The sequence below is a fragment of the Phascolarctos cinereus genome, unplaced genomic scaffold (genome assembly GCF_003287225.1).
Source record: "Phascolarctos cinereus isolate Bilbo 61053 unplaced genomic scaffold, phaCin_HiC Scaffold_8;HRSCAF=390, whole genome shotgun sequence".
In the NCBI taxonomy this organism is placed as follows: domain Eukaryota; kingdom Metazoa; phylum Chordata; class Mammalia; order Diprotodontia; family Phascolarctidae; genus Phascolarctos; species Phascolarctos cinereus.
In genome coordinates this window covers 33,758,196-33,902,374 of record NW_027556291.1, presented here as the reverse complement: position 1 = coordinate 33,902,374, position 144,179 = coordinate 33,758,196, and the positions used below count along the sequence as shown (strand labels likewise).

Genomic DNA, 144,179 nt, shown 5'->3' with positions numbered 1-144,179 from the left:
TTTCAGGCAAGGGCCTGAAGTTCAGAGGAGCCGAGTGACTTGCCCATGACCACACAGTTGATCAGGGTTGCTGGTGGACTTTGAATTCATTTCCCTGAGGCCAATTCCAGCCTCCTTGCCCCAGAGAAGGAAACTGAGGACTTGAGAAGTCAAATAACTTGACCATGATCACACAGGACTAAACATTTGAGACGAGCTTCAAGCTGGGCTTCTTTACTCCACCTCCACCACCCCCTAACTGCCATCCCTCTTTTGATGCCTCCAAAGACCCAGCTTTGAGTACTGAGTACTGAGTCACTACAAGGAAGGCTGAAGAGAGCAGATGCAGAGATTAGGGGTCACTGACCTTTGATCCAGTGGAATGAAAGCCCTTTGACAGCAGGGACTATTTTTGGTTGGGGTTTTGTATTTTCAACGTCCAGCAAAATGTCTGGAACATGGCAGGTCAAAGTCTGAAACAGTAAATGCTTCCTGAATTGAATTGAATTAAATTGCAATACATGTTCTGTTTGGTGCACTATTTCCTTCATCTTCCTAGCTTCCTTGAGTTGGAAGGCTGAGCACCAGCCATGCCTCCCTGTTCAGCTGGATAAGTCACAACTGTTGTCATGGGTAGCAGCCGACATATCGTGAGTAAAAGTAAAGTCATCGACCTGTCCTAGAATACAGTACGGGTATGCCTGAGCACTGGGGCAGCTAGGTGGCACTGCAGTGGATAGAGCACTGGGCCTGGAGCCAGGAAGACCTGAGTTCAAATGTGGTCTCAGACACTTACTAGCTGTGTGACCCTGGGCAAGTCACTTCACCCTGTTTGCCTCAGTTTCCTCATCTGTAAAATGAGCTGGAGAAGAAAATGACAAACCACTCCAGTGTCTTTGCCAAGAAAACCCCAAATGGGGTCACAAAGAGATGGATGTGCTTGAAAGGACTAAACAACAACATGCTTGGGTATCATGGTAGTTACTGCAGGTAATCTGTTTTCTGAAAGCAAGATGGAAAGGTGCTCTCACATGGTCTTGGCATCTAGGCTGTCTTTTCCTCAGTTATTGACTTTAAAACATTTTCAAAGAAAGATTCAGAATCATCAACAAGTCGTCTCTGTAGTTAAGGCACAAGGAAGGTATCTTTGGAAGTTTAAGTCCAGATAAAAGATTTCCAATTCAGTTATCGCAAAATTGACTTAAAATCTGCCCTTGAATTTTGTTGCTGCCTAGAGAGGAGTACTGGGTGGGCAATGGGCTCTTAATAAAATTGTGAAGGTATTACAAAAGGGGAGTAAATATTAACTCAAGTGCCACAGGTTTAATTCTGAAAAGAATTGCTGAAAAAAATATTTCTAAGCGTTTTCAGTTTCTGGCCTTTTGCTTTTTGATGAAAATAGTAAGTCAATTCAGAGTATGCCCCTCCTCATCTGACCTCTCTGGGTGGGGAGTTTCCCCTTTTGGGGAAACCAAAGCCCAGATAGGGAAAGTTATTTACCCAAGGTCAAAAAGCACCTTAATCATAGGTTTGTTATATGCTCCCTTCCTTTGGCATAGCAGAGTATGCAATTAGGATATGGAAGGAGAAGAAGCTTGGGAAAGGCACCGATTTTAGCACCCCGCCGGCAGGCACACAAATCCAAGAAATGATGAACTTTTATGTCTCGCCTATATGTTATATTTTTTGCATCCAAAATGTACTCAATGTACAAGAAATGAGACTTTTTATCATTCACATGGTGTATACTGGCCTTAATCATTAAGCTTTTTTAGAGCAAAGGATACAGATAGACTGCAAATCATTTTTACTAGTACAATTTGACGTGCCCTTCAAAATCCCCAAGGCCACCATCCTTGAACTCTGCTGACATTTTGGCCAACAAATATTTCACAGTGGCTGGAGGAGCTGACATCCTCACTCTGGATAATCATAACCTCTGCCCATGTATGAAATTTCAGAGAAATCTGTTAAAAATTAGAGATGATCTAAGCACTGGAGAACTCTCTTAGGCCACCATTTTGTTTCAAGCATGAGCAACAAATCAAACAGTCCTCCTTAGTGGAGTACTAAACTGAATGAAATTCAATGCAAAAGCCACCAGGAAATGCCCTTGTACCAACTGACAGATATATGTGAAATGCTGAGGCATCCAATTCAAACGGAGACATCATTTCAGTTGCCTCATCCTAAAACAGGAAGTGACATCATCCTCTGAGGGAGAGGGGCTAGGTGAGTTTGGAAACCTGAAGACACTGGCCAAATCAAAGACTTAAGAGAACACCAGAGGATTTTGACCACTTCAGGGACTTGGTCCTAGTCTCATCTCTGCTATAAACTACCCTATGTGATCTTGAATGACTAAATGAATACATGAAAGCACATTTATGAAGTACTTACTGTGTGCCAAAGCAGTGAATACAAAGTGTGTGAATACAAAGAGAAAAGCAACACAGTCTCTGCCTTCAAAAAATTCACATTCTCATTGGGGCAGACGACCCCTGGGGGAGGGTTCGGCTGCAGGATGGATAGAAAGGCCCACTGGTCATTAGGGTACATTAGCAAGGCACATAGCAAAGCTTTGGGGTCTAGAGGCTATAGTGACAGGGCAGATAGTCTGCCATTTTGCTGGAAGGACAATAGTTGGGAATTCCATTCAAATAGTATGAGAGCCCAGGTCCTCCCAAGGAGAGCATTGTTGAAAATGGAGAAGTGAGCTTGTGGAGTTGGGGCTCTGGGTTCCTTCCCATGATGTGAGATTGGGAGCAAAGGTCTGTATCTTGTTTGGACAAGTTAGGAGGCCTTGGCAGGAATGTTGGGTGGGGGGGAAGAAGGGCTGCCTGCATTATCCATTCTGCTAGGCCTCTGCTAGGGGCACCTGGTGAGAATTTGGAGGTGGGGCCTGGGGCAGAGGAGAGGAAGAGGTCAGGTCCCTGTACCATGTGCTTTTGCTGAGCTCTCAGATATCCAACAGAATGTGGGCAGCAGATGGGTATGCCATGTAATCTCTCTGAGCTTCAGTTCTCTCATTCATAAAATCCAGGGTTGTATTAGATGAGCTCCTAAGTATCTTTCACCTCTCATACTACTGGATTCTAAGGCTTTTTTCAAGGTATGGAAAACGTTTTCAGTCTGTTTTAAGGCAGAAGAAAAGAAATGGTTATAGATGAACAGATTGAAGATAGGAGGGTGAGAAGGGATAATTAATGGGGAAAGTTCTAAAGGAACCAGGAGGGGGAGGAATTATGAACACAGATCTAGGGATTAGCTTTGGAAAGGAATGCCTCATCTTCTGAGAGAAAAGAGGAGGAGAAGGGGCTACATAAAGAGAGCTATTTACAGGTGGAGAGGAAGATCACTCCTCTTGGCTTTCACTATCTAAGTTCATGAAGTAGAATGCCCAGGTCATAGGCTGAGAGTGTAAGTTTGAGAGTCTGGAAAGAGAAACCTTTCTAACAATTAGAGTTACTCTGTTGTCACAACAACTCTGGTTGTTGTTACTGTTCAGTTGTTTCAGAGTCTGACTCTCCATGACCCCATTTGGGGTTTTCTTGGTAAAGATACTGGAGCAGTTTGCCATTTCCTTCTCCAGCTCATTTTACAGATGAGGAAACTGAGGCAAACGGGGTTAAGTGACTTGCCCAGGGTCACACAGCTAGGAAGCATGTGAGGTTGGATTTGAACTCACGAACATGAGTCTTTCTGACTCCAGGTATGATACTCTATCTACTGTGCCACCTAACTGCCTAAGATGGCCACCAGGGTCCCTTCCGACTCTGAGATTCAATGTTTCTGAGAAGGAATGACAGAAAGTATCTAAATTTGTGACCTACTGAGCCTCTTCCCACCTACAAACATTTTTTGGTCATTAACCCATTTCAGACTCCATTAGTACTTCAGGTGAAATGTTTCTGAAACATATCACTCATCAAATAGTTCTCAAAATATTTTAATTCTGAGCTTTTGTTTGCAGTTAAGATATATCCTTTGGAAGGCTTGCTCTCATAATGATATAAGCATTCATCATGCTGGAAAGATTTTGGAATATGAATAGCACAGGAAGTACGAGAGGCCCTTTCATGATCTTTCCTCCCTTCCTCCTCCTCCCCCTCCTTTTCCTTCCCCCTTTCTTTCTCTCCCTCCTCCTCCCTTCCCTCTCTTTATTTTTGCCTTTTGTTTTAAACATCACAGTCATTTAAAAAAAATACATCCCTACCCCACAGTGAGCTTTCCCTTATAACATAGAAAACCAGTCAAACAAAATCAACTGACACAGTGATTTTTTCTGACAGTGTATGCGTACCTATAGGCCCCCACTCCTCCAGTGAAATGAGGAAGGTATATTTCCTTGGCAATCTCTTTCAAATCTATTGGTCTTGAAGAATATTTGTATCCTGTTGTATTTGTTTGTAACATTCGTAGCCATCTCTGTTGCAAGTGCAGAATGCCAATCCTTTGCCAACACTTTGCACTAATCAGTAACTAGGGACCCTTTTATCCCATGCTCCTTTGTTGCTAGTATCTGATGTAGGCTCACCCTCCCAGTCAACTGCACAGGTTCACTGCCACGCTAAGTTTCCCCTGTCTTCCCTGGAGTTGGCACTGTGCTCTTGAGCTGGATGCTGAGAAGTAAATAATCTAACACCTGCTCCATGGAGGGATCCGACCTTCACATAATGGAGCTTCCTCTTCCAAAGGAATAGAACTTGCCTTTAATCAAAGGCCATCAAATGCATATCTAATATGGAACTCCTTCAATAAAACATGACTGCATAACTGGGAAACCAAACAGGAGAAAGAGATTGTGTGCAGGCAGGCAGGCAGACTAGTCTTTTGAATTGTAAGGGGCCTCCATGCAAGCCCCAAATGTCTAATGCCAGGGAGGAGAGAGCATTGTTCCCAGGAAATCTGCCATGTTCACATGCAAGGACAAAACTTAGTCAAGAGGCCATGGGAGAAAGAAGTATTAAGTCTTAGAGATTTTGTGATTTGTAAGGCCCAACGTTTGCTGCAGAGGACTTTCAGGCCACTGAAGACAGATGCTATAGCCACAGAGAGGCCTTGCTGCTTGGAAGGTGACCCCTGACCAGTTGCACAGTGAGGTACCTGGAAAGTCGATAACACAGAGGCTAACACAGGGGGGCCTCCTCCCCCAAAATTCTTAAAGTTTGGCTTCCTTCAAGATGCACTTGGTCCTAGATGTTTGTTCTCACCAAGATCTCCTTTGCCAGTTGGCATGCATTGGCTGTTGACCATGAGCAGGTCTCTTGACCTCTGTGAACCTCAGTAATCATACCAACCTCATGGGGTGGTTTCAGGGGACGAATGAATGAAAGAATGGAAAACTGCAGATGCTGCATGGATGTCTACTGTTATTATCATTGCTCTTGAGATAACTGTCAAGCACTTAACACAGCATCTGGCACATAGTAGGCCCTTAATATGTGCTTGCCCTGTAACCCTTTCCTCCCTCACCCCAATATAACTCAGACAAGTAAGGAACTGGGCATTTTAGCCTGGATAAGAGAACTCTCAGGGCTGGCAGGAGAGCTCACTCTAAGTATGGGAAGGTTTGTGATGTGGACGTGCTCCAGCGGGGAGAACCACAAGTCAGCTAAGATGTGACGTTGCAAAGTAGCAAATTTCAACTTGATATCATGAAGGACTTCTGAAGGATCACAGCAATGGGAAAGCACGATGGGCTGCCTCCGCAGGGCCTGGATTCCTCCTCAGTGGATTGTGGGGGAAGGGCAGTGTAGAGGGCATTCTTGTACAAGTACAGATTGAACTCGATGTCCACTGAGGTCCCTCCCTTGCAAATCTCAAAATCTTTGATTCCATGATACTGCTCTGATTTGGGCAGTCTTCCCTTGGCTCAGAAAATGGTGAGAAGCAGCTTTGGAAGCAAGGATATTTATTAGTCTTGGCAGAAGAAAGGAGAGGGAATGCAGTGTTATGGGAAAAGCCCTGGACCAAGAGTTGGGAGAAATGATGTGTGTATGTATGCGGAGTTTCAACTCAGCCCTGCCACTATCTGTGACCTTGGGTAAATCATTTAACTCCCTCCCTCTCTCTCCTCTCTGTCTCTGTCTGTCTTTCTCTAGATCTCTATCTCTGTCTGTCTGTCTCCCTCTCTCTGTGTGTCTCTCTCTAGATCTCTGTGTGTCTGTCTTCTCTTTCTCTCTCTCTCTCACACTCACACACACACACAAACATACACACACACACACACACACACACACACACACACACACACACACACACATTCTTAGAAGCCAGAAGGGATGATTAGGACCTTCCTCTGATTTCATGAGCTACCCTATTTGCCTACCCGACAGCTTTACAGTATTATTAGGCATTATTATTCTATACAAACATTGGATACAATGTGGGAATTGCCCACATAGTAAGTATATAATAATCGTAGCTTCTACCCCTACCCTTACCATGTCTGCTCTTGCCTTTGCCCTCTCTCCATCCAACTACTGAAAAATGCAGCTACTGTTTCAGTTGTACCTTCCTGGGCTCATTTGTCAAAAGTGGTTAAAATAGGGTCTTGGGAAGCATGACATTGGACCTAGTGATCACCTACACATCATTTCAGCTCTCTGGGCCTCAGTCTTCTCCTCCATAAGAAAAGTCTCAACCAGATGACCTCAGACATCTCTTCTAAATCTGAATCAATAATTGCAAGCATTTTTGAGCCAAGTGACCATATTTCCTCTGTGTTTTTATGACCCCACAAGAGTCATCACAGGTTCATCACCCAGTGGGTCTTCAGGAACTGCTCTTGACTGACAAGGCATCGGTACTTTTCTTAGTCGCAGGTATGGGCATGTGAAGCACATCTTCATTAGCCATGAGGCAGGATTGTTTTGCTAATCTCTGTTTCCCTGCTTGCACTATGGCACAGAGGAAAGAACATTGGATTTGGAGGGTGGGGACAAGGTTTGAATCCCAGTTCTGCTATTTGTGTGCCCTTGGCCAAGTCATTGAGTTTATCTGACCCTCCATTTCTTCTTCTGTAAAATGAGGGAGTTGGATTGGCTGATCACTAAGGTTCCTTTTCCCTCTCCAGCTGTGATCTTATGATGTGGTATTTCCAACTCATTGTTTGGATAAGTAGCAGCGCCACCCCCACGTCCCAATCACTTTAGGCTGTGTCTCCATGAGCCCCAAACAACTAGCTTTTGCTGCCAAAGCAATGAAAAAAATTAGTCTAGCTGATAGTTTGGCATAGAAGCCTAAACTGTCAGAATGAACAACCCCAGAAGTTATCCACCTCAACCCCCTCATTGTATAGATATTGGGGTTCAGTCCTTTTCAGTCACGTCAATTCTTTGTGACCCCATTGGGGGTTTTCTTGGCAAAGATACTGGAATGGTTTTCTATTTCTCTCTCATTTTACAGGTGATGAAACTGAGGCAAACAGGGTGAAGTGATTTGCCCAGGGTTGCACAGATAGTAAGTGTCTGAGGCCAGATTTGAACTCAGGAAAATGAGTCTTCCTTCCTCTAGGCCCAGCACTCTATGCACTATGGCACCACCTAGCTGCCCCACTGTATAGATGAGGAAACCAAAATTCATAGAGGTAATAGGGTCAGCCGATGATCTGTGGTAGTAAGTAATCAAGCTGGGATTTGAATCCAGTTCATCTGGTGGCGAAAGCAAGTTTCTTTCACTCCCCTGTACAAATTCCCATAGATTGCTTTTGCAGCTTCCTACATTGCAGCGCTGGCTAAACATGAAGTTGGCACTGTTCTAGGTTCTTTGACATGAGGGGAACTGGTTGAGACACAGGTTTTCCTGACTCCAAGCCCAACTACTCTTTCCACTAAACCACACTCTCTTCTCTACTTGATAAGCATGCCATTTTGGGGGTTCAACAAAGCAGGTGGATTAGGGGAGAGATGATTCTGAACTCTCCTTTCCTTTCAATAACTGAAGATCTCCAGCTAAGCAATCCCCCAATGCCACGGGGTTATTTAAAACTCAGCACTCCTGTGAGGCATACTCTTGACAGGGCACGGCAAGATAGGGAGATTTCTTTTCTTTCATGGAATGTTGAAGATAGAAGATCATAGAGATCATCTGGCCTCACCCCCTGATGGAGAAACTGAGGCAGCCCAGAGTGAGGAATGCATGCACTTATCCGGCTCACTTGTCAACTTGCTTTAGGGTGAAATTTTTGTACATCATGTAGAGACAGCTTCAATTTGGGTAAACCCAATTTGATTGCATATAGGGTACATCCAATTGGTGCCAAAATATCTGATCAGGCCCATCGATGAGCCAAAGCATCAGTGAAGCAGGAGGGCTGGCATAAAGTAGCTATAACATTGTAGTGATTGACTTGATACAGCCCAAATGTTCACAGAAACTGATTGTGTAACTGGGGCGATCAATGGAATCAATCTCTTAGCCCACTGAATTTCCTGACATTTAGCATACTGTTGTTTTACTTCCTTCTTGGTATAAATCCTGTCTCTTCAACTAGAGTATAAGTCTCATGAGAAAATCAGCTATACAGATGCCTGCTGCCTCTCTCTTTCTAGCCCCGATTTCTCTTCTGAGCCCCTCAGTTTCTACTGCCTTTAAAACATTTCCACCTGGACGTCCCCCTAGCACCTCCAAACCAAATGTTTCAAAACCAATTATCTTGTCCTCTCAACCTGAGTCTCCTTCTCATTCTATTCTTTCTGTTCATGGCACCAACACTCATCCACTTTCCCATGATTGTGACTTTTGAGTCTTCCCTCTTCCTCACTGCTCATATTCTCCCAGAGGGGCTTGGTGATGTCATCTCTGCTGCTTCTCAATTCCCACTGCTGTAGGTCAAATATAGGCCTTCATTAGCACTCAATTGGACAGTAAGAACCTTTCCCCTCTTACAAAGCTCTCTTGTCCTTTATGTAGGCCCAGCTAGACTGGGAGTTCTTTGAAAGCAAAGACTGTGTCTTCTTCAGACTTGGTTCTTTCCAGTGCTCTGCACAGACTAAATATGTCAAGGACATGTGACTTTTATCCATCAGAACTCCCTCCAATGATACAAATTGCAACCTATTTAACATGTATTGTCTTGGAAAATTAATTGCCTGAGACTCAGAGACATTAAGTAACCTGGGCATGATCACACAGCTAGAAAGTATCCAAGGAAGGATCTGAACACAAATTTTCCTGCCTCCAAGCTCACTTACTCTTTCCACTGATCTACACTCTCTTCTCTATTTGATAAACAGGCCATTCTTTTGAGTTCAACAGAGCAGATGAATAAGGGGAGAGGTGATTCTGAACTTTCCTTTTGACTTTAAATAGCTGAAGACACCTAAATGAGCAAAGATCTCCAGATAAGCAATCCCACAATTCCACAGTGTTATTTAAAACTCAGCACTCCTGTGAGACATACTGCTTGACAGATGGTCATAAAAAGCAACTGCGGATCTCTGGGGTACCTCTAATGGAAACTAGGCTTGCATGAAAAATGTTCCACCTATGTGATGGGGCTGGAAGGGACTTTGTTCTAAGCACACCGTATCTGAGCTTCTCTTTCTTCACATGTTTACCTTCCACCAACATAAGCCTGGTCAAGCATGTTTGTAATTTTCCACTCTTGGCTAAGGCAGACCTGCTCTAGGGGAAGCTAAGCCTCAAATGCATCATGACAGTTGGGTGAATATCTTTGAATTGATGAGCTATGTAACTACCCAGAGGAGAAAAGTGAACATACAGGAGACTCCAGGAAAAGTTCTATCACCAAAGTGATTTACAACCTTATTATCTAATATGAGCAGCATCTATTTAAGACTTATACACTAATGAACCAACTCAGTGGGCTACCTAACTACTTTCATAGCATAGTTGGCACAATAGGTATTCTTCATGCATTTGGTTTTTCCAATGTGATTGGTTAATCTGAACTCTTTTGAATGACTACGGATCTTATCTTGGGGGCTCTGCAGTATTCTGGAGCACAACATGAAGACCTCTCCATCTATAAGGAATTCCTTATCAATTTAGACTCTGCCCTGGACATCCTCAATGACTGTAGCCAATGTCCTTGGGGAGCAAACATTACCCTATTTTATGTCTCACCTGATATGATAATCAGATGGTCATCAAGCTTTTTTGTTACATCTTCCAAGAAATCTTGCATGATCTTGTCATATGCTTGGGAGACATCTTGCTGGAAGAAAATTCCCAAGGTAGTATTTTACTCTACCAAATCAATTTCATATGTGTGTGTGTGTGTGTTGTGTATATATCCACATATGTGTATGTGTATTATGTGACATATATACATACATATGTATTTTCATGTGTATATATCTTTATCTATCTTCAACAAACAAGAAGAGCAGGATCTTGTTTTCTCCATGATTTTTAGCCAGCTGTGTGATGGTCAAGATGAGGTCTGCTGTAGAATAGCATTTGTCAAACCCCTCATTCCCTTTCTTATAATTTATTAATGATGTCCATGATACGTTTGTATGTTATTGTCATAAAAATTATGTAGAGATGGATGGGATAAAAGGCCTATATTATATCATGATATTTTCTAGTTCCTTTTTTTTTTTTTGGTAACAGTGACGTCTGAGATTTTTTCAAAGCCTTTGGTATCCTTCCCTTTTTCAAATTCCTTGAGAATCGATCCCTTAATGCCTTCAAACTTAGGTCTTTTCCTACATGGATATCCTGTGTGTTTATTTGATTTAGACCAGCTCTTCTGTCTTTCTTTTTTTAGTCTCATTTCTATTTCCTTTTTAGCATGTAAAGGATTTTTTATAATATAGGTTCACCCATCACATGGTAGTAGAGAGGCTTTACTATATTCTGGTATTCTTGCCTAATTTCAAGCACTGAGTTGGAACTAGGTTGAGATACTACGACTATGACACCAGAGTAAACTTTGGGTGACCCTCCCATACTGTGTATATGTGGTTTTTTTCTTATATCTTCTCTATCTCCTCCTACAACATATGCCAGGACCTCCCAAAAGAATGGCTATTAATCCCTGACTTAGAATATCTCAGTTGAGGTGTTTGGACAAAGGCTACACAAGCACTTGTTAGACTCTGGTTTAGTTGTAGGTTGGCCTAGATAACATCTCTGGTCTCTCCCAACTCAGAGATTCTATGATTCTGTGACAGCTGATGGTGACACTCAAGCAATTGTGAAGGACAGCGATCTTGGTGCGCGAGGTAGCCATGCCTTGAGAATATTGTCATTATCTAAGAATTGGATCAGACAATCAACACTGATACTATTTAACTGAGAAGACACTGAATAATTTCTGGAATAACTCTAAAGCCTCGTCTGATCCTGTGGAATTTGCTCACCTTCCAAGTCACCAGTAGATGTATTTGAATCCTGAATGAGGGTGTCTTGGGTGGCATGTTATGAAAGGTTAACAAATGCACCATAGAGAATCCTTCTGTATTTGGTTTTCACTGAGCCAAGAAATCCTAAAGTGGCTGTTTCAAAATAGCAAAAAGTACTTGGTGCATTTTAATATTATAAGGCAATATATTTGCGGATGCTAACCTCTGTAGCAAAAGCAACCTTAAATTAGGAATAAAATAAGATTTACGAGGATGTTAAAGAAACTGCATAACCCAGAGGAATGAAAATTGTCTAAGCAGGAGAAAAGAGAACAGAATAGAAATAATTACTAAAAAGTAGAATTCTTCCTTCCTCTCATTTTCCAATGTTAGTCTCTTGCTAAAACGGGTTACAACATGCACCATCAGGTGAGCCTTCTTTGTGCACTGCACTGACCATCCATACTGCCTCCACCATTACTACACTGCTCTGAAGTAATTCATTACTTTGAAGGGATCTTTAAGAGACGTCACATCATGTTGGAATGCTTCCTCATCTTAGCCTCAGTCATCCCCAGTTATAGAAATTATTTTTAACCTCAAGCTCATGGAAATGATGACTATGACAAGAAACCTACCTTTTCATATGCCTTTCCTATGTCTCATATTTAATAAGCGTATTCTCTAAGAAATGTTATGCTAACGAAAAATTAGCCCTAAAAATTGGGCCTCCACATGTTGGCAGTGGATGGGACATGGTTTTGACAAATGGCCCCTATGGTTAAGATAAGATGCGATCCATCCTTTTTTAATACATTCACCCTGAAAGCATAAAAATAAGTATACCTCTCCTTTCTCAAACTCAGCATTTTGAAAATCAAATCCAACTTTCCTGTGGACTGCTGTTATTTCAGAGTTGCTTTATCTTCATTTCTGATCGACCTCTCAAGGTCATTGCCTTGACTGTCAGATTTATATTCACTTGTCACACCTGAGGTTAGAACTGAAATGAGACTTGGATATCATTGAATTCAATCCTTTCACTTTACCAAGGGGTAAATTGAGGCCCAGAAAGAGGAAATGGATTGCCCAAGGTCACGCAGTCACCAGTTTTCAAGTAAACATAGCTACCAGTTCAGTTTCTTCACTGAAACCTCCTCCCCTAATTTATGTGCTTTGCAGTTTGGATTTTTCTATCTTGTTTTTTTTTCTTTCTGAACATCCCTGCATGTGAGTTGAAAAAACATATATTATCACAAAAATCCATTTGATTGACCAGAATAATAAAGGCAAGAACTCTGGTAAAAGGCTATCTATACGGAAAACCATCCAGTGCTAAAGACCACATTGCTTTCACAAAATGCTTTTTTCACAACAACTCTCTAAAGTAGGTAGTATAGATATTATGGAGAGGCAGTGTGCTGGCATAGTGGATAGAGGGCTGGGTGAGGTAGGAAGGCCTGGGTTCAAATCCTACCTCAAGCACTTAGCAGTTGTGTGACCCTGGACAAGTCACTTAACCCCTCTGGGCCTCAGTATTCCCCTCTGTAAAATGGGGGTAATACATCTGCTTACCACCTCACAGAGTTGTTGTCAAGACCACATGACACAAGTGCTTTTCAAATCGTAAATCTCTATATAAATGTGAGTTTATTATTATTATCCTCTGAGGAAGCAGATTCAGAGAAGGGATATCATTTGCCCATAAGCCTTGAAGGCAGTATTGGAACTTAGGCCTCCTGATACAGAACGCAGCCTAGTCATTTGCTTTCAGACACTTTTGCAAAAGTAACTTGAAATTGTATCTCCTATTGGGCATGGGCCCCAAAAAGGGCTTTGTGACTACAAAGCCAGCTCAGTCTTAGTAACAGCAAACACCCAGCCCTGGAATAGCTGAGGCTCCATCTCTTGTCTGATCAGTGACACTTGGCTTATTCTCTTTCTCTCACCTCCCGGCTAGCAATTACCCAAAGACAGAATCTTCCAGTAGTCCTGAATTCCATCTATTCGAATAAGGATACAATGGTACCCAAAGTAATTGGCTTCAGGGGGCAGAGAACCATTAACCTGGCCCAGCCAGTCTTAAAACAGCCCCTGAGCCAGCTCATTAAGTTTTATCCTCAGTAATAAGTAAAGTGATGACCTTTGCCGCTCCTGTCCTAACATATTTGCAGGAACATGTTACCTCAGACTTACAAACACAGACTGGCCACATAATGCAGATCCAGGACAACATTCAGTCATTCAGCAAGCATTGCTTAAGCACCTTCTTAATGTGCCAGGCACTGTGCTAAGTACTGAGGATCCTAAGAGCAAAATGAAACAATCCCTGGCCTTCCAGAGCTTGGATTCTGTTGAAGGAATACAACAGGTACCCAAATAACAAAGTGCCAAATATATAAAAAATATTTTGGGGGGGAAGACTTTATTATGTGGGGAAAGGCTTCACATAGAGATGGACCCTGAGCGGAGCCTTCAGGGATCTGAAGATTCAAAGAGGTAGGATGGAGGAGGGAAGAGAGAGTACTCCAGGAGTGGGAACAGCCAGGCAGAGCTTTGTGTGTCCAGACCTTTGGGATCCAGGAGAGGTAGCAAGATTAGGAAATGCAGTCCATCTGGTGACCTTCTCAGATGGGAGACCCTGCCCATAAAATGGAGAGGGCTTCTGCAGGACATGCCACTCATCCAGGTGAGCTGCACCCCAGCTTCCACTCTGCCCACCACAAAGGACAAATGCATAGCCAGCAGTGCCAGGAAGGTCCCAAAATGATGTGGGCTGGGCTCAACTGAATTTGTATTGATACACCCCCTTATCACCACAAACAAACAAAAAAATTCCCCCGAAGCATGTCCATATTTTGGAGATTTGACAACATCTGGACTGATTAAAATTGTATCATATCATTTCTCCCTTGTCCCTCATGTTATGACAGCTAAAAATGGGTAGAATGGCCACGGGGCTGCCCACAGCTGTCCACCTGCTACCAGGGCAGGGTGTCGATATTCTCAGACTGGCTACTCCCCACTTTTGTTCTTCAGTTTCCCCATCTGTAAAATGAGGAGTTTGCATTAGCTGATCTCAATGACTTCTTCCAATTCTAAATTCTACCATACTTTGACCTTCAATCTAATCTTTCTTCCGCTTATTGGCTCTTTACCTTAGTCATTATTCCAAGGTACTGATCTGCAAAGTAAAGGGATTGAATTGGGAGTCAGGTGATCTGGGCTCTACCTCTTACTCATTTATGTGACCTTGGACAAGTCATTTCCCTCTCACCTCAGTTTCCTCAGTGTAAGAAAGAGGTTGTATTAGCTCCCTTCCAGCTCTGACATTCTGTCATTAATAGGTGGCAGAGGGGAGGGGAGAGGAGTATGTGTGTGTGTGTGTGTGTGTGTGTTCAGGGCTTCAGGAAGCTCTTGTCTTCACCCAGTTTGCTCTAATAGTCAAGGGAACACAGTTCCTTGGCATTTGCTGTAAAATAGTAATGAACTGTGCTGATTTCTCATGCCACAGAATTGGAAATTCAGCCTTCTCCCAGAGCCTTTTCTATAAGCAGTGCAGAATTGAATAAGCAATAATAGCCCTTGTCCCTAAGATATTCATTTCTGCAGGCCCTGTTCCCAGGGGTGCTCACCTTGGGCAACTGGAAGCACAAAGGGGATAGACATGAGGACAAGGGGCTGCTTCCCTCCCCCCTTCCCCCCAGCTCCTTTCAGCCACATCCACTTTGGACATACAAGTTTACTCATGGGTAGAACCTGTAGAATGGGAATTCCTCAAGGGCAGAGCCTTGGTTCACTTTTATGGCTATGTGGCCAACACCTAGCATAGTAACTGGGACATAGCAAGCACTTACTAATGTTTATTGAATTAATGTGCAGATCTACTTCACTATCATCAGCCTCCCATAAAATCTTCAAAATGGAAGGGACCTTAGAAATCTCTAGAGTACAATCTACATGAGGAAACTTAGGGCTGATTCATCTCAACGAGTATTTATGAAGTACTAACTAGGTATGGCAGTGTACTAGTACTGGCAATCTCCCTCCTTCTCTCTCTCTCTCTCTCTCTCTCTCTCTCTCTCTCTCTCTCTCTCTCTCTCTCTCTCTGTCTCTTTTACACACACACACACACACACACACACACACACACACACACACACACCTGCCCTCAAAGTGCTTCCATTCTCCATATGGGCTGAGATGTGAAGGGAACTATGGCTTCTAAGAGGCAGAGCTGAGGAAGGAGTATATTGTGGACCTGGGAGACAGCCACTGAAAAGGCACAGGGGTGGGACAGACTGGTAAGTTTGGGGCGCAGAAAGTCAGCCAGCATGGCTGCAGCGTGGGTTTTGTGAAAAGGAATACTCAGAAATAAGCCTGGAAGGGTGGGCTGGGGCTAACTTGTGAATGGCTTTAAACCCCAGGAGGAATATATTTCTCCTAGAAGCAGCACCAAGCATTGATTGAGTGAATTCCTTACTGTGATGAAATCACAAATTTACCTGTATTTGCAGTAGAGAATGATGGAAGGGTTTTGAGCAAAAGTGAAATGACATGGGCAGGCCTGTACCTTAGGGAAGACTTTTCTTGGGAGGGGGCACCTGGGTAAGGATGGATTAGAAGATGGAGAGAAAGGAAGCCAGGAGCCCACATAAGATACCATTACAATTGCTGTGCCAAGAGGTAAAGAGGCCATGAAATAGGGTGGTGGGTATGAAAGTGGGGAGGTGATGGATGGGAGAAATGTTGGACCAGAGAAGGGAAAGAGAGGCTTCCAGATCACCCAGATAGTAAGTGTCAGAGCTGAATATGTCTCCTGACTTCAACACTGGTGTTCTATGCACTACATAAACAGAGCAGTCATCCTAACAAAATAGGAAATATTTACTTGATTGTTTTCATATTTGAGTAATGCAATTGTAAAATAGGAGGAAAATCACCTGCTTCACAAAATCTGCTTTTTGCTCTTGTTCTGTTTCAATGATCCATTGAATCTCCTAAATCTCCTAAATGGAATGGTTAGAAGCAGGTTTCTTTGTGCCTTGACCACCACCAATATAAAATGCCACAACTACATTGTATTTACATGCTTTCTTATTCAAAGCTTCTAATTCCAAACCTCTTCACAGTTAATATTCTTGGAGAAAACTTATTGGTTGTTCTAGGCTGATGCAATAATCCAGTGGCAAGATTTTCCTGGATAACGTATTACATTAAGTCTGGGCCAGCTATTGGTTCCAGGTTGATAGGTCAGTCAGCTGAAAAATGAATGATGTCCTCCATATGCACCCCAAAAGGTTGATAGCAGTCCTTGGTTGGAGGAGCAAAAACACTGGACACAAGGAAGATGCCCACCAGTTGAGGAATAAGTAACTAACTGTGACATATGAAGGTAATGTGATACTATTGCATCACAATGAGAAATGCCAAATATAAAGTATTCAGAGAACTATGGGCGGGCATATGAAATGATGTAAATTGAAAGAAAAATACAATTATATGCATTGGGATTCCAATTTTATAAAATAAAAACCACACAAAAAGGCAAGTAAACTCAGAATAAATGCAAGGACTGCTATTGCATCGAGGGGTTAGAAACCTGTGGGGGCCAAGTGTGGCAGGTGAAGACAGTACAGGTGCTAAACTGGTCAGTTTTGTTCAACTGTCTTCCCTTGTTACAAGAGATGGCTCTCTTTGAAGGGTTGGGGAGGAGGTATATAGAGAAATTAGTGCAATGTAAAAATAACCAAAGAAACTGAGTTGAAAAATTTAAAGACCTGATGAAACTCAGGTTGTCTCTGTTATTAGATTGCAAGCTTCTTAAGAAAAGGGACTAGCTTCTTCTATTTGTATCCTCTGCGCTTAGCATAATGTTTTGCACGTAGCGTGTGCTTAATAAATACTTTATTCATTCACTCATGCATGCATGCATTCATGTTTGGGCAGAGACTAATTTGTCATATTACCTTGGGGAAGTCATTTAGCTTCCACATCCTCATCTGTAAAATTAGGGGCATTATAGGGTGCCAAAGGCCACTTTGATCTGAAAGATTCCCTGGATATTTTAAGTGTCTTCCTAGAATGTGGAGGGTGGGAGAAGGAGGAAGGAAAAGCCAGAATTCAAGATGTAGATGGGGTAAAAGCCTTTTCCCCCCTGTCATTTCTTCAGTGCATTAGTTTGAGCACTGAGGGGGTCCTATGCAGGAAGGACGAACGTGAGAGTGAGGCCAGCTAGCAGGCCACTGCTGCCCCACTGTGAGGAGCACTCTCATTAGCCACCACCTTAGGCTTCCAGGCAGGCAGTGGCAGATACTTTAAGGGCCAGGCCACTCCTTTATACTTATGAAAGGCTCTTGTACAAACAAGCAATTTGGAGGCCTTCTTTCCCATGCTGCTTGGGCGGAGAGGCAGCTAGGTGTCTGCGTCTATGAAGGTATTGAAAAATTAACACAGCTTCCTCAGAACGTATAGTTTCCATTCCAATTCGATTTTCTCCTGAATTCAGTTCAATTCAACAAACACTTAAGTGTTTGTGTATTGTTGGTGTTTCAATACATTTCAAATTGTCAACTGCTACACACAGGAAGAAATAATTTCTCACAATCCTTTCCACACCGTGTAATCAATCACATGAGTTTTTCTTTCCCTGCTAGACATGGGAGGGTGACGTTGCCAAAGCTGGGAATAGCTCTGAATATCTAGCACACGTTATGGTGGCATGTATATTTTGGAGAAACTCTGTAGATTGGCAAGGAATTGGGTCCTCCATTGAACAGAGGAAGGCTGTCATGTAGTGGATGGAGTGCTGTCAGATTTTGATTCCCAATATCTGCTTAAAGATTCTATTGCTCTGTGCCCTTGGGTAATCCACTTACCATGTGGGCCTCAGCTTCCTCATATGGAGAATGAGGTGGTTGGATTATGTGATGTCTCTGGTTCCTTCCAGCCTTAAGGCTGTAACCCTATGGCCTTGTGACTCCTGAGAATGGATTAGATTGCCTTTGGAAAATGACACAGTACTTTTAATGACCACAAGCTTTCCCCTGGAACAAAGATCTGGATTTCTTAATATCACTATTCTTCCAGTCATGCTGTATGGCTGCTAGTCTTGGCATACTACAGTTGTTGCAGAATTCAAGTTGCAGGTCACCAAAAGGGCATTGGAGAGGTACATGATGGGCATGAACAGGGTATGACACATTATCAACAGAGTTGTATAGAAGGGGCCACATAAAAGATGTCATCAGAATGACAGATGTATAACTGGAAAAGGAGGTGGGCTGGTCCTGTAACACTAGTGAAGGGTAGCAGCCAATGGAAGGTTGATGCAGTCCATTAGTGTCCACACCCCTCCACTAGGATCCCCACAATGCCACTTGATCATGAGCAGAGGTTCTTAACCTGGAGTCTTTGACCTTGGTATTTTTTAAAAAATATTTTGATAACTGTTTAAATAGAATTGGTTTCCTTTTTAATTCTATGTATTTCATTTTATGCATTTGGAAACATAGTTCTGAGAAAGGGTCCATGGGCTTCACTGGGCTGTGAGATGAGGGGTCAAAGATACCAACAAAGTTAAGAAGCGTTGGCCTAAAGGAAGGTCTGTGGCCCCTTGAATGGATCCTCAGTGTAGGATTTGTACAAGAGCTGCATGGGATAAAAGGGGATGGAGGGAATGTCCACTCTCATGAGCTCACCTGTCCATCAATATGGCCCAATAAATGATGGAAGAATAAAGATGGCCACGCTCAGTAGCATTTCTCCAAATAGTCCTGGGCTATTTGGAGATACTTTATAGCTTGAGGTGTGCCAGGCCAGCTCTAGAGCAATTTGTCTTATTGTTTGTTTCTTTCTTCCTAGCTAGAATGTTTCAGTGGCTTCCAACCAAATAAGGGCATCCGCCATCTGGCATCATGTGGCTTTTCAAGCCCATTACCCTCCTCCATCTACTCTGTGAATCTAGCTAAATGACACTGCATACAAAAGTACAAAACTTCCAAATTACAAACACCTCAGGAGCCATCAAGTCCAACCCGTCCGCCAAGCCATCTCAACTAGAGGCTCACTGCTGTTCTTCGGTACCTGATAATGTGGTTAATCTGGAGCTGTGGACATGAATTCATGAAGGACAGCTACATCTTTTTAGCTCATTACTTACTTGGGTTTTCTGTTAACAATTTTTGTCCTATACTTCCCCACCTGATGATTCCTTCCAGTTTTAAACCTATAATCCTGTGACTATCACGTTGGGAAGTGGAGTGAATATCTTAGACAAAGCATGAGCAGAATATTTGGAAACCGTGGGAAATGCCACTCTCAACCAGTGAATGGGAGAAATAGAACTTGGTCAGGAAGTTCAAAGGAAGAATATCTGTCACAGGAATCACATGGCAGGACTGTTGTGCCATAGGTTTAGGGGGGCTATTAAAAATGAGCAGAAAGGAAGTGAGAAGACTATTACATATAGCAATGGTGTATAAGGGAGAGTGGAAGTGGGAGGAAAGGGAATATGAAAAGATGAACTAAGGTGGTAAAGAGCCTGGCAGAGAGGTGTTTGTTTGAGGATAGTGAGAAATAATGTTGCCGAGGTCTTATTCCAGAAGGCTCTTCCTATCAGGATAAGGAGCGTGGGTTTCCTTGTGCTGGGGAGCCATGTAGTTACATGAACAAGTGTCTGATATAATGAAACCAGTACTGTCAGAAGATTCATTGGTGCTAGGATGAGAAGAAGCAGGAAGACTAATTCAATTGAACAAACACCAACTCTCTGCATGCCCTTATCATGGGCTCTGGGGCCACAGAGACAAAAAATGGCATCATCACCATCCACAAGGCATTTCTGTTCTACTGAGGGGATACAGAGAAGCAAATACATTTGTATTTGACACAATAAAATGTAATAGTTTTAAGAAGGAAACAGTATGAACAACTTGGACAGATGGAAAGGGCCTTGTCCAGTAGTTGTTGCCTGAATTTTGTATTGAAGGCATACAGAGATTCTCTAAGGAGAAGATAAGGAGTCCTGGGGAACCTCTTTGCAAAGACACACAAGCAGGAGATGGAATGTAGCATGGCCATATAGGGAGTGGGGCACAGTTTGACTGGAATGGAGAATGTATGAAGGGGAATAATATAAGACCAGGAAGGTGGGTAAGTAGGAGCCATTTTGTGGAGGGCTTTACATATTAGACTGAGGATTTTGTTTTGTATCCTAGAGGCAATTAGAGAGCCACTGAAGATTTTAAGAGTGCCTATGTTTGTGAACAGAGGGTTAAGTGACATGGTCATATCTATGTTTTATAAATATCACTTTGGTAGACATATAGATTACAAGAGGAAAAAGGATTGTAGGTGAAAGAGACTAGAATAGGGGTGGGGAACCTGCAGACTTGAGGCCACTATGTCCTCAAGTATGGCCCTTTGACTGAATCCAAACTTCACAGAACAAATCTTTAGGTGATTCTTTTTGTTTGGACTCAGTCAAAGGGCCTCACTTGAGGACAGAGAGGGCCACACGTGGCCTCGAGGCTGCAGGTTCCCCACCCTGGACTAGAAGCAAGGAGCCCAGTTAGGGAGCTATTGCAACAGTATAGTCATGAGGTCATGTACATCTGCGCTGCAGTGGAAGCCGTGTGAGTAGAGGTGTGATAGACGCTAGAACTATTGTCATGACAGAATCAGCAAAGTTTGGGAACTGATCAGTGAGACAGAGTAGAGTCAAGGATGACCCCAAGGTTGGGAACCCAAGTGACTAGAAGGATAGTAGTGTCAGCAGCAGAAAATAGGGAAGTTTGGAAAGAAATAAAGACGTTGATAACAATATTATGGCTGCCTTTAAGTATCTGAAGGTTTACCATGGGGAAGAGGGCTTAGATTTGTCCTTCTTTAGGGGCAGAACTAAAACTAATGGGCAAAAACTATAAGGAGACAAATATCAGCTCAATATGAGGAGATATGTCCCCCAAATTCCAGTTATCCAAAAGTGTAATGGACAGCTACAGGGAAATGGTGAGTTCCTTGGCATTGGAGATATTCTGGAACAGTCTGGATAATCACTTGTTGGAGATGTTGTAGAGAGGATTCTTGCTTCCAGTATGAGGTAGACAAGACGATCTCTGAGGCCCCTTCTAACACTACAAGTCTATCAGTGGATAGAATGCTATGCCTAAAGTCAGGAAGACCTGAGTTCAAATCCGGATTCACTAGCTGTGTGACCCTGGGCAAGTCTTTAACCCAATTTGCCACAGTTTCCTCATCTATAAAATGGGCTGGAGAAGGAAATGGCAAACCACTCCAGTATCTTTGCCTAGAAAACCCCAAAAGATGTCATGAAGAATTGGACATGACTGAATAACAACGAATGATTCTGAAATTCCAATTTTATATAAAAAAATTCCAATTCCATAGAAACAACACCATGATTATGTATTCAACACTAACCACCAATTTTCTACAATAATTTTTAACAAAAGACTCAGTTTAGAGCAAGATCAAAAGAAACATGATCATCCAGGTACAATTTTAGTTCTTATTCCCATTCAGTTGAAACCAGCATTGCTTAACAATTCTGTTTTTCTTTTGAGGTCCAGTAACCAACTCATTTGAAACATTTTTTTAGGGTCAGATAGATGCCTTCTGGGCTAGACTCACTGTGGTAATGACACATTGTCAGTATTTCAGGAGCTGGTGCAGGTAGCTCAGTTCAAACCTCTTGCCCTACAGACAAAAATGATATTAGATGCCTCTTTCTCCAACTGGTTCCCCCTGAGCCTGCTTTTGTAGCTGGGAAGAGACAACTTTCTACTCTTCCAAAGAAGGGCCAGCCAAGAGGAAAGGAAAGATCATGGATGTACGTATGCTCTAGTCTTACCGCCCTCGCTTCCCTGTGACTGTTTCCCCCCTAGGCAGGCTTTCTCTGGCAGCTAGCTTGGAGATCACTCCCTCTTCTTTGGTGCCTTATTAAAGAGGTTGCCTTTTTGGGGGGGTTTCCCTTAACATTTAAAAGGCATATTTGAACAGAAAATGTTCACAGAATCAGAAGCCTTAGGTTGGAGTCTTGGCTTTGACATGTACTAGCTGGGAGACAAGTTAACTTGGGGCCTTCATTTATAAATTTTTAAAAGGGATTCATATTTACTCTCCCTCACCCCAGAATTGTCATAAGGGTCAGTTGTGATCATGTCTGTAAGGCATTTTCTAAATAAGGAGGCATTCTGCTAGACATATTTGTTACCAGAGTTTTCTCCCCCTTGTGGGGGGGGGCGGGGATAGTAGAAGGGAAAGAGAATAAATGTTTATAAGTTGAAAAAGTAAAATAAAATAAAAATTACATTTAAATTATTACATGAAAACCAGCTAGGGGGCAGCTAGATGGCCCAGTAGATAGAGCACCAACCCTGGAGTCAGGAGGACCTGAGTTCAAATCCGGCCTCAGACCAGACACTCGACACTTACTAGCTGTGTGACCCTGGGGAAGTCACTAAACCCTATTGCCTTGCCAAAAAAATAAAATAAAATAAAGTCCTGTGAAAGAGTCCTAAAAAACACCTTTTAAAAAACAGCTAACTCCTCATGTTGTAGTTTTGGTTGTCTGTAGTTGTATGATTGTACCCTTCTTCCCTCCAACAATGCTGATTGCAGTCTATCATGCTTACCTGTTCTGTGTGATCCTCATCACATAGCTTCACCTCAGGAGTTCTGCCTGACTCGCTGGGGGCCTCCCCTATACACTATTTATACTGTGAAGGTGCCAGTAGATTACAGAGGCTGTGGTTCAGTTCTCTTTCATTCTGGCTATGTGACTGGCCTATCTTTTTTCCTGGTCACATATCATCACTATTATTACAAGTTATGATTACTATTACTGTCCTGTACATATCTTATTTGCACATAATTGTTTTTATGTTGTCTCTGCCATTAAATTGTGAACGCCTTGTCTTTTGTCTTTCTTTGTATCCCTAGTGCTTAGCACAATGCCTGGCACAGAGTGGGCAGGCATTTAATAAATATCTATTGGCTGACCAACTACTAAAGCAATCCATCAGTAGTAATGATAACCAAAACTGAATAGCGTTTTCCTCATAGATATTACCTGACGCCAAGGTAAAAAATGTTTCAACAATAGTTTTGGTTGTCGATGCAGGGATATGCTGGAGCCAGCTCATACTGGTTTGTGAAAGCAGTTGTTCAATTTTCAGTGTGAATGTTTATACCTCAAAAATTGGCAAACGTTACAAGTCAGAGATTGATTTGTTGTTTTGTTGATTATCTAGACACAAGAAATCGATGGAGAAAATGTTAACAATACATATTAAACTTAAAAGTGTGGGGAGCATAGATATTTTTAAAAGAGAGCTGGTTGTCAAGTATTTACCAGCACACTTCCGTCATTTATTCATGACTACCTACATTTTACTATTCAATACATAAACATCATAGAACCCCAGAATGTTAAAGCTTAAAGTACCTTCAGAGGCCAGACTCTTTGTTCTACAGTGAAGGTAACTGAAATATAGAGAGGGGAAGTCGCTTTCCCAATATCACGTAGCTAGTTAATAGCAGAACCAGGACTAGAACCCAGATCTGATGTCATCAGTTTGAAACTGACATGGTTTTATAGACTGCCTTTTAAATGGAAGTTTCTAATTATGTGTTTAGAATGTGCACTTACGAGAAATACGGCAGTTTGTTCTAATGTTTTTCTTCCCTAAAAGAACATTTGCTTTGAATAATTTAAAATATTATGTATTCACACTCACCACTCTCTCCTGACAACTGCATTCTTTTTCATGACTGGGAAAATGGGAGTTTTATAGAAAGAAAAATGTGAAAGAAATGGTAAAAAGGTGTTTTTTAATATAGTTTTCAAAGAAACGTATTTTCCATCTCCTAGACAGATATACAATTTATATGATGCATAAATAATACTAGCAATGATTTTTAGCACAGACATTTCAAGGGCAGAATTTGAAAACACAGTTCTAAGAGGAAAAGCTTCTTGATACCTCCTCCAATGACATGGGTGATTATCCAGTAAAATGAAAACATTGAATACTTGGCCATATATTTTTTATGTGTTGGAGACTGATTAGTATGTTTTAACTCATCAAGCTGCCAAACTTTCCAAAGCATGTATCTTAACTAAAAAACAAATTTAGGGTTGTAAATCTCATGGTCAGGGTTATATAATATGTTATCAGCATTATCAGAGGATGACTAAGGTTTCTGCTGAAACATCTCATAATATAGAATATGGTCAGATGCTCCAACCTTCACCTCATCAATCTATGCAGCAGCAGAAATGGAAATATGTGTGTATGTATGTGTGTGTGTTTGTGTGTGTGTATATGTGTGTGTACAACAATAATTGCAAAGACCTTACTTCTCAATTCCAGTGGAATGGAATAAAGAGGTTAAGTCTACATATAGGCCTCTCAGGAATGTTTGGTGGCAAACACTTTGCAATTTCAGTGGGTCCATGACTTCATGGATGCCCCCACCTTTCCATCTCATTATAAGAGGGGGAGTAGCTATGCCTAGCATGCTCCAGACCTTCCTCCAGGTCTTTACCATTTGGGGCTCCCAGGGTGGTTTTCTGGCTGTCCATCTCTTGGCCCTCATTCTCACTACATGACTAGCCCATCTCCTTTTCTGGTGGTTCAATTCTATTCAACTCAGTTCAATTCAAACAATATTTGTTAAATAAACACTATGTTCTTGGCACAATGCTAGGCATTGGGGGTACAAAGACAAAAATAAAATGTGCAGGCCCTCAAGGAACTTACAGTCTACTGGGACAAATACAAACGGTGCCAGTAACTGTGAATTATGAATAAAAGTATAAATTTCAAGAAGGAGGTCACACTAACAACAGGGGGGATCAAAAAAGACATTGTAGGGGCAGCTAGGTGACTCAGTGGATAGAGCTCTGACCTTGGAGTCAGGAGGACCTGAGTTCAAATCTAGCCTCAGACACATGACACTTACTAGTTGTATGACCCTGGGCAAGTCACTTAACCCCAACTGCCTCATCAAAAAAAAAAAAGACATTGTATAAGAGGTGGCATGTATGTCATCCATGTCCTTGATAATTATGTCCCTTCTCTGCATTGTTAATATGCTTACTATTCCCACAATGCAACATTCTTTTGCCCCTTGGGTCACCTGCAACTTAACTTAATGAAGTAGGCTTGAAGTCAGGAAGACCTGGATTCAAATTCTCTTCTGGTACTTACTAGCTGTGTGACTATGAACAAATCATTTAGCATTTCTAGGCCTCAGCTCCCTCATCTGTAAAATGCTGGTAATAATACCTGTAGTAACTATCTCACAGGGTTATTCTGAGCCTCAAATGAGATGATGCATGTAAAGTTCTTTGCACACTATATAAATGTCAGTGACTATTATTCAGAACTTCTCATGGTCCATGGTTCACAGCCTACTAGCTAGTGGTACTGGGGAGAATGTCAAGATTAATAAAACGAGCTTATACAGAAGAGACTATCTCAAGATCACCCAATTGTTTACCAAATGCAAGCCAATTGTCCCCCTGAGGTCCTATCCTAATAATATGTACTGATGAACTAAGTCAATGGGTTGCCCATCGAATTGTATGACGTGATCTGTACAATATGCACTTTTCATCCTTTCCTACTCAATAGATGATTGAATGAAGTTATCTGTAAGGAAGGTCTGAATTCAAATCTGGTCTCAGATACTAGCTCTGGGGCGAGTCTTTAACTTGTATAGTTTGGTTTCTTCAACTATACAATGGGGATAATATTAGCATCTAACTCCCAAAGTTATTATTGTGAGAATCAAGGGAGATAATATTTTTTGAGTGATTAGGACCATACCTGGCATGCAATAGGCAGTGAATAAATATTTGTTTCATTTCTTCCTTCCTGCCATCTCCTACCAGTGCCTATGTGATGATACCACTTTCCATGTGAAGTTTTTTAAATTCCATTTTTCCATATGGTTGAAATAATTTACAACTTGAAACTTTTCTATGAGCCTGGGTTGAAACAGTTGCTAAATAGGGCATTATATTCAAGTTCATCAGTAAATTTCCTTTGAGAGAGGGACCTTGGGCAAGCCTTTGAATCTATTGGGACCTCAGTTTCCTGATCTCTAAAATGACAGGGTTGAGCTACTCAGTTAGTGGATCTTTGAGTTCTCTTCTAGTTTGTGAAATTCTGTCCTGTCAAGATAACATATTTTTAGGATGCAGAAGGGAAAAGAGCCTCTTCTGTTCCTCTGGGTGGGTGAAGGGGAGAATTATCTGGCAGTGAAAGCAAAGGGATAACATTAAAAATGGAATTACACAAGGGCAGTAGAAGATACAATGAACAATAAATAGGCTGTTTGTAGGCATATAATGGGAAAACTATGTGAATGATGTCAGAGGTCAATGTGGAGATGCTATGACATTCAGATTGCAAGATTCTGTAATAAATGGGTGTATTTATTTACTGATTCAACTTATGTACAGGCAATTGGAGCCCATACACCTAAAATCTACTGTATTTCATAAATAATTCCTGGCAAGAACTAACTAATTATCCAGAGCAGGACACACACCATTGATCAGAAAATGAACTGCTTTAATGATATATGCTCTATCTTTGGCAGCTTTTTTTGCTTATCAACAACTAGATGTCTGTCAAAGGTAAACTAGTAACACAAGCCTAAAGCAGATGAAAGGGTCAACAAATGCTCTTCCTACTCTAGAATGCAAAGCAGTGCTTCTGTGTCCCATTAGAAACTTGTGCAGAGATGGGAAGGGAAGGGAAAAGGGAAAGGGAAGGAGAGAGGGAAGAGATTAAACATTTATATGGCACTTACATGTGCCAGGCACTGTGCTAAGTGCTTTACAATTATTATCTCATTTGATCCTCACAACAACCCTGGGAGGTAGGTGCTATTATTATCCCCATTTTGCAATTGAGGAAACTGAGGCAAACAGAGGTTAAGCAATGTGCCCAAGATCACCCAGCTATTACGTGTCTGACACAGGAATATATTTGCACTGAATCTTTCTATTTGTGATTGAGTTTCCATTTTCCTAACAATGATGAGTACATGGGGAAAAGTTATTTCATGAGGCAAAAGCTTTCCTTCTCTCAGAGTCAGTTTTGAAACAAGAATCCCCTCTTCAACACAGCCAACAAGAGGTCCTCGAGCCTTTATTTAAAGACCTCCAGGGCAGTTCATTCTACTTGTGAATTGCAATCATAGTAATGAAATGTTTTCATCTGTGGTGGTGAAATCTCCCTCTTTGCAATTTGAACCCCCTACTCCTACTTCAGCTTTGTAGGGGCAAGCAGAAAAGTAGAATCCCTGTTCCACATAACAGCCTTTCTAATACTTTAAGAAAGTAATCGTGTCTCTTCCTAATTCTTCCTAATTCTTGAGTTTCAAGTCACTCAAACTCATTTTTACGCCAAGGACAAATGCAAATTGCCTCTTTTGGACAAATGACCAAAAATCAAATATGCTCATCCCTCCGTTTGTTGGAAAAAAATGTAGAGGCAGTTATTAAAACCCAAATGCCTTTAACTCCACTTGGACACAGAATTTGGTTCAAAGTGAAACCTGTCTGTTTCCAGAGAAATAGCCCTTTGAAAGATTTGCTCTCCAAACACTCCTTCACTTGAAGCTGAACTTTCTCGTTTCCCAGTGGAGAAAAGAAGTAGGTGCATCTGGGTTTTAAAAATCTGTCTATGAACACAGCTCCAGTCTTTCCACTTCTCACCGAAAGTAACCTCAAACACCACAGTCACCTGGGACTGCATGTCATGCCAAAATAAAACTGTCTCAAGTCAGTCACTGAAAACTCAAGCAGGTGGGAATGGAAGGCTTGAGAGTGTTGTGACTGTCTTGCTGGATGGTTTAAGAGTTCTGCTAATGAGGCCAAGGTTGCAGCCTCAATCCCCACCGAGGCCATTTAGCTCCACTCTTTTCCATAGACACAGCCTGTACCCCTAGGCCCGGCCAGCCATCTCACCCGCACAGACTTGTGGTCTGTAGGGAGCTAGCCCAGAGAGCTTGGAGGGTTCAGCACTGCCTGGCCCAGTGACTGGCAAAATCAGTCAAAGCACACATCCAAATGACAAGATGTCAACTGTGTCATCTTCATAATGCCAGGACAACACAGCATTAACATCATGAAAACTGCCTGAAGTTGTAAGCACTGGGATTAATTTCTAAATCCCCTCATCTGTTTACTCCTTCTGTCCAGGTGGTCTATAATAACTTCAACAATAATGTCACTTCCATTTCTCCCTCCATTAATACTTACTCAAATGTTCTCCATTATGTTTCTCAGGTTGTTGGATCTCCTACCACGAATATATCTTCTGAATATGCAATGCTATTCCACTACAACATTTATCTGTTCTCTTCTTTTTAAATAAAATTTACCCTTCTGGAGTCATATTCCAGTCATGACTGCCATCCCATCAAGTCTGACTGACGACAATGAGGTCAAATGTGCCTCCTTGCATTAGGCCCTCTGGTTTACCTTGCTTTGTATCGGTCCTTTGTGTATATACATGTATGTATACATATATACGAGCGTACATATGTGGAAATATATGTATATCTATATAGATATAGATATATAGTTTCTCCATCCACATATGTAAAATGGGGGTAATAATAGGGCTTATATCAAAAGGGTTGTAAGGATCAAATAAGGTAACATATGTAGTGCCCTTTGTAAACCATAAAGCATGTTACACATATGTATATGTACACATACATTATGCACATACATGCACATATAACATTACATATATTAGGGCAGTTAGGTGGCACAGTAGATAAAGTGCTGGGTCTGGAGTCAAGAAGACCTGAGTTCAAATTTGACCTCAGACACTTACTAGCTCTGCGACCCTGGGCAAGCATCACTTAACCCCGTTTGCCTCAGTTTTTCTCATCTGTTAAATGAATTGGGGAAGAAAATGGCAAACCACTCCAGTATCTTTGCCAAGAAAACCCCAAATGGGGTCACAAGGAACCAGACCCAACTGAACAACAACAAAATGTATGCGTATGTATGTACGTGTAGCTGAGGCGGAGAGGTGGACAGAGGCAGCTGGTGTCAGAGCCAGGAAGGCCTTAGTTTCGAATCCCATCTCTGACATATCTTAGTTGTGTGACCCTTGGCAAGTCACTTAACCAACTTCTCAGTGTTCTAGGCAACCCTCTAAGGCATTAATTTGCAGAGAAAGTTCTGGTATATATTGACATATGGAATTCCCTCAGCCAGAGCTTCCCTATGCTAACGAAGTAACAAGTCTGATCTCCATCCCATCTGGGATCATTGGTTTTACTGCTGCTCCTCTTCCTGGATATTGTCCCCTGGGAATCACTGGATCTCTCTTCTGTTACTCTTCATCCTGTATTGTAGCTGCTACTTTCTTTCGGGCTTGGCAGATATATGAAGTCAATTTCCTCTTCCCCCTTCCCTTTTCAGTCTAAATCAGATTCACAAGGCTTCAGGAAATGTATCTTTAACAGCCCAAATTAGGTACACTCCATCCCTAGCCAAAACTTCATTGCTCTTATGTCTTAAGCAGTGATCCAGAAATCCAAATTCCTTTCTCAGACATAATCTTCTTAGCCAAGTGTTCATTTCCCAAATCCAACCTTCTCTTTTGGAACCTCTATGCTCATTTGGCGGGACTGATGAAAATACCACCTGTGTCCCAAAGGTCTTCTGCTTTTTCCCCTAAGACTTCCCAATTCTGCACAATACTTTCTCACTTCCTCCTGGGGGCATCATTTGTCCCCACATAACTTGTGCGGAGTGAGTAGGTAGTGGTCATGAACAGTAAGGTTCGACACATTTCAAGAGGCTCTCCACTACATCCTTGATCCATGTCCTGGGAACACAGTGGACCTCTCTATTGTTTACATCAAAGTCGATAAGAGGTCTTTGGTAATCCTCAGGAAGCTGTTTCCAGTCACCATTACTCATCTCTTCTTCCCCTGAACCTTACTGGATGACCTCTCACCTTGAAGCCCATCAAGCCTCTGTATCCTCCTAAAATAGTCTACATCCCCCTTCTACAGGAAGAGTCTCATAACTATTATTTCCCTTCAGATTTTCACTGGTCCTTCTTTTTCCCTCTCTCCTTTGTGGCACATTCTTCCATCACCTGACCTCCTGATACAAATTAGGGTTCTCCTCTGCTTCTTTGTCTCCTCACTGAAGCACTTTTTTTCCCCCCATTCTTTCATCCTGGCTGTGTGACTCTGAGCAAGTCACTTAACCAGTGCTCCAGGCAACTTCCTAAGACTCTAAGTTTCAGAGGAGGTGAAAGACATCTTTACAGGTAATTAGGAAGAATGGAAAGCTGTTTGAAAGAATGAGAGAGAATGGAAATACCAAGGAGGACTTGCATGCAATAAATAGCATAAAGCAATGATATCAAACTCAAACAGAAATGGGGGCCACTAAATTCAACAGGAGGATCCCTGTGCACCACATATTGACTTAGTTTTTAAATGTAGTACTATCTAAGTTTTATCATATTTTTACTTCTTTTGTTAAGTATTTCCCAATTACATTTTTTGCGAGACAGTTGGGGTTAAGTGACTTGCCCAGGGTCACACAGCTAGTAAGTGTCAAGTATCTGAGGTCGGATTTGAACTCAGGTCTTTCTGACTCCAGAGCCAGTGCTCTATCCACTGTGCCACCTCGCTGCCCCCCAACTACATTTTAATCTGTTTTGGGCCACACTCAGGAATGTTACAGGCCATATGTCTGTCACCTCTGGGATAAAGGATATAATCAGGAAAATTGATGATCAGAAAAAGGACCTGGGCCAGTCACGTCATGAGAGTGAGGGACAAAGGTTGTCATAGCATAGGTGTCCAAGAAATATTACAATATAGAGAGGAATACCTCCAGAACATTGGGTGGACTCCTTGTTGAGGAATTTGGGGAGGACATGAACAAAAGTCAAAGAAGGTGCGAAAGCACATTGTGACCAACACCCATGGAATGAACTAGTGTGATCAAAGACCCACTGAAGAACAGAAGTATGTATTGTAATACCCAACTCAATTTTGTGGGCTTTTTGAATCAGTTCCATTTCAAGCTAGAGTATGTGAATCAGTGCTGATTTTAAATGTCCTATATATTTCTTTGTAATAAAATGAAAATTTGTGCAAGAGGTTTTTTTTTTTAATCATAGGATTAAATTAATTAATCTATTAGCCTAAGTTCTGGTATTTGGTTATGACACCAGTATGTTTTAGCTTCAAGGACTCTGTGTTTCTAATTCCTTTCAGGAGGTTGAGAACCAGGATTCAGAAACCGTATCTGGCTGAGGCAGAAGGTAATAAGAATGATTGAAAAGGAGACAAATCCTCAATGACTGTGGGTGAAACTACTTTGCAAAGTCTGCTTTTGTTTCCCAACTCCACATACATGTGTAGAGATAGAGTTTAAATCAAGGGTCATGAGTGAGCAGCTTTGTTACTTCAATGTTAGTGGTCAAGATGAAACTTCATCTTTGAAAGACAATCCCCAGGGGCAGCTAGATGGCACAGTGGGTGGAGCATTGGCCCTGGATTCAGGAGAACCTGAGTTCAAATCCGGCCTCAGACACTTGACACTTACTAGCTGTGTGACCCTGGGTAAGCCAATTAACCCCATTGCCTAGCACCCCCCCAAAAAAAAACGATCCCCTACCTAAGTGAAGAAAAACTTAGTCTGCAATGGGCAGTGTGGTTCTCACATTTCTCATGGTCCAAAACTGTTCAAAATTTAATCACAAATTGAGATGAATTTCATTCTAACTCAGTAATCCACAGTTGTAGTGATGATCCTTGAACTTACTACAAAGCACTTCCTGACAAGTCATCTAGTTCTGATAAATTAAACTGCTGGTTGAAGCTTGTGCTCCAAAGAATGCTGGAATCATAAACAAGCGAGATGACATTGCTACAAAGGACAAGAGCAACTGTAATTTTTAGCTCAGTACAACATAGCTGAAAATTAGAAGACTTGGGTTCAAATCCCAGCTCCTATTTGTGTGACCCTAGGCATGTATATCACTTAACTTTGCTGTGCCTCCATTTCTTCATCTATAAAATGGGAACAAATAATACCAAGACTACCAGAACTCATTGGGCAATTACAAATGAAAAACAATACCTGGACTTGTTGGGTCATTATGAATTAAAGGCTTTGTAAACCATTAAGCGCTAACAGCTCTGAGATCCTAACCGTACATTTAAATATTTCTTCCTCAGCAACCAGTTCCTCCCTTCTGAGTGGGAGTCAGATCCAGAATAGAATGCTCCCCTTGTTGGTACCTTCACTCTTCAAAGGGTGACATTATCCTGAAGGTATTTTGCCTGAGAGAGAGCTCGACGGGTGTCCACATAATTAAAATCTCCTACAACCACTAGATTGTGTTTCCCTGCCAGATTTGTGATTGGTTTCCCAAACTCCTCATCTGTTCCCTTTTTTTGGCCAGGTGATCTGTAACATTCTCCAATGACAAATCATTTTCTGTTTCTGCCACTAATGATCTGTCACCAAACACTCTACACAGAGCTTCCTCTCTGGTTCCCTAGATTTACCCATGTATATATATCTTCTTAATTAACAAGGATACCCTGCCCCCTTTTAATTTGTCTTATTAAAAAAAAAAAACAGAATATCTATCTAAAACCATATCTTATTTTCCATGTGTCAAATCACCAAGGCTCAGTGAGATCTATGAGGTCAAATTCGCCACTTCCAAACAGGACCTCTAGTTTATTTTACTTATTGCCTCTATTTTGGACATTTGTCTACATGTGTTTGAGGCAGGGGCTCTTACTCCTGGCTCCTTTTTCTTAGAGTTTGTCAACTTCTGGGTGCTTCAGTGGTTTTCATCTTCCTATGCTGCACCTAGTGTCTTTGGTATTTAGCTTAGTGAATGTACATAGCCAGTTTTCTTCTTTCTTATTTATAAGTCTTTACTAGATTTGCAAAACTCCGGGAAAATATGTTCTTATTAGCCCTTGTTCAGTGTGTCCTTGGCCTGTTGTTTCTGTATTTGATGCTGTGGTCCAGAAATCCAGATGCCATTGTCAGAAAGCATCTTCTTACCATGGTGTTCACTTTACATGTCTGCTTTTCTCTTCTTCATCCCTAACCTGTGCTGGACAGCAGTGATGAAAACACCACCTGTGACCCTGTGGTCTTCAGTTTCTTGTCCGGGACTTCATAGTCTTTGGCAGTGGTTGCTAAGCTCCTTCTGGTAGTGTCATTTGTGCCCACGTGGATCACCAGGAACAAGGAGTAGTCATCTGTTTTAACGAGCCTTGGGAGTTTCTCTGTCAAGTCTTGGATACATGCCCTGGAAAAACAGTAGGCCTCTCTGTTGCTATTATCAGGTAGACAAATAGTGGCCTTGGTTCTACTCATCAGTGAGACAAATGCCAACCAAAAGTACTTTCTGCTCTGACTATTTAGTGGACAAGCTCTCACCTGCAAGCACGTGCAGATCTACTTATCCTAAGAGGACAAGCAGCTGCTTCCTCCTCACAGTAGCCAGCTCTCTCCCACCTCCTCAGAAAGAGCCTCCAGTTTGCTTTTTCTCCACCCCGTATTTCCAGTGGTCCTTTTCCACTTCCTCTGTGGGGTGACATTTTTGCATTCTCCAACTTCCTGGCCTGAATTTAGGTCAGAATTCCTCTTAGCTTCCTCAGATCCTTTTACTTATCTTCCACTTTTGGAGGAAGCTCATCATTTTCTCTGCAGCCACTTCACATCCCCACTAGCCTTCACTTTGAGCATAGACTGCAGTCACTTGGCTATGGCAGAAAGACATCATCACACCCACAAATGCAAATCACTGAGAAATTGCCCAAGCCCTCAATATTTACTGAGATCACGAGTCTACCACCTTGGTTCTGTACCAGTTACCCCTTTAGCCCCTAATTAACAGCCTCTTTAGCAGCTGTTGGCCTGCTGGACAACCACACCTAACTGCCTTCCACCTTCACAGGCCCAGCTCTGTCTTACCAATTTGCCTTCATTACCTTTCTTTAATCTCCCTGCTTTCCTACCCCTTTTTTCTTCTTCTCCACGTTTCCTCCTCTTCCTCACTCCTTCAGACTGAGCCCTTTTCCTCAACCAGCTCAATTTTTCCTCCAATGTCCCTCCCCCAGCTTCTGCTCCCCCAAATCGATCTCTGGCCTTCCTGACAAGTCCCACCAATCCCTCCAAATCACTTTCACTTTATTTTCCTTCTCCTTATTCAGTTCAAATTCTCCTTCTCCAGCCCCTGCTGCCATAGAACCTTCTCCTTTAGCAACTGGAAGTAAAATCTCCTCCTCAGTTCCAGAGAGAAAGGAAGAAATGGATGCAGGCAGAGAAGGACTTTGAGGTAGAGAAAAGGGAAGATGGGAATCTCCCATCTTCTTGGGAAAGCAGGAAACAAGGTCATCTACTGAAAGTGGGAGCCTGGGAAGATGGGGGCTGAAGATCCCAGGCTTGCCATAGCTAATGCAAGGAATGAATAGAATGGCAACACAAATATTTTGCATCTGAAGATCTTGCCAATTCCATCTTTAAATGCCTGTTTTAAAAATGTACCAGTTGCAGAAATATGCATTTAGTTCTTCTTTGCCCAGACTCACTTCTGTGGTCGAACACTTGCTAATCCTCCCACATCCGTGAGGCACATGCTTAACTACACAGATGGGTCTTTTGCTGGGCCTCTGGGCTGCCAGATTGGGGATTTGAGAAACAGAAGAGAAGTCACTTGGGTTTGCCTCTGCACTTGCTCTAGGGGAGATGCAAACAGAAAACTCAGCAGTCAAGATTCAGGAGGTCACAGATGTGGTGTGGCTGATACACTAGGATCTCCATCCATAAATGCAGTTGGAAAAAAAAACTTTCCCTTTTCCTCTACTGTTGCTTTACAGGATAGACTGTCATTTTGTAAAGTGTCTAAGTAACTGTAATCCATGGCCCAAGGCCCTTGAAACCCCTGGGCTTACACAGACTGAGTCTCATCCTAGAGGCTTTTCCTCTCTTTGGCTTCTTATGCCCCCACCTAGAGTTTACTCTAGGAAATTTCCTAATATATGTTGTGTATAGTATGTCTAATATATGTATATATAAACATATATATAATATATATGTATGTATATAATAACATTATAATAGAATATAATATAACATGTTTAAGTTTCCCCAAATGTGTGTAATAGGTTCCCCAGCTCCCATATTAGTATTCAAAATGACAAATGCAAATTGGGTATGGGATAGCCTTTATTTCACCCCAGAGATGCAGAAGACACAGACTCATGAAAATCCATAAATGAATACAAAAACCCATAAGGTACCCCAATAGCTCATGCCCTCATCACAACCCCAGAAGGTGGTCATATTTTGGGTATGCTCAACAAAGAATACCCCATCACATCAGACCTACATTGTAGGAATCCTTCACCTTATGGTGAAGGGGTATGGGGGGGGGTGGCAAGATCCAAGTCCTTTGCTCATGTAATAAATCACTATCCCTCTTCCTTCGGCCATGGGGTGCACATAGATCATTGTCTTCTTTCTTGAAGATCTACATCATCCAGAAGATCATCCTTCTCTAGAAGACCATGTCTCTGAACTCTTGAACTTGGGGCCACTGATGAGGCAACCTCCAGGACTGATGCTGCCCAGAAAATCTCTCTTCTCCAACTAGGAGGCTATATTATTGTATCATGATGTCTAGGAGATTAAAATCTCTCCCTCTACACAGGAAGTTGGGGTTCAGGAACATTGTCCATGAATTTGCCTGCCATATCAAGTGGGTGTATACTTACTTGCTTCTGCCATTTGCTTCCGCAGCAAATCTACCAGTGCCCTCAGCTGCTGTCATCTCCTCTCAGGCTGTGTGGACAAGCTCATACAATTCGCACCTAAGGCAGCCATCATCAATTTCTTTTTTTTTTTAAATAATATTTTTTCCTCCAATTACTTGTGAAGACAATTTTTAACATTTATTTTTTTTAAAGTTTTGAGTTCCAAATCCTCTTTCTCACTCTCCCCTGCCCTGAGATGGTAAGCAATTTGATATATCATACATTTGTGATCATGCAAAATGTATTTCCATATCAGTCATGCTGTGAAAGAAGACACAGACCAAAAAAGAAAAAAAAAAGAAGGTGAAAAAATATGCTTCAATCTGCATTCAGACTCCATCAGCTCCTTCTCTAGATGTGGACAGCATTTTTCATCACGAGTCCTCCAGAATTGTCTTGGATCATCGTATTGCTGAGAACAGGTAAGTCATTCACAGTTGATTATCATACAGTATTGTTGTTACTATGTATAATATTCTCCTGCTTCTGCTCACTTCACTTTGTATCAGTTCTTATAAGTCTTTCCAGGTTTTTCTGGAATCATCCTGCCCATCCTTTATTGTAGCACAATAATATTCCATTACAGTCATATATCGCAATTTGTTCAGTCATTCCCACAATTTCCAATTCTTTGCCACTGCAGAAAGAGCTGCTATAAATATTTCTGTATAAATAGATCCTTCCCCCTGCCTTTTTTAAATCTCTTTGGGTTACAGACCTAGTAGTGGTATTGCTGGATCAAAGGATATGCACGGTTTTAAAGCCCTTTGGCATAGAAACAACACTAGTATTAACAGCAACTATTTTCCCCAACACTGAATATTTTTCTTCTAATTCTAAATCAAATATGCATCAAACATCAGCAACAGCCATCATCAGTTTTTGTGGGAGTTGGGAGGAGGAGGTTAAGAGACCATGCATTCATAAGCATACCCTCATCCCTCCAAAATACAGGCTCAAGTTCCACTCTGGTTTGTCTTCTGAACAGGAAAAAAAATGAAAGAAAAAAAGGACTCGGCTGATCATTTATAAACCATGGAGAAAGGAAGCTTCTCCGAAAAGTCTGTGCTCTTGAATCCCAGGCAGCTAATCATCTTGGAGAAAGGCACCAGTGTACCTGCCCATGTTCAACAGAAGAGATACACTCAAATTGACTGGAGAAACTCCTCTGATAGACTCCACCCCTTACCCTAAATTCATCCTGATTGGTAGTCAAATTATTTCTCATCTGGCCATTGTAAAAATCCTCCTCCAATGCTGCATCGTGGTACAGAGACAACCCTGAATTCTCAAAGGCTAAGCTGATAGTACATATGCTCTGGCAGATCATACCAAGTGTCAAAGGCCCAGCAATGAACTGAATGTCTACCATCTGCTGAAGGATCAGAGTAAGACCTTAGTGGCATTCATCGAGGTTGTATAGTAGAAGCATAGTACCCAGAATAAGGGAAGTGACAGTCATTCTGTATACTGTCTTGATTGGACTGCATCTTGAGGGATTAGGATTAGAGTTAGTGTGTTCAATTCCAGGCTCCATACTTTAGGAATGACTCTGATAAGAGTTTTAAAGTCAGAAGACCTGCTTTTGAATCCTACCTGTACTATACTGAAGAAAGTCACTTAACCTTTCCAGGGCCTTATTTCCCTTGTCTGAGAAATGGAGGATTTGACCAGGTCTAAATGATCCTATAACCCTCTGACCAGAATGGTGAAAAGACTGTGGAACATAGGAGGAACAGTTGAAGGAACTGGAGATATTTAGCCTGGAGAAAAGAAGATTTAGTGGGATTATAGTAGGTATTGTCAAATGTTTTAAGGGCTACAGTGTGGATGCAGCATCAGATTTGTTCTGTTTGGCCCCAGAGAGCAGAACAAGGAGCAGTGGGTGGAGGTTTCAGACAGTCATATTTAATCTTCATGTAAGTAAAAACTTTCCTATTAGAACTAATGAAAAGCAGAAAGGGTTGCCTCTAGAAGTAATGGATTTCTCCTACTTTTCAAGCCGAGGCTAGATAGCCACTTATCTGGTATGTTACTGGGATGATTCCTGGTCAGTTATGACATGTACTAGACAGCCTCCAAGGTTCCTTCCTCCCAACTCAAGCATTCCCTCATTTTCCAATTCTCATGCCCTACCAGCTTTGAAAACTGAGACTAATGCTACTTCAGATGCAACAGTTAAAACCATGTGGTACTGGTTGGATGAAGCCTTTAATGTATTCAACTCTAAAACGTTTCCTCTTCTTGCAGTCAGAAATGCACTCTAACTTTGCTTTGATCTTTCTAATTTATTCTAAAGATCACACTGTAGTTGTGCTTGACTCTGTAAGCTCTGCAACAAAACCAATACCATTCTGTCCTGACCTGAGATCAGAAACATGTGTTTGGATTCCATTTGCCAGGTTAAGATGTAATTGTATATGCTCCTACAGCAGCAATGAAGATACAAGTAAACATTCTAATGATTACAGATATTCTCTTCTGATATTCCCAAAAGGAAAAAAAAGTTATGCACATATCTAGCTCCAGGATTTCACATCCTGGGCACATCCTAGAACTGTAAGATTCAGATGGAACATATGTCCTTTTGTACTGAGGCAGAACGAAATAGATTAATGACAGACTTTTCTGCCTTGAATTTTTACGGATTTTATAGTCGGAGTTAGAATAATATATTATGTTTTCCATACTTAATCTATCAAAAATGCTTTATAATAATAATTTAGTTGATGAGATCACAGTGTGTACTGAAGCACTCAGCAACATTTCTCACAGAGAATACTGTCCTTCAGACAGTTCTTTGCTTTTATGGCTTAAAATGTGTTTGTGTGTGTGTGTGTGTGTGTGTGTGTGTGTGTGAGAGAGAGAGAGAGAGAGAGAGAGAGAGAGAGAGAGAGAGAGAGAGAGAGAGAGAGAGAGAGAGAGGAAGAGAAAGAGAGAGGGAGAAAGAGAGAGTGGTTATCTGTGCCGGTATGTTTGTGAGGAAAAAGAACTTTGTGGTAAAAATGATGAATTGTCTTGTTTTGATAGGAAACAACATGTTAATTGTCCAGATGATACATGCTGCTGTAAATGCTTTTCCATTCACATGCTGTATTGCTTCTGTAGAATGGAAGGTCCTTGAGGGTAGGGACTGTTTTTGTGTTTGTTTTGCCACTGTGCTTAGCACAGTGCCTTACACATAGCAAGAACTAGATGTTCATTGGGTTGGATTGGACTGGTTTAGATTTAAAGTAAATCTTTACTGAGTATCTGCTGTGTACAGAGAAAGGAGTCAGAAAAGTAACAAAAGTTGAGTTCAGTTAGAGTTCCTGCCCTCATGGAGCTTGTCATCTAGTAGGGGGACACGAGACAAACACAAATAATAATAATAATAACAGTCCCTATTATATGATAAAAGCATTAAAGTTTTGCAAAACAGAGTACTACATTTAAGTCAGAGGAATGAAAAGCATTACTGATCAGGGAAAAGAGGGCATTTCAGTAATTGAGAACAATGTGAGCAAAGGTGTGCAGGTGGAAGAAAATAGTGTATGATTGATGAGAGTACACAACCTTGGCTTAAGTACTGTGGACCTAAAGGGGAATAATATGACAAAAGACTGGAAAGGTATGGTGGCATCCCACTGTGGTGGGCCTTGAATGCCCCCATCATGGGAGGTCAAACTATAGGCAAGAAAGAGCCACTGAGAATGTCTGAGCAAAGGAATAATAACCAGATCAGTGCATAAAGAAGGTGGTTTTTTTTCTTTTGAAAACCATAAGAAGAATGAAAGATGTATGTGGACAAGGTTCATTGACTAGTTGTAAGTTAATAACCCCACATTCACTACAATAATAAAATCTACATAATATCTTCTCTAGGTAGTTCAAAATTCTGTAGTGGCTCTCAATTCACGACTATCTAGCACAGAAGCTAAAGGCTACCTGAATTAACCATTTTTGATCAATCTTGGCCCAAGAAAAGACATGAGGAAATACACTTCCTTGTTACCCTTGAAGAGCTGAGAAGCTCTGGGTGCAGAATTTTGCATATGGTGTCCAATGAGGTCATTCAGTCATTTCGTTTTGCTTAAGTGTTTTTCTTTGTTACAAGAGAAAACTCACCAGGTTAGGAGCTGGGAGGGGCAGTAATATCCAAAAATGAGTGTTATGTAAAAATGAAAGACTTCAATAAAACCTTAAATAAATAAATAAACCATTTTGGAAGTAGCAGATGTAAAACATCATGTATCTTTAATATGAGCCTGTCAAACTACTCAGATCCCACGAGTAAGATTTCTTTTTATTTCTGATCTAGAATTCATCTGCAATCCTTTATACCTTGATATTTTCAAGATCCATCATCTCGTATGTATGGGAAATTTCCTATATTAACTGCCAATGCAATCCCTCTATAATTTAGTAGATAAGTGTTAGAGTTTTTTGAGGCTTAGAGAGGACTTGTCCCCAGTAACGCAGCTAATAATTATCCCAAGTGGGATCTGAACTGGAGTCTTCCTAATTCCAAGTCTGGCACTGTACTCCCTAGAACACCTGCTGCCTCTGCTCAATATTGCATGTAAGTAATGGAAGGTTCTAGCCCCACCTCAATTAAGATAAGCACAGAAGGCCCAGGTGCCTCAAGTAAACGCTCAATCAAGTACCAGATATTAAAGAATGTTCCTGCAACCCTACAACAAGGCAACCACACACAATCAGTTTGTAATGGGCAAACTTGGTTTTGTTTAAGCCCTGATCACTTTATTAGATGAATTCCTCAAGAAGGAAACAGATTGTTGGGGAGAACCAGACATGCACCTTGGGCCTATTTGTAAAATAGCAGGTTAGTTAGAAGTTTAGTCCAGAGTGGGAGATTCTGGCCTTGGGAGCCCACTTTGTGGAGGTGGTCTCTTGTGGAGGCAGTCTCTTGCACCAGTAAGGCTGTGGAGGAGGGGGAGATAACAAAGAATGAAAAGAAGAAAAGAGCATCCATGGAATTTTTTCAATGCACAAAAGAAATCAGAAGGAAGTTCAAAAAGGCTCAGAGACAAGAAGGGCAGTGTTGGTTTTGTGAACACTGCATATGGTATATGACCCTTCCCCTAGGCCTAACTCTCACCTTGCATCTGTGGCTCTTCCTGATCTCAACTCCATGGAACAAGATGCCTCCAAAGAGTGCCCCCTGGCATCCCCTCCTCCTGCTTTCCTTCGTGTTATCTCCCCCCATTAGATTGTAAGCTCTTTGATGACACAGGCTGTCTTTGTTTTTGTTAATTGTATCCTCAGTGCTGAGGCAGCTAGGTGATGCAGTGGAGAGAGGGTCAGGCCTGGGGTCAGAAAGACCTGAGTTCATATCTTGACCTCAGACACTTACTAGCTACATGACTCTGGGCAAGTCACTTCACCCTGTTAGCTTCACTTTCCTCATCTGTAAAATGAGCTGGAGAAGGAAATGGCAAACCACTCCAGTATCTCCCTCAAGAAAACCCCAAATGAGCTCATGAAGAATCAGACACAACTGAAATGATTGAACAATAAATCCCCAGTGCTGAGCACAGTGCCTACCACATAGTAAACATTTAATATTTATTGGATTGCATTGGTAGACTCATGGTTTCATATGCAATCTTTTTTTTCTAGTCTTTGTAAATGGAATTGTTGATGTTTGTTAATGAATGACAAGTTCATAAGCAAAAATATAAATTTGTTTGAACTCTGTTCAATGAAAGAGTTAGGTTGTAATATATCTAAGGACCCTTCTAGCTCTAACCTTACGATAGATAGGTAGGTAGTTAAGTAGATAGGTAGGCAGGTAGATAGATAAATAGATAGATAAATAAATTTATGAAACACAACAGAAAATAGACTGTACAGTTATAGTCTGAAACAGGAATTCTTAATCTAGGGTCTAGAGTGTCTGTGAATAGATTTTAGGGAGTCCATAAACTTGTTTTTTTCAATTTTAATAACTGTATTTTAATCTAGTTGGTTTCCTTTTAATCTTACATATTTTATTTTATGCTTTAAAAATATTGTTCTGAGAAGTAGACCATGGGTTTCATCAGTGCCTCCATGACACACAAAAATATTAAGAAACACTGGTCTAAGATAAGAGAAAAATGCTAATTCTTCTCTAGATATTCCTGTAACATTAGGGCACCGAGTAAGGAGAGTCCTGGATGGAGAATTTTTGTAGCTGGATCTCTTCAAATATACAGAGGACCAAAGTATATTGCAAATGAATGGTTTACTTTCCTTTTGAACTAAGCCGACTTGTGCTATTATCAGGTGAGTTTGGACCTCCATTTGGATTGGCAGGGATACACTGGAGAGATCTGTCAGAAGCTCCACTGGGATGGCCCTTTGCCTTGAAAGGAGGTCCTTTAAGGAAAGGTATGGGGGAAAAGCCTAACTCAGGATAGTTTGGTTTCCCACTTGAAAGTAAGGGGGTAACTCTCTGCTCTTGGAGAAGATGAACACTAGCTTGAATCTGAAAGAAGTCGAGGTAAAATGTAACCATGACTAGACTACTGAGCAGCCCTTCAAACTGCTTCATGCTCTAATATTTATGTCTCAGCCTTCTAGGAGCATATAACAGTAGGCAATACTGTTTGTTTAAGGTTTGGGTTTTTTTCCATCAAAAAGACCTTATGAGAATTTTCTTTGTTAAGTATTTCTTTTCGGTAGGGAAAATAAATACCTGTGCCGTATGTTATTTACACTGTACATTTAGTGCCTTTCTACTGAACCCTTTGGGGAGCTCCTAGACACAAGTCAAACTTCAGCTTTAAGAAATGTTTTTCCCAAGTGTTGGAGTGGGAGAGTAACAAGTCAAATAATGTGAGAAAAGGAGCCTGAATAGTCTTTTTGGTGGTCAGGCTCCCCTAGAATGCACTAGTACAGACCACATGTGTGGTGAGTACCCATAATCCTCCTGGGCATAACAGCACTTAAATTGTTAGACAATGAAAGTCAGTTTGAACATCCCCAGGGGAAAGTAAAGCTTTCCATTGTCTATTTATTGTCCATTCTCTATTTATAAATATCCAGATACTTAATTGTGGTATAGCTCAAATGTCCATCTGAAAGCTGAATTATTTATTTTTCAAACAGTCATCTTAATGTCTGAATTCTATAAATGATACCATTCCAATAAGTCCTAAAAGGTTGCCTACCCCTCAAGAACTTTGCCAAATGCAAGATCCAAAATTTGCTTATAGCTACCACTTTCATGCTTTACACAAACTAGAGCATCCACTCTATCCATTTTTCCCCCTGGCCAAGACTCTGCTATAGGTTTTGTTGACCCTTTAGAAATCATGACTTCCCATGCCCATCACACATATCTTAATTGTGAGGGCACCACTATGACTTTTTCAAATACTGCACTTTTTGGTATTTAAATGACCCATTCCAAAAGATGAAAAATAAAAAAAGCTCACAAATGAACCTCTGTCGACATATGCAGGAATGAAATTATGAAGATGATTTTAAATTGAATTTTTAGACAACCTAAGTGAATGAAAAGAAAAAAGAAATCTGTGTGTTGACAGGCATGCAAATTCATTGCAAGTCATGCTCTCTTTAATCAAAAGAATATATTGAACAGATGTTATACATTGTCACAGTCAAACGGAAGTAGATGTAATTTTTCTTGAAGAGGGGCTCCATACAATATCAGTAAATTGTATGATGCTTTTCCAAGAGGACCTTTCCTGGAAAGACTATGAGACACAGTGAAATGGCTTCTGGGGTTAGCATCTGAGGGCCTGTATTCAAAACCTGCATCTATCCTTTAATTCCTGGGTGATCTTGGGCAAAGTATATCATTTCTATAGCCTTTGGTTCCCCTATGTGTAGTAGGTAGTTGTGGGGGCTGTGGGGGGAGGAGTGAGAGGGTTGCCTAGAGTCACAGTTGATTTTATGTAATTTAGATTATATTAAATAGATCTTTCAAATGTATGCCAATACTAACTGCCGCAACAGGGCGTTTTTCCTCAAATAAGCCATTTTGTAATGTGAGGGTAGAGCTAAAATGATGCTTCAAGCCTGAGAGTTGTTCCACTCCACCCCCAATGTAGATTTAAAATATAAGATGACCTTTTTTTGCAGATCCATAAATAACAATTTGGGTACCTGAGATAGGGACAGGCAGCATAAAACACATACATTAAAAAAAAAGTTAGTTGATTGGCATGGAGAGATCCTGGGTCACTGTGAGATATCTGCTGGGAAGGTCCCTGTGAATGCTAGAATGGAGCAGAACAGAGCTAGGCCAAGGAGGAACTTTCCTGGGGGTTGAACTGCTGGAGGAGGAAGTGTGCCATCTGACCGGTCACTATTTGAATTAATTATTCTTTTGTTTTGAAGGAGTCTAATTGCTGTAAGTACCTTCTAAATTGTGATACCCTGCTGGAAACCCTGGTTGCTGCCACCTAGTTAGTCTCTGGCTTCTGGCCTCTTCCCTCTGTATATTTGAGCTTTTCTTATTTTTAAGGGCCTTAGCCATTACAGGTAGAAAACAAATGGAATTTTAAATTTTAAAGAGAATAAAAGTGCTTATATAACCCTATGGGAACCTAAATAACACATTACTTGTCATAAGAAAAGACTGTGTCTTGCTTACTTACCTCAATTAATGTAGTCACAGAAGGCCTAGACACCTCAGTTGAATCAATGAGAAGTATAAAGTAAGTGGGAACAAGTCCTGAATCCTTTAGAGAGGAACAAAGTGCTTTCATCATCGGATGATACCACAAAAGAAATACCTTATGATTGGCCAAAACAGCAAGCCAGGTATGGATCCTACAGGTCAGTAGTGGAGGAGCTCCATGCAAGCCCCTCTCTACCTCCAGGTAACTACGTGAGCTTGGGAAATCCAGAGGTCCCAATAGAAGTTCTGCTAGTGACTAGAAGCAGTAATGGTAGTTGAGGAAACAGAGGAAACAATGACAGAAGAAGTACGTGCAGATAGGTAAGGAAATAGTCATCCAAGGACTGCCTTCCTATATATCCCCTCCATGTACCCTATGAGCCAGTGACACTGGTCTACTTGCAGTTTCTGGAACATGATACTCCATCTCCCATCTCTACACCTTTGCACTGGCTATCCCTCATCCCTTTTCTGCCTTCCTATTTCTGATTACATTCATCTACTCATTAAATATTTTGTATGTATTTAGTTATTTACATGTTGTCTCCCAATTAGAAAGCATGTTCCTTGATGCTAGGGATTAGTTTTTGGGGGGTTTTTTGCCTTTTATTGTATTCCCCAGTACTTAGCACACTGTCTGGCATACAGTAAGCATGTAATAAATACTTACTTTCCTTAGGGACCTTATGCATGCAGGGAGAGATTATGCCAACAGTTTGGAAGAATATTTCGTTAATACCGTTCTTGCTATACTTTCTCAGTAAATACCCTTTTCTAAAAAGATATTGAGGTTGCTGGCTGATAACACGGCAAACATATTGGTGGGAGGTTCACAAATGACAATACTAGAAACTCATCCTCTCAGGGTCTCCCATCAAGAGCCTGACAGTTGTAGTAGCTGCCCTCTAGGATCTACTCACCAATGTAAGTGGGAATTGGGGAAGTAGCCCTCGAGCATGTGACATACACCTTAAAGTCCAAAAGATGGAAAGAGCATGAAACAGGAAAGTGGTTGAAAATTTGAGAATTAATGATGTTGCCCAGATTCTGTCACCTTTCTCCAGACATGTTTTGGAGAGTATTATGGGGAGTATTATGGTATGTTCCTGGCATACTTTTCTTTCTTTACAGGCTGATATGCTAATATATATAACATAATGCCTGCATCCAAAGACATGTCACCAATTAAGGCAGTCCCCCTGGGAGACTGCCCACCTGTTCCAAAGTTGCTCAAACCATTGATGAAATTGCTATTTGGGAATGGCCTTCAGAACTATGCAACAAAGTCATTTCTATTAATTATGTCACACATTGTTTTGACAAAAATTGGTTGGCCTTGACTCCAAATGACTTTGGCATATTTCAAAAGTCATATCCACTCTCAAAAACAGAATGACTTGCCAGCATGGGGGAGATTCAAAAGACTATGCCCCAGGCTCTCGGGACAAAGGAACTGTTCTCAAAACCTCCTGAGGCAGTGTACTTCATTTTGGGATGGTGCTAATGGAGAGGAAATTTTACATTACATCCAAACGAAATCTGCTCCACTCTAACTTCCACACATTGCTCTCAGTTCTGGGGTGGAGGAGACCAGGTCTAATCTCTCTCACATGATAGCTCTTCAACAATCGTTAGGCCACCTTAAAGTTTCCTCTTCTCTAGCCTCAACATCCTCAGGTTTTCTGGCATCTCCATTCTTTTCCCTTTTATCAATATAAACTTGAATGCAGGGGGTCATACTTCTTCCATTTTCTGCCAAGAATATGTATGAGTGGAGTGCAGAAGTTTTTTACCATTAGTCACTCCACATCAGTACCAAAGGTGCTAAACACCCATGCTATGTAGCGTTGTAGTGGATAAAGTACCAGGCCTGGAATCAGGCAGACTCCTCTTCCTGAGTTCAAATCTGGCCTCAGACATTTACTAGCTGTGTGACCCTGGGCAAGTCACTTAACCCTGTTTGTCTCAGTTTGTCGCCTATAAAATGAGCTAGAGAAAGAAATGGCAAACCGCTCCAGCATCTTTGCCAAGAAAACCTCAAATGGGGTCAATCAGACACAACTGAAAAACAACTGAACAACAACAAAAGTCCAATTCTTACTATTTTTACTACTGTACTTGCAGCTGTCTCAGTTCCTTTTAACTGTTCTCACCTTACTCCCCTCCCAACCTCCACTGCTCCACTGTCTTCATGTGGCTATAAGTGCATTCCCTGCCCAGTTGGTGAGAATAGAGTCTGGAACCATGTGCCTTTCTCCTTGTCTTCATTTCCTCAAGATCACCTCTGTTTCTCTAAGGAAATCCTTCTCAAAGCCTCCAGGGCTAGGCAATACCTAGAGATTCAGGGCTGACCCAAAAGCTCTCTAGTGTTAGTTTTTCCTGCATGTATTTCGGTGGCACATGTCTGGAGAAAGGTGACAGAATCTGGGCAACATCATTAATTCTCAAATTTTCAACCACTTTCCTGTTTCATGCTCTTTCCAAACCAGTGGCTCAGCAATCATATTTGCAAGTTTTTCAGCACCACAGAATATAGTTCATCTTGGCATGATGACTTGAATCCATTAGGTGCTATATTATTATCCCCTTATTTATACTGGGTATCACATTTATATATATGTATGTATGTGTGTGTGTATGTGTGTGTATCTCTATCTATCTATCTATCTATCTATCTATCTGATTATACTTATGACACAACTACATGGGTTGTCCAATCATACAAATGAGCAGCTGAAAGGATAGATGTGATCTGAGGTCTGGATCACCTGTAATGAGAGAAGAAATGTGAGGGCAATAGATGGGGAAAGGAGAAGATAATCCCCCCTGCCCCACCAAATATTGTGATATTGGGGAAAGCATTCTTTCCTTCAGTTTCTGAGAGGGGAACTGAACTAGAATACTATCTATTAACCTCCTCCCTCTACCAAACGGTGCTTTCTAGGGGTACATAGGTTCAAAACAAAGGCATTTTCCTTAAAGGGAAGACAGTAGGTAGCCTTTAGGATACATTCACCAGTTTGACTCCTTCCCAACAATTGTTCGTTGCACAAAACATCATCTCCAATAGTCAATAGTGAGTAAACCCATTTATCTAGTCAAATAGTAAATAGAAACCAGAGAAGTTACACAGATTAGAATATACCAGAAAATACACAGAATAAAGGAGTTCTTTATAGGGAAGTGAGATCTCAGCTTAATCAGATTAATTTCCCTAGGGGAAATTCTCCCAAATCTCTAGGAAGGCAAGCTGGAAATCAAAGACATGTTCAGGAGCTAGCTTCCCCTACATGTCTACAGCTTTCAAAGTCTGTCTGTCTGCCTCTCCTCCTCCTTCTCCTCCTCTCTCTCCCTCCCCTCCCCCCATCTCCTTCTCCCTCTCCTGATAAATTCTTCGTTTATCGTAATTCTAATTTCATTTTTCAAAAGCTGGCAGATGCAGCAAGGTGAACTGTGATTCTAGGCCTAATTCTGACAAGAAAGAAGGAACCGTTTGCTGAAGTAGAAATGATGGGACCCTTCAGGGACAGTAATCATTCTATCTTAGAATTCATGATGGAAAAGGCAAGTAACATTGGGCAGAGTTTGCAGTAATCCCTGGATTTGAGAAGAATGGATTCAGAGAAATGTTAAGTAGGATACTTGTGTCTATAATTCTACAGAAGAGAGTGACCCCAAAAAAGATGGGAAGCTGTTAATGAAATAAATATTGAAATTCTGAAGACATGAAACCATTCTATTAAGAGAGAAAAGGAGTAGCATTTAAAGAGACTAATGTGGATGCACAAATAACTATTCATCAACCAACTCATTTAAAAATAGAAGAAGATATGGCTAGGAAATGGAAACAAGAGCAGGTAACAGAGGATAAATGCAAAAGCACGAGATGGTATCCTATCATTTAAAAATATACCACAATTAAGAGTGCAAACACTCAGAATGAGTTGCAGCTCATGATGAATTCTAAGGACAGTGTGTTTTTGTGACGTTATAGTACATTGAACCACTTTTTTTATTTTAATAGATGACATAATGGTGAGAGATGAAAAAGAGAAGGCTGAACTATTCACTCCTTTATTTCTGTTACCTCTGCCAAGGAAAATGAGATTTGGATGGGAAAGGGTGAAATAAAAATGGTTAACAGGGAAATGAAATCCAAAATAAGTGAGTAGATGGTAAGAGAGAGCCTACCAAAGCCAGATGATCTTCATTCCGGGATTCTGAAAAAAGCGAGTTTATATAAGTCAAGAGAAAGGTAAATAATCTCAAAGAGAAGGAGAAGGAGGAGGAAGAGGAGGAGAGGAGAGCTTGCAAATTGACCAGTTCCCTGAAACAGTTGAGAAAGCTTTATTAAAGGTATTAATCATGAGCATTTCAAAAGGAAAGTAATAAGCCAGTATGGCTTCAGTCAAGAGCAAACCATACCAACCTGTCCACATGTATTTTTTGACAAGATTATACAGTAATAGATTAAGTGAATACTGGTTAAATCCTAGACCTGAATTTCAGCAAACTTTCCACACCACTGTGAAGCAGTCAAAGATATGTGGGATAAATGGTAGCATAAATTAGGTGGATTCCAATTTGGTAAAATGACTAAACTCAATGAATAGTCAATGTGACCTTGGTGAGATATCTCTAGTGGCATTCCATAGTAATCTATCTGTCCAAGTTCCTATACCATTCAAAACTTTATTTAAATGAAGGCATAGAAAATATAATTGTCAAAGAGATGTAAGAAGACACCTCCTTGGTGAATAGAATTTTAGAAAAGTTAGATATGGTAAATCTCTGGCAAAAATTGAATGGGGATAGAAAGGAATATACTCTTTTCTCAGTGGTACATGGTATTTACACAAAAATTGATCATGTACTAGGGCATAAAAACCTCATAATCCAATGCAGAGGGGCAGAAATGCATCCTTTTCAGATCATGATACAATAAAAAATATATGTAATAAAGGGCCATGGAAAGCTAGACTAAAAATTAATTGGAAACTAAATAATGTAATCCTAAAAAATGATTGGGTCAAACAACAAATCATAGAAACAATCAATAACTTCATCCAAGAGAATGACAATAACGAGACAACATACCAAAACTTATGGGATGCAGCAACAGCAGTTCTTAAGGGAAGTTTTATATCTCTAAATGCCTACATGAATAAAATAGAGAAAGAGGAGATCGATGAATTGGGCATGCAACTAAAAAAACTAGGAAAAGAACAAATTAAAAATCCTCAATTAAATACCAAATTACAAATACTGAAAACCAAAAGAGAGGTTAATAAAATTGAAATTAAGAAAACTATTGAATAAATAAAACTAAGAGCTGGTTTTACAAAAAAAAACAATAAAACAAATATTTGTTAATTTAATTTAAAAAAAGAAAGTAGAAAACCAAATTACCAGTATCAAAATGAAAAGGGTGAATTCACCACCATTGAAGAGGAAATTAAAACAATAATTAGGAACTATTTTGCCCAACTGTATGCCAATAAATTTAACAATCTTAGTGAAATAGATGAAAATTTACAAAAATATAAATTGCCCAGATTAACAGAAGAAGAAGTAAAATTCTTATATAACCTCATCTCAGAAAAAAGAAATTGAATAAGCCATCAATGACCTCCCTAGGAAAAAATCTCCAGGGCCACATGGACTTATAAGTGAATTCTATAAAACATTTAAAGAATAATTAATTCCAATACTATATAGACTATTTGGGAAAATAGGTGAAGAAGGAATCTTACCAAATTCTTTTTATGATACAAATATGGTGCTGATACCTAAACCAGGAAGAGCTAAAACAGAGAAAGAAAATTACAGACCAATTTCCCTAATGAATTTAGATGCAAAAATTTTAAATAAAATATCAGCAAAACGATTACAGCAACTTATCATGAGAATAACACACTATGACCAGGTAGGATTTATACCAGGAATGCAGGGCTATTTCAATATTATGAAAACTATCAGTATAATTGATCATATCAACAATAAAACTAACAGAAACCACACGATCATCTCAATAGATGCAGAAAAAGCTTTTGACAAAATACAACACCCATTCTTATTAAAAACACTAGAGAGCATAGGAAAAAATGGAGTCTTCCTTAAAATGATAAGTAGTATCTACCTAAAACCTTGAGCAAGCATCATATGTAATGGGGATAAGCTACAAGCATTTCCTTTTTTTTTTGTTTGTTTGTTTTTTTGCTTTTTGGTGAGGCAATTGAGGTTAAGTGACTCCACGGTCACACAGCTAGTAAGTGTCAAGTGTCTGAGGCCTGATTTGAACTCAGGTCCTCCTGACTCCAGGTCTGGTGCCGTGTCCACTGCGCCACCTAGCTGTCCTAGCTAGAAGCATTTCCAATAAGATCAGGGGTGAAACAAGGATGTCCATTATCACCACTGTTGTGTAGTATGGTACTAGAAACGTTAGCTTCAGCAATAAGAGAAGAAAAAGAAATTGAAGGTATTAGAATAGGCAGAGAAGAAGCAAAGCTATCACTCTTTGCAGATGATATGATGATATATTTAGAGAATCAAGTAAAAAACTACTTGAAATAATAAACAACTTTAGCAAAGTTGCAGGCTTAAAATAAACCCACATAAATCAACAGCATTTCTATATATTACCAACAAAGCCCAACAGTAAGAAATAGAAAGAGAAATTCCATTTAAAGTTACTGTAGACATTATAAAATATTTAGGAGTCTACCTGCCAAAACAAACCCAGGAACTGTATGAACACAATTACAAAACACTTTTCACACAAATAAAGTCAGATCTAAATAATGGGAAAAACATCAGTTGCTCATGGGTAGGCCAAGCTGATATAATAAAAATGACAATTCTACCTAAGTTAATTTACTTATTCAGTGCCATACCAATCAAACTACCAAAAAAAATTATTTTATAGAACTAGAAAAAAATAACAAGATTCACTTGGAAGAACAAAAGGTCCAGAATATCAAGGGAGCTAATGAAAAGAAATGCTAGGGAAAGTGGTCTAGCTGTTCCAGATCTTAAGTTATATTATAAAGAAGGAATCATCAAAACTACTTGGTACTGGCTAAGAAATAGAGTGGTGGATCAGTGGAATAGGTTAGGTACACAAGACACAGTAGTCAATGACTAGAGTAATCTATGGTTTGATAAACCCAAAGACCCCAGTTTATGGGATAAGAACCCAAAAATGGCTGGGAAAACTGGAAAAGAGTATGGCAGAAACTCGCCATAGACCAAAATCTCCCACCCTATACCAAAATAAAGTCAAAATGGATACATGATTTAGATATAAAGGCTGACACTATAAGCAAATTGGGAGAGCAAGGAATAGTTTACCTGTCAGATTTATGGAGAATAGAAGAATTTATAACCAAATAAGAGATAGAGAACATTATAAAATGCAAAATGTATAATTTTTGTTACATTAAATTGAAAAGTTTTTGCACAAAGCCAATGCAACCAAGATTAGGAGGGAAGCAGAAAACTGGCAAAGAACTTTTACAGTCAGTATATCTGATAAGGGCCTCATTTCTAAAACATATAGAGAACTAAATCAAATTTATAAGAAGACAAGTCATCCCCCAATTGATAAATGGGCAAAGGATATGAACAGGAGTTTTCAGATGAAGAAATTAAAGCTATCTATTGTCATATGAAAAAATGCTCTAAATCACTATTGATTAGAGAAATGCAAATCAAAACAGCTCTGAGGTACCACATCACACCTATCAGATTGGCTAACATAATAAAATAGAAAAATGATAAATGTTGGAGAAGATGTGGGAAAATTGGAACATTAATGCATTATTGGTGGAGTTGTGAACTGATCCAACCATTTTATAAAATAAAAATTAAAAAATATGCATACTCTTTGACCCAGCAATGCCACTTCTAGGGCTGTATCCCAAAGAGATCATAAAAATGAGGAAAGGACCCACATGTACAAAAATATTTATAGCAGTTCTTTCTGTGGTGGCAAAAAATTGGAAATTGAAGGGATGCCCATCAATTGGGGAATGGCTGAACAAGTTGTGGTATATAAATGCAATGCAATACTATTGTCCTATAAGAAATGATGAGCAGGCAGACTTCCTAAAAACCTAGAAAGACTTATATGAACTGATGCTGAGTGAAGTGAGCAGAACAAGGAGAATATTGTACACAGTAACAGCCACATTGTGTGATGACTAACTTTGATAGAATTAGCTCTTCTCAGCAATGCAAGGATCTAAGATATTTCCAAAAGTCTTATGATGGAAAATGCTATCCACATCCAGAGAAAGAACTATGGAGTTTGAATGTAGATCAAAGCATACTATTTGCTCTTTTTTTCCCTTCTATTTCGTTTCTTCTTTCTTGTGGTTCCTTCTATTGGTTCTAATTCTTCTTTACAACATGACTAATGTGAAAATATGCTTAATAGAAATGTATATGTAGATCCTATATCAGATTACATACTGGCTTGGGTAGGGAGGTGGGGAGGGAGGGGGAGAAAATTTAAAACTCAAAAGCTTATGGAAGTGATTGTTGAAAACTAAAAATTAATTAATTAATTAAAAATTTTAAAAAAGAAGGCACCTCCTTGTCTTCTTTGCAGAAATGAGGGACAATGAATGCAAGACATTGCATATCACCCAATCAACTAGCATTTATTAAACAGCACTATGTTCCAGGCATGGTGTTAAGAGCTAGGAACACAAAAAAAGGCAAAAATCACATGAAATATCAGACTTTTTATGAGTTGGTTAGTTTTGTTGGACTGTTTTTTCTTTCTTTTTATTCTTTGTTATAAGGAGTAGACTTATGGGACGAGAAATGAGAGGAAAATATTAGGAAATGTAGGTCATGAAAATAATGAAAGGTATCAGTTAAAAATGTATCTTTTAAAAAGAAGATATATATACATGAGGAAGTCCAGGAATAAGATCAAAGAGCAATGGAGGAATAATAAGTGATACTGTTTTGGGGAATGTGTTTATACCTGAAACAAAGAAACAAACAGATGAGGTGTTAGAAAACTCTATAGGATGAAATATTGGGGTGAATCTAATAAGATAAAATTTAATAAGAAGAAATATGTTGCCATACATTGGCACTCCAAAAATCAAATTCACAAATATAGAATGGTGGTGTTGTGATTTGACAGCAATTTGAAAAAGATCTGAGGATGTTAGTGGACTGCAAGCTCACTATGAGTCAATAGTATATGATAGCCAAGAAAGTGAATGAAATCTTAGGCTGTTTTAAGAGAAGTACTAGGAAGGAGGCATTCCTGTTATACTAACTCCTAGTCAGAACACATTGGGAATATTGTGTTACCATCTGAGGGCTACCTTTTTGCAATATTTTTAAAAATAAATTCTTTTTCTTTTCAATTAACAAGCACTTGTTTTCTCACCTTCCCCTCCTCACCCCCTGCCACTAGAGAAATTAAAAAAAGAAAGAAAAATAAAACTCTTACAACAAAATATGCAGAATCAAATTAAAACAACTTTCCACATTGGTTATGTCCAAAATTGTGTGCCTCATTCTGCACATTTAATCCATCACCTCCATGTCAAAAGGCATTCCTTATCATCAGTCGTCTGGGACTCTGGTTGATCAGAGTTATTAAAATTTTCAAAATGATTTGTATTATGTTGTTATAGTGTTAATTATTCTTCTGGTGCTACTTACTTCACTCTGTATCAGTTTACTCAAGTCTTCCCTGGTTTCTCTGAAATAATAATAATAATAATAATAATAATAATAATAATAATAATAATAATAATTATAGCTAGTATTTATAGAGCACTTTAAGGTTTGCAAAGAGCTTTACAATCATTACCTAATTTGACCTTCACAACAAACAACTCTTTAAGGTAGGTGCTGTTATTATCCCCATGGTATAGATGAGGAAATTGAGACCGGCAGTGCTCAAGTCACTTGCCTATGGTCACACAACTAAGAAGCATCTGAGGCCAGATCTGAATTCAAGTCCTCCTGACTCCAGGATCAGCACTTTATCCACTGTGTCACCTAGATGCCCCTAAAAACAATCCCCTTCCCTATTTCTTATAGTATAATAGTGTTTTATTACATTCAAACATCAAAATTTGTTCGGCCATTCTCTCACTCATGGGCACTGGGTACAATACTTTAATATAAACAATGACAATGGGTAGAATTTCCAGAGGAGGGCAATTGACATGGTAGAAAGTTTTAGGTTCATTCTGTCTTAGCGTCACTTGCAGGCCTGCAGAGGAGAACATTGGGTAGGGAGGAGGGTGGACATGAGAGCTATCTGACATTACCATTAAAAGCTGCCTGCAGGGGGCATGGGCATATTCCCTCTCACTGAAGGTTGTCAAGCATAGGCTGGATGGGCACTTTCAGGAGGGGTGGAGACAGTATTTTTCAGTACGTTTTAGACCAGATGATCTCTGAGGTTCATCCCAGCTCTGAAGTTCTGTGATTCTTAGAATGAGAAGGCAGTTAGACAGTGTGAGTGAGTGGTCTCCTAGGACCCTGGAGATACCAAAGGTCCAAGAGAAGCTGGGAAAGAGTTGGAATTGGTCTGACTTGAGGGTTAATGCAGTCTTGGAGCCATTAAAACACCAGAATGAAAAGCAAGGGGATGTACTCCTCGAATTGCCTAGGCACTCGCTATCTCACCCTTTACCATCGGTTGTGGTGTTAACCAACACCTACACATGCCTGGGAATAAGCCTACTAGGGACACCATTCTCTATTTCTCTATGTTAATAACTTGAAGTTCACTGAACAAAAACTGGTCCTGAGTACCATGAGCTCCAATCCTCCCCAGATTATTGGCTGAATTTAGGAAAGTCCAATTCAACAGCGACACTGGGTCAAGAAGCAATTCTACTAGCACAATCAGGGCTTTCTCTTTTTCCCGCTACCCCTTCTATGACACACATCTATGAAAACCCTTGGCCCAATCCACCCCGCCCCCATGTGCACGTATACACAGTATCCCTTTTCCTCTACTGCATATTTATGGGTTTCAGTAATGGGTGCATACCATTATTCAGTAGCTAGTGATTACAATGTATTATAATGCATACCATGCTAATGCATGAGTAGTGAAAGCACAGGAGATATTGGTTTTCTTGATACGGATATTTTTATTTGAGATGGATCACTGTGTAAGACATGATTTTTCTAAGATGCTAAAAATTTTAAATGTATGACCAATTTCACATTATCTATGGTGTCTATAGCTCATGAATTAGAAAGTAACATTTTTATATGCATGCATTGAGAACTGAATGCAGGGGGAAATGACATAAATAATATCACAATCAATTTTCTCTGAGCACTGATATAAATTGCATTTGGCTATGCTTTCCCCAAATTCGGATTGCATTATCACACCAGAGATTTCTAAGCAGATATCTCTGTACTCTCAAATGAAAAAGGAAATCCATCCGCTATACTTTAAAATCCCATCATTTGGTTGATAATGAATTAAAGGGTGAATTTACTTGACCACTTCCTTTTTTTTATCAATTCTTTGGGATAGGAGGTGAATGGTTTTGTAAATCTAGGGGAATCTGTGTGACCGTTGGTTATGCCCTCTCAATCTGGAGCGATGAGAAAAACAAACAAATAAACAAACCATAATTTGGCATTACAAATTGGGGAAAACTCCAACACCCTGAGATTCCCTCCACAAATGTATATAGGATACTATATCTTGAATTGGAAGGTCCCTCAGAGACTATCTAGTCCAGGGGTGGGGAACCTGTGGCCTAAAGGGCACATGTGACCTTCTAGGTCCTTGGGTGTAGCCTTTTGACTGAGACCAAGTTTTACAGAACAAATCCTTTAATTAAGGGGATTTTTTCTGTGAAGTTTGGATTCAGTCAAAGGGCCGCATTTGAGGACCTAGAGGGCCACATGTGGCCTCCAGGCAGCAGGTTCCCCACCCCTGAACCATCCCCCTCCCGTTTTACAGATGAGAAAACTGAAGTACAAGGAGGTTAAGTGACTTGTCCAAGGTCACACTTGGGAGGATAGATCTATAGCTAGAAGAGATCTCAGAGATGGCTAATCTGACACCCTCATTTTACAGAGGAGGAAACTAAGGCCCAAAAAAGGGAAGGCTTATATACAGGTTGTCAGATTTAGAATGGAATATGAATAAATGAATGAAAAAAGGACTTATTCAGTGCTTATTATGTTCCAGATACCATACTAAGCACAAAGGATACAAATACAAAAAGACAGTCCTTGCCCTCAAGAAGCTTACATTTTAATATGAGAATAATGAAAGTTATAGGCAGCTAGATGCCACAATAGGAAGAGTACTGGCTCTGGAAGACCTGAGTTCAAATTCTTCTTTAGGCAAGTCAGATCCTGGGCAAACCATTTACCTTCTCTCAGCCTCAGGTTTCTGATCTGTAAAATGGGAATAATAATAGCACCTACCTCCCCAAATAGTTGTGAGCATCAAGTGAGATAATATGTGCAAAGCACTTTACAAGGTCATTTTTATATATGCATACATACACACATACACACATGCATACATACATGGGTGTGCTGGTTAACATTTAACAACCGTCTCTCTAAGAAAATGGATACACTTTTGAGTTTAATCTGTATTATTAATATTTTATCTACCACTTTCTTAAGTTTAGAAATTAACAAAACAATAAATCAAGCCCTGATTTGTAGCATTTGTTGATTTCCTAGGTATAAATGCTGACTGAAAATCTAATGATTAGCTCTGGTAAGCCTGTACGAGCTGGCTCCAGCACACTCCTGCATATGTACCAAAATATTCACAGTAACATTTCTTGTGGTAGTGAAGAATTGTGAACAAAGTAGATGCCCATCAACTGGGGAGTAGCTGAGCAAATTGTGGTACATAATGGAATATGTGCAATGGAATAAGAAATAACCAGTCTGACAAATTCAGAGAAACACATGAATTGATGTAGAATAAACCACAAAAACAATACCCATGATAACTACAGTAATGTAGATGAAAATGTTACTCAGAGGTAACCAGACACTAAGTTATTGATGTGACCAATGTTGACCCTGGAGAATAAAGAGGAACTGTATCTCTTCCCTTTTCAGGGAGGTGGGAAACCTCTCAGGGGGAGGGGAGAGGGGAGGGTGTTGCATACATTGTCATACACAGCCCTTACATTGGTTGGTTTTGCTTAACTGTTTTTCATTTTACAAGGCAGGGTGAGAGTGGAAGGAGTGTATATCCTAAAATGACTATGATGTAAAACAAAAGACACCAATACAAATCATTACTTTTAAAAAAATGGTGCCACTAATTAGGACATTGTTATGAGCTGCCCCCTAAGGGTGCTGCTGAGAAAGACAAAGCTGGACAGCTGCCAACCAGAGTACTAGGACATGTTAAGACTCATTTAGAGGTGTGGCTGCTTTGGGGCACTTCCATCAAGAGCTGCCACCCACAAAAGCAGGCATGGATTGCTACCATCAATGATAGTAGTCGTCAGTAGCTCAGAGCCATCATGGCTGACAGATCTTCAGAGCTCTCAGCCAAGAAGTCATGAGCCAGCCAAAGCTATGCCCAGAGATCTATCTCTTCCCCTAACTTTGGAATTGGGAGATATGGCTTTCCTTGTCTGGGCTTCAGTTTCCTGTTCTGTAACAAAATAAAAATAAAAAGTGAGTGGAGAAGGAGGGAGACGGTTGGATCAGATGATCTCTAAGGCCCCATCTAGCCCTGAAATTTTGGGTTTCTTACATATTACATGGCATAATCCTCATGCTATTTGGTAATCATCGTCATCATTGGCCTCCCACCAGAATCGAGACTCTGTTTCTGGAACCACCCTGGGCTCTGAGAGAGGAATATTCATGTTTTCTTGCCCCAAACCAAACCTCATCACTTCTCAGCTCCCAGCTCCAAACTATGCCTCCAAACCATCCCCATCATTTCCCCCATCTGAATATAAGCTCCTTGAAGGTAAGGACTGCCTTGCTTGTTTTTGCAAACTCAGCATTCAGCACACAGGCACATACATGTGCTTAATAAATACTTAATCATATACGTGTATGCATATTATTTTTTTCATTCATTAGTTGCCTGTTCATTCAGAGGCAAATGGCAATGATATTCTTTTCTTGGTGGATTTCTCTAAGTCAGTCTTTTTGCTGCTTGTCCATTATCCTTCTATGATACTGCAATCAAATTTCACCACTTCCCTGATCCTATTAACTGCCTCTGATCCTGTGCCATACTTTGCATGAATATGGAGATTTCATACTTAAGCCAATTGCTTAGGTAAGTAGATATCTGGATCTTCTACCTCCAAGATCACTCAACAAATATCCTTTTCAGCTTGGAAGGGAAATCACGCTCATTTGATGGTATACTGTTGGTGCAGTGCTGGAATATCATGAAGGATACTTTACCTCAGAGGATTTGGGTGACTACAGAAGAGCATCTCAATGACCCTGCCATGCTCAGGCTTTTCCTTCCCTTTCCCCTATAGCTACTGCTTCCTGTAAACTTCCAAACACCAACCTGCCTTTCCCCTCCATCAGTGACACTGCCTCTCCAGGCCACAATAATACCTGGACTCCGTGATTCCAAGAGTCCCATGTCCCCAAGAAAGGCTGGCCTGAAGCCAGTAGCCAAGCTGTTAGAGTCTTCTGTGTCCTCCCTGTCAGATTTGTCTCCATGCCCTGGAATGTGAGCATAACCAGCCCATAAAGTGCCATAGGCAGTATGGCATGGTGGAAAGAATCCTGCATGAAGAGTCCAAAGGGCTGGTCCTGGCTCAGCTGCAAATTGGCTGTGTGGCTTTGGGCAAGTCATATCCATTCTTTCCCCTATTTCCTACTCTAAAAATGAAGGGATTAAACTAGGTGTCTTCTAAGGACCTTTCCTGCTGTAATGATCTATGGCCCATGATCTGTGGTCTATGCATCACCTTCACCATTTATGTCATTCTCTTATTGAGTACTTGACAGCAGTTCAATCTGAGTTGAAAAGATGCATGCATCATCCAGAGAAATGTTCATCCTTTAGAAGCAAGCTAACCTTCCAAATATTCACATAGCAAAGGGCCATTTTGATTCTTAACATTCTGGAAGAGCCCTAAAGCCATGACAAATCTTAATCTCTTCACATTATAGGGGTAACTTAATAAAATCCTTATTCTTGATTGTTTGTTGAATAAAAGAATGTTCAGTGACCCGAGGCTGTCTTGAAACATCACTATTTTATGTATATATCTTACAACTTTCTCCTTGATAACTTCTGACACTCTTTGATGAACTACCTATGTCTAAATACATAACGAATCAACGCTTAAGTTATTCACAAGAGCCACCCTGTGACATTTATTGAACATGAAGCCATTTTCGAAGTGCTCAATAAAATGATGTCATCTCAGAGCTCAAATAATAATAATAATAATAGCTTCTATTTATATAGTGCTTTAAAGTTCTCTACATACATTATCACAAATGAGCCTCATAGCTTTAGATGAATTAGATGCCACAAATTTTGTTATTTCCCATTTTATGGATTAGAGAAAATGAAGGCTAAAAAAGGATTTGACCAAGGACACATTGCTACAATTCAAACTCAGATAACAGAAGCACAGAATAATGTCCTTTTAGATCTGAAAGGGCCTTTCAAAGTCCACCTCATGCCTGCATCATTCTCCTCCCCCTACTCCTTGTGGTCATCCAACTTCTGCTGAAAGACCTTCAGTGACAGAAAAACTACTGCCTCCCAAGGGAGCCCCTTCCGTTCTGGAGAGCTACCATTGTTAGAAAACTTCTCCTTACATCAGCTTTAAATCAGCCCCTGTGTAACTCCTTTTTCTTTTCTTTTATTCTTTTATTCTTTCTTTCCTTCTTTCCTTCTTTCTTTCTTTTGTTTTGGAGGCAACTGGGATTAAGTGACTTGCCCAGGTCACACAGCTAGTAAATGTCTGAGGCTGGATTTGAACTCAGTGCCTTTTGACTCCAGAGCTGGTGCTTCATCCACTGCAGTGCCATCTAGCTGCCCCTCCCTGTGTAACTTCCAGGAACTACTCCTATCTGTGCTCTCTAGGGCCAGGAGATCTAATATCTCTTCCATATAATAGCCATTCAAATGCTTGAAGATAGCTCTCAGCCTCCCTTTAAGTCTTCTCTTCTCCAGGTGAAGAAGGTTTACTCACATCCTTAGTTCCTTCAACAGATCCTCATGTGACATAGTCCCTAGTACCCCCTCCATGTTAGTTGCCCTGCTCTTGTCTCTCTCTTTCTTAATAAGTAGTGCTGACAATGGAACATCATGTACCAGATGTAGCCTTAGCAGAGTTTAGATGGAGTCTAAGTGGTGCTGCAGTAGATAGAGCATTGAGCCTGGAGTCAGGAAGACCTGAGTTCAAGTCCAGCCTCTGACACTTACTAGGCTGTGTGACCCTGGGCAAGTCACTTCACCCTGTTTGCCTCAGTTTTCTCATCTGTAAAATGAGCTGGAGAAGGAAATGGCAAACCACTCCAGGATCTTTGCCTAAAAAAAACCCGAATGGGGTCATACGAAGTATCAAAAAATGACTCAACAACAGCAACAACAACAACAACAAAAGTCTCAGCAAAACTATTACTTCACTCTTTCTGGACCCTATGGTTCTCTCAGTGCAAACCGATACAGAATGGCCTTTTTTAGCTGCCATTTTCCATTGTTGCCTCATAATGAATTTCGAGTCTGCGAAAGTTAGCATGCTGTTTTCAGTCACTATTTTCTAGCTGTCTCAATTTTTGAGTTCAAGTGTAGAATTCTTCACTTAACTCTATTAAATTTCTTCGTAGATTTAGCCCAATTTTCTAGTCTGTCAAAACTTTTCTTGATCCTGACTCTGTTATCCAATACATTCACTATTATTCCCAGACTTGTTTCATGTGCAAATTTGATAAGCACACCATCGATGCATGCATTTATCCAAGCTGTCGATTAAAATGTTGAACAGCTCAAATCCAAGGACAGGCCCTGCATGCACACTCCATTAGATGTCAAACTTTCCAACAATTACAGGTGTCCAACAGTGAAAAGAGCTGTCATATAAAACAGTGAGTTCCCTGTCACTGGAAGGGTTCAAAGTTCAGGGATACAGAAGGGATTAAAAGGGATTCTTTCACTGGATGGGAAGTTGGACTATTTTCATATTTTAAGATTCTATCATTCTCTAATTTTGCATTTCCAAGTAACAGCATTTCAACTTTTTGAACTCAGTTTTCATCCTTGGCTATCCATAGCATTTCCTTCATTTGCTATCATGCATTCCAAGATGACATGGTCATTTCCTCCCAATAGTCACATCACATCTCCAATCAGTTCTTCATTGTTGATCAAATTAAATCAAACCAACAGTGCCCTCATTGCTTCTCCAACTTCCTAAGAGATGAAACATTCAGAAACCCAAGTCAAATACAAATCACATGCCTTCTTTAGCGGACCATTCACATAGCTGAAGTTTCCTATCCTTACTATATTTTGTTTCTGTGCTTATTAAGTAATCTATATTAGGAAAGTATTGTTTATATCCTATATCCATCTGGGAGAGCTATAGAATATTCCCACAATGATATTATTTGTGATACCCTCTCCATTTTCCCTTACTCAGATGTTTTCTGCCCCATTTTCTCTTACATTTCATGAATTTCCATACATGTAGGTGTATCCATACTTGACATAAAATTTATGTTGAGGCTTACTCCCTCTATGCAGTCCTCATAGGGCAACCTCAGAATCATCCGCTACCCTTCAATCTCCCCCATCCCACACCCTTCTCATCCTCCTGTCCCCCAAGTCTTAGCAATTCTCCCACCACTCACAACCACTGGCTACCTCATCACCTCTTGCCTGAATGAATGTAATTGCCTCCTAATTCGTTTTCTTGCCTAGAGTCTTTTTCTCATCTTTCACAAACCTGCCAAAGTAATATTCCTAAAGCACAGAAATGACCATGGTTCTCTTCTGCTCAAAAGCAGATGGCTTTGATGGCTTCCTATAATGAGTTAAGGTTTGCAAGACTCTTTACATACATTATCTTCTTTGGTCCTAATAATAATCCTGGGATGTAGGTGCTATTGTGATTCCCATTTTACAGATGAGGAAAGATGATGCAGACAGAAGTTTAGTGACTTTCCTAGGGCCACCCAGCTAGTAAGTGTCTGAGGCAGCATTTGAACTCAGGTTTTTCTGACTCCAAGTCTAGAGCTCCATCTTCTGCTCCATCTAGCTGCTGCTATTTAACCCTTAACTCCTATGACTTACCTTTAAAACCCTTCACAATCATACACTATCCTATCTTTTGACGTTTCTTACATAATATTTCCCTCCATGCACTTTGCATTCTAGTTCAACTGGCCTACTTGCTATCACTTATACACAACTTTCCATCTCCCATCTCTTTGCCTTTGCCCAGGTGGTCCCACATGCCTAGAATGAATTCCCTCCTCACTTGCACCTCTAGTAATTCCGAGCTTCCTTCGAAGTTCAGCTCAGGCACAATCCCCTACATATGGCCTACTTTCTAACTCTCCTCTCAAAATACTGCCATCAGCTCTTCCTGGCTGTAACTCCATCCCTATTCTACCATGAGGTTCTGCCTTCAACCTATCACCAGGTCCTGTCCCCATCTTCCCCTTAGAGAATTTTAATCACTTGTCACTGGCCCTTTAATTTCCTACCCTGGGCATTTTTTTTTTTATCTTTGGGCAATTCCCTATCCTGAAGCAAAGCTCTGGATGTCCTATCCTAGTTATGGTTCTGTATCATGGTAGGACTTGCCAAAGCTTGTGTTCCCCTGGGATAACCATGAGAACCCAGGGTCATTTCAATGCCAGAAGTAAGATTTTAGTAGAAGCATTACATAAATAATGGTAAAACAAATTTAAGTTTTACTTTAGAAATGTGTTCCTATTCAAAATTATTTTCTGAATGAATAGTAACAGTATAGTGACTCTACAACTATTTAAATTACACGCTGGCATACTTTGAATTAAGGACAGCTCAGTGGCACTGCAGTGGCTACCGTGCTGGGTGTGGAGTCAGGAAGACTCATCATCCTGAGTTCAAATCTAGCCTCAGGCACTTACTAGTTCTGTGATCCTGGCAAGTCACTTTACCCTGTTTGCCTCAGTATCCTCATCTGCAAAATGAGCTGGAGAAGGAGATGGCAAACCACGCCAATATCTCTGCCAAGAAAACCTCAAATGGGGTCATGAAGAGTCAGACTGAAATGACTGAACAACAATAACAAAAATATTTAGAATCCATGCAAGTTTCTGGGAAAAAAAAGAACTGATATGTTCCAAATGACTCTTCCTTTAACAGTGCCTAAAAATACCACCACAATCCATCTCAAGAGCTGGAAAGAGAAAAATCAAGAAGATGGGGCCTGTAATGTATGTGTCACCAATAATTGAAAAGAACCTAAACAAGGCATTTGGTCAATGTCATTTGGTCATTGCCAATGCAGAAGAACATGTACTGCTCAGGTTTTTGTGGCCTCTTCATTTCATAAAGGTGCCATGTACTGAATGACAAGTATTTTGCGCTTCCTGCTCAATTATGTCAAGGCAAACAACCAGCCAAACTAGTTAAAAAATCACTTGAGTTACTGAGCTTTGGGAAGATCCAATCACTACTGCCATCTCCACTGGTTCTTTGGCTAACTTTGAACTTTTCCCGTCAGTTGTATGGTATCTTGTAAACACAGCCTATTAACACCAACAGGAATAGTACAACTTTATATTTGTAGAGTGCTTTGAAGTTTACAAAGGGCTCTCATCTATAATACTTCATCCCATCCTCACTATAATCCTAACAGGATTTTCATCCCCATTTTACAGATGAAGACACTAAAACTCAGAGAAATGACCAGAGTGCCAGATAGTAAAATGCTGGAATCTGAAATCAGAGGACTTGGGTTTGAAGTGAAGTTATGCCAACTTTGTGATCCTGAGCACGTCACTTACACTTTATGAACTTCAGTCTTCCTCACCTATAAAATGAAAGAGTTAGACGAGATGGCCTCTGACATCCCTTTTGAGTGCAAATCTATGACCCTACAATCCTATAACTTAGGCAAGGTCAGACCACCAACTAGGAGTTAAGTTGGCATTGCAAAAGCATGCCTACCCCTTTTTCTGTACAATGTCATGTGTTCAACTTTCTCATCTCTGCAGATGGCAATGCAGTCTAGTGGAAGGAATCCTGGCTCTAGAGTGAAGCGACCTGAGTTCAAATCCTGCCTCTGATCATTTCTGTCCGTGCAAACTTGGGCAAGGATTTAATCCCGCTAGGCCTCAGTTTCTCCATCTGTAAGAAAGGGGTTTAGGCTTCATGATTTCTGAAATCCCTTCTAGCTATAGATCTATGATTAAGATGAATGAATTAATAAATATCTATAAAGCTAAAGCTCTTATTATGTGTAAAGCACAGTGCTAAGTACTGGGGATACAGAAAACCCATTTCTTACTCTCAAATAGCTTACATTCTAATGGAAGCAAACAACACATCAAAAGGAGTTAGAAAAAGGGAGGAGGGTATGGACCCAATGACATAATTTGGAAATAGCCTAGAAGTCATGTGGCAGCCTTGTTTTAAGCAAAATAAAGCAGAATCTCATCCAGGAGAACCCAAGTTTTTTTGGGGGGGGGTCCAGAATTAAAATTCTAAGGTAGGGGGAAGAAGAGGATGACCGGAGGGCAGGTGGAATGCTTTGCAAGTGACTAGCAGAGCTGCACATCCAGCCTTGATCCCTGTCCCAAGGTCCAGTCTCACTTCACTGCTTGTGTATTATCCATTTCCAACTGCATGTCCCATGGTGACCTCAAACTAAACATGCCCTTCCCTTTCCCCTCCCACAATACTGTTCTTCCTTTCTAACCCCCCTATTTCTGTGGAGGGTTTCACCATTACTAGTTACACAGCTTCCTCAACTCGGAGACATCCTCAACTCTTTCCCCCCCAATACAGTTGCCGAGTCTTCTTGGTTCTACATCTCCCACATCTCACATTCACCCTTTTCTCTCCACTCCCACAGCCCTAGTCCCCTGGTTCAAGCCTAGACTATTGCACAGCCTCCTAATTGGCCTTTCTTCCAGTCTCTCCCCTTTCCAATCCATCTTCCATACAGTTGTCAAAATCATATTACCCAAGCTTAGGTCTGCCCATGTCACTTCCCTGCTCACGAAACTCCAGTAATTTCTAATTGCCTCTAGGATAAAATACATATTCTTCTGCTTGGCATTTAAAGCCTTTCACAGTATGACTCCAGCCTGCCTTCCCAGTATTATTTTCTATTATTCTCCTTCATGAATTCTATATTCTGAATAAACTGTCCTTTTTGCTGTTCCCCATTTGTGACATTTTATCTCCCACCTCCACGTTTTTGCATAGGTTGGTCCTCTCACCTTCAATGTGTTATTTCCTGACTTCTGTCTAGTAGAATCCCTATTTTCCTTCAAGGTTCATCTCACATGCCACCTCCTCCAAGAGGCCCTTCCTAATCCTCCTCCCCAGTTGCTATGGCCCTATCCTGTTGAAATTACTTATGATTCACTTTGGATACATTTTGTACTTGTTTATCTACATTCGTATTGTTTTCCCAATACATAGAACATAGTCTCCTTGACAGAAGGGGCTACTGTATTTTTATCTTTGTAACCTCAGCACCTACCATGCTCTCTGACTCCTATTAGTTACTTAATAAATGCTTGTTGAATGAATGAATAAATGAATGCACAAATTAGCACATATACACATTAGAAGAAATATACCAATAGCAAAAGAAACCAGAATTCTTTCCTGCTCCAAGGTAGTATCTTCCCTGGAAAAATTTCATATTAGGGCTCAGGACACCTATTGTGATTTTCTAGCACTACTGGACAATAAGTTGTACAAGACCATGAACGATGGATTTCTAGAACCTTTACCAAGGGAGAAGCTCTAGAACCCACCATTTCTGGTTTTCTCAAATGCAAATCTTCACTCACGATATCAGCGCTACAACAAAACCCACTAGATTAGGGCATCAAGGTACGTACTGTTAATTTTTAGCCAAAGGGCAACTCACTTTTCAAATATGGCACCACTAGTTAGTGAGAGAGCCAGGGCTGTAACAACATCTCCATGTTGCTAACTGAGGATGCTTTTGGCAATCACAGATGGACAGCTTCATTTCCTTTAGCAGGCACTGCCATGTTTGAATCCTACATTTTCATAGAAACATTTTTGAGGATTTCAAGGATGAAGACATCTGTAAATGCGGACATTCCTCTGGAGATCACAATCACTTCTCACCTTAGTGAAAAGTCTTCATGAATTTCTATGATCAAAAAATTGTCAGCTGGTGATCAGCCTTCTGGTGATGGGCCTCTCTGAACTTAGACAGGCCAGTCCTCAAATGAAAGCCATATAGTTTGCCATCTGCTTAATCTCAGACCTTTCCATCTTGATACAACTTATCAGACCTGGTGGGAGCTGGGATGAGAGAGGCTCGAAGGAAAGAGAAGTCTCTGATTTTGTAGGGCTATTTAACAGCATCAGAACATAACATCAGAGCTGGTATTGATCAGTTTGGAAGTTGAAGGATTGACAGTCGAGTAACGTGGCCCGTGCCAGAGGAATTCAGTAGTTATGTGTGGAAGAGTGAGCAAACGAACCTTTGTGTGCCGGAGCACACATGGTGAACTGTGTATGGAGACCAAATCTGAGAGACTATATAGGAAGAGAGCGGTGATCTTTGTCCTAGTACCCCTATCTTCTACCCCAACATAGTGATATACTAACAGGAGAGAGCAGAGATTAAATAAAAAGTGAGATTAGATTCTGTCTCATTGAGAACAGCATATCTAAATCATGGGTTTTCTGAGTTCCCTTTTCAGGAAGAGATTGCCTAAAGGGACACATGGTGACCTACAGCATGGGGCACATGTGAGAGGACTGTGATAGAGCTTATGCTCCACTGGCATAGTCTCCCAGAATCCAAGGTCACCTCCATGCCATGTTGAGATACTAGCTGAGGATAAGACAGAGTGCTTATTTTTAAAGAAACCAACTTTTTCAAGAACATTTCAGACCTTTAAATAGAATATTATATGGTTTTAGAGCAGAAATATATAGCCATTTTTCCCACAGCTGTACATTTATGTGTTTAACCTTTACCCTGAGTAGATGTTCAGTTCTTTTATGTTGCAAAAAAATTGACTTTGGAGCCTGGTTGATCTAGTTTGGCCATCTATACTAAACACTTAGCTGGACAACTGCAAGATTGCCATTCACTTTCTGCTGGGCTTTGGAATTGATTAGGGAAGAAAACTACATGGAAACTACTAGTGTAAATTTAGGAAGAGTTTGGACTGCAAGAAAAATGATGATGGTGTCAGAGACCTGAATTTCCTGGCAATAATGGAATCTCTTTCAAATCTCTAGAATAAATGTGATATTCTGCTTTGAAAACAAAATGATACAGTTATCAGACAGTTTTCTAATTTATCATTATGTGGATGTCCGTAGATCACAGCACAAATTTGTAATCACCAGAGCTATTAAGAATGTAGCACAAATAGTTTCTCCCAGAAAACTGGAACTACCCAGTGACTTGCTTTATCTTTTAAAGTCAGATCACAGTGAAAAGTAGAGGAATTTGCATGTGTGTGTGTGTGTTGTGTGTGTGTGTGTGTGTGTGTGTGTGTGTGTGTGGAAGGTCTCCTCTAAATAATTAAGGCCTTTAAGCAATGTCTCTGTGATCTCATTGACATGGGCTCTCCCTCCAAATGTCACAGGCCTTGACCTATCCATGATTTCTCATCCTGTGGACTCTTGCCCATTTACTCCCATAAATGCTCCACAGGCTGTTTACCCATTATGCTGGGGACCTTCCTTTAAGTAGCTTACTATTATGTGGGTACCATGTGAAGTGCACAGACTATCTACCTGCTATCCCTTGCCCTTACTATATCACCAGTCCCCCTCGTCCTCTGGTCACACATCTCTTTGGTGATATTTTTATACCACTTCTTGCTCATAGTTCATTGTTGGTAATATGCTGCAGCCTATTTATACCTGCCATATGTCTTTCTGCTGGTCTTTGGGTGACTCACAATTGTAATTCCTCAAAGATTGTCACATTACATGATTCACAGCCACACAGCATCAACAGAAGAATACCGGTGTTAAAAATACAGGTTTTTGTTTCAGGGAGAATCTGGGGGGTCACTGAAAGTTCTTCACCATTTCCAAGAAACAATCTAGTCCACTCCTTTTCCATTATTCAATTCTGGGCCTAGCTCATTGTCTAGCTATAACATATATATCCAGGATATAGGTACAGATGGGCCAGATCATGGGCTGTCCCTAGTCTAGACATTAGGCATTCTTTCTCCACTCGTGCTTTCTTCTATGGAATGGTTTGGGCATACCATTTTCAGTGCTTGGGAATTTAATTTGGAAAGCTCTATAATGTTCCAGGACTTGATGGAATTCACACATCACTGGCAAAAAGGGACAACACATTTTCACTGGTATATGAATCTGTTTCTATAACAAGCTTTTTTCCCTTCCATGAAATATTTAAAATTGATCTCTTAATTCTCTCAAAACTCCCAGCATGTGCTTGCCCGGTATATACTTGACATGTTCCAGCTGCTCTTTCTATTACCTTATGCTTTAATGCCATTCCTAGTTTCTCAAACAGTACACCAGGATCTGTAATATTAGGTAATGACAGTGATAGCAAAAAAAGTTTATTATAAAAACAGAGATTCATATATTGGTATAAAAAAATGCTGCTTTTGATATGTGAAGATCATTCAATGAGCTACCACCTGAAGGGCACATGCAGGGAGTTTTTTTTTTGTTTGTTTTTTTGTTTTTTCCCCAGTAATGGTAATAGCTATACACTGAACCACCCACACTCACTCATAATTAAATGCAATCTAGAAGTTTCAGTAGTTTGGAACCTTCATTAAGATCAGCCTTAATCATGTTGAACTGAATAAATACAGGTTAACAACTGAAACACACACAAGTACACAATTCTCATTTTAGCCACTGGATACCAGAGTATATGGGAAAAAACATCCTAAGAACTGTGGTTTCCAAGCAACAACTAGTTCCTTTATGAAACATATTTCTTCTCAGCCCAACTAGTAATTTAGATAATTCATCTTTAGCCTAATCCCACCATGCAGCTAATAACAAATTTGGCTTCTGGGGGACAATGATATTCCAGCATCCTGTGAAGCTTGTGAACTGGAACGCAAAGAGATCCCTTGCATCCTCTCTCTACTGAGCAGCCGTGTTTTAAGGCACCATGTGTTTGATCAAGGGCTAGGATGAAGGTAGCCTCTTGGCCACACAGGGGCCTTCACAGGATAATAGAGATTTTAGAAAGAAGTTGACAGTCAGGCTGAAGGACAGCTGGAAGAGTTTAAAACTCAAGTTTGATTCATCTGGCTTTTAATGACCCTGATGTGGTTTTTGGTGTATTTTCTCTCTGTTTTATTTTATAGGACTAGAAGTAGAAGCAACTTTGCATGACATTGTGGAAAGAGAAGTAGGATTGTAGTAAGGAAGCCCGGGTTCTGATTCTGCCACCAGCACTTATTAGCTATATGATTGTGTGCAAGTCATTTAAATTCTCTGAGTCACAGGGGCCTCAGCTGTAAATCAGTTGCAATATACTTGTGTGGGTTGCCTGACAAGGTTGTTATGAGGAAAAGACCTCATCAACCTTAAAACACTATGGATACAGAACTATCATTAGTCATGATGGTGAACCAGCTGAAAAGACAGGGTGACGCAGTACAATGAACACCAAGTTAGGAATAAATGTAAAGTCTTATAATTGGAGTCAAAAAATCAAGTTCATAAGTATAAGCTGGAGGAGGATTCCCCCCCTCTTGTTTGTTACAAGAGATGGTTTGGGATTGGGGGTAGAGGAAGGATTTTTTTTTTGGTGGGGGGGAAATGGATATAATATAAAAACTACCAAATATGGAAGTAATAGTTCCATCTCATGATTCCCTGGGTATACCATACATATCTGGAGTATTGAATTCAGTTCCACGTACCACATTTTAAGAAAATATTTGCTAAGTTGGAGAACATTGAGAGGGGAAAACAGGCCTGTGATGGGCCTCAAGTTCATACTATAAAAGGATCAGTTGAAGGAACTGGGTAAGGTTAGCCTGGAGAAGAGCACATGACAGCTCTTCAAGTATATGAAGGGCTGATAGGTGAAAGAGGGATTGGATGGGCAGCTAGGTGGCGCAGTGGATAGAGCCAGGCCCTGAGTCAGGAGGACCTGAGTTCAAATCTGGCCTCAGACCAAACACTTGACACTTACTAGCTGTGTGACCCCGCACAAGTCACTTAACCCCAACTGCCTAAGAAAAAGAAAGAAAAAAAGAGGGAGTGGAATTGTTCTCGCTATCCCTAGAATGCAGAATTAATAGTCATGGGGAGGGAAGTGTTACAAAGAGACAAATCTAGGACCAGATGTAAGGACTGATCAGAGCTACCCAAAAGTGGAATGGGATGCCTAAAGAAGGACTCTCCTCCCTGGAGGTCTTCAAGTAGAGGCCGGATGACACCTTGTCAGAGATATGGTAGAGGAGATTCCTATTCATGGTTTGGACTTGATGATCAGATGAGATGATTGCCAAGTGCCCTTCCCACTTTAAAATTCTGTGATCAGGACACCTGGGTTTTACCTTTTCCTCTGCCAAAATACCATCTTCCTGTGGGTGCTAAATTATTTGTTACCCACTCAGTTGGATTCTGGCAAAAGTAAATATCATAAATTACCAGTTACTAGAAAATGAAAAAGAAAATGATTTTGTGACCATAGGCAAGTCACTGCTCCCTCTCTGGTTATCATCTACAAAAATGAAGACATTGAACAAGGTTGATCTCTGGGTTCTCTTCCAACTCTGATATATTTTATAGTTCTACAATTAGATTTCAAATAGTACCTTGATAAAGGTTTTTTTCTTTTGGTTCCTTTTTATTTTCCTTCCTATTTTGAAGGGAAAGATTCAACCTCGTCCATGCAAATTCTCTTCTTCAGCAACCTCTTCTGTTGGTTTTAAGCCAACTATCAGGAGCCGGGAAAGAAATGAAGCTTTCAGGGATTATTATTCTGACTCAATAATCCTAGATTTAGCACACTGGGAGCTTTGAAATTTTCTCTACAACCTCATTCTTTACTAATAAAGAATTGGAGCTTAGAGCAAAAAGCCTAAATTTACTCCCACTCCCCTGCCCCAGGGCCAAGGAAGACACAGAACGAAGTAATTTGAGTAAAATAGCCCAGGTGGGTCACTTTGCTACTCTGGCCCAACCAGAAAAAGTCAAACTGTGTCAACTCTATTGATACAACAAGACTTTTACTCAAGGTTTGCATTTGGGCCAAGGAAGAAGTCAACCCATGGTTGATTGATTCATGTCGATGCAATAAGAGCCTACTGTGTGCCAGGCACTGAAACAGGTGCTGGGGATACTGAGACAAAAATGAAGTTGATTCTTCCCTCAAGAAACTTAACTGGGAACAAACAACATGCAAATAAATAAATAATACATTCAAAGGTATTTGGAAGGGAATCACAAACAACTGGGACATCAAGAAAGTTTTCATGTAGGGATGTAGGGCATGGGGATTTGAGCCAGCCCTTGAAACAAGTCAGTGATTCTAAGATGCAGAGGTGAAGGGGGAGAACATTGCATGCATGGAGGATAGCCATCACAAAGGTGTAGACATGGGAGAGGGAAAACTTCGTACAGGAAACAGCAAGATGGTCAGTTTGGCTGGAATTTGATTGCAATTAGAATGTAATCCATTAGAGTATAAACTCATCGAGGGCTGCCTTTTATCTTTTTTGTATCCCCAGCTGGCACATAGTAGGTCCTTAATAAATGTTTATTGATTGATCGAATGTGAAGAATATGTGGAGAAGTAATGTGTAACCATCCTGGATAGAGCCTGGAGCCGTATTATTATGGGCTTTCTAGTAGCTTGAGCCAGCAAAAGCTGTAGTCCTGAACCAAGCACGCTTTAATATGACAAAGAAAAGCATTTTGGGATCACTAAGCACAACAGAGATTTCTGATCCTGATTCTCCCATCAGCCCGTGGATAAACCATTGTGGGCATAAAGTTAGACAGTCAGGTCATAGAATGATAGACCCTCACACTTAAGGTATGAGAGGACTTACAGGGATTAGCCTATCAGGCCCCATTTGCCTTGGGGTAGGATTTTTGTCAGAAGCAGAAGATGATGAATGCATAACAAAGGAACAATTCCAAAACGTAATAGAGCACGTTAATATGAGTGGGAGTTCACTAAGTCATGGAACAGAGACAACCTGTGGAAGGTACGTGGTAGAGGCCTGCAATAGCCAGGTCCTCTGACTTGCTGCAGATAAGTGATGACCAGTTGATCCACCCATGTCATTCTTCATTTAGTGACCCACGTTATTGTTTTGTTTTCATTTGTTACTGGGCACAGATTCAATGCATTCAGTTGAGTAGCTAACTTATTATGTGTGCCATTGCAAGCCAGTGTGCTAGAGTGGATAACATATTAGGCTAGATGCCAGAAGACCTTGCTTCAAGTTCCAACTGTGCTGCTAACTAGCTATGTGGCCTTACACAAGCCCTATCTACTCTCTGGGCCTCAGGATCTAAAGCAGTGCTAGCATTTTGTATATTCAGGCTGTGACACCCTTTGAGAACAGAGATGAATCCTGACGTTTCCTTAATCTCTCTACTTTTTCCAAGTAAGAAGTAAAGAAAGACACACTATGCTATGTGCTTTACAAACCTTATGCCATTTGATTCTCGCAAACCCCTGGGAGGATAGGAACTGTTATGACTCCCATTTTACAGCTGAGGAAACTTGCCCAGGGTCACACAGCCAATAAGTGTCTGAGTCTGGATTTGAATTTGGGTCTTCCTGACTCCAGGTCCAGCTGCCCCATAAGTAGAAACCAAAGCACTGGATTTCTTTAGCATCAGGGAACCTGGGTTTGAATCCTGCCTCTGCCACACACTATCTTGGGCAAGTCACCTAACCTCTTTAGGTCTTATTTTCTTCCTCAGTAAAGTAAGAGAGTTGGATGAGATGAACTCTAAGACCTCTTTCATATCTAAAATATTTAGGCTTTGTCTATCATATTTTTTTTCTGAGCATTGTTTCCAATGTTAGTAAGAGTAATCAAACCATGGCTTGCTGTTTCCTCTACTCCAGCCTATGCTGCATCCCTGCATTGAATATTCTCTTGTGGTGCATCCTTTGGGTTGGTTTGTTGTTTTCTGTTAGCCAGGTTCAAGTGAAGCTCATTTGGTTGACTAATCCAATGTAAACTGACAAAAACAGCTCAGTTGAGAGCCAGGTGAATAATCCAATCCCTTCGCTTATGCTGTCGTCTAGAGGCTCCTGTTTTGTTTATGTAAGTTCAATTCTTAGAAAGTGAGCCTTGTCATTTCAAGACTGGAAGAGGAGCTGAGATGTGAGCCAGACCAAAGGAAGGGCAGATTGAAGTGAAACCTTGAAGGCATCCTTTTGGCCAGCCTTGATAGGAACTAACTGGTCAATTTCATTTGGCCTGGCTCATCTCTACTCTATGGGCCATAATGACAGCCATCCCATTATCGTCTGGCACCCGGTCACAGGGGTGAAATTCACACTGCTCTTTCTAACTCTTCAAAAGGGACTTCTGTCACTTGTGATATCTGCAGGGCCAGTGCTATTTATGCTGCTGAGTAATTTATGAATCAGTGGAAAAGAAGTGACAGTAGCCTGGGAGGAGTACATTTGATATGTGAGCTACCCAGAATGGGAAGGAGAAAGAAGTGCTTGCTGAGAGGAGCTCTGCTATGCAGCCATTTTGTCACCATCACAAGCTAATACTTAATGAGGGGCCACTTGGCATTATGTCAGTTTTTCTAAGTGGCTACATGGATAACACTGGGCAAATGACATGCAATACGCTCCTGGACTTTTGCCAACAAGCTACTGTTTAATGACGATTCTAGTAGGAGAATCTAGCATGGATGTAAAGCATCTCATAAAGCTTGAAGAACTATATCAATGTCATTCACCAAGCATTTCTCAAGTGCCTACTATGTGCCCAGCCTCGTGCTCAATACTGGGGATAGAAAGACAAAGTGAAAGAGTCCCCGCCTGCAAGGAGTGTACATTCTCCTGCGTGGAAACAAGAGAAATAAATACAAAATATGTGCAAAGTAAAGACAACATAATTTGTGGGGAAGCACCAATAACTTGAAGGATGGGGAAAAGTCCCATGTAAGAGAAAAATAACTTGAGATGAGCTTTGAAGGGTGAAATAATAGGAGAAGGACCATTCCAGACTCAGAGGTGGAAGAATAGCAGATAGACCAGTTGGCCTAGAACTTAGAGAATACAATCAAGCTTGTTTATAACTGAAACCATTTGAAAGCAAAGCTATGGATACTGAAACCTCTTTTGAGAGAGTGAGAGTTGGGATAAAGATCCTCAGAGCTTACATGGGCATCCTTGATTCCTTTGTTCTCTAGGACATGGATGTTCAAAGGCCTTTTGGGAACCAGGGATCCCACTAGGAATGTTTAGAATCAGACTTTCATTTTGAATCTATGCATTTTTCCAAATGACCCTATTTGGGAACAGGGGTTTGTGGAGAGGAAGGAACCAAGGATGTTGAAAGAAAACCTGAGCAACTGTGTGATAAGATGTTTCTTTTTCTACTCAGGTATCTTAGAAAATAAACTGGCCAGTGCACTTTTCTGACAGATTTTGGTGAAGAAAAACTAAGGATTAACACAGAAAAATTCATATGACATTCTTGTGGGCTACTCTAATAATAGCATTATCCAAATTGGGCCTCCAGTTGAAATTTCATAATTGACATTGTACAGTTCTGCACAAAATTTAATATAGAGGAAATTTCTGGCTTCCATGGATATGTTCAGTGGTAGGTCTACAAATGTGAATATAATAATGATGATGGTAATATAATAATAATTATAGTAATCCCTTCAACTCCAACCTATAGTCCATGCTAGGAAGGTTGGGGGTCAGGAGCAATGACAAAATATAGAAATAGTCAGCCAGGGCAATGTAAGATGAGAACTTCATGTGCTCCAAGATTGTTATGGTATTTGTGAAAGCCTGGTAGGAATCCTGAAGCACTGGTCAGTGGGCTTTGGAGATACTCACTGATTCAGTTAGCATCCCAATCATTGGGATGCAATTGCTCTTAGGATTCAAAGAAATACATGGAGTGGCATAGGGTTGTAGGCTGACTCTATTTGAAAGCATTATAATAATCAGCTTAATACAGAGGCTAACAGAGCAAATGCTCACCTTTGGTCTTATTTTGCTCAGTCCGAGGCCTCCACAGTACTATACAGACATCTCTAGCCATGCTTTCTCTGCCTGGTCTATTATATCCACCCCATCCCCACCAGAAAATTGAATTCCCATGAAGATAGATCTCAGGAAGGGTCCTTGAACAGCCTAATCACCTGATTCCCTGAATGAACTTCTCTCCAATCAGATAGCATGCTTAGACCCATTCCTCAATAGTTAGCTTACTCCCAAGGCATCATACTTGCCCCAAGAATTCTGAGCCATCAGCTACCAATATACAAGCCATGTTCCTCATCCCTGCAAATCCACTCCCATACTCCCATCCCCCTCAACTGTAACACCCCAGTATACTATTCCAGATATAACTTCCCTTTCCACTGTGCTCTCTAGAATACCTGCTCCATAATTAACAATCATTTTTGACTGCTCGCTTGCCAAATTGGATGGTATTTTCTCAGTTCTCATCCTTCTTGACCTCTCTGTAATCTGTGACAATATCAATCAACTTTTTCTTCTGGACTCTGTCTCCCCTCTAGGTTTCTGTGACACTCCTCTCTCCTGATTCCCTTCTGTTCTTTCTCAATCTCATTTGCTGGAACATCTTCTAGGTCATGTGCACTGACCATAGTTGTCCTTCAGGATTCTGTTCTTGACCCTCTTTTCTTCTTCCTCTATACTATTTCACTTGGTGTATTCAATATTCATCTTTATACATATGCTACCATGATTTATACATCCAACCCTAATCTCTCTTCTGATTTCTAGTCCCTCATCACCAGCTGTTTCATACTGAATTTCCCATAGATTTACCAAACTCAATAGTCCAAAATAGAACTTGTCATCTTCCCTTCCCCCCTACTATCCTTCCTTCTTTTATTCTTCCTAGTCACCTAGACCACAATCTTGGCATCATCCTTGACTTCCCACTCTCACTTATCCTAAATATCCATTCCATTGTTCTAGCTTCTCATTTCTACCTTCACAACATCTCATTTATCTCCCTTTATCTCCACTCCCACAGCCTCCACTCTAACCCATGCCCTCATCACCTCTTGCCTGGACTGTCACAATGGCCTCCTAATTGGCCTTCCTGTCTCAGGACTCTCCTCAGTCCAATCCAACCTCCACTCCGATGCCAAAAGGATTGTCATAAAGCACAAGTCTGACCATGTCACCCTTACTCCAACATTAACTCCTGTTAACTCCCCTGTTTGTTATTTAATACCTGCCACAATCTGGTTTCTTCCTACGATTTCAGTCTTTTTATGCTTGACTCCCCTCCACCTGGCTCCACTGGCCTTCATGTTGTTCCTTCCTCACATGCTATACCCTATCTACTGACTCTGTACTTGTTCACTAGCTGTTGCCCATGCCTGAAATTTGAGAAGCAAAACATTGGAGAACCTAGAGTCATTTAAAATAATCATTTAGCACAAACTCCAGAAATTATAATGAAATGGATGGCAAAAACAACACTGAGGTCTCCAACAATTTTGAAAAAAGACAACGGCCAGAAATTCCAGTTAGACTGGAATTTCAAAATTTTTGAGTGGGACAGCATGAACCAAATAGTAGACCAATCTACTGAGTAATGTGAAAAAGCTATAACTTGCTATAACCCTCATAAATTCATTCTCCAAAAGTATTTGGAAGCAACTTGTATCCAGAAGTATCCAGAAAAGTATCCAGAAGCAACTTGAGAGGGTTCCTGAAGGTCTACGTGAAGGCAATGGGAGATTACATTAATATCTCACTAGCACACGCAGTAGAACAGTTGAACACCATGTTGCATGTATAAAGGACACAAAAAAGAAACATTCGAAAAGGAGTCAGGAATACAAAAGTGTGTCAGAAAATGTAGATACCTTCAGGCAAGACAGACCAAATGCCATGCCAGTAAGGAGAAAATTGTAGTTGAATATAATAAGAGACTTATTGATACCCAATACTCAGAGCTACACGGGAAGACCATTTTTAAAGCTAGTAACACCTATACAATGCCAGCTTTAGTGCATACTTTGAGGACTATAAAATGAACTATAACAAGTACATGAAAACCAATACAATTAACAAAACACAAGACCTGTCACTTCTAGGCAGCTATAGTCAAATTTACACTTCTGCCAAAAAAAAGGAAGAGGAATGATAGGTTTCCATCTTTTGCGGTTAGCACCCTCTACATTAAAGCATTTCCAACAGGTAGGTATTAATATTTATGATTTTTTATTGTGTATCTTTTTAGGTCAACAAACATGCAAATACTCTTTAGATATGAAGGGGTGCCTCAGGAAGTCTTCAGCAAACGTTCAAGATCTATAAAGGTTTAAAGATAGAGACTAGAAAGACAGAGCAGATGCAAGATAGTCATAAAAAAGGTAAGAAGCTTGAATACCTTGAACTGCATATGAAGAGGCCAGCAGGACCCATGCATGTGTCTTCATGACATAGACTACATTCACACAAAAGTCCTTAGCCTTAAATCTACATAAGATTCCTTCAAGAGTATGTTAGTCACCTCCAAAGAGCAGAAGAAACTCCAGGTTTTGAGAAAACACTATAGGCTGGATTTCTACTCAATAAGTGCAGAATTAACCTATTAGATATAACTCAGGCTTTTTGTCTGAGAAAGGGTTAGGTTAAATCAAATAGTACTTGGATGAGAGATGCAGCCTAGGAGGCCTTTAAAATATCAATCCTCCTCCTGTGGGATGTCATGGTCCGTGTCTTGTAACATTTGATATTTCTATGAATGATTTGATTGAAAATTGCATGCTTACCAAATCTGTAGATTATACCAATTTGGCAGGGGTGACTCCTATACTGGGTGACAGAATCAAGATCCAAAAATATCTTAGGGGGTTACAATGTTGGGGCAAATCTAGTAAGATGAAATTTAGTAGGCATAAAGGCAAAGTCCTAGCCTTAGGATCAAAAAATCAGCTACATAAGTACTGGATGGGCAAGACCAGATCACATTCATTGACTATGAAACTAGACAACATCCCTATGTAAAAGACCTTAGGTTTTTAATAGACTGCAAGATTAATATAAATCAACAATGCAACATGGCAGCCAAAAGTGCCAATGAAATCTTAGACTCCAGAATGCACAAATTCCTTAGCCAGAACATTTCTGGAGTATTTTTTTTCTTAGTTCTCAACATAATATTTTAGGAAGAACATTGATAAATTGGAGCATAACCAAGGAATGATGAAGATTTGGAGGGTAGTTGAAATCAAGATATAGGCAAATCAGGTGAAGGGAGTAGGAACATTTAGTCTAGAGGATGAGAAGACTCGGGACTACGAGAGCTGTATTCAAATGCTTAAAAGGAATTACATGGAAGAGGGATTAGATTTGTTCTGCCTGGCTCCAGAATATAAAACTAGCAGCAATCGTTAAAAGTTTCTGAGAGACTAATAGAAGGAAAAAAATTTTCCCAATTAGAGCTGCCCCAAAGTGCAATGAGCTGCCAGAAGGAGTAATGGGGTCCCCTCACTGGTGGCCTTCAAGTGGCCATTTGTCAGGAGTGTGATAGTGAAGATTCCTGCATAGATGCAAATTGGAGAAGATGGTCTCTAAGGTCTCTCACATTCTCTGTTTTACCTTCAAGTTTAAAACCATTCTCTAATGGTTTTAAAACCATTAAATGGTTCTTTAAAACAATTTTCTTGATTCAGATGGGTATCATATTAGGGTCATTAATCTGCATTTGCCTCTGTTCTTATAGAACTGCAGAACCTTAGAAATGAAAAGGAGTTTAGGGATCTAGTTCACCCCCACACACACACACACACCATTTTACAGAAGAGGAAACTGAGGTCCAAAGAGGAGTAGGAACCTGCCCAAGGTCACAAAGCAAGTTAGGTCAGAGGCAGGATCAGAACTCCGGTTGTCTGTGTTCCTGGCCCAGTGTCCTCTCTACCACATGCCTCACTTGCTGTTGCTATGTTCCACACTCCTCCTGGCCATGGTTAAAATTCAATCCCTGTATTATTGTAGACCTTAGTATGATCACAGGGATTTTATTAAAGAAAACACAGATCCGGTAGTTCATGATAAACTTGTTTCCACAAATTAACCACCCCCTCGCCCCACCCACCCAGCCAATTTCAAGGCCACAGCAGTACCTAGGTAAGAAAAAATTGCTTTTGCTACTTCAGTGAATATGCCCTGGTATAAATCTCTATAAAACACTGTGTGTGGGAAGCATCTATGTATATAGAAAATTATTTGAAATGCATATGAAGTTAGGTGAGGGTCATTATACTGCAGTAGTTTGGACTTAATGAAAGCATTTTCAGAACAAAAGACAGCAATAATTAGAATTCCTTCAGAGTATTTTCCTCTTCCAGGCTAGGTGGGAAAAGCACAGAGTTTGAGTCCTGTCTCCACCACTTCCAAGTTCTGTGACCTGATAGTTATTTCATCTCTTTGTCTTTTAAAAAAAATCTTCTATTGGAGAGCAGCAATGACGTTGGATTCGAAAGGTACCCATCCTGTTAATCTGCTGACATGATCAGTGTTTGTCATTGAGTTTTGTTTCAATATCTGTAAAATGAGGAGGTTGGAATACATGATCTTCCACAATCTACCTTTCCCAGTTAATTGGATATCATTGGCCTTGCTGGCTAGGGATTCTGTGATGCTGAAGACAGGAATCTTGGGCCTGGGAGAAAGCCTGGGCAAAGGTATGGAGGCAGACGATGGGTTGTTGTACACAAAGAATGGTAAGTAGGCCAGTTTTCCTGGAATATAACTGTTGTTGTTGTTGGTATTACTATCACTCGTAATAACTAACATCTTTATAGCACTTGAAGGTTTGCAAAGCTCTTACATATATTATCTCATTTAAGACTCACGACAACCCTTTGAGGTAGTTACTATTATTTTCCCCATTTTTACAAATTAGGAAACTCAAACTGAGAGAGATAAAATTACTTGCCCAGGGTCATACAGCTAGTAAATATTTAAAGTAGGATTTGAACTCGGGCCTTCCTGACTCCAAGTCTAATGCTCTATTCACTACACCACCTGTGAACTATAAAGTATTTTATTTTTTTCAAGTATACATAATAACAAAGGGGTCTGGAATAGATAATTCAAATAAAATTAAAATTATTTGTCATTTCCTTATTCCTTCTTATGTAAATAGGATTCTATCAGGTTTCCATTTCAGCAGACATTTATTAAGCACTTCCTATGTACACAGCACTGCCCTGAGATAAGAGCCAAGGTTTCAAAAAGACATAATCCCTGCAGTCATGGAGCTTACAGTCTTACAGTCTAGTATACGGATGTGAAATATAAAAAAAAATAACTGCAATGCATAATATTTTTTGAATGGCATTATTAGAGCAATGGTAACCAAGTGCTATGAGAAAGCCAAAGAGAAGGTACTCACCAACAGGATTGGGGGTAGGAGGGATCAGGGAAGGATTCTGGCACTTGAATTAGGCTTTAAAGGATGAGTTAGAATTTAACAGGCAGAGGGAGAGAAAAGGATGGCATTCCAAATATAGGGAACAGGGGCAGCTAGGTGGCACAGTGGATAGAGCACCGACCTTGGATTCAGGAGGACCTGAGTTCAAATCCGGCCTCAGACACATAACACTTACTAGCTATGTGACTCTGGGCAAGTCACTTAACCCCACTGCCTAGCCAAAAAAAACTAAAACAAAACAAAACAATACATAGCGAATGATGTGAGCAAAAATAACGAGACACAAAAGCATGAGCTATGTGTACAAGACTGGTTGTAATAGTGTACAACTAGTCTGGGCACACTGTAACATAAATGAAGAAGAAGTGTAGGAAGGCTTACCTTGGGGGGTTGAGCTTTATTTGGTGAGCAATGGGGAGCCACAGAAGGATCCTGAGCTTAAGGGAGCCCCATCTCCTGATCTATATATAAGAAAGAAGAGGCTGGCAGTAGCATCCAGGACTGTTGCTCACTTATAATCATGTTTCCTGTGCTTGCTTGCTTAGTACACTTTCCTCATAGGTTGCACAAAGACAGAGTTCAGCCCTGCCTCCATCTAAATCGTAAACAATTCCAACCATCGCAGGCCAAGCCATGGAGGTTTGAATGTAATTCACATCAACAGAACATGTCTATTATGATTTCAAAAGCAAACTGTCCATTAAAGGAATTAGGTACAAAGACAGAGAAAGGCAACCTTCTTCACCGGCCCTTTCAACAGAATTGGCCAGCAGTTAATTGCTTGGCATCGTTCCTCAATTTCATAAGCAAGGAATGATTTTATACATTAGGTTTAACTGGAGAAACACAAATAGCATATTGTAGTGGAAAGAAACTGAATTCAGAATCAGAAGACTAGGTTATGATCCTTCAAATTCAACCATCATCTACTAAGGCCCAAGGCCAGGCAGCAAGCCCTCTGCTATTCATGGGAGAGATGCATAGTTTGGATAAGGCACACTTCCTGCCCTCATGGAGCTTCCAGTCTAGTGACCTTCACAAATATATAATACACAATGGCACATAATAAGGGCATCCCAAAGGTACAAAATAAAGCACTTTGTGCCATCCTAAGGGGGAAGAATGTCATCCACTAAAGAAGGCTTTGTGGAGGAAGTGACATATGATTTGGGCTTTAAGGGATGCATAGAAATTCAGCTTATTAGCTATATGACCTTGGCCAAATTATCTCACTTCCTGGAGCCTCAATTATCTCCTCTGGGAAATGGAGATAATAATTCCTGCCCTACTTACCCCACAGGGTCAATGGAAGGCTCATATGAGATCATGGTTAGGAAAGTACTTTGTAAACTATAAAGCACCATGCAAGTTAAAGATTGTGCAGTGGTGGTTCTGGTGTGTGTGTGTGTGTGTGTGTGTGTGTGTCTATTGGTGGTATGGCACAGGCTGGGAAGGAGCTTAGAACTGGGAAGCTCTTCTCTTCTGATGTGTTAGCATTACAATTTCCTTGAATAGCTTTGGTGAAGCCTATATCCCATAGGCCTTGTAAATGAATAGCCTGGCCTCATTTCCTTTCTGCCATCTGACAGGCTGGGGGGGAGGGTACAATGGATAGAGTATAGGATTTAACTGGGGAAAACCCTGGTTTCAAATCCTGTTTCCAGACTTTATTATCTCATTTGATGCTCATAACAAACCTGTGAAGTGAGTAGGATCATTATCCCCATTTTACAGATGAAGAAACAGGCAAGCAGAAATTTAGTGACTTGTCCAGGGTTGCAAGTGTCTCTGTTGGGATTTGAACTCAGATATTCCTGACTTCAAGTCAAATATACTAGGGCCTGACCTAACTAACTAACCTGACCACTTAACTTCTGTGTGCCTCGGGCAGTTCTCTAGGACTTAGCTCCTAAGTCCTAGATGGACTGTGATATCTTTAGGTGAAGTGCTCATATTGCTCTTAGGCCCAGCTTCAAAGCCTTTACGGTCTGGCAGGACCTGCAAAACATCAGTACTCTGCCAAAGCCATAGCTCAGTCATATAGAAATGTCAGCTATTGTCATTCTCTTTCTCCCCACCCAAAGGAAAACAAATCACTGAGATAGCGCCAGAGTATTTGCTCCCAAGGGGCATCTCAGAAATTCATATTCACCAGCACTATACAGGTCTAGAACCAGCAAGAGACAGTCACTGATTTGTCCACAGCAGACAGGAATCTTTTTTTTTAAATTAATTTATTTTGATTTATCAACCACCACTTCCATATGCTTTTGAGTTTAAAATTTTTCTCCCCCTTCCTCCCCACCAACCTCTCCAAGACGGTGCGCAATCTGATATAGGCTATATATTTACATTCCTATTAAACATATTTTCACATTGGTGATGTTGTAAGAACTAGAACCAATAGGAGGAACCCACCAGAAAGAGGAAACAAAAGTCAGCAGAAGAAAAAAATAGAAAATAGTCTGCTTCGATCTGCATTCAGACTCCATAGTTCTTTCTTTGGCTGTGGATAGCATTTTCTATCATGAGGCCTTTGGAGATGTCTTAGATCCTTATATTGCTGGGAAGGGTTAAATTTGTCAATATTAGTCATTGCACAATGTGGCTGTTATTGTGTACAAAGACTTGTATGGTCTGATGCTGAGTGAAGTGAGCAGAACCAAGAGAACATTCTCATAATACGAATCCATGGTATGCTTCTTTTTGCTCATGGTGTTTGATTATTCCCTGGCCTTTAAAGAGATTGAGCTCTCCTGCTGGGGAGCAGAGGGCACTGACCCAAGCTTCTTGTGTTGGGAGCTTAGGTCGTGGTCACTGGCTTTGTGTGCTGGGGCCTCCAATGTTGGCATTTGGAGGCTGTAGGGTTCTGGCAGCTTACCTGGTATTGGGCTGGAATCAGCAAGGCTGGAACTCTAGGCCAACTCTAGGTTGCCTGCTTTTCCTTTCCTTTTGATGTCTTCTGCTCCTTTCAGATGGATGTTGTAGGGTGTTAATCTGCCTAGGGCCCTTTGTAGTGCTGCTTCCTTTATTTTTGCTGAGGCACTGGGAGACCTGTTTGCTGTAGAATGCCGAGGCACCTGGTGGTTTTCTCAGCTGGTTTCCACCGGTTCCCCCACCCTCACTGAGGCACTTGGAGGTCCAGGTGTTGGTGTTTGCCTGCTCCACCACCTGGGTTTCAGGATCTCCTCCTGGTGTGGTAAAGTGGGGCTTTCCGCTAGATTGCTGGGACGCCTCCCATTCAGTATTGCTCCCCTTCCCCCAGGGCAAGAGGGGCCTTTCCCATTAATCCCTCAAGCTACCTGGGCTACTGGACTATTGCTCCCTGTCTTTCTTCTGGTTCAGCTGTTCCAGGGTTTTCCTGGGGCGATATTTTCTGGGCTTTCAGAGGTTGATAGGGAAGGATGAGAGCGACTACCTTTTTACTCTGCCATCTTGGTTCCCAGAAGCGGAAGTCCAGACAGGAATCTTTGCAAGGTCTCCTTCATTTCACACCAGCCACATTACACATTTCAGGCCCATGAGCCCTGTGGCTAAATGTGACTTGGCAATAAGGAACTTGCCTAACCTCACCACTTCTATGTCCCCTGAAGATTGTGCTCCACAGTGCTACCAAATTGATCTTCCTTATACAAAGATCTGGTTATAATAACCCCAACAATAACTCATATTTATATCACGTTCTAAAGTTTTCAAAGCACTTTAGCTGCATTATTTCACTTGGTCCTCACAAGACCCTGTGAGGTAAGTGCTATTAGTATTTCTATTTTACAGATGAGGAAACTGAGGCTGAGGGGTTAAGTAACTTGCCCAAGGTCACATAGCTGGAATTGAACACAGGCCTTGCTAACTCTAAGTAGGTCTATCAGCTATCTCATGACGCCTCCCATCTACTCCAAACTCTTCAGCGCCTCCCTACTGTCAACCAAATAATTTTCTAACTACTTAGCCTGGAATTCAAGGCTCACATCCTAGGTCCACCCAGCCTCTCAAGCCTTAGTTCATACTCCACTTTTCTCTGCACCAGTTTAGTTTACTCACCATATTCAAGACACGCCTCAGCATATTTGTTCAAACTGTTCCCTACGCCTGGCACTCCTAACCCAACCCTTCCTCTCACAAAGGTTCTTGTCCTATCCAGTTTTGTGTTATAATTATCTTCATTGGCAACTCTTTTCTCCCTTCTAGATGAGAAACAACTGGGAGCAGAGACCTTTTATTTTTTATAACTAAACTTCCCATCTTTCCCAGAGCCCAGTAGAGCTCTTCACCGAAGTAGGTATTTAATCTGTGCTTGTTCAATTAAAGATATAAACTTCTGTTGGGGGTATGAGAAGATGATATGGTCCTACAGAGAGCAAGTATGCGATATGATCTGTCCCATGTGACCTTGGACATCATATCAGCTGAAACTGACACTCTGCCCTCCCCACAAATGGTGAGAAAGCAGGTAAGGGGGCAGAGTTACCCAAGGAGACAATTCGAGCTGCCCAAGTCCTCCCCCTTCTCAGTCCCCCAGGCAGTGTCCTGGCCTCCATTCTCTTTCGCTCTGCTTAAGCCTATGGTAAGGACAGGAGGGACACTTAGAAATCCTCTACCTCTACTGACTCATTTCTCAGGAAAAATAATCAACACCCTAACAGTGGAAGGGACTTGTCCCAAGCCAGGCCTGATTCCCAGGCCTGAGATTTTTCAAAACTACTCCATCACACTAGCCCATATGTCACAACATAGGGGAAAAAAGAAGAAATGAGAGAAATACTGTGGCTGGAATGAAAAAGATATGTGTGCAGACATTAAGAAGAAAGCAAGAAATGACCTACTTGGTTCAGCTAATGGATTCTGTTAGGCTTCCCCTCTCCCTTTGCCCTCTCTCAAAATACTAGTTTACTATTTCTTCTTAATTAATAATACTTCACATTTCCTTAGTACCTTTGAGTTGGCAATGTTCTTTCCTCACAACAACCCCATGAGGTAGGGAAAGCAAGAATCATAATTCCCATTTTACAGGTAGGCAGACTAAGGTTCAGAGAAATCAAGGGATTTGTTTGAGCTTAAACTGCAAGTCAGTGGCCAAGCTGGGGCTTGAATCCAGGTCCTCTGACCTCAAATCGAGTGTGCTTTCTACTCCCAAATAACTAGTTCACATGCCATTCTACATCTCCCTGAAATGGTCTCTTTGCCTTTCCCAATCACTGCAGTGGCCATGAAGCAGACACCCCTTGCCACTCTGCTTCAAGAAAGACCAGGGAAAGACCAGGCTGCAGCAGCAGCTGACATGATTATCCTTTCCAGGTCAGTACCTGCTCAGCAAACCACATTCTTATTGATTCCAGGGAGACTGCAAAGATGGTACTGCTTGTGACAAATGGCAAATTATTCAAGATTTCCACTTTGACAATAGTGTGCTTAAAAATCCTCAGCGTGGGCCTCCCTGTCCAGGCCCAGAAAATCTCAGAATGCTGAATATGTAGGAAGATATAAATATGTAGGAGTGTAAGAAAGAGTAGGAAGAAAAAGTCGGGGGGTTTATACTTATTTTGTTTCTTGGTGCAGTGTGGCTGCTCTATAATATGTCAATTTATGGCATAGTCCCACTAAGAAAACAAATCTCTGTCCCTCCTCCCCTTTCTCCCTCCCATAAAATCAATTCAACAAAAAACCTATATCTAGTCTAAACTGAAGATTAGTATGGCCCTGATTGGATCAGATAACTGTAGGGAACTTCTCTGCAAACACAGTTTAAAATTGTGATTCCATCAACTCACTTCTTCATCTCCTGGGTAGATAATCTCAGGCCTACCCAGGCTGTAAAAATGGAAATTGTCCATGGGTACTCAGGAGCCCAGCTACTACAATCAACCTGGATATCTGGCCATTACCGCAGGAACTGGGAAATTTCCTTTTCAGCATTCATCCCTTGATGATCTTACTGGGTATTATGCTCTTAACCTTTTTAAGTACTTTTCCATCTGTTATCTCATTTTATCCCTTTCACAACTAAGTGATGTAGGTAGGCAAGGTGGTATTATCCCCATTTTAAAGCTAGGGAAATGGAGGCTCAGAGAGAAGAAAAGCAAAACCCAAAATATGAAGGAAAAAAAAAAACAGGTAATGATGCAGACTGATGTAAGTCAAATCACGAGAATAACAGTGTCTATAATGATGTAAAGGAAAGGCAAAAGAACAGAAAACCAAATATTATGTAATTATTAGGAACAGTCTGGGTTTCTGAAATGAAGAAACACATCTCTTTCCTTTCCTCCAAAATGTAGGGGCATATGGATGTGAAATGTTTCATACATTACCAGACAGATCACTATGTTGGCTGGTTTTGGTCAACTGTTTTTCTTCATTATGAGGGAAGACCCATTGGGAGGGAGAAGAGTGCCCCCCCCAAATGCCTAAAACAAAAGGCTCCAATGACACTGCTGGAGAAAAGGTAAGAAACAGCTTTGGCTTGCGCTTCTTATTCACTCCTTCCCATGCCCCCTCACTTCATTTTAATGCTACCACAATTAGCAGAATGCAACAGAAAGCACATGTTGGAGAATTCTGTTATTACTTCCCATTCCTACCACGCATCTCTCTAGATCAGTGGCACCGAATGTCTGAGTGGTAATAGCAGATGCCCAGAAATGACAGGATGGAAATTTCCATCAACCATCAGGTCAGATTTCAGCAGGGCTTTAGCTATAAGGGGCCATTTGAGGGAATTACCCCTATTTGGGCAGGGCCAGGCACAAATTGCAATCCCACCACCTGAGTAGGTTATAGTCTGGGCCCTGACTTGGGCATAGTGATACATCCCAGAACTATTTCCCAGGTCCCATTAGTACAGTTTTCCTGCTGAGGACCCCAAATTTCAGAAATAATTCAACTTTATTCATTTTTCCTATAGGCCAAAGACCTTAGCATACCATTTCTACACACACACACACACACACACACACACACACACACACACACACACACACACATATATACATATATATATGTATGTATGTGTATATATGTATATATATATGTATGTGTATGTATATATATATATATATATATGTGTGTGTGTGTGTGTGTGTGTGTGTGTGTGTGTGTGCATGCATACTGTATACCTATATATAAATATATGTATACGTGTGCACAGAGGAAGCTAGGTGGCACTGCAGTGGATTGACTGCTGGGCCTAAAATGAATAAGACATCTTCCTGAGTTCAAATGTGGCCTCAGACACTTACCAGCTGTGTGACCGTGGGCTAATCACTTCACCCTGTTTGCCTCAGTTTCCTCATCTGCCAAATGAACTAGATAAGGAAATGGTAAACCACTACAGTATCTTTGCCCAAGAAAAACCCAAATGGGATCACAGAGAGTCAGACACAACTGAAAATGACTGAACAACATATGTGTACATATATATGTGTGTGTATACACATATATGCATATATGTATGTATGTGTGTATGTGTGTATAACATCTGTATAGATTGGCAGTGAGATGGCGCTGCAGTGGATAGAGCACTGGACATGGAGTCAGGCAGACCCAAGTTCACATCTAGCCTTAAACACTTCCTAGCTGGGAGACCCTGAGCAAGTCCCTTGACTTCTGTCAGTCTCCGTTTCCTTATCTGTAAAATGAGCCTAACAATAGCACCCACCATCCCAGGTTGTTTCCAAGATCAAATAAGATAATGTAAAGCACTTTAGAGATGCTAGCTATTGTTCTGTCCTTCCCCAGTAGAATGGAGAATGCAGAAGCTCCTTCTTTCACTTTTGTCTTTGGAGCCTCACAGGAAGTAGGGGCTTCATAAATGCCTGCTGATTGATTCCCATGACTTGGTCCCTCCTAAATTGAATTTAACCACATTTGGCAGGAGGGAATAGGCTCTGAGGTACTCATAGCTCTAACATCCTGCACGATGGGGTCAAGTCATGGTGTTAAGGCTGCTTTTTTTGGCCTTAAATTCTCTCTTTTCTTGCCCTTGACGAATGTGGGGAGTGTGCTGACTAGCGTCTGCAGCACGATCCCTCAGAGGGCAGTTAATATGAAGCTTCTCTCCAAACAGGGCTTTGGTCTAGAATCGTTGGAATTTGCTGAGGGCCTCATACATGTAGACCCAATGTAAAGAAAACCTCCCTACCAATGCAAGCTGCCCCAGAGTGCCCCTCTTCTTGTCGCTGTCTTTGTTCAGGAGGGAGCTCTAGCTCTCCTCTGCTGGCTCCTTTGTGGTACACAGGTGAGCCTGTGTTCTGGAAGTTTCTGCCAGGGAGGGGCGCAAGCTCTGGCTTGACCTGCCACAAAGGACTCGGTTGTTCAAGGACCAGACAAACCAAGCTCATCGATACTTCTCAGCCTGGCCACAGGATGATGAGCCCTCTGATCACAATAACTCCTGAAGTCCACTCACTAACTTGCAAAGGGTCTATGATCTATGTTGGTAGAGGGATGACTCACACCTATGATCTTGAAGATCCTTGAAAAGGAGGGCAACGTGGAGGAAAAGTCATTTAATTTGGCCCACCTAGGATTTTTTTACCTTTCAACTTACCCTCTGTCAACATAACCCCACTCGCCTTCCCTATAACTATAAGTGACTGGCTGCAAGGGGGTACACCACATCTGTAATGATTAGAGTGCCTGGCACTAAGATGAAATCAGACAGCCAGTAACATATCTAATAGAACTCCCTGTTTTTCTACAAGAAAAACTCCAGTTTCAAGGGCCAGAAAGCAAAGGATTGGCAGAGGCCAATTGGTCCTCACCCCCAGCTCCTTCCTTTTTGCTTCCTTATCCATTCTCCCTGTCTTGCTCCCCTCCCCTCCCCTAGTTCCCATATGCCTCCATGCTTAATCTCTATTTCTGATCCAGAACAGATTGGGATATAAGAATTCACTTCTCCCACAATGCCTACAGGAATAAAATGTCTCTTCTCAGTGGATATACAATATAAATGACAGTACAGAGAAACAGAGGGATAAAAGAACCGATCATATTTCTTCAAGAAAAGGTAAGTCTCTTTTCCCAGCTCTAAGCATACTTTGGATTGTGTCCTCTACATCTGTAACTTGGAGGGTTTTGTAAGTAAAAAGCTATTGTAACTTTGGGGATATTTCCCCCAAAGCTTTGTTAGGGCTTAACTATCTCTCCTGTTGAGAGGCTACAGGATTAAATTGACTGGAGAGCTGGGCTCAGTGACAAAGGCCAGGGCAAGTACCAGCTCAGGTCCAAAGATGTAAGGCCTAATAATAGACCTAGTAGCCTGAGAGAAGTTGGAACAACTGCCCCTCTGTTCCCTCTCCCATCCCTGGGTGGCAGGGGGCTAACTCTCAGTTAACAAGGATTAGGGCAGACTGGCTTGGTGAAGGGAGAGACTGCTATTTCAGTGAAGGAGAAAGGGGCTTTTGTAAAGAAGGATAAAGCAATTTGGATTTATGTGAGAAAAGGCAAGAGACCTAGGTTTGTATACTAGCTCTGACCCTTTCTTAGCTGTGTGACAATGGGCAAATAATTTCATCTTACTAAGCCTCAGTTTCCTTCTCTGCAAAATAAGGAAAAGAATACCTGTGCCATCAATCTCTCAGGGTGGTTAAGAGGGAAGTCCCTTATCAACCTTAAAGTACTATAGATATGCCCTATCAGCTCTTCATAATAATCATAATCATTTTCACCCATATCTGAAAAGGGCATTTTCCTAGCATCCCCTATAAGAGAGCCATGAACCTTCTATGCAGGAGGGAGCTCCACAATGTCTGAGTCCTGAATGAACAGGGCCTCAGACTCCAGCTTCCCATGTGAGCAAGGTAGAATAACAGCCAGTCCCTATAGAATTTACTGAGCCAATTATGTTGCTCTTTGTACTACCACCAGGAGTGCTAAATGTGATGCCTGGGGACTTGTCCCCCCCCCAGTTATTTTGAACTATAAGTAACTACTTCAATTTAATAGGTTTCCTTTATAATTCTATGTATTTTATTTTCTGCAGTTAAACACATTCTTCTGAGAAGAGGTCCACCAGTTTCACAGGTTAAGAAGCCCTGTTCTAGAATGGAAAGATAAAAGCCCAAAGCAGGAAGTGAGACAAAAGGATACTGATATGTGGTTCTACTCTTCAGCATGAACAGGACAGGGCCAGGGTTTGCTTCAGTTATCTTTCTTTATTCCTACCCCCACTCTTTTGTTTGTTTTTGTTTTTGTTTTTGTTTTTTGGCTAGGCAATGGGGGTTAAGTAACTTGCCCAGGGTCACACAGCTAGTAAGTGTTGTGTGTCTGAGGCCAGATTTGAACTCAGGTCCTTCTGAATCCAGGGCTGGTGCTCTATCCACTGTGCCACCTAGCTGTCCCTACCCCACACTTTTGAAAAACAGAAGTTGGTGGGATTGAAAGCTCTCATGTAATGCAACTTTCTCATTTTTTCCAAGGAAGAAAATGAGTCATAGGAAAGGCTAGTTAAGTGATATGCAAGGTAATAAGGGTTGTCAAGTAGAAGAGGAAATATTTGAATCCAAGTCCTCTGGAAATCTAGCGCTTTTCCCAAAATCCCTGGACTACTCCATTCTTTGGGCAGTGCCAAGATAGATGAAATCCTGATTCCAAGCCAGAAGGAGATGGCAACTGCAACCTTGCCCAAAAAGCTGGCCTGGAACCTGTCATCCCATCAAGCCCATAAAAGTAGTGGGAAGACTGGATAGGTCACGAGGCAGTAACCAAACAATAGGTCATAGGTCAAAGTCAGCATTGTTTTAGAGTCAGGCAGGCTCTAAGGACAGCAGAATGGAAGGGAGGAACAAAAAAAAAAGTCATGAGATAAGCAGGTCATCAAGGCTGCAGGTAGGCAACTGAGGAGTGGAAAGCATCCTATTGTCATAGGTCAGGATGAAGCAAGAGACCGCTGCGTAGAGCAGATAGAGAATTGGCCTCAGAATCAAGAATTCCTGGGTTTAATAGTACCTTTGACATCCTCTTGTTGGGTGAGACTATCCTTTAAACTTCTTAATGCATTGGGCAAATTTCTAAGACACCATGTGGCATAGTGGAGACAGCACTAGGCTTGGAATCAGAAAGACTCATCTTCACAAGTTCAAATCCAGCCTCAGACACTTACTAGCTAAGTGACTCTGGGCAAGTCAATTAACCCTGTTTGCCTCAGTTTCTAAGATACAAAGTTACAAAAGAAGGTGCCTATCTGCATTGGTAGAGGGAATTTCCTCATATTGGAATTTCTTGTGCCAGTATAATCACAGGTTGACCCCAGGATGTAATATGGAGTCAGAAGGTCAAGCGGAGCCCGAAGCAGCCCCAAAAAGCAAATGTTCTCCTAGACACCAGTAAAAATGGCAGCATCCCAGAGGACAGAGCTGATTTTCCTGCAATAATCTGCCCTGACCACATCACATCTGGAGCATTGTGTCCTAGGAGGCACATTTTGGTCATAACATTGACAAACTAGAGAGCATACATAACAGAAGGGTGCAACCAGCGGGGTCAGCCAACTAGAGACTCATCCTACCAGGCTAGATTAAAGGGACTGGAGAAGAGAAGACGTCATCATAGTATTTGAAAGGCTGTCACGTTGTTCTGCTTGAGCCCAGATCACAGAACTAGAAGCAAGGGATATTGGTCTGAGAATGCCAGCAAAGGGACACCAGTGGTGCATCTGAGACAGCTGTGCTGCTGAAACCTACCATTTATGTCCCCAGCCTGTTGGATACATGTAGCAGAGACACTCTCCACTGGGGTTATGGGCAAGAGGGCAGAAACTTTCCCTGTACATCTGATATAAGAGTCAGCCTTGTCTGCATGGGCAAGGAAGTGGTCAGGGGCTGGGAGCCCTGGTGATTTGTTTATTAGGAGTGTGGGACAGAATAAACAAACCTGTAGATGAAAGAATGGGTGAGGTATGAAACTGTAGAGGGTACAGGGGTATTAACGAGAGCGAGTTTGGTGGAAGGTCAGATTCTCTCTCATCTCTCATTCATCCCTTATCTGAATGGGAAATGTCTGAGTTTCCAACAGCACCTACAGAGAGAGTTGTGCAGAGAAAGGCATGAGGGAACCGAGAGTATGGATAGAAGAGCAAAGTTCTGAAACAAGCTGTATAAAAGTGGAATGAGAGGAGGTCATAGCTTCTCTCTAATTGGGGGCAGGTCTTCAAACAGAGGCTGAATGTCTACTTTTTGGCTGTGCTGTAGAGAGAGGCCTATTCAGGTATATGTTTGACTTTATGACTGCTGGGGTCCTTTTCCAACTCAGCAATTCTTTGGGCAAAGTTACCAGAGCTCAGGGTAAAGCCGGGGAATCAGGAAGTCAGAAGCCTCAGAGGCTATCTACTCCAAGCCTCTCATTTTATAGATGGGGAAACTGAGGCCCAGAAAGGTGAAGTGACCTGCCCAAGGTCACACAGGTAATCAATAAAAGAGTTTCGTCTTTCTGGTCTCTCTGTGCGTATATGTGTGTGTGTATGAGTGTGTATGGGTGTGTGAGTGTATGTATATATGTATAAGCATGTGTAGAGTGTGTATGTATAAGTATGTGCAGGCAAGTATGTGTGTGTGTATGTGAGTGTGAGTGTGTGTCTAGCTGGCTGTTAACTCACCAGCAGCTCCTCTTTTCAGTGCTCTATTCAGAAATAGCAAACGTTCAAGTGAAGGAAGCTGCCAGCAATCTCTAGTCAGGGAAGCAAGAAAAACAGAGTTGGTCTTCCCAAGCTTGCTTGGGGAAAGCATTGGGCCTGCCATATACTCTGGCTTCCCTGTGCCAAGGTACAGGCCTCTGCAGTTCAGGCTGGTGGTCAGAGAATTGCTTATCCTGAAAGAAACCCAGTTGCCCATAGAGAGCAATAAAGCTCTGCAGAGAAAGAATCTGCCAGAGAAACATTTGAGCATTCTCTTTTGTTTACAATTTAAGCCTGCGGTTTATCGGCAAAGACGCCTTTGAGGTCTCCACAATGAATTAAAAGGGAGTTTTTCCCATATGCTGCAGAGCTCAAAGGTTGTCAGCAACTTCAAGGACACAGTTTCCTTCTGAATTCCTATCGATGCCTTTGAAAATGTAGTCAAATGGAAATATTCCTATATTTGCAAAGCAGCAGACAGCAGGCATGGGGAAAGCTGAGGACTTCCTCAGTGTTCAAACCCAGCCGTGAGAGCTTCGAAATCCAGACACATCAGACCTGTTGCTCAGTCAATATTTGCATTCCTGGCTCTCCTTTGTTCTAAATGCTTGAACAGCTAGCTATTTGACTATTTGACAATATTAAGAGACAATAAGAGAAATAAGTCTAAAGACTTCAGAAGGAGTTGATCATTCATTCAGTATAAGTGTAGCAGGAAAACATGCAGGACTGAGAAGCGGGAGGGACCTGGGTTCAAATTTTACCATTGTAACTTATTAGTGGGGTAGTCTTCAACGAGGTAATTAACAGAGCTCTCTGAGGCTCAGCTACTTCATTTTTGAATTGGGGATAATAAGACTGACAAGAGCCGCCCCCCAGGTTTGTTGGGAGGCTCAGCTGAGATAATGTGGGGAATGCGCTTTGCAGACCTGAAAGGTCCTGTCCTTATTAGTTGTCTGGGTCTGTGATTCCATCATAGGAAAGTCCTAGGTGAGAATTCCTTTCAAAGACATGGACTATTAATAATGATGATACTCTTGTGATCTAGAGAATGGTAATGACGCTAATTGAACTGCAGCCCGACAGTGGTTAGAGCTTGAGATTTGGATTCAGAAGGCCTCAGGATGTTAGTTACTATCTGTGTCGATCATGAGCAGGTCACTTAATCTGAGTCTGCAAAATGGGAGCATAATGTCTGCCAGACTCACCTCAAAGGGTCTTGCTGAGGGAAGCCCTTTGTACACCTTAAGGGGCTTGAGAAATGGAAGTTATAGTTGTCTTCTAGGACTGTCTGGAAGACTAAGTGATATAATGAATGTAAATACCTCAGGGATCCCTAACTTCATTCAGGTGGGTCCTCTTCCAATAGGGAGGTCACACTGCCCCCTCATCCCCCTTATGACTTCGTAGATGGTCTTGAAGAGCTATTGAAAAAGCCAAAACCTTGCACCCAATGCGGTGAGGAGCCTCCCTGAATTCATCTGAGCTGATCCTCAGGTGACAGACACATAGTCTGTCATCTAGGCCAAACTCAAAAACTTTGTAGCTTTGTACAAACTGACACTACAGTGATCTTGCCTTCTAGAGGGCCCTAGCATCACTGTGGTGCCACACTGAGGCATCAGAGGAGGTTTTTAATAGATCATTATATGTAAAGTTACCATAATTATTGTTGTTATTAATAAAACTGAGCTATCATCCTCATTCTATAGAAAAGGAAACTGAGGTCAGAAAGCGGGAAGGCCGTGTCTAAGGTCATATAAGTAGTAAGTGAGACAGCAGGAATTCCTACTGAAGATTTCTACTGTCTACAGATCCAAGGTCCTTCTCATTCTGTGGTTCTGATGTTCCTTCCAACTCTAGGAGTTAAAAAAATCTTTTTTCTAACTTTTACAAGAGAATAATTAACTTCAAAAGTATAATAAGAACAAATATACAAACATCATTCCCAATATCTGGGGGACATAGTCCTCTCCATATCACATCAGTCTACAGGGAAGAAAGGAGGATTAATTCATATCTTACTTCAGTTCTCATATAGCACACTCCCACCAAGTTCCAAGTCCAAAACCCCTCTTTAGGCTCAAATCATAGGCACCCTGGGCTTCTCAGGACCTCCCTACTAGGCTAGTAGCAACATCTGGCCTGGAATCCTGTCTCCAAGGTTTCATGTCTTGAGATACCAGGTCTAGTAACTCCACTACCGGCAACCCAGAATTGTAGAGGATGAATGAAAGAAATCCTAACAAAACTTCAAGCCCATTTCTCTAAGCCATATGGCCTAAAAGGAGAAGAGGAGAAGGTAATCCTTCCCCTCACCCAGCTCCATTTATGGTATATAAATTTATGTATGCATGCATATGTGTATGTAAATGTGTATGTGTCTATACTTATTTAATAAACAGTAAGCACTTTCTACATACCAGGCACTGTGCTAAGCGCTACAGATACAAATAGGAAAAAGATAGGCAGTCCTCGCCCTCAAGAAGGTGAATGGGAGAATATATTACACAAAAGGAGCCTGGAAAGCAGGCTGAGGGTATTTTGTTTGGTGGAGTTGAACCCCAGCAGAGCTGCAGAAGAAGGAAGAGTGGAATGAGGTGGAAGCCCAATTTCTGCCCTCTGTTTAATAACATTTATTTATTTATTTATTTTTAGTTTTCAACATTCACTTCCATAAGATTGAGTTTTAAATTTTCTCCCCCTCCTCCCCCCCAAGACAGCATGCAATCTGATATAGGCTCTACTTATACATTCATATTAAGCATATTTTCCCATTAGTCATGATGTAAAGAAGAATTAGAACTAATAGGAGGAACCACGAGAATGAAGCAATGAAACAAAACAATGAAGGAAAAGGAGAGTAAATTGTATGCTTCCATCTGCATTCAGACTCCATAGTCCTTTCTCTGGATGTGGATAGCATTTTCCATCATGAGTCTTTTGGAGTTGTCTTAGATCCTTGCATTGCTGAGAAGAGCTAAGTCTATCAAAGTCAGTCATTGCACAAGGTGGCTGTTACTGTGTACAATGTTCTCCCGGTTCTGCTCACTTCACTCAGCATCAGCTCATATAAGTCTTTACAGGTTTATCTGAAGTTCACCTGCTCTTCATTTTTTATAGTACAATAGTAGTCTATTGCATGCATATACCACAACTTGTTCAGCCATTCCCCAGCTGGATGGGCATCTTCTCAATTTCCAATTCTTTGCCACCACAGAAAGAACTGCTATAAATATTTTTGTACATGTGGGTCCTTTTCCTGTTTTGATGATCTCTTTGGGATACAGACCTAGAAGTGGTATTGTTCGGTCAAAGGGCATGCACAATTTTATAGCCCTTTGGGCATAGTTCCAAACTGCTCTCCAGAATAGTGGGATCAGTTCAAAACTCCACCAACAATGCATTAGTGTTCCAATTTTCCCACATCTTCTCCAACATGTATCATTTTCCTGTTTTGTCATGTTAGCCAGTCTAATAGGTGTGATGTGGTACCTCAGAGTCATTTTGGTTTGCATTTCTCTAATCAGTAGTGATTTAGAGCATTTTTTCATATGACTATAGATAGCTTCAATTTCTTCCTCTGAAAACTGCCTGTTCATATCCTTTGACCATTTATCAACTGGGGAATGACTTTTATTCTTATAAATTTGACTCAGTTCTCTATATATTTTAGAAATGAGGCCTTTATCAGAGACAGTGGTTGTAAAAATTCTTTCCCAGTTTTCTGCTTCCCCCTAATCTTGGATGCACTGGCTTTGTGGAGTTAAAGAAATCTTGATTGTGAATCTCCTATGGTGTTACAACAACCCTGTAAAGGAGGCACTACAGGCATTATTATCCCTATTTTACAGATCAGGAAACTGAGGCTCAGAGAGTGACCTGCCCATAGTTGCACAGTTCAGATGTGTCGAACCCAGGACTTTCACATTCTGAGTCCAGTAGTCATTGACTATTTCAGTATCCTCTCGTTGGGGTGGAAAGCAGTGTTCCTCAAATCATATTCTCTGGGACACTTCAGTAAGACAGAGATCCCACAGCCACTTTCACTGAAAACAAGTGGAAAACAAACAAACAAACAAAACCAAATAAACAAAACACTGATTAGAATTAGTCAAAAGGCTGGCACCACTTTGGGTAAACTAACAATGATGAATCTCAGATTTCGCAAAACATGAACCCCCTTTTCTTTGTTTAACTGGGCTAGCAGATGGAGAGCAAATGGCTGAAGAGATACAAGTCCTCTAGTTGAGCCAGAGAAGGGAAATGCACTTACTGTGATACAGTAAATGCCCACCTGAAAAGAAGGGTAATAGAGTCCAGTTTGTATTGGTCAAATTTCTTTTGAAATACACCAGCACACAAGTGAGTTCAGCTAGAGATCTGGCCTTCTGTTGAGCTGTTCAATATCTGGTTTACCCTATGATGTACCTTAGGATTGAATTTTGAAATCTATTAAAGTTAAAGTTTGTGGACATGTTATAGAATAGGTGAATGGGTAGTAAGGTTACTTCTAAGTCACGTGGAGGATTAAGATGTAAAGATGTATCATCTGCACAAGTTTGTAATGATGTGAACATAAGGCTAAATTCAACAATTATACACTCTTACAAATATAAAGAAATTAAGTTTACCAGGGGACCTTACTACTTAATAAGTCTTTCCATAAATCACACAAAATGTATCCTTTTTTCCCCTGAATATCTGGGTTTCCATAAATTGCTGTGCTTAAAGCACAGAACACTTAGGCCATAAATCCTTATTACAGTACCAGAGGGCAAGGCTCACACTCATGGCCTTCTTAGTCACAGGAGCATGTACTATACAGTATAATTACAGGGAGCTAGCTAGGTTGGTGCAGTGGCTAGAGCACCAGGCCTGGAATCAGGAAGACTCATCTTCTTGAGTTCAAAGCTGGCCTCAGACACTTACTAACTCTGTGACCCTGGGCAAGTCACTTTACTCGGTTTGCCTCAGTTTCCTCATCTGTAAAATGAGCTGGAGAAGGAACTGGCAAACCACTCCAATATCTCAGCCAAGAAAACCCCAAATGGGGTTATGAAGAGTTGGACACAACTGAAAAATGACTGAACAACAACAGTTACAGAATATAGAAATTCACCCACCCACCAACTCCACAGTGTCACATGTTTATTGTTTTTATTACTATTTACAATAATAGTAATCACAGCATAGTTATGGGGTGCCTTAATGTTTGTAAGACATTTGACATACAGTTCTCATTGTATCATCCCACTAGTGTTGTGAGGTGGTGCTAGTATTATGCCCATTTTACAGATGAGGAAGTTGAGGCTCAGAGAGAGGCCTCTTCACACAGCCAGTTAGCATCTGAGATCACCTTTGAACACAGGTCTTCCTAACTCCAAGTCCAGTTCCCTGGATACAGTTTGATAACAGAGCTTTATAAGATCAAGCCACTAACCTTCTCTGGCCCTGTTTACTTGATACCATTATAAAAAATTAAATCTTAATCACAGAAGTTTAAACTTTAATCAGAAAAAAGTTAAATAACAATTTAATTCATCATAAATTTTGGTCAATCATAAAGTTGAACCTTAATCATAGAACTTTAAAACTAGAAGAGACCACCTAGTCTGACACCAATACTTTATAGGGAACTTGAGGCCCAGAGAGGGAAGTAATTTGCCTGAAGCCCTCTAGGTCAGTGCTTCTTAAACTGTGGGTAAGAAGAGCTGAAGGGGTCACAAGTGGAAAAAGTTTAAGAAGCCCTGCCTAAGTAATTGGTGGCAAAGCCAAGACCTAGAATTCAAACTCCTTGATGGCTAACTGAGCTAGATTTCCCACAGCACCTTATTCTCTCTAGATATCCATGAAATGAAAGGGTTGAACAAGATGAACTGGAAGGACTTGTCCAGCTCCCAGGTTCCCAAGTCCCTTCTAGCTCCAACAATGTATAATCTTATGGCTCTCTGAGCCTCCCAAATACACCTGGCCAAGCTTCTTTTGTTGCATTTAGTGTGTGCTTGGGTAACCATTTTATTGGGAAGATATCGAGTTTATTTGCACACATCCTTTGAACTCTTTTTTTTTCTTTTTATGAGGGGACAAGTTTTGATTATAAATTACTTTCAAGAAACTTTAAATACAGTAGTAAATTAAGCATATAAAATGAAGAATGCCCATATGGAGGCATCCTTTGCCTATTAAGGCATTTCCCCTTTATTGCTATGATTCTGTGATGTCTTTCTCTAAATGGGATTGGAGAAACCTCTTCCTGTTGAAAATATTCTTCTCATAACCATTTGTCTTCCCATGCACTGTGCACTATACTGTTGTCTCATGATTCAGTCAAGCTAGTGTGCTGACTACAAATCACCAGGACATGAGTTGGATTCTGAATATGGTGACATATGCACATTGCACTGAAAATTCTACCCTGATTTATTTAGAGCTGAGGCTGGGCACTTAGAATAGCTTAAGTTGTCTGCTGCATGATCTATATGTGGCTTTAGGGGAGCAATGAGGGAGAGTTTGAGAAGAGGATGACCACCTATAGGGAATGTCTCAGAGGGGAAACTTGTTCCAATAGCATGATGGAGTAAGTGGAAAGAGCATTAGGTTTTAAGTTAGAAGTCAAGAGTACAAATGTTGACTCTACTCCTTACTTTCTTTGTGACCCTGGGCAAGTCACTTTATCTCTATAAGTCTTAGTTCCTTTATGTATAAAATTTTAATTCACATTTCTATTGTGCTTTAAGGAATTCAACAGCAGGAGGCAGAGCCAAGATGGCGGAGTGAAAGCGGTGACTTGCTTGAGCTCTCCCCTAAACCCCTTCAAATACTCATAAAAAATTGCTCTAAACAAATTCTGAAGCAGCAGAACCTACAAAAAGACAGAGTGAAACAAATTTCCAGCCCAAGACAACCTGGATGATTGATCAGAAAGGTATATCGCGCTGGGCTGGGAGCAGAGTGCAGCGTGGTATGGGCGCTCAGGCTGCAGTGAACCTGGAGCAGGCCTCAGAGGACTGAATCGCGGGCAGCTGTGGAGGTTTCCAGACTCCTCAATCCACCAATGCCAAAGACAAATTAGAAGGTCAGTGGGAAAAGTCTGTTTCTGCGGTGCTGAGAGAGGAAGACGGGGTCTCAGCTCCATTCCCCAGGAGCGCAGCCCTTGGGGGGCAGCTGCTTCCCAAGCTTCCGGCCCACAGACTGAGGGGGAATCCAGTGGCTGATCAGAGAGGGATTGCAGGGATCTCATTGCCAGTGCTGAGGCAGGAATCTCTTGCTTTGCCCCTGTTTGGATCTGGGTCACAGTTCTGGGCAGCGGTGCTGGAGTGAGGAGGAGTGCTGGTGTGGGGGAGCTTGTAGTGGCCATAGAGAGGAACCCCTCCTCACAGTTACAGGACAGAAAGGAGTACTTGTGGTCACAGGCCAGGAAAGGAGTAAACACCTCGCCCCTTATCATACCACTTTGCGAGAACTGAAGTATCTCTGAAAACAGCTGTACAAACCCCCAAAGCTTGGGACAGTACATTCTCCACATTGGAAGCAGACTCTTACCTTAATAAAGAGTTTAAAACTCAAGTAATTGGCCGGGATCATGAGCAAGCAGCACAAAAAGAGTCAGACTATATTATCTTACTTTGGTGAAAAAGAAGATCAAAATATACAACCAGAAGAAGACAACAAAGTCAAAGCTCCTACATCCAAAGCCTCCAAGAAAAATATGAATCCATCCCAGGCCTTGGAAGAGCTCAAAAGGGATTTTGAGAAGCAAAGAAGAGAAGTAGAGGAAAAACTGGGAAGAGAAATGAGAGTGATGCAAGAAAATCACGAAAAACAAGTCAACAGCTTGCTAAAGGAGACCCAAAAAAATACTGAAGAAAACAACACCTTAAAAAACAGCCTAACCCAAATGGCAAAAGAGGTCCAAAAAGCCAATGAGGAGAAAAATGCCCTAAAAAGAAAAACTGGCCAAATGGAAAAGGAAGTCCAAAAGATTACTGAAGAAAATACTTCCTTAAAAATTAGGATACAGCAATTGGAAGCTAGTGACTTTATGAGAAATCAAGACACTGTAAAACAAATCCAAAAGAATGAAAAATTAGAAAACAATGTGAAATATCTCATTGGAAAAACAACTGACCTGGAAAATAGATCCAGGAGAGAGAATTTAAAAATTATTGGACTATCTGAAAGCCATGATCAAAAAAGAGCCTAGACATCATCTTTCAAGAAATTATCAAGGAAAACTGCCCTGATATAGTAGAACCAGAGGGCAAAATAGAAATTGAAAGAATCCACAGATCTCCTCCTGAAAGAGATCCCCAAAGGAAAACTCCTAGGAATATTATAGCCAAATTCCAGAGTTCCCAGGTCAAGGAGAAAATATTACAAGCTGCCAGAAGGAAACAATTCAAGTACTGTGGAAACACAATCAGGATAACACAAGATTTAGCAGCTTCTACATTAAAGGACCACAGGGCATGGAATATAATATTCTGGAGGGCAAAGGAGATAGGATTACAACCAAGAATCACCTACCCAGCAAAACTGAGTATAATCCTTCAGGGGAAAAAATGGTCATTCAGTGAAATAGAGGACTTTCAAGCATTCCTGATGAAAAGACCAGAGCTGAATAGAAAATTTGACTTTCAAATACAGGACTCCAGTGGAACGTGAAGAGGTAAACAGGAAAGAGAAATCATAAGAGACTTATTAAAATTGAACTGTTTACATTCCTGCATGGAAAGATGATATTTATAACTCATGAGACCTTTGTCAGTATTAGGGTAGTTGGAGGAAAAAATTATATGTATGTAGATAGATAGATAGATAGATAGATAGATAGATAGATAGATAGATAGATAGGGCACAGGGTGAGTTGAAAATTAAGGGGTCATATCTGGAGAATAAAATTAAGGGATGAGAGAGGATTATATTCAGAGGAGAAGAAAGGGAGAGGTAGAATGGGGTAAATTATCTCACAAAAAAAACCCAGAAAAGTCTCTTACAGTGGAGGGGAAATGGGGGAAGGTGAGAGAGAATGAGTGAATCTTATTCTCATAGGATTTGTTTTAAGGAGGGAATAACATACACATTCAATTGGGTATGGAAAATAGGAGGAGAAGGGGACAAGAGAGCAGGGAGATGATAGCGAGGAGGGCAGATTGGGAAAGGGTGTAATCAGAAGTAAATACTTCTGAGGAGGGACAGGGTCAAAAGAAAGAATAGAATAAATGGGAGGGCAGGATAGGATTAAGGGAAACAGTTTTTCAAAACATGTCTACTATGGAAGTGTTTTGCATAACTGCACATATACAACCTATATTGAGTTGCTTGCCTTTTCAGTGAGGGTGGGTGGGGGGGAGGAAGAGAGAAAATTTGAAACCTAAAGTTTTAAAAACATATGTTTAAAAAAATGTTTTCACAATGCTACTGGGAAATAAGAAATATAGGAAATGGGGTACAGAAGTCTATCCTGCCCTACAGGAAAATAGAAGAGGAAGGGGATAAGAGAAGTGGGGGAGAGATAGAAGAGAGGACAGACTAGGGGAAGGGATATTCAGAATGCATGCCATCTTGGGGTGGGGGGAGGGGTGAGATGGGGTAAAAATTTGGAATTCAAAAACCTGTGGAAGTGAATGTTGAAAACTAAAAATAAATAAATTTATATTAAAACAAAATACAAAGGAAGAAGTAGCAATCTCTGCTCTCTGGAAGCAGATACAGAGTCCTGTCAATATTTCCCCCAGTGCTTGAGGCTGAAAAAGCTTTGCTGATTGAAAGAAATTATCTGTATTTTATTTCTTTGGGTTTTTTCTATTTTTTTAATTGTAAGTAGAGCAAGCATTTTAATATACAAAGAATAGAAGAATCCTATATGAAATTATGTATTTCTATCTTAAATTTTTTTTTCATTTTAAAATGTATATATTAAATTAAACATGATTGTACCCATAAAAAATTTAAAAAAAAAATTTTTTTAACTTTTAAAAAAAGGAATTCAACAGCACATTTCTTGAAACAATACTATAGCGATAATTAACAAAAATATTCATTACCCTCTTTTTACAGATCAGGAAACTATAGTCAGAGGTGGATTTGACTAAGTCACACAGCTGTTGAATATCAGAACGAGCCTTTCAAGCCACTAGGTCCAGTGTTCATTCCATTCTACCATGCTGCTTCATTAGATGGGATGACTCTGGAGGTCCCTTAAAATTAAACATTTGTTCCTTGTTTTATATACATGAAACACCTTGGACATGAGGGATACCATGATGTCAGCTCAACTTCACTAAGTGATGATTCAAGTCATTTGTGAATACATTCACAAGTTGTGACTATGTGAAGCATCAGTGATTTGGTCAGAGTAAGAAACATCCAGTATGGGAAATCCCTCCTCTGACTCCAGATTTTGATCCATCTGTGACTTAGAAAATCACTCCTGTGGGTCCCAAATGTTAAAGGACTTGCCCAGTGTCACACTGCTTACATCAGTGGCTGAATTTAAAACTAGGTCTTCCTTGACTCCGGGCCCAGCTTTCTATCCACTGTGGTAGGCTGCCTCTAACTTCTTAGCGTATTTCATTTTTATACTCTTCTCTCGGTTAAGGTATTTGGTATAACATCCTCTACCTCCTCTTTATTACATCTCCCGAACATAATGAAGCAGATATTTCCATTGGCAAAGTAGGAAGGTAGTTTGTCCCTTTTATCCTAACTGATTCAAGCTAGCACCTGTGAATAGACTTCTGTTTCTGAAGCCACATTTTACCATTCTGATTCTGAAAGAGATGTATTTTTTCTAACTGTTTCTAAATGTCAGGCACTGGAAACTGCCATTTTCAGTTGCTGTTGTTAGCAGGGGAGAGGACCAATACCTAATACTCCTAGCAATTTCTGTGCACTAATATGTCTGCTTTATTAACTTCAATCAAAACACAGCAGGGGCTCCTTGGTGGCAATCCATTTCCTTTGATACCTTCTCATCAAATATTGATCTGAATAATATTCAGTAGATGAGCACAGAGCTGGTCTGTATGATATTTATTTACTGAATTCACTGAATACATTATTTCTTCCCGAAACAGCCAATTGTCTTTTTCCAAGAACAGGTCTGCCTTTTGGTGACTTGTATTCCAAGCTTGTTTCATAGCCCTCTGCAAGACCTTGTTCTTACATTTTATAGAAAACCTCATTTGCCAGAACAACATTTTTTGTGTGTAAAATGTTACTGAAATTTAGGGGGTCAACCACTAACAGAAATGTCTCTAAAGAAGGGAAAAAATGGTTTTCAGACATATCTCTAGCAGGAAAAAGCGTGACAGAAAGAAACAGATAAGATAGATTTTCTTTTTCCACAGTGTGAAAACAAACCTAGATTTCCTACGGTTTTAACAGATAGCCAGGAAGTGCTGGGAATGGAAGTAGATAAGTCCCCCCAAAGCAGGTCTGTCCAAATGGTATTTCTGTATCTTGAACTCATTTCAAGATAGCTTGCCATTTGTGTCTCTTTTTTTCCTTTCTGATCACTCTGCTAAATAGATGGACTTAAGATATTTGCAATGCTATGGCCTTAGAATATTTGCAATGCTATGAAGCCCCTGACTCTAGAATGTGTGTTGCACTATAGATGAGTTACCTATTTTACATATTACAGCTGGGGCCCTGTTAGTAGGAGTGAGCAGTGAACAGAATACAGAGCAGCAGACAAAGAGCATTGCTGAAGCACTGGAGAGAAGGGGATAAAGTAGAGTTCAGTAAATACATTCTGACAGTCCTGGAGAACCAACAAGAGACAGAGCACTGGACATGAAATGGGAATGAGGAGGCCATTTACGAATCCAAAATGGTAACCTGATCGGCAACTGAATTCCAGCACAGAAAGAAGCACTGGGAAGAAGTGGGCCACATGACTTCACTGGTGATTGGAGTGTGAGACCACAGAGGCCTCACAAAGGGAATAATAAGGTACGCTGTCTCAGGGTGGGGGTGGGGGTGGGGGTGGCAATTGTCCAATTGTCCTTCACCAAGAAGGACAATTCATTTTCCCATGAAAGTGAAGCAAAGTTTCTATTGAACACTGAATGACATGAATGAAAGGAGATTCTATTGAAGTGAAGTCATTAACAGCCTTGAGGAAATGAACTTCAGGAGGCAGCATGGTCTAGCAGAAAGAACATTGAACCCAGAATCAGGAAGCCTGGGTCTGAATGTGGGCTCCTAGACATATTCATCATGTAACCCAGAGTAAATGACATCGCCCCTCTGAGCCTCACTTTCTTGTAGTGCTTACCTCCCAGAATTGTTGTGGAACAAGGGCTTTGGAAGGCTGATCAGTGATTATTAGGAGGTTGGCTAGAATGAGTTATAAGGGGAAGGAGAAATAAGTTGGCACTAGCTGACAGGTGGCTTTTGATCCAGGGATTTTTTTTTAAAATCATGATCAATCTTTCTAGTACCATGCCCCTGGAAGTGCCCGTTGGCATATCTGGTTTCAACCACTGCTGAAATGTCAACACATCATCCATATTGCTAACATCCTACTTTTGCTGGCTTTGGGTTTTTTTTTATTTTTTGTTTGTTTTCTGGATTATCAAAGTGCAGTTGACTTACTGGAAAAAGGCTTGGAAACTGCAGCAGCCGCAGTAGCTGCTCTTCAGGAGTGAATACGGCTTGCTGTTGAGCATCCATGAATTTGAGCAAAAGCCATAGGCCAACTTTGAGCCAGAGGGAGTCACAGATGCCAGTGGACAATCAATAAGTCAATAACTCAGAGACTCACAGCACCATAGAATCTTAGAGATCGAAAGGATTTTAGAAACAATATAGGCCAACCTCTTCATTTTGCAGAGAAGGAAACTGAGACCCACAGCTGGCAATGAAAGGACAATTTGTTTTTTTTTTCATGTTTATTCACTTTATTTTTACCATTCTACTTTATTTTATTTTCAGTTCCAGATTCTCTTCCTTCTCCTTCCTCAACCCATTTAAAAGGTATGAAAAACAAAACTCATTACAAATACGAAGGTATAAAAAACACATTTCCACATTAGCCATGTTCTAGATAAAAAAAAAAAAAGAAGAGAAAAATAAAGAGAATATGGTTCAATCTGCACTTTGAGTCCATCAGCTCATCTGGAGATGGATAGCATGTTTTATCATGAGTCCTTGAAACTGTGGTGGGTCACTGTATTGATCACAATTACTAAGTTCAAAGGACAATTTGCAAAAGAGTGATATTGCATAAGTCTTCTTGTTCACAGTCTCACATAAAGATAGAAATTACTGACTCCCAAACTAGACAAGTATATTACATGTACAGAAAGAAAAAGAGACTGGGAGTCAGGATACCTGATTCTACTCCCTGCTTTTTCACTTGTTAGCACAGTAACATTAGACAGGTCATGTTTCCTCTCTGGGCCTCACTTTTTTCCTCTAAAAATATGGAGGCTGGACTAGATTTTAAAGGTTCCTTTCAATGTTAAACTTCTATGAGTCAATCTTCATGTATTTTATATAAATATATGTTTTAATACTTCAAGAGGCTGTGATACTTCCACTGTGGATCTGCTCTCTACCAATGCATATTTCAATCCTTATACAACTTAGTAAATAGGGTTGTTGCTCCAGCCAAAAGAATGCATGCATGCATACACACACACACACACACACACACACACACACACCACACACCACACACACCACACAAACACTATGGCTAAGATGGTAAAGAGCCTCTATGAACTTAACTAGGCTAGTCTTCAGACAACAGGAGCACAAGCCCCATACTAGATGCCTTCCTACCTTGATAAGACCTGCTAAAGGTTGGGCTCTGCCAACACTGGGTCTTCTGGAACCCAAGGTCACCTCTATGCCAGGATGCAGCACAAGAGCAGGATAACGGTGGAGAATTTTTGTTGTTGTTGTTGAGTCATTCAGTTGCGTTGGACTCTTTGTGACCTCATGGACCCATAGAATGCCAGTTCTGTCCATAGGATTTTCTTGGCAAAGATACTAGAGTGGTTTATCATTTCCTTCTCCAATGGATTAAGGCAAACAGAGGTTAAATGACTTGCCCAAGGTCACACAGCTAGGAAGCACCTGAGGCCAGATTTAAACTCAGTTCTTCATGACTCCAGGCTCAGTGTGCTAGCCACTGCAGCGCCACCTAGCTGCCTTGTGGAGAATACATACACACAAACATAGATAAAGAAATCTCCCTGTCATTCCCTTCAGTACATCCCTGTTACTGTCTAGGAGCACCACCTACCTCATAGTCACCCAGGCTCACAACCATGGTGTCATCCTTGACTCCTTCCTCTCACTCACCCCACACAATCCATTCTAATGGCAAATCTCATCCTCTCTACCTCCACAACATCTCTTGGGTCTGTACTCTTCTCTCTACTGACACAGACACTTTCTTAGTTCAGGTTTTCATTACCCGTTACCTGGACTATTACAATAGCCTTCTACTGATCTCCCCGCCTCAAGTTTCCTCCCACTCCAAACCATCAGCTGCCAGCACGATTTTGAAAAAAAGCATAAATCTGACCATGTCAACGCGCCCCCCCCCCCATCTCCCAGGTTCTAGAGGTTCGCTGTCACTGCCAGAATCAAACATAAAGCCCTCTTCCTGGCTCTTCATAATTGCATGGCCCCTTCCTACCTGTCCAGTCTTCTTTCACCTTTCTTCCTCCATGCATTGTCTGGTCCAGCTGAAATAGCCTTGTAGTTCTTGTAGCTTACACCCATCTCCCAGTCTCCCAATATAGATAGACAGATAGATAGACAGACAGACAGATAGTATGCACACACAATATATACATACACATGCACTATATATGTATATGTATATATGCATATGTGTATATATATATGTGTTGTGTGTGTGTGTGTGTGTGTATAGATGAATTTTATATACATATATGTATACATATACCACACACAATACAATACATAGTGTGAGCCGGAGTGTGTGTGTGTGTGTGTGTGTGTGTGTGTGTGTGTGTGTGTGTATGTGTGTACATGTATGATTCATCCAAGTCTTCCTGTATTTCCCTTCATTCCACATATTTATTATTTCTTAGGCATGAGACTGAACCTTGTCATTCCCAGATGAGGAAACTCCCTTTACTGATGCAGCTTGCTACCTTCTCTACAACTCATAGTGTTCCAAAGTTGCCTAGAGCAGTATTGTCAAACTAAAAAAGAAATGGAGGCCACTAATCCATACACAAAGACCCCTGCAGGCCATCTATTGACTTACTTTTAAAATATAATATTACCTACTCCATATTATAGTTTTATTTATTTTGTTAAATATTTCTTGTTTTGCATGACTCTGCATGCATGATGGATGTCAGATTGCTTGTCTTCTAAGTGGGTGGGGAGGGGCTGGGAGAGGGGAGAATTTGGAACTGAAAATAATTTTTAAAAAAATACTAATAAAGTATTTTGTTAAATATTTCCCAATTATATTTTAATAGGTTTGGTGTATTTGACACCTCAGATCTAGAGCATTAAGAGGTTAAGGGACTTGCCCAGGGTCATACAGCCAGTATAGATTAGAGGCAATATTTGAAACCAGGTCTTCCTGGTTTTGAAGACAGCTCTCTATCCACTATACTAAGCTGTCTCTTATCATTTTTCCTTCTAGTATAAATTTTCTTCCCTCATGTTCATAAACAACAATTTATTTAGCCATTCTCCATTGGGAGGTAGGTATTTTGACAACTGCGTGACAAGGAGGGTTAACAAAAGGAGGCTTTTGGCTCTGGAGGAAGGACTTGAAAGTACAAAGAGTAACCGTTACGAAAGAAAGCTAATGCTCTAGCAGGGGATGTTGTCATCCTTCAAGGGAAAGGTAAATGGAAATCACACTGTTTGTTGGTACACAGTTATTCCAGAACTTGAAAATGTTTCTGAAAGGCAAGTGAAAATGTATCATCATAAAGCCAAAAGGACTATTACTCTGCATTATGGTAGATAATTGCTGACATGATACCGATCAAGGTGAATTCTGTTTCTTTTCATCAAAGAGTAATTATCCTTGAAACAGGCTTTCCCCACATCTAGATTCCCTTTGATACCAGGGAACTCTTTCTAAAGTCAGAATGCTGGTTTCTAGGGTGCTCTATCCACTCAACTGTTAACTGAATTTTCATTTTCCTAGGGTCACTGGGGGATTACGCACAATAACTGAACAATGCCTTAATGAATGTAATTTGGTAGCTCCATGAGCTCATGTGACTAGTTCCTGGTGCTTATTTCATTTTAAACTTGGACATGATTAGATATGGACAAAATTATTATACTATGCAGAAATAAGCCCTAAGATTTCACCTAATGTCAGAGTTGGAAAGCCTTGTGGAAGCCACTTGGCCTAAACCGTATCTGGACAAGAATTCCTTACAACCTCAGAGACAAGTAGTATTGCAGCCCTCTCTTGAGGACTAGCAGTAAGGGGGATACCCACGACCTCTGGAAGCAGCACATTCCACTCTGGTCCAGGAAGTTGTTTTGTTTGGTTTTCCCTAACTGGTTTAAATAAAACCCCAGGCTGATTCTACAGCTTTCCCCCTCTAGCCTAGAGTACTGAGAGGTTAAGGGACTTGCCCAATATATCAGAGGCAGTCCTTGAGCTCAGGTCTTCCTGGTTTTGAGGACAGACAGCTCTCTACCCACTATACTAGGCTGCCTCTCATCACTGTTTCTTATGGCGCAAATTTATTCCATCATATTCATCAGCCACAATTTATTTAGCCATTCTCCATTGGAAGACTGCTCTTCATTCTACACTCTGGGGCCAACCAACCAAGTCTCAGCCCCCTTTTCACACCACAACATTTGTAAATACTTGAAGACAATTATTGTCTTCCTGTTCTCATTCTAAGCATTCCAAATTCCTTCCAACAGAAACTGTAAGGAATGGTGTGCAGCCCCTCATCATACTGGTCTCTCACTCTTCTGGATGCTCTTTGGCTTCACTATGTCACTTCTAAGCTGTACCCCAGGGCTGTGGATGAGGGGTGGAGTCCTTCTCTATTTAACATAATGGGGCCAAGGGGTTACCAAGTTACCAAGACTTCCCACATGGAGTGTGGACTCAACTAGCTGCCCTGGTATTGGGAAAACTGTCCTTTAGCACCACCTGCTCTCCTGCCACACACACAGACACACAGAACATGTACGGATATTCTCTGTTGGCTTCTCAGGGGACAGCTTCAGTCCTGTCCTACTGTAACTCATCACTAAGTCCCCTAATATGGCTGCCAAGATTGAAGAACTGATGACACACAATGCTGTGAAATGGTCCACCAGAAGAAGACGGGGTCAAACGTGTAGTGGCTGGGCTCACTTATTAAAGGGATCCCCCCAGTACATTGGATATTTACATCACCTTAATTTCTGCATATATCCTTGCCCTCCTCCAGCAAGCCATCCTTTGTAACAATGACTAAAGAGAGAAAGGGAAAGACAAAGTGCTGAAAACCCAACCCTCATCAGCCATGTCTGAGAGTACATACCATATGCTACACCCACAGTCCTCCAGCTACACAAAGTTGCAAAGGGAATGCACATTGTTCAGATCTTCTTCAGGTCAAGCTTGGGCACTGCACTATAAATATATCATACAGACTATAAATAAAGTCTCATCATTGTATTCTGCCCATTTACCTCGATGCAGTCTCAATGAGGTTCACTTTTCAAATGAAAGTGTTCAGCGCTATGGACCTGCTACTTCTTGGCTGAACTATACATCAGCACATCATCACTGACTGCGTAGCTTTCAGCTGTACTTTCCCTCCAAATTAACTCAGTTTACAAAAAGCTAACAATGTAAGCTTTTGTGGCAGCGACTTTTAACTGACTGCGTAACTGTCACTTTTAAATTTCTCATAGATTTGTGTTATTAAATCAACAGAATTAGACTCCAAATTAATTCAGGGATGCAAACAATAGAAAATGAGGTCAGGATTGTTAGTAGAAAAGCAGACAAGGAGATTAATTGATCCACAGTCAGATTATACAGGTGATACCCAGGAAAAAAAAGAGGTCAACATTTTCCCTCTCTCTTAATTGCATGTCCCTCTGCCTCTTTTCTTTGTTAGGCATATTTGCTACATGATTAGTCAGGAGTAACCTAGGTCATCAGCCTCCCTTAGAAGGCTCCTCCATTCTCCTCTCCTGACTCTAGTCCTAATTCCCTATAAAGCACTAAGTATTCTCTCTGTCTGCGTCAGACTGGCCCACATCCCCCTTACACCCTGCTCCCTGTTCACCCTCTTCTACCCCATTGCAGATTGGATGAGAAAGTCAACTGGAGGGCAACGATACAAGGATAGAGATGATACAATGATCATTCAAAGGACCAATGATGAAGAATGCTATCTGCTTCCTGACAGAAAGATGATGGACTCAAGACACAGAATGAGACACACATGTTTAGGCAGGGACAATGCGGGGATCTCTTTCGCTTGACTATGTATATTTGTTACTGATTTTTATTCCCTTTTCCCCCCAGTGAATGGAGGCAGGAAGGTGAGATAATAAATGGTTATTAATTGCAAAATTGTATTTAATTTTTTAAAAAGTGGCCCTGGGCTATTTGGCTTGAATATAGCAAAGCCCAAGGCAAACAGCGTATTATTAGGTCATTGATCTTGTACAAGCAGATTATGTACAGGGAAGGGAGGCCAGAGGTAGCACCCACCCACAAGAGAGTAAAAGTTAACAAATCCTTATACCATGGAGACTGGGCCTTTGTCATTCTGATAATTCTTTCTTTTTTTTATTTTCGTGAGGCAATTAGGGTTAAGCGACTTGCCCAGGGTCACACAGCTATTAAGTGTTATGTGTCTGAAGCCAGATTTGAACTCAGGTCCTCCTGACTTCAGGGCTGGTGCTCTATCCACTGTGCCACCTAGCTGCCCCCCTGATAATTATTTCTTAAGAAAAGAGAAGGAACAGCACATTTCATTAGAATTTTTTTTTATTTGCCAAGATAAGAGCAAGAAATGGTTTCAAATTCCACTAATCCAGCAAATGCTCAAGGTTTGAAACTCCACTGACAAACAAAACCACAGAGATCCATGGAGTTGTTTCACACTTACTCATTTTATTTGACTATTTTAACGACGAGGAAGGCGTTGTAAAAATACAGTAAGAACAAGGTGACAACGGTTTTCTTAATTTCGTGGATTATATCATGACTGAAGGGTTGGGGCACACTGTTCTTCCCCTTAACTTTGCTGTAATATGTTTTGCTCAAGAATACTCCCGAGGCCCCCAAACAGCAGTGTCTGATTCCCTCCTCCAAGTTTACATGCACCATTAGGAAGCTGAAACTGCCGAACATGGTGGGTGAGACTGGCCCGGGGAAACGCCGGCACAGAGGGGGGCCACCAGAGGGCAAAGCGGAGATGCAGAAGGCTTCCACTGAGGAGACGGGACCCCAGCGTGACTTGACATAGGGAAGCAACTGAAAGACCTTTACAATCTCCTTGCGACTCAGGGCCTCAAACCAATCGAGGAAAGCCATAAGCAAGGTGAAAAGCACTTGGTACTGAATGGCCCTCAGAACAATGCTATAGGCATCTTTCTGGTATAATACAACCAGAATATAGTAACCCCAGTGACACAGTCTGAGTAGGGTCATGACAGGATGTTTCCACACATATCTTAGCAGCTACCAGGTGCCTATGCTTGCCCAACAGAACAGAATTTGAATAGCATTCCAAAGCCAGCGACATACCACAAGTAGGATCTGCAGCAGAATCAAGACAGTGGGGACCAGCACTGACACATAGCACTTATTGGCTGAGATGTATAAAAGCTCTACGTAGGCCAAGATGTAGGATGAATCCAGGTTTATCATGTACTTTGAGGTCTCCAAGCTTTTAACCCATAAGGCCTGGAAGAAGCAGTAAAACCCTGATCACAAAGGGAGGCAGCCACTGCTCCAGGGCCCATCTTCTGTGGACCATCATACCCTTGGAGGGGGAACTGAGCTCCTCCCTCGTGGGCTTCTCAGTGCCCAACCTGTGGTCTTTGGCAGGCACAAACTAGACTGAGGCCCCCAGCTTGCACTGCTCAAGAGATCCGCTCCATCAGCTGTCCTAACAATTGTGATATCATAAAAAAAAAACCCAGGAGTGACATCATTCTGTACAGTAAGTATCATTACTATAAGTGGTAAAATGGGCTTTTAAAGTAGCATGTCCTCAATGTCCATCATGTGTGTGACCTTGGGAAAGTCTCTGGTCTTGTTTCCTTACCTATAAGGTAATATATAATATTATGTATAATATAATATATTATAAGGTAGAATATAAGAGGTATATAATATGTACCTATAATATAATCTGGAGGCATTGCTCCAGATTTGGGGCTCTTCACCTTTTTGTGGCATAGACCCTTTGGTAAGGGTCAAAAGATAGACAAAATACATAGAACTACAAAGGAAATAAATTATATTGAAATACAGCTAATGAAACAAACAAACAAATTAACTGCAGGTTAAGAATTATTCCTGCCTGGGGTCTGTGCCCTGCAAATCCAATCTACTAAAGAGGAAGGAAGGAAATAAGCATTTATGTAGCACCTACTATGTGTCAAGCATTGTGCTAAGCACTGTTTTGTTTTATTTTGTTTTTACAAATATGATCTCCTTTGACCCTCACAACAACCCTGTTAAGTTATAATTATCCCCATTTCACAGTTAAGGAAACTGAGGCAGACAAAGGTGAAGTGACTTTGCCCAGGGTCAGATAGCTAGTGTCTGAGGCTGGATTTGAATTTAGGTCCTCCAGACTCTAGGCCCAGCACTCTTTCCACTGTGCCTCCAGCTAAAATGAAGATAAATGTTCACAGTGTCATATGATAAAAGCCCCCACCAATCCTTGTACTGACTTCTGAATATAACTCTTACTTCTACGATGTCTTAAGATCAACAAAGTGCTTTTCTCATGACAGTGGTATGAGATAGGCAATTATTTTGATTTAACTAATAAAGGAACTGAGGCTCTGAGTAGGTCAGGTGGGACACAGTCATGAAAGTAACTGCTCAGTGGGACAGCTAAGCTAGAAATTCATGGTTTCCTGACCCCACCTCCATTGCTCTATGACTGAATCACTGATTGCATAAAACTAACTCTAAAGAGTACCAACAACATTTGTTTCTTCCGAGCCAAAGGAAGAAAGCAGCACCCAAATTCTGTATCTTCTACTTATCTATACCACTGTAGGCAGGCCCCATAACCCCTCTGGGCTTCCTCATCTGTAAAATGAAGAGATTGTACTGGATGACTTTTGACATCCTTTTCAGCTCCAAATCCAGGGTCCTATGATTCAAGAATATTTCTCTGCATGAATGAGACCTAGAAACTCTACTTGGTAGCACTAAATGGGGTGAAGCTGGAGGAGTTGGCATTTTACTTGTCATTTTTCTGTCCCTCATATCCCTTCCCTGCTGACAAATGGGGATTCCTGCCTTCTCGCTGGGCCGTTTGTTTCAAGAGGGATAATAATTCTGTTGCACAACAATTAGAAGACAGTTGATAAGACACTTGGAAAGATATGAGAATCAAAGAACAAGTAGGCTCCTTGGAGGACAGCTGCTTTTAAACATGCTCAGATTTTGTCCCAGAATAAGAGTCTTCTTCTGTTGGGTTATAGCCACTGCATAGTGTATCATGAAAACATGTTTTGAAAACAAGCAGCTGAATTCAGTCAATGAAGGGGTTGGTAACAGGTTCTCAAAGTGGCCACTTATTTGCTTTTTCTCCCAAAAAGTTTGTTGTTTATATTTGTGTGTGTCTATGTGTGTGTGTGTGTATGTGTGTGTGTGTGTGTGAGAGAGAGAGAGAGAGAGAGAGAGAGAGAGAGAGAGAGAGAGAGAGAGAGAGAGTTGTAACTAGCCATAAATTTGTCTTAAGGATGGATGTGGCGACTCTATTCAGCAAAGGGAGATGTGCAATAAACCGAATATTTCCCTCCAACACTGAGTTAAGTACTCAAGGAGCATCTGTACCTCTCTGAATGGAAATTCTCTTGAGACAAATGCCTCCTCTTTTCAAGCTGGTCCTAGATTCCTCTGTTTGTCTGTCACAATTCTCCACAGAATGTACACGGTTCAGTAACTTTTAAAGAGCAATATTTCTCCCCCCACCTCATTCCATGACTACCCAAACAATAGAGCTATACAACCAAAGTATCTTGTCTTTAAACTGGAGATTTTTTTCAGTTGGGTGGAAAAGAAAACCTGTGGTCCTCCCTCCTCCCAAACATTCAGATGAGCCCATTGTGAGAGCAGCCTTCTAGGGACCCACAAATTCCAAGGCTTTAATTCACTATTGACTCCAAAGTAATTTGTCCAGTTCGGTTTTGTACAGTAAACACTACTTGCAGACATGTTTTCTTATTTCCCAAGTGTCCAGACCCCAATCACTGCACAACTGCTGTCTGGCTCAAACTAATTCAGTCTGCTTTCTTGTAGCTTCTGACTTAACATAAATGACAGGATTCTGGCAGCATGGAGTTTGGGTTGGGAGGGCCTCAATTTCAGCAGGAATGTCACGGATCATTTTGCAACATACAAGCCACATACAGATTTTGGAATCTGGATGCCTCCATATTATATGACTCCCCTGGGTACTTTGCTGAGTATCTATCTTGTGGATAGAAAGTCTTGGTGTTAAAAAAAAATACTAGATATTCCACAAATACTGCTCTGAAGGCCAAGGAAAATACTCCACAAAGTTTAGTTACTTCCTTAAAGCTTAGCACACACAGCTAAGCTTTGCGCAGAGTAGCTTCTCATCAGACATTTGTCTGTGACGTTGCATGTATAAATAATATAAAAACCTTAAGATTTATGGGTTTAAAAAAAAGTTTTCTAAGTCATTCCCAGGTATACCCCTTCACACACACCCAGTGACCCTTCCCTTGCAACAAAGGAAAACAGTTTAGCAAATCCATCGTTCACAGCAATCATATTCTCATCTGTATCCCATACAACACTCTGCACCCATTGTACTGACCACACCTCTCCAAGGAAATCTCCTCCAGGATCATAAGATTTAAAGCTGGCAGGGACCTCAGAGGTTATCTAGTAAAACCCTTATTACAACAGAGGAAACTGAGGCCCAGAGAGAAGAAGGGAGTTGAGTTGCATAATAAATTGAGAACTTTTTTCTATATCTGACTTGGTTGATGGCATGTTTTTATCAAATTATCAGATGCCACAATGCTGACAGGAATAGGTGACATGATAGATAATAGAATCCAGATTTTTAAAGTGATCTCAACAGGCTAGAACAATTAATCAAATCAGTTGGAATTTATTAGGGATAAATGCAAAATCTTTTTTTTTTTTTGGCAAGGGGTTAAGTGACTTGCTCAGGGTTACACAGCTAGTAAGTGGCAATTATCTGAGGCCACATTTGAACTCAGGTTCTCCTGATTCCGGGGCCAGTGCTCTATCCACTGTGCCATCTAGCTGCCCCACAAAAACTTACATTTGTATTAAAAAACTCAAACAAACTAGAAAGTTAGATGGGGGAGGCAGATTAGGGTAGTTGATTATAGCTTCAGTGTAAGTCAGTAGTATGACACAGTGACCAGAAGAGCTTATGTAATCAATGTGATCTTCAGATGAAGATGCCTCATGACCCAAGGAAGGAAGTTGGTTGGGCCACAGCTTGTGTCTAGGAGAGGCCAGCCAGGACGGTGAGAGAACCTGAAAATCAAGCCATATGAATATGATGTGAAGGAACTGGGGGTGTTTATCCTGAGAAGAAAGGACTTCTTGGGTGGGCAGGAGGGATACAGGGATATTACATGCTTTCAAGTATGTGAAGGACATCATGTGGTTAAGAAGTGTGATTAGACTCATATTGTTTAGCACTCCCTTCTGTGGGGAAAAATAAGTGTTCTTAATTGTAGATATGAGATTGGCTTAGTGATGAGGAATAACTTCACTATTAGACCTGTTAACTTGCCTTTGAAAGCATTAAGTATTCACCATCACAAGAGAATTACCAGGGGTCAAAAAACTGCATGTGACATTCTACTTTGGTAGCTAGATGGTGCAGTAATGGTAGAGTGAGGATAGAGTGCTGGACTTGGAATCAGGAAGATCTGAGTTCAGAACGTGCCTCAGACACTTAGTAGCTCTGTGATCTTGGGCAAATCATTTAACATGTTCGCCTTAGTTTCCTCAACTGTAAAATGGAGATAAATAGCACCTAGATGGCAGATTGTTGTGAGAATCAAAGGAGGTATTTGCAAAGTGCTTAACATGGCTATTGGTTATGATTATACAGGTCATCTGGGGATATCTGGTTCCCTTGATTCCTAGGGAAACTGAGTTCCAGGACTCTTTAGTAGAAAACAGCATTGGACTGTAGTCTCTATTAGCTATGACTTTTGCACTTTAAAACATGCCTGCAAATATATTTGAAATTGTGAACCTAGGAAGTGTGCTACAAATATTATTATCCTCATACAAACAAGGAATACAGAAGAGTTAAGGGTGCATGAACCAGAGGAGGAATTAACCTCGTAGTCTTCCACAAGCCCAAATACCACTGCTAGCTCTTTAGTCATTATATAAAGTCATTATATACAAAATAGAGCATAAAGAAGGTTTCTTTTCACTGCAGATGGGAATTCAACTAGCTGAAGTTATGAAATGGATTTCACACACTTCAGGGCAGAGTTGGGCCTAGTTATATATTCTAAGTGCCCTTAGTTGGGTGAAAGGGGGAGGAGGGTGTGAGTGGGGAGAGTTCACTCCAACCTCTGAAAGATAATAACATTTCATACAACACATTTTCAGTTTCCCCGGGGGGAGTTGCTTTATTTATCAGATACCCAAATTTCTCCCATATTCGTAGCAGGTTGGTAATTTTCTCCCCCCCATAAGATGGTCTAGAGTGTTTTAGTTAAATTTCAGTTCGGATCCTGTCATCTTTCTATAGATCTCCTTTATATCGTGGCAGGCGCTCTCAAAGTGGACCGTAGCATCGTAGCTGGTTGTTACAAAGATCTGACTTTTGGTCCCCAAGTCATTAGGCATGTGGAGGTCACTTATGAAAAAGAATTTTTGCTCAATGGGCTCCAAGAGCTCCAGAGCCAGCTGGATTTCTTTTTCAGGGTCTTTACTCTCCACAGTTGTGCTCACCATGGCAATGTATTTGCCCTGTGCAGCCACGTTGTGTACGAATGACGTGAGGAAGATATAGATGTCTGATCTGCGGTTTGTCTGGGTGGAAGGGATGATGATGAGTCCCGAGTTGGCCCCGTTGGTGTTTCTAATGGGATGCCCAAGAATGCAGATGGCCCTGATGACCTGACCGACCTTGCAGACCCAGTCTGGCGCATAGCTGGGATCGCAAATCAGCTGCTTGCACCTGGCGATCCGATCCCCTGACCTGATGCCCACCACTCGGCCGTCCCTGATGAGTATCTCGTCCACCGGTTGGTTCATTAAGAAAACGCCCCCTCGGCTGGAGGTCAGCCGGCTGAAGGCCTGCGCCAGCTCTCCGATTCCGCAGCGTGGATAGAGGTACGGACTCTTCCCGTTCTTGGCCAGGGATAACGCGTACAGTTGGATCTTCTCCAGGGTCTCCAGGCAGGGGTGGTCCAGATAGCTGTTGGTATGACTTAGGGCCAGGGCGTGTCCAGCAAAGTCCCTGGCACCTTGGCCCAGTGCGAATCTCTGGAAGAGATCTTTGACGGTCATCTTCCGGGGATCCATCCCTGCGTATGTGTGGGGGTCCTGCTTGTTGAAGTGAAGGGCGTACATTAAGAACTTGCGGAATCGGCGTTTCTCGAAGAGCCCCATCAGCCCGGAGGTCAGGGCCTCAGTCTTGGTCGAGGGCACTTGGTAAATCCGGTTGCTCTTGTACAGGAAGCCGGCGTCCACCACGAGGAAGTCCAGGAAGCGCAGAGCATCCAAGTGGGTCAGGATTTTCATCAGCTGCCCGCAGGCCATCAGGAACTTGGGCAGCAGGTCCACCTTCCAGGAGTGCCCACGGCCCATGGTGGCAGGGGGCGAGCTGGGCACGTTGAAGTGGCGGTAGGTGATGTTTAGCGGGCTCAGCGAGGCGCTGTCACCGCCGTGCTGGGCGCTGCGGTCCAGGTGAAGCACCTTCTTTCCGAGCGAGGCCAGGAGGCTCCCAAGGGCGCACTCCTTAAGCCTGGTGCCGAGGATGATGACATCATAGTCGTTATTCATGGTGTTGCAGAGGTGGGGCTGAAGAAGAAGACCAGGAGCCACAGCAGGAATAAGGAGAGGATGGAGGTGAGGAGTAATCGACGTGCAGAGAAGAGGAGGAGAAGGATGACGGGGACGAGGAGGAGAAGGACGACGGAGGCACCGGAGACGACGAGGAGGACGAGGAGGATGAGGAGGATGAGAAAAACAACGAGGCCGGGCGTGCCGAAGAGGGCGAGGAGGGCGAGGAGGGCGAGGGTGATGAGGAAGGCGAGGAGAGGCAACAGTGTTGAAGGACGAGGAAGACGAGGACGAGGACGACAACCACAGGGACGATGAGGACGACAACAGGGACGACGAAGATGACGACGAGATGGTGGTGGAGGTGACGCAGGTGGTGGCCAGGAGCAAAGAAAAGCAGGGCTTGATATGCAGGGAGAGGAGCAGCAGGTACACAAAGAGGAAGAAAAAGAGGAGAATGGAGGAAAGCAGCGCGGGGATGAAGACTAAGATGGAGGCGAACACTAGGGCGGAGATGGAGGCGAAGGCCGAAGAGAAGATGGAGGAAGAGATGATGAAGATGGAGGTGGATGAGGAAGAGAAACTGATGGAGCCAAAGCTGGAGGTGGAAGAGAAAAAGATGGAGCAGGAGACAGATCCGAAGGTGGGAGCGAAAAGGATGGAGCTAGAGGAGACAGAAGTGGAGGCGAAGGCTGAAGCGGTCCAGGTGAGCTAAGCTACGCTGCGGCGATCTCAGAGCCGGCTACTGACAGAGAGCTGGCTGGCATAGGTGGTTCTCACGCCAGAAGGAGAAACGGAATGGAGAGAAGGTCCCCCGCATCAGCATATAAAGACCCTGGTTACCAAGGACGCTCCCCGGTTGCTAGGGCCCGGCACAAGGCCAGTATTATGCATGCAGTACTCCTAGGCAAGGCCCAATGAGGGAGGAGGGTGCCTGTTGCCAAGCAGTTGCTATGGCCTGTAACCACTGGCGGAGGGCACAGAGGGGAAGTTTAATAAAAGTTTCCAGTTAATTATTAGAAACAATCTCCCTGCACCACACTGCCCTCCTTAGCTGGAGGCAGCATCTATGCCTTTTAAGTTTCCATCTCCTTTCTCAGGCTTTCCCTGAGGAGACTGACTGCCTCTGCTTAGGTGCTTAGCCTGCACTTAAGACAGGGAAGTTGCTAGCTGGTCAATCACCTTTAGCCAAAGGCTAAAAACAGACATACCAGCCAAATATTTGGAAACCTCAAGTTTTGGCCACTTAGTTATCCCTCTAGCCCCTTCCCCCTTAAATAAATAAAATTAGAATTCTTTATTAAAATAGTTGAGAAGAAGCCTCACTTAGTGGAGGGAGGGCTGGCAAGAGGACAACCTGGTTTCCAAACCTACCTGTGATGCTTATTTGAGCTCTTGGTGCTCCAGACAACTCACTTGACAAGACTATAAAGTATAGGCAGGTGCTCATCTGCCTCACTGAAGGGAGACACTTGGAGTTTCCTGAACTGTTGACATTACAGGCTCTACGTGCCCCCCTCCACCCCCATCCAAAATTAAGCAACATTAATAAGTGAACTAGTACTAAAGGAGCAGGGTTTTAAAAGAAAAAAAGTGGAGAGACAGTGAGTTCTATTCTCCAGCCCTTCAATGTTACCAGTAGCCACTCAGTTCCAGCCACATGAAACCTGCTTTGGTCCCTAGGTCTGAAGTAAAAAAGACTTCTTTCAAGTCATTAGATGCCTGTGCCGGAGAGGCAGCTAGATGACTCAGTGGAGAGAGTACTGGACCTGGAGTCAGGAAGACCTGAGTTCAAGTCACTTAACCTCTGTTGCCTTAATCCACTGGAGAAGGAAATGGCAAACCACTCTAGTATCTTTGCCAAGAAAACCCCATGGACCCCACTGGCATGTTATGGCCCATGAGGTCATGAAGAGTCAGATACAATTGAACCACAAAAGTGCCAGGCTCTGTGCTGTGTGCCCTGAGGATACAAAGAAAGGCAAAAAGAGTACCTGCCCTCAGGGAGCTTACAATCTAACACAGAGAGACTACACACACCTAACTACATATAAACAGGGTAAACTGGAGGTAATCCACATGAGGAAGACACTAGCATTAAGAAGGATCAAGAAAGGCAGGAATGAGGCACAGGTGAGGAGGGACAGAATTCCTGGTATGGAGGATGGCCAGCCAAACACTCAGGTAGGAGATGCAGTGCCCTGTGCTAAAAACAGAAAGGAGGCCTCTGGCACTGGATCTCAGAATGCTAAGTCAGTTTAAATTCTTGTCTTCAAATCAGGCCCCCTGCTGGGCAAAGTCATTCCCCACCCAAGCCCTCCTTAGGCCTCTTACTTGGCAAAGTTAGGGCCCCCCAACCCCTCCTTAGGCCCTTCCAGCTGGGCAGTCACCCCCAACCACTCCTCAGGCCCCATTCTAGGCAAAATTAGCCCCTCCAAAATGCCCTCAGGCCCCCTGTTGGGCAAAGTTAGTCTTCCAACCCCTCCTCAGGCCCCTTGCTGAGCAAAGTTAGGCCTCCCCCCAACACTTCCTCCTCAAGCCCCCTGGCTGGGCAAAGTCACCCTCCCAAACCCACATGAGGAGCTGCCTAGAATGGGCAAGGTTAGGCCCCCAATCTGTCCTCAGGGCCCCTGCTGGACAAAGTTAGCCCCCCAAACCCTCCTCAGGCTCCCCTGATGGACAAAGTCAGCCCTCCCAACCCTTCCTCAGTTCCCTGCTGAGCATAGCCACTCCCACTCACTCCAGAGGGCCCCCTGCTGGGCAGAGTTAGGCCCCCAACCACAATGCCTCCTCAGGCTGCCCTGCCCTACTGGGCAAGGTTACACACCCTCAATCTTCTTCAGTACTCTGCTCCCAAAGTGAGCCCCCTACTCCCCTAAGGCCCTTCTGGGCAAAATTAGCCCCTCCAACACTTCTTCAGGCCCCCTTGCTGGGCAAAGTTAGTCTTCCAAACATTTCCTCAGGACTCCCTTCTAGGCAAAGTCACAGCCAATCCCACCTCAAGCTCACCTGCCAAAGTTAGCCCCCCCAAAAACTCCTTAGATCCCTTTTCTGAGCAAAGTCACACTCTAACCCACCTAAGGACCCCTGTTGCCCAAAGTGAGCCCTCCACTCCACTAAGGTCCTCTGCTAGGCAAAGTCATCCTCCAACCCCTCTTCAGGCTCCCCTGAAGAACAAGGTCACCCCCCAACCCCTCTCAAGCTCCCTGCTGCCTAGAGTGAGCCCCCCACTCCCCTAAGGACTCCTGCTGGAAAAAGGTAGCCCTTCCAACCCTTCCTCAGTTCCCTGCTGGGCAAAGCCACTTCCAGCCACTCCAGAGGCACCCCTTGCTGGGCAGAGTCAGGCGCCCGCCTCACCCCAACACCTCCTTAGGCCACCCTTTTGGGCAAGGTTATACACCTCCAACCCTCCTCAGGTGCTCTGATGACCAAAGTAAGGCCCCTTCTGGGCAAAGTTAGCCCCTCTAACACCTCCTTAGGTGTGCCCCTGCTGAGCAAAGCCACCCTCCATCCCTTCCTCAGGCTCCCTGGTGGACAAAGTTAGCCCCCCCAGTCCCTCCTTAGGCCCCCCTGCTAGGCAAAGTTAGCTCCCCCAACCCTTCCTCAGGCACCCTCCCAACTAGGCAAAGTCACCACCCCCCTTACCTAAAGATCCAGGGTTTCTGAAATACTAATGACACCATTACAGTATTACTGATGAACCTAATTCTTCCAACTTAACAAAAGACAGGCCCTCCTCCCAAAATCCTGAGGACAAAAAGTCCCAACTGGAGGAAGCCATCTCCAGGCCTTAGCCTGCCTAGCCTCTACAGACCCCAGCCCTGCTCTTTTTTGCTGCCCAAGAAGCTGAAAGACCCCTGGGCCTCATTTTGTGCCTCTACCCTGATTCCCCTCTATGGTATCTTTGGAGCAGGCAAAGTCTTTTCCTAGGTGCATCCCCAGCCTGTAGCATCATGTTTGATCATCGATCAATGCTCTTCCTTTCATTCTTCCATGCCTGCATTAGCCTTCAGAGATCTCAAAAATTTTCTCCAGCCAGCCTCTGGTTTACACACTGGACTCAGGAGGCCCCAGGAACAATAAAGACCCCTTATAGATGTACCAACATGGAGAGTCAGAACAGGTTAGTTGTACAGCAGCTGGGCCAACCCACCACTGGACAGTGGGACCCCAAGGATTAGCAGTAAGGCACAATGGCCAGGGCCCAAGGAGGGGACCACTGGCTACCCTCCAAACTGTCTCAGCTGACTTAGCAGCCCCTGGGAGAGGGCTTGAGAGTGAAGATGCCATGATAAGTACATATGGGGTGGGAAAGGAGAGAAGAGGTCACCAAAGAGAAAGGGGGGACCTAGAAGGGATGATGAGGTCAAGCTGGGTCAAAGGGCTGACTGGGAGTCTCTGGGAAGGCAGGAGAATCAGGGAAGGGGGAAAAGCAGATGAAAAGGAGACAGTCTGCTTCCTTGGACAACCCTGGGCTTCTGTTCAGAGCTGAACTCCTCCTTGTCCATTCCTTCAAGTGGACACAAGTGAGACTTTTCAAGGGGCCAGTGCTGTGGAATTCTTGAACCTCACAGTGGGATCAAATGCTCTAGGAAGAGATAAAGGGTTAGATCTCATGGGAGAAATGGAATAAATATGTGTTGGCCCACTCGTGTCTGGCATGGACCCTTCAGGCCAAGTTAACACAGTCAGCGCTTTGTGGGGACAGGACAGGAGGGCAGCCAGTGACCTACAGAAGCCCCCTTCCCAAAAGAACAAGAGGGCTGAATCTGAAGCGTGAGGGAGGACAGAAGAAAGAGGCTCCTTGACCGAGAAGAGGCTCCTGAGGTTAGTGCCAATCCTCTAGAAACCACAGTCAGTGGGAAGGGGACCCAGGGGCAGGCCTGGACTTACAAAAACCTGACTTAAAACCCACCCACAAAGGACTGCCCTGCCCTTCACTTGCCCTGACTCTGGGCACACCTGCCCTCACACCAGCTGTCCTCCCCCAGGCCTGTGCACTCAAGAGCAATCAGCCTCCCTTCCCAGGTTAAAATAGTCAGGAGCCCTGGGTTCTGGTGTCAGCTCTGATGCTAGCTGTCACTGGTCCCTTCTGTGGGCCTCAGCCTCCTCCCCTGTAAGATGGGGGGGGCTTTTTTGTGTCAGGGACCCCTCCAATATTGGTGGAACCCATGGACCCCTTCCTTGAACATTTTCAGTAATGCAAGGAAATGCTCAATTTTAGTTAGTAGTTGGTGAATACCAAAATGTAATTTTTTTTCCATCCAAGGTCCCCGATCAAGAACTCTGGACGAGGCGGTCTTTTAAAAGCCCCTCCAGCTCTGACCAGCTCTGATTCTAGTCAGTGGGATGAGAAGGCAGAGATGAGCAAACCAAGGACCAGAGGTCACAGGAAGCTTTGCTTCATTCTGTGGTCACCTTCCTAACCCCACCCACCCCCTTAACACACACACACACACACACACACACACACACACACACACACACAACACACACACACACACACACACACACACACACCCCACTTCCAAAATGCACATAAATGATTCTGAAGTGGACCAGGTATAAAAGTGGGCTGGATCAGGAAAATATCTTTTGGGAAAATGACTCCAAAGCCATGCTCTAGTGAAAGTGTATTAGTGAAATGGTCTCTGTCTCTGCCCTTATATGTGGAAGGTAGCTGGGCAAGGTTTTGAAAAGCACATGGAACTTGGAATCATACATGGTTCAGAAGATGAAGTTATGGTTTTGAGATTGTGTGACCTTGGGCTACTAGCTTCCCCTCTCCAGGCCTTAGTTGCTCCATTTGCCAAATTACAGATTGAGAGGCATAGTGGGAAAAGGGCTGGTCGTGGGGTCAGGCCCAGAAGACCTTGGTTCAAATACTGCCTCTGACACCCACTGCCTCGGGGACCCTGGGCAAGTCAGGGAACCATTCACTCCCCAGGGCACATCTATAAAGGTGGAGGGATGAAATAATACCTGTGGACCCTTCCTTCTCTACTCCCTAAAAGAATGAGAGAGTGAGACTAGGAGAGACCATGAAAGTGACTTCTGGCCCTAATCAAACCCAAGCTAATCCTGAAGATTCATGATTGGGGAGGGGGGCGCTGTGCGCAACTCAGGCTTACAGGGTCAAAGAACTACTAGAAGGTTCCTTCTAAGGCTGCTTGGCCCAACCCCCTCACTGAACAGATGAACCTGAGAACCAGAAGAGGGAAAATCTCCATTTTGCCTGGCTCACCCAGGTATCAAATGGCAAGGCCACAATTTGAACACAGGCTCACTGACTCCCAAGCCAGCAAGCTGTTGCCAAGGATGACATGACCCATTCCATGTTCTGTGAACTAATTCTACCAACTGTTACAGCAGAGGAGGAAGAGAAAAAGGAGAAAGAAGAGGGAAAGGGAAAGGAGGGAGGAAAGGGAAAGAGGAGGAGAGGAAAGATGGGGTGGGGAGGGAAAGAAAGAAGAGGGGAGGGAAAGGGGGAGAGAAGAAAAGGAGAACAGGGGGAGAAGAAAGAAGAGGTGGGAAGGGAAAAGTAGAGGAAAAGAAAGGAGAACAGAAGGAGAGGAAAGAAGGGGAGGGGAGGGAAAGAGGGAGAGAAAGAAAGGAGAACAGAGGGAGAGGAAAGAAGAGGAGGGGAGGGAAAGAGGGAGAGAAAGAAAGGAGAACAAGGGGAGGGGAAAGGAGGGTGGAGGAGGGGAAAAGAGGAGGGAAGGGAAAGTGAGAGATAAGGAAAGGAGAGCAGGAGAAGAGAGAAGAAGTAAGAAGGGAAAAGTGGAGGGAAAGAAAGGAGAACAGAGAGAGAAGAAAGAAGAGGCAGGGAGGGAAAAGGAGAGGAAAGGAACAAAGAAGAGGTGGGGAAGGGAAAGAAGAGGAGATGAGAGCAAGGAAAGCATGAAGGAGGGGCAAGGGGAAGGAAAGGAGCATAGGATCATAAATTTAGAGATGGAAGGAACGTCAGAGACTTTCTAGTCCAAATCCCTTCTTTTATAAAAGATGGAAAAGAAGCCCAAGAAAGTTAAATGACTTGCTCAGGTTCACACAGGTAGTAAAAACCAAAGACAGAATTTGAACTCGTTCTCTGACTTCAGAGCCTCTTCTTTTTCCACTCCTGGGTTCTCTGCCTCCCCTGATCCCTAAGAGGACAGGGGAGGGGAGAGGCAAGGAAAGGTCTAGGGAGAGAGTGAGGGAGGCAGGGAAGAGGAAAGGGTGGAAGAGAAGAAGGCTGGAGGGGGAAGGGGAGGAGAAGGCTGGAGAAAAGAGAAGGAGATTGTAAGAAATAAACTTGGAGATGGAGGGGACCACAGAGACCATAGTCCAGCCTCCCCTTCCTCCTTTTATAGGAGATGAAACTGAAGCCCTGGAAATTAAAGTGATTTCCCAAGGATGATACAGGTTGTAAACTCAAAGATGGGATTTGAACCCAAGTCCTCTGACTCCCAAGGCTCTGATCATTCCTCCAGGGAACCTCACATCCACTTAAGAAGAGGAGAGAAAGGACTGGGGGAAAGAGGAGAAATTTGGGAGCAGGGGCTAAGAGGGAAGTGTAGGGAGGGAAGGCAGAGGAAAAGGTGAGGAATTGGAGGCAGAGGAGAGGGAAAGGTGGGAGAAGAGAGTTTAGGGGCTGGCTAAGGAGAGGACAGGAGGGGAGTGACAAGGTGGTGAGAAGAAAGGATGGGTTTGGGGAGGAAAAGAAGAGTATGAGGAATGGAGGAAGATAGGAAAGGGGAGAAAAGGAGGACTAGAAAGGAGGTGGAGAAATGAGAGTGTAAGAAAAGGTGGGAGGAGAGAGAAGGAAAGGGGAGCGGGGAGGGAAACGTACAGGATGAGCAAAGAAGTCTAGGCCAGAGGCTGCACAGCTCTGAGGCTCTGACCACCCAACCATATGGCCCCTGTGCAGAGGGAGTATTGTGAGGTTGTCTTTCCTTTCTAAGTTTCAGTGTGGGAGAGGAAAGAAGAGGGGGACGTGACTTGGAGGTCACTGAAAAGGGGCGTGGTGGCCTGGAGCACCTGGCTAGGTAAGAGGAAGGAAGGCTCACCAACCAGAGTCCAGGATGACAGGGGTGGGAACGGGGGCAGGCTTGTATGCATAAACACCTGACTTAAAACCCACCTCCTCGTATAAGGGGCTGCTCTGCCCTTCACCTGCTCTGATTCTGGGAACACCTACTCTCCCACCAGCTGTCCTCCCCCAGGTCTGTGAACTAGAGCAAGTAGCCTCCCTCCCCAGGTTAGAATATTCCAGAGCCCTGGGTTCTGGTGTCAGCTCTGCTGCTGTCACTGGTCCCTTCTCTGTGCCTCAGCCTCCTCCCCTGGAAAAGGAGGGCACTGGGCTAGGTGGCATCTAAAGGGCCCTTCAGCTCTGACAGCCTGGGATTCCAGGAGTGGCTGAGGCTCAGGGGAGAGAATGCAGAGATGATGAAGCCAAGAGCAGGAAGGCACAGGGACCATCTGGCTTTGCTTCCTTCCATGGACACTTTCCTAACTCTCATCCCACCCATTTTTTCCCTAGATCCTAGAGGAAGCCAGGTGTGAGAGTGGGATGGATCAGAAAAAAAAAATCCATTGGGAAAACAACTCCAAAGCCAAGGGCTACTGAAAGTGTGTCAGTAAAGTCACCTCTGTCTATGCAAAGGGCACAGTGGCTTGTGTATGTGGAAGGCAGCATGGTGAGGTAGAAAAGAGCATGGGTGGGATTATGGTTCACGGGCCCTGGATTTGATTCCCAATTTTCCCCACGAAATTCCCTGTGTGACCTCTCACCTCCCCCAAGCTACTCTCTCAGAGTTTACAGAACTGATAAATTGTACGTCTGCAGAGGCTGAGGGATGAACTTCTACGTCTGGCCCCTCTCCTGCTCTCACAATATGGGAGCTGGACTAGGTGAGACTGCCAAGGATTATCCTGGAGGAAAGGGGTGTAAGGTAAGGTGATAGGAGGGGTTGGGAAAGGGGGAAGAAAGGACGGCATGGGGGAGGGGGGAGGGGAAGAGTATATCACAGGATCATAAAGTGAAATCTCCCGAGGGCCCACAGAGTCCACCAGTCCAACAGCAATGAAACCGAAGGCCAGGAAAGTTCAGTGACTTGTCTGATATTACAAATGTGATAAATCAAAGATGCTATTTGGTCCCAGGTCCTCTGACTCCCAAGGCGCTGCCCTTTTCACTTATGGAATCTGCCTCCCATACTACTTAGAGGTAAAGGAGTAGAGGGGTCAGGAAACAGTTGGTAACAGGGCAGCTAGGCGGCCCAGTGGGTAGAACACCTGCCCTGGAGTCAGGAGGACCTGAGTTCAAATCCGGCCTCAGACACTTGATACTTACTAGCTGTGTGACCCTGGGAAAGTCACTTAACCCCATTGCCTAGGGGAAAAAAAGAGTTGGTAATATGAGGAGAAAGAGAAGAATGATGGTAGGATGGGGGGAGCAGACCTGAGAAAAAGATGGGGAAAAGAAGGAGAGGACATGGCTGGGAAAGGGGAGAGGAGAGGGAGGAAATGCAGGAGAGGGAAGGGGAAGGGGGTACACTGATAGCTGGAAGGGGTCTCAGGGACCATCTAGTCCAACAGTCTCATTTCATGGAAGATGGATGTAAAGGGCAGCAAAGTTAAGTGATTTACACTGGGTCACACTGGGGTAAGAACCAAAGCTAGGATTTGAATCCGGGTCCACTGTTCTTTCTCCTAAAGGACTCTGCTTCCTCTGATTGGGGGGAGGGGGGAGGAGTCAAAGTAGGGGGTGGAGAGAAGGAAAGGGGGTGGGGGAAGGGGAGAAGTGCAGGAGAGAATCATAGCATGAGATATCTGAAGCTGGAAGGGATCTTGGGACCATCTAATCCAACCCTTTCCTTTTATAGAAGATGCCACTGAACCTCATGAAAATTAAGTGACTTGTCCAAGGTGACACAGGTAATTAGGTGGGATTGGAAAAGGAGTGGGGAGAAAAGAGGGGAAAGGGAGAAAAAGAGTAGGAGCAAAAAGGAGGAGGTGGGAGGTGGAGGAGGGGCTGAGACTGGGAAAAGGTCTGGGGGGGAGGGGCTAAGGAGGAGGTGAAGAATGGATGGGGCCCAGAGCCCAGGAGGGAGGAGGATGGACAGCTCCAGGGCTGGTCTCTCCCCTCCAGCTGTGGGGCCCTGCTGTGAGTTTCTCCTTCCAAGTTCCACTTGGCAGGTTTAGCGCAGAGACAGTCTGCCTGCTTCCTCCATGGAGCCTCTGCCTGCCCTTGATACAGTCAGCTGGCAGGTGAGGAAGGAAAAAGGCCTCGGTAATGGCCCAGCTGGACGGACAGGCCCCAGTCACATGCTTGCTCCACAGATTTACTGGGAGTTTGGCAAGTGTTTCTACTCACTTATCCCTCCCTAACCTACACTGGCACTCGGGGACACACACACACACACACACACACACACACACACACACAAACTCTGCATTAAAAAAATTCAAATTCTTAAAAGAGTTGGGCAATAACCCACCACCTCCCAGGTATGTTGTGAGGATCAAATGAGGTCATATTTGTAAAAGCGCTTAGCACAGCACATGGTACATAGTAGGCACTTAATAAATGCTAATTCTCTTCCCTCCAGCATACAGTCATCGATAGAGGGCTGGCCTTGAAGTAGTTCTGGATCCAAGGCCTTCCTCTGACACATACCGGCTGTGAGAACATGGGCAAGTCACCACCTGCTGAAGGCCCTGCTCAGAGTGCTGCTCTTCAAGGCCACACCACACTGTAGACATTGGCAGGGCTCATCTCTGGAGGAAGCTTCCCCATGGGCGGGTACGTACACCCATGAAATCACAAGGCAGGACCACATCCCCCCATTCCAAGAAAAACTAAAATAAGCAAAACAACATGAAAAGATAAGAGAGATAATAGAGCAGGTTTTTCTGGAAAAGGAAAATCAATCTCAAGATACTAAGACACCAATCCCAACCTAACACTAACCGTCACTGACATGAGACCAGCGTTTGTCCCTCAGTTAGGTCAGGGAGCTTCTTCCTTAGTCCAAAAGTTGAAGAACAAGTCAGTCTCCATTCCCTTCCCCCCCACCCCCACTTTAGGCTTTAGCATATTTGAAACAATAATTAAGACTATTATAATATCACTAACGAACCTAATTCTCCCAATTCTAGATCCACAGCTAAGAACCGACTCCAAGGCTATGGAGAAAGAAAACCTTCCATGATGGAAGGTTTCTTTTATCCCTGCATCAGTCCCAAGAGGTCTGTCTTTTTTGGCTTTAGGTGAACTCCAAGGTACAGGAGGGTGAATCAGGCTCCCTAGTCAAAATAATAATGAAGATAAAGCTTACTACTAGGGGAATATGAATTTGGAAATTAAGGCACATTTTCTGACTTCATAGGTGTGACAAACTCCCCTGTGGAAATTTCTTCCTGTGATGGAGATCATCTCAGAGAGTTGCCTGGAGACACTGAGGTTAAGTGACTTACGCATGGTCACACAGCCAGCATGTGCCACAGACAGGAAATGAACCCAGGTGTTCCTGTTTTCAAGGTCAGCCCTATAACCACTTGACCAGGCTTCCACTTGACCAGGCTTCCACTCAAGGACAGTGGGACACCAAGGATTGACAGCCAACCACAATGGCCAGGGCCCTAGAAGGGGACCATGGGGCTCACCTCTGCACTGCCTCAGCTGACCTACAAGCCCCTGGGGGAGGGACTCAGCCCTCCTGCAAATGAAGATGTAGTCATAAGCAGATATGTAGGAGACAGAAAGACACCAAAGAAGGAGGAACCAAGGAGGGGTGTTGCAGTAAAGGCTGGTCAAAGTTCTATCTGGGAGTAGCTGGGAAGGCAGGAGAATCAGGGAGGGTGGGATAAAACAGATCTGGTGGGCAGAATGCTTCAGCAGATACTGGGCAGAAAAATGGTATGGACACCTCAGTGCCTCTTCGAGGCACATTTTTAAGGGGTCCAATGCAGTGGAATTTTTGAACCGGACAGTAGGATCAAATGATCTAGAATGAGATACAGAGTTAGATCTCCTGGGAGAAATGGAACATATGTCACATTCATGTCTAATCATCAAATAGTGCCGGAGGGGTGGGGTAGGGAGCTGGGGAGTACAATGAGTTGCCTGTGAAAGCTCTAAAGAAGAAGAAGAAGAAGAAGAAGAAGAAGAAGAAGAAGAAGAAGAGGGCTGAAGTTGAATCATGAGACAGAAATTCCAGTGGGACATAAGGACACTCCTTGACCTAAAAAAGGTTACTGATGGAACTGCCAGGCCTCCAAAACTCAAGATCATAAAGAATGAATTGGAAAACAAGGATGAGGGGGTAAGGGAGGGAGAAGGGGAAAGGTGGCATGGAAATGGCCAAGAAGTAGGGGGTGGGGCAGGGAAGGGTCTGAAACTGGGCAAGACAAGATGAATGCTCACCAAACAGAGCCCATGGTTTCAGGGAAGAGGGCCTAAGGTTTGGATGGATATGGAGATATCATGGTATGATGAAACCAGGCACAATAAGGCTCACCAGTCAGAGCTCAAGGTCACAGGTGGGAACATGGTCAGGCCTACACTTATAAACTTCTGATTAAAAACCCACTTCCCCATACAAGGGGCTGCTCTGCCCTTCACCTGCTCTGATTCTGGGAATACCTGCCCTCCTACAAGCTGTCCTCCCCCAGGTCTGTGCTCTAGAACAAGTAGCTTCAAAGTTAGAATATTCCAGAGCCCTGGGTTCTGGTGTCAGCTCTGCTGCTAACTGTCACTGGTCCCTTCTCTGGGCCTCAGCCTCCTCCCCTGGAAAAGGAGGGCATTGGGCTAGTTGGCATCTAAAGGGCTCTTCAGCTCTGACAGCCTGGGATTACAGGCGTGGCTGAGGCTTAGGGGAGAGAGAATGCAGAGATGATGAAGCCAAGGGCAGGAAGGCACAGGGACCATCTGGCTTTGCTTCCTTCCATGGCCATATTCCTAACTCTGATCCCACCCATTTCTTTCTTTCTTTTTCTTTTTTTTTTTTTGGTGAGGCAATTGGGGTTAAGTGACTTGCCCAAGGTCACACAGCTAGTAAGTGTCAAGTGTCTGAGGCCGGATTTGAACTCAGGTCCTCCTGACTCCAAGGCCGGAGCTTTATCGCCACCTAGCTGCCCCCTATTTCTTTCTATAGATCCAAAAGAAAACTAGGTATGAAGGGGATAGAATAGAAAAAAAAATCCATTGGGAAAACAACTCCAAAGCCAAACTCTACTGTAAGTGTGTCGGTAAAATCATATTTGTCTATACAAAAGGGCCAGGTGCCTTATGGAAGGCAGCACAGTGAGGTAAAATGTGGGATTTAGAGTCAGAGAACAGGAAGTGGCTGAAGTCCTATTTTTGATCCTATTCCTTGGGGAAATTGTTTCCCATTTCCAGGCCCCATTTCATTTTCTTTTATTTTTTGTCTTACTTCATTTTCAAGAGCCATAGTGGGAAAAGGGTTAATCATGGAGTCAGGAAGACAGATGAGGCATCCAATTGTAGGTTCAGAGGGTGATGTCTCTACACCTTTGCAATGTGAAGAATTCCTATGGGGAGAAAGTCCTGATCATCTCCCTGCTAAGCAGTATCTCTGAAACTAGGCTTATCCTTTGATGATGATGGACACTGATGATGTCCTTCTGATGGGACCCACTGATGATAGTCCATCCTGGGAGACCTTTCAGCTTAGTAAGGTCTTCCAGAACTACTGCCTTTGGGAAAGGAGGGTCACCTCAATGCCAGAAGGAGGCAAGCACCAAAGGCAGATGGCAGGGGAGGGTTGTGATTGGTTAGAATGATTACAAAGATGCCAATTGGAGAGATGTCATTGATCAGTTTCATTATAACCCTCATCTATTCCCCTGAAGTTTGTGAAGTTGATATTTCAGCTTCAGGAGGAAGAGTGACTTTTCCCCTTGAGTGATTTATATAATCATCTGAGATTATTCTTTCTAGTTTAAATACCTTAAGGAATACAATCATGTCTAACTTAGAGAAGGGCATTAATTAAATTACTCTCTTTTTATTCTTTCAATGCAAATGATTAATAAAGTCAAGGAGTTAAAATTGATGATGTAGAACTAAGTCACCAAATGTTTAATTAGATAATTGTGCCCAATAATGACTCAATGAGCCCTGAGAAAAGTTTGCAAAATGTTCATTTACTCAACAAACATTTACTGAGCATCTATGTTCAGGGCGCTGTGTCTGACACTGTGCAGGGAGAGGAAGGAAAGGAGGTCCAGATAAACATATGATACTTGCCCTCTCTGGGCTTCCAGTCTGTTGTAGTAGGGCTTTCTTTTCAGGTATGGGTTGGACTAGATGGCTGCTGAAATTCTGTGATTCTGTGCTAATCTAGTAAGCAGAGTTCACAGGAGTTTACCATTTAACCAATACACTCAAATATATTTTTGTGAGTAATAACTGGGGGATATGAGAAGGGCAGGGATTATTCCCATTTTACAAATGAGAAAACTGAGGCTCACAGAGGTCATATGACTTGTCCAAAGAGCCACAGCTATTGACAAAGCCAGGGTTCAAACCCAGATCTTCTGGCTCCTAGTTCAGGGTACTGTATGCTACAGGTACTTCTTAAGGCTATTTCTTGGAAAGCTCTACTTCCTTCCTTCTTCCTCTCAGCAGAGGACCTTGACTAAGAAGACAGAAGCCATATGCTCTGAGCTTTCACTTTTCTCCTGCCCCACACCTCCAAACTCCTTCGCCTCATTCCCCCATTTTCTCTTCCCTTGTTTCAGACTCTGATAAAGCAGGAGCCCTTCTCTTTGCCTCAGTTAAGGCCTCTTGATCTTATCTCTCCCCATTCCCTCCTTTGGGACTTTGCTCCTTCAACTATTCTGTCTCATCTTCAAACACCCCCCATCTATTGGCTCATTCCCTGCTACCAACAAGCATGAGCAGGTCTTCCCCATCCTTAACTTCATTAAACCTACCATCACCTCAAACCATCAACCTACATCTGCTAAGATGGTGCCACCATTCTGCCAATCGCCCATGTTTGCATCCTCAGCAGCAGCTTCACACTTTCTCCTCATATCTAGTCAGTTGCTAGATGTCAATTAAACCTCCTATTAATTAATTAATTAAACCTATTCCCTTCTCTTGACTTGTGTGGTAGGCTGCTCTGAAGCGCTTCTTACCCCTTACCTCCTGGATTGGATACTTGGCTTCCAATTTCTCCAGGCTCCAGTACATTCTCCATGTGGCTGCCAAAATGATCTCCCTAAAAGGCAAGGCTGATTGTATCACTCCCTCACTAAAGAATGCTCCATGGCTTCCTATTGCCTTTTCTAATAAAATGTGAACTTCTGAGCTTGGGATTCTGAGCGCTGCATGATCTGGCTCCAGCCTGCCTTCCAAGGCTTAACCTGCTGTTGCCTAAAGTGGGCATTCCATCTCCTCCCTCTGCGCACTCTGTCCCCTGTGCCTGGCATGCATTTCCTCCTCACCTTTGCTTCTTAGTCTCCTGGCTTCCTTCAAGGCTCAGTTCATGTATCACCTCCTCCCCTAGGAAACTTTCCCTGGTCCTCCAGTCTCTCCTGAAATAATCATGTACATGTAAAGGAATTGGCTCCTGAAATCCTAAGACCTAATCACACAAAAGAGGGACATAATGAGGTGTTAAACTAACTAGGAACACAAGCACTGCAGGTGATCTCTTCAGGAAGTGGGAACAAGTCTCTCGAGCCAAACAGAGAGGGAGCAGTGCCCTAGGATGAACACTGATGGCCTTTTAAAGTAATTTCAGTCAGTCCAGGCAAGAACCAGCTTCTGATCACATAGAGTGAGAGCAAGGAGGAGTCTGGGAAAAGCCACCCGCACTGTAAACATGAGCAGAAAAGGGAGTCAAGACCAGGCTGGAGGCAGTTTGGGCTGACTGAGCAGGCCAAATGCTAAACTACTGAAACACCCCTAGACTACAGACAAGCAGGCAGTAATCCTGTGTCTCCTCCCTCTGTTTGGGCTCTCCGGAAGCCTGAAATCTTTTCTTCTGAAGATGGAGAAAACTGTTTACTCACTTTGTTCTAAAGGTTTACTCTGTCTGTGAAAACAGTGTTTGCCACAGGCCTTGCAAGTCTGGGTACACTTCCTGAAAATGTAGTAGGGAGGAAGCAAATGAAGGGGAAAACAAACTCAGAGTAGGGATCAAAACTGAGGTGCTCCTCCAGAACTATGGCTCTTGCTAGGGGCTCACAGCTTACAAAATAAGAGAAAGTCAGTGAAAGAACCTTTGTTACAATTTCCTAAAGCAGAGAAAGACTGTAGATGGGCAAACTTCTCTGTATGCAATAAATCTATAATAGGGAAGACAAGTCAAAGAGAAGAGGGTGAACCTGAAAGAAAAGCCTGTTCACCCATCCTCCTTATCATTGTGAGACTATCGTTTTTTGACAACACTGTATTCAAATACAACTTAAGGTCCTGGAATACAGGGAATGAGAGGCTGCTTCAAATCATGGAGCGGGGGAATAACTTGGGACTTGCAAGACCAAGTTTGAATTCTAGCTCTGCCACTTTCTATCTGTGTGTACTGGAAAAAGGTATTTCATTTTTCTGAGCCTCAGTTTCCTCACCTATAAAATAAAGTTGGCTTAGATGTCTTTTTTTTTTGAGGCAGTTGGGGTTAAGTGATTTGCCTAGGATCACACAGCTAGAAAGTGTCTGAGGCTGGATTTGAACTCAGGTCCTCCTGACTCCTGGACTGATTGCTCTATCCACTGCACCACCTAGCTGCCCCTTAGGTGACCTTTAACGTGTTTTTTTCCCCCCAGCTTTAGCTCTGTAATTCTGACTGATTTTGATTTTTCATTGTTTCTTCACTACTCAGAACATTGCTTTGCATGTTGTGGGCAGTTATCAAATTCCTGTTGGCTTGGATCATATTGGGGAAAAGAAGCATATTTAGGGGCAAGTAATAGCTGCCCATAGATCACACTTTCCCAGGTAAGTGCTCCTAGGCTCCTACTCTGAGCACATCTACCTTAGTAGGACCTGCCAGTGCTTGTGCTTTCCTGGTCCAGCCTATGAGAACTCAAGGCCACTCCCACATCAAGAGGAGGAAGGGGAGGAGGTCTTTTGTGGAAGAATAACTTTTTATAATACCTTATCACAAAATCCACCACAAAATAAAAGCTGTTAACTTTAGGACAGACAAACTGTGTCTCATAACATGGTTTCTCTTAACGTGATAATTTTTCCAGAATGATCAATGGAGCTGGACAGTATACACCTCTAGCGGAATTTAATCTTTCTCAGATGTCATTTTACCTAGTAGGCCTCGTTAGAGAAAAATCCTAGAACGTAAGTTCCAGAATACACCATTTCTGAGTCCGTAGTTTTTTTCCTCAGGTACTTTATATGCTCTATGGCCTACCACAAATTTATACAGAGCTCATAGAATGGGGCCTGATCACTTTAAATCCCTTCTTTTGCTTGGCTTTGATTGCAAAAAGTGGTCAGGTTAATTGGGACAATTAAGGTGCTCCTGGGGGATAATTACCCCTTTTAGTTTCTGTGTGTGAAGAAGAAGGAGGATGATTGGCCCTGAAAATGGAGTCCCTGTGGCACACTGGGAAGGAGAATTAAAAAACACAGTGAGATGGAGCCTGGAATTAGTTTTCTCTTGTGCTTAATATAATTACTCAATAAAAGCATATAGTCTCTTCGATTTCTTCTCTCAATTCATATGCCTCCAAGGAACCCAAGAGAAAAGATTAGCCATCTGAACCTCTGCCCTCAAAGAGGGAACTATGTAAATATGAGGAAACTGCCACTGAGAAAAATCAGTGAGTTTTGGGGAAATACATAAACATTACCCTTTTTTTTCACTGGTCAGATTGCCATGCTATGATGAAGTACCATGTATTGGGGAGGGCAATAAAATATTGGTTGTGGAGGATGATAATAGAAGCCGATCTGTGAATCGTCAGATGTGAGGAGTACACCTGTTACACGTACACTTGTTTTTACTGAAGTTTGAATGTAATTAAAAATGCTACCAATATTTTTTCTAGGACTTCCCTCATATGATGATTCACTGATCTGCTTCTGTTATCATCCTCCATAAACAATATTTTATCACCCCCCCAAAAGAATACCCTCTTTCCTTTCTCACTTTGTAACTGGTTCTCATCCTGCTGAAATAATCCCCTAGTTATACTAGCGCTTCTATTCTCACATGCCACTATCCGCGTTACAGACATCATGGGGCCATGTCATCCTGAAAGGATGCTCACAAGCTCTCCAGTCCAACTCCGTCCTTTTACAGAGGAGAGAACTGAAGCCTGAGGAAGAAAAACAAAAAGACAGGAGGAGGAGGAGACTTTCAGGGGCTGATCACTGGATGAAGTAGGAAATGGTACCAAATTGAACTTGGAAACCCTTTTATACATATCAGCTTTGTTCAGCTTGTGTTCCTCCTGTAATTTGGGCAAGATGATAACTGAGCTTTCTCTTTAAGAAAAGACAGGCTGATCAATGCAAACGAGGTTTGGCCTCTCAGCACTCCATGGCGTATGACCATCAGGCAATTTGGCACAGAAGTCCCCTACACAAATTGGCCACAAGAGCTACCAACGAGAAAGATGGAGGATTCAGGAATGAGGATCCTCTGTCTAGCAGCAATTGAAGGCAGGATACCCTTTAGTATGTCCTAAAGTAACAGCTCTTATTTTATGGTGTGGTTTTGTGACAGGGCATTTTTAAAAAAGATTGCATTTTGCAGTGTAAAGAATGCCACATGGATGCCTTTTTGTCACTGCAGGGTAACTTGTATAGGTAGACACTCAACTCTAGTCTCTTTCCTAGAAGATAAGGGTAAACATACTAGAGCAATAACTCTACAGTCTCCAGCTTCTCAGGGAGAATGAAATGTGCCTTGAAAGAACATAAGAGAGTTCATTGCCCCTACTGTGGCCTCAACTTTGCTCCCTTCAAAATCTTGACCCTAGGGACAGGCAACAACTCAGCTTCAGTACCAGGTATAAAGCTCTTTCTATAAAATGGGGAACAGAATCCTCCGAAAGGGAAAAAAAATTCCTGAACTCGAAGGAAGGATGATACAGATCCACAGGTGACATCAAGAAAGAGATCATTCAGTAAAAGTAAGAAGAAAAACTGAGTAACAGTGGTTGGTGAGTCCCTGCTGAAGGGCACAAGAGCCTTTTTTGTTAACCTGACACTACCAATACTTGAGATAAGCTAGGCCACTCAGCTCTGAAATGCATGGGGTCAAGCATGTCACTGACAGTATGCCCCTCACAAACAACCACCACTTTCTACCTATTGGAAAAGGCATGCCAGTGGATTATTCTAGTGTCACTCTTACCACCCCTGTGACTTCCCTAACAGAGACAAGTTTCCCTGGCCATCACTCCCCAAAATGAGGATTTCACACTAGGGGAGTTGTAAAGTGGGCAGCTAGGTGGTGCAGTGGATAGAATGCCAGGCCTGGAGTCAAAAGACTACTCTTCATGAGTTCAAGTCTGGCCTCAGACACTTACTATACATGTGACCCTGGACAAGTCACTTAAACCTGTTTGACTTAGTCTCCTCATCTGTAAAATGAGCTGAAAAAGGACATGGCAAGCCACTCCAGTATATTTGACCCAAATGGGGTCATGGAGAGTTGGACACAACTGAAATGACTCATGAACAACAACAATGAGCTGTAAAACTCATTCCAGCTCTGACTCTATGATCAAAATACGATCTATAATACAAGGAGAAAATGGGAGATTTGGCTATGCAGTAGTTTGTCTGAAAAAAAAAAAGATGGGGGGGGCTAGAAATGATTATGTGCTGAAAACTCAATATCAATCAGCAGTACAACATGGCAGTCAAAATGCCAATGCAATTTTAGACTTCATTAAGAATACTACAGTTTCCAGATCACAATAAGTGAGACCTCTGCCCCGGACAGACTATATCTGGAATACTGGGTTCAGTACTAGACATCACATTTTAGGAAGAACACTGCCATGCCAGAGAATATCTAAAGAAGGATGGCCAGAATCTGAGAGGCCATAAGACCATACTATAGGACAACAGTTGATGACACTGGGGATATTTAGCCTGGAGAAGAGAAGATTGCCCCAAAGGAAAGAACTAGGGTCAATGGGTGAAAATTCTAGAGAGCGATTTAGGCACGTTGTAAGAAAAAAAAAACCCTCACTAACAATTAGTACTATCTCAAAGTGGAATGGGTAGCCTTTAGAAAGAGTGGGTTCCCCTACATTGGAGATTTTCAAAGAAGGCTGGATGACCTGCCTTCATCCAGCCTTGGGGAAGATCTTGAGGGGATTCCTACATGTCATACATTAAATAACCTCTGTGGTCCCTTCCAATTCTAAAAATCTCTTTTTTTTCCTGTGATTTAGCCAAGGCTGCCCAGAAAGTAAGTGCCACCTCTGGAATTTAAAACAGTTCTCATGACTACCCATTACCTCTCTCCAAGGGTGTTGTGATGTTCAATTGAGGTGATGGTGATAAAGCACTTTATAAATCTTAAAGCTTTATATTAATTTCCATTATTATTATTATTATTATTACTGTTAATTATTATTATCAGCCTGCAGCTACAAGGCTTCCATTCCGGTGATGACTTCATTCTCTGACCTTTCTACTGTAATCCTGTTGAGTTCAAGCAACATAGGGGTGTACTGGTAAATGTTTAACTACCAGGCTCTCTGAGGGAAAAATGTATACACACACTTTTAAGTTTTATCTGCATTATAAACACTTTCAAAAGGCTAAACATTTAATAAAACATTAAATCAAGGCCTGCTTTTCAGCAGTGTTGATTTCTGAGGCATAAGGCTGACAATGAAAACTTGACAATCAGTTCTCGCAAGTCCCTTAAAGCTGGCTCCAGCACACCCCTGCCTCTTCCCCTAAGAGTATTTGAAGTCCACTTGGGGAAATCCCTCTTTTAACTTTAAAATTCATCTTTAATAGTTATTGTGGGTTGAGGTCTCTAGCCAGTGAACTAATATGTCTTCAAATGAAGACTTTTCTGTTAATCTAAGTACTTGGGAAACAAGAACTTCATTCACTAAAGTCCTCCAGTCTTTCTCAAAGGCTCTGCCAGAGGAGCACAAGTCCTGGCAGGTCTTCCCTAGAGAGAGGGGCTCTGTATAAGAACCACATGTCTGTCATGTTATCTGGGGCTTGGCCTAGCTAAGTGCTTGGGGACTCAACCTCAGAAGGTGTCCAAGCATTTTGTTCAGAGTAGTTCGTGAAGGCCATCCAGGAAGGGATGGAGGGACTGTCATCTGGGTGGTAGGAGTCCCCACACCAAGGAAATCCCATCTCTACTGGGGTATTAAAGAAGTATAATAAGCACAGTCACTAAATTGCTCTGCTTTGTATATCTGATTTAATGGGCTTATTTATGTAACAGATCATTTGCTTACAACTAGCTGATAATTAATGCTGCTAGTTAGGTGAGAGAAAAATGCTATTATTACTATGATTATTATCTAAACATTCATATTCTACTTTTTAATTAAGAGTTAAAGGAGGCTGAAGAGACCTTGCTAAAGAATCATAAACTGATGTTTTCCTGGCTTTCTGAAAACTAACAAGAAAAGCATGTACCCACTGATTATAACTGTAACAACATTAAAACCTAAGACCACATGTTAACAAGGAACAAAAGAGAATTTGGAGGAATGTAAAAGTATTCATTGGGTTCTCTTTTTTCCCTGTAAAGTTGGTTAACCTCCTAATTAAAAAATAAAACTTTACTAGAAAAAAAAAAAACTCTCCACGCATTAATGGTAATTAAAAGATCAGCATGAATATCAGCAAGATATAGTGGAAAGTTTGCTAAGCCTAAATTCAGATCAGAGTCTGAAGGCCACCTCTGCCACTTACTAGTTCGATGACTAATGGACAAGCCATCTAATCTCTCAGGGCCTCAGTTTTCTTATCTGTAAAATGAGGATAACAGTATTTCTACTACCTACCTTGTGTTGTTGTAAATATGTCATTCGTCATAAAGCATTATATAAATGTGAGGTTTTTTCATATTTGATCCATAGCTCTTGGACTTCATTAATGTGATTCTTTCCACCAACAAAGGTCATAATTGCCTTAGTAGATGGTCTGCTTGAGTAGGCATGGCCAAAAATGTTCATCTGTTGGTGGTCAACCTCCCAGGCATAAGCTTTCCCAAACTTAGTCTGTCCCCTGGACTTTGTAAAATCCATTGCTAGGCCCATACGTGAATTGTTACCATCTTGGTTGATCCTGATGTAGCCTGTGTTTTTCTGCCATCACTTTTAAGAACCTGAGGTCACCTCTGTGTCATGATGAAATATTGGAGGAGGATGCCAGTGGGAAGATTATTATGTAATTCCACATTGGTCCATATGCCCATAATCTAGAGTGTGGAGGTATGTGTATATGGGGGGGGGGGCACAAATAGGTTAGACCCTAAAGAACAGGAGAAATTTAGAGATTTAAAGCAACACATACTGTGATAGAACCAAGGTATATCTGTTTTGTTGAGTGTCCTGGAGACAAAGGATACAGAACACACTAAAAAAAATGGTTCAGAGCTTGGTTACGCTTGACTTGGCTTCATATGACTGGGCAAGATTATTTCTGGGAATTGATCCAACACTGACATTACTCCAGCTGACAACACTGCTAACAGCATGCTCATTTTTATCATTGTGTTATTGTTAATAAACCTTGATTCAGTACCTCCTCTAAGCCTACTGCCATGCTGAATCCTGTGATACACACCATAGAAATATATGACATCTTTGAGAAGCTTATAATCTCTTTTTTTTTCCAGGGAGGGGGAGATGAGGACTAAGAGATACCTCTATAACATGTCTCACATGTGTCCATTTCTCTCCATTCACATACCCACCATCTTCCTTCAGGCCTCCATTACCTCTGGCCTCAACTGAAACAACAGCTTCCTAATGAAGTTCCTGACATCCAGTCTTACTTAGCCTCCCTGTGTCTAATTTCTCCCCAATCCAACCCCTTTCCACACAGCTGACGAGATCATAGTCCTAAAGTTCTGGTATGATCACGTTTCTCCCATACTCAAGAACCTTCAGGGGACGGATAAAATGCTTCTAGGATAAACTGTAAACTTCTTGACCCTTTGCAATCTGAATCAGGTCTACCTTTCCAGACTTATTTTAAATATTCTCCTTCAAGCAATCTATACTTCAGCCTAAACCAGCCTACCTGCTGTTCTAGGGCCATTGAATTCTATCTCCTGCCTCCATGTCTTCACATAGGCTGCCCCCATTCCTTAAATGTTCTCCTGGCTCCTTCTACCTCTTGAAATCTCTAGTTTGCTTCCAGGCTCAGCCAATGGAGCACCTCGGGCGCAAGAGCTTCCCTCATCTCCCCAGCTGTCACTTCCCTCATATGCAATTACTTCGTATATACTTTGCACATTCACATCTTTGCAAATATGGTGTCCTATCAGTAAAATCGAAGACCTCTGAGGGCTGTGACTGGATCATTTCTGTCTGTGTGTCCCTAGCTTTCGGCAGAGTACCTTTTCCTACAGCAGGTGCAACATAAATGTTTGTTTGAATTGAATATTAGACAAATAAATTATACCCGAGAGTTACTCTTTACTGGATGTACACTCAGTCCTGGAGGAGAGAGAGGTTAGATAAGCTGACATGGTCCTTGCTTCAGTG

At 42.0% G+C, this 144,179-nt stretch overlaps 1 pseudogene; it reads right to left on the bottom strand.

Moving 5' to 3' along the window:
• Positions 1-119,190: 119,190 nt before the first annotated feature.
• Positions 119,191-120,854, bottom strand: LOC110199805 (rab GDP dissociation inhibitor beta pseudogene; annotated as a pseudogene).
• Between the last annotated feature and the right edge of the window lie 23,325 nt (positions 120,855-144,179).